Source organism: Calliopsis andreniformis, chromosome 12, assembly GCF_051401765.1.
Source record: "Calliopsis andreniformis isolate RMS-2024a chromosome 12, iyCalAndr_principal, whole genome shotgun sequence".
Taxonomy (NCBI): domain Eukaryota; kingdom Metazoa; phylum Arthropoda; class Insecta; order Hymenoptera; family Andrenidae; genus Calliopsis; species Calliopsis andreniformis.
The window spans coordinates 7255113-7377008 of NC_135073.1; the positions used below are offsets into that span (position 1 = coordinate 7255113).

The 121896-nt window shown below is 38.0% G+C and overlaps 1 protein-coding gene and 1 non-coding gene across 4 annotated transcripts; both read left to right on the forward strand.

Moving 5' to 3' along the window:
* The first annotated feature begins 2237 nt into the window (after positions 1-2237).
* Kn (EBF transcription factor knot) lies at positions 2238-113673 on the forward strand. 3 transcript variants are annotated; one of them, XM_076388511.1, is made up of 13 exons: positions 2238-2313; positions 12702-12855; positions 19588-19651; positions 25974-26029; positions 35176-35249; positions 35983-36051; positions 98331-98412; positions 101496-101628; positions 105964-106118; positions 106242-106368; positions 106970-107272; positions 108395-108637; positions 113460-113673. In XM_076388511.1, the coding sequence occupies exons 1-13, from the start codon at positions 2243-2245 to the stop codon at positions 113570-113572; spliced, it is 1644 nt and encodes a 547-aa protein (XP_076244626.1). In that variant the 5' UTR covers positions 2238-2242; the 3' UTR covers positions 113573-113673. The 3 variants fall into 3 exon arrangements, with proteins under 3 accessions (XP_076244626.1, XP_076244627.1, XP_076244628.1); XM_076388512.1 differs by having other exon boundaries at positions 113446-113592; XM_076388513.1 differs by lacking the exon at positions 113460-113673 and having other exon boundaries at positions 108381-108514.
* Positions 113674-120326: 6653 nt separating this feature from the next.
* On the forward strand, positions 120327-120410 carry Trnal-uaa (transfer RNA leucine (anticodon UAA)). Its single transcript has one exon. It is a non-coding gene; the product is annotated as a tRNA-Leu (tRNA).
* Positions 120411-121896: the final 1486 nt, after the last annotated feature.

Sequence of the window (121896 nt, forward strand, 5' to 3'; positions counted from 1 at the left end):
TTTTCTAAACTTTGTATCATACGGTTCTAAAAAATCATTTTGAGTAAGACTATTGATTGTCGTAAACTTGACAAAGCATTTTGAGTGGTAGCCATAAATTATAATGATGATTTATCCGAATCAAGATATGCAAAACATAGTTTTAGTGTATAGACCAGTCGAATCAGTATAATCCAACAGAAATAAGATATCTGTATGATATCTGTTAAATGAAACAAATGCTCCAAAAAATATGTTATAGAATAGTCAAGTGCAAAATAATACATTTGAAAAGGTACATCTTGGGCACAGATGAAACTCCCAATAATGACACTTAGCAATTCTTTATATGTACTAAAATATGTTTTCATAGACAAACACAGATAATAATTATTTCTAGTAGGTACACCAGTTTTACTTCAATATAAAAACAGTATAAAATTGGAGACATGTTTATTTAAACTTATTGTTGCCGCCTACTGGGTCCAAGTTCGAATGGCTCACAAAACTTACAGCCTTTGAAGAAAAAACTGTAAATCTGAAAAGAAGTGATCTACTGAGATACAGACATTCACAAAAAATAAAATAAGAATCGAAATGTCATTTATCTATTAATCTGCTCCATTCGATGGTCTCTTGGTACCTCCACCTAATCCCCAATTTTGGAGCATAATCTCAACTTTTCTAAATCCCATAGTAATCTAGCCTACTGATAATAAAGCAAAACAGAATCTCAATCAAATGCACCCATAACAACAAGAAGAGCCGATAAAAAATTTCTTCCAACCGACTTCGCGCGCAAGAGACAAGAGAACATTCCCAAGTTCCGCGTCCCACTCTAAAAAGCGGCCTTCGGTAGCAGGCTACACCTCTTCCCCCATCATCAGGCTACCAACATTTCAAGCAAAGAGACCATTCCCCGATTATATAATCGAAGATGATCACGATTCGAAGGTCAAAACGGAGCAGAGACGCAACATCAACCCTGAAGCTCCTGCGGCGCGCGCCGGAATGACAGCCTCGTGACGTCGCCGTCGCGGCGCCACCGTCCTTGGCACCCAGGATGGGCGTCGGTGGCACAGGAGGACGCCGATGGTGATTGGTCAACAGGAACACACTGGATTGGATGAAAATCGAGGATGGGCAAGGCAAAGTTGGCAGGCTGGTCGCTGCGCGGCGTCCGTGGTCGCCACACCCACCGAGAACCTCGAGACCCGTCCCCGTTGGGACTCGCTGGCACGCCACTCGTACCGGCCCTGACACATTCGACAAGCGGCGCCGTAACGGAAAGCAACGCGCGGCTGGGGACCTTGAAGGACCTCTCCTCTGGTCACGAGACACCCTACCGGCACTTTCGTGCCGACGATATACGCACCACGGCACCGTTGCTGCTCAGATTACCGCTACCCTACGCGTATTCACCCAGATAATACTCCATCCCAGGTGGATTGTTGGAGGATCTCGGAGGACACGTCGCGTGGACGCGCTCTGGAACCGCGATCGGGAAGCTGGCAACAGAACCAAGCATATTCCGCGACTCTGGGAGCCTAGATCAAGGACTGCCGCTAGCCAGCCTCGCGCTAAACGCGGAGTGACGTCGAAAGTGACCCGGTTCAGTGACAAATGAAAGCAGGAAGACTGTTGTAAACAAAATCGAGTGAGAGTACAGTGGTTTGTGGAACGGGGTGGGGGGGGGGACATAGGCTGTCGTGGTGAAGGTCGATCGTGGACTGGTGACTGAGGGTTGTTCGCGGACGCGCGTGTGCGCCGACACGCTGTCGGCTGCCGATCTGATGGTGTGACGGGGCAGTAGGTTGTCAACGTTGATGCGCAGCCACGAGGCGTCCCTGTCTGAGGGCCTGATTGATGCTTCGTGAAGAATCGTGGCGGTGGACAGGAGCGTTCTGACCGAGAGGCCGACTCTCTCGATCAGCGAGGGGCTCGCGAAGGAGCCGCGGAAGGTTCTTACGAAGGGTGGCACCGAGAAGTAGAAAGTCTGTTGCCCCAGGAGAGTCCATACGGCCTCACGACGCGGTCCGACGAGTGGAGCGGTCTCCTGCCCAGCTCCACGATCGTGGGTGCTGGGGGGTCGCCATGGCTCGGACTCGGCGCAGGGGGTGGCACGGGGGCCACCACCGGGGGCGGAAGCCCCGTCGAACTCGAGGGTCACTGGGGACGTAAGCTGTACGGGGCGAGCGTAGCTCCGCCACCGCCGCCACCTCATCACCACCCGCGGGCGCCTCTCGTTTTCGCGCCTCAGGACATGAGGCAGATACTCAAGGAGGAACCCGTGCCACGTGCTTGGCCACAGCCCGCGCTCGCCGATAACGGAACGTGAGTACTTCCTTTTTCAAACTTAAGTATTTTATAGGTTAGAGTTCAGAATTCGTATTGTTAGGAGTGTGACAGGTTAAGATCGTCTTAGACGAGTTCGTGAACTGTTTTTGTCTTTGAGATGGTGGTTGCCTATGTAGAGTAGATATTAGGGATTTGTTTGCTTAGGTCGAGGTAACTCTGAAGTTTTGACAGTATTCTATATGACAGACAGTGTAGATAGGGTGTTTTTGTTTTGAGTTACTGTGGCAAGACTGCAGAGGGTTTCTGTTTGTAGGTTTTAAAGTATTACTTACAAGTAGTTTTAGGTAAAATGCCTTGCAATGGGGAACGTTTGCTATGAAGGTTATTATCTTCTATAGCAATTACAAAAAGTAGCGTACTCAAGCTTTGTTCAATTAGTGTCTTTACTTCTTTACAGTAATTGTATTTCCTGAGTTAGATTAGATTTTACGTAGAGGACAAGAAAAGAAGAAAAGTTTGCTCCATTTGTTACTGTAAAAGTTGACAAATTTTATTTTCATTCATGTAAATTGAAGTGATAATTAATATACTTTAACTTTGCATAGAATTCAGTGTCTTAATACATCTTGATAGAATTAGATCTCATCTGTTCAACAATCTGTATAAAAATCAATGCTGAAAGCGTTAAATGTTTGTTAAATCTTCTGTTTTTCTATCTTCTTTTAATTTAACCTAAGTCACACCTAACAAAAAGAGTGATTTTTTTGTTTTATGCCATTAACCTGTGCACGTTTTTCAAAAACAAAGAAAAAGCTAGCGCCCAAGTTATCACCGTACTTTCCACGAAGCGACGGCACAAGGTCGATATCGATACGTAATAATCAGTTTTATCCTTCATTTATTCAACCGTTACTATCCAATATTAATTTAATGCTGGTAACAAAGTAAGCACCCACTTCTTAAGAAAGTCAACATAGAAATTTAACATAAAATTAAGTTATCGCGTGCCTTTATTTCTATATCTTATCATTTCCCATTAATTTCCGCGATCATAGCAACAAAAACATAACAAAAAGCAACATTGTCAAATCTCCAGTTAACTTAAAGCCAATAATAAACAATATAACAGAAAATTGAAAAGAAAGAATGACCCCGCCACAAGCCGTCGGATAGCGTCAATGCACCATTACCTTGCAACCTGTCTAAACACCTGTAACAGAAGATTAGTTACTTAAAAACTCGTCAAAAAGAAGAGAACAGACATTGTACTAACTTAACATTTTTATTAGTCCTTAGTCTAGATTTATCCATCACTGAAATTAGCTAACAATACTGTATCTCGATAGGTACTTCCAAAAAACTATTCCCATGATTCACTTAATCTTAAACTTTTCTCGAAACTTCTACCCTGAACGTTACGTCGTTCGAAAGACTACCAAACCGATCTATCCTGAAAAATCGATTTACGTTTTTCATACCGGCGGTCGGACCCGCGAACAGGATCGAATTATGCCGCATTATCAGGCAGCGACAATGTATCTCCGTGGTTCGTGGCAGGAGAACAAATGCCCAGTTTATCTTTGGAAGCCCGACCGTTTCAAAACGGTGCACACGTAGCTGCATTTGGCGAACGGTAAACCGTGTTTTATTGCAGCCTCGCTTAAGGGATTTGTACGACGTGCAAACGACGAAGGTACAGATACGCGGGCCCGAGGAGGTAAACCGACCGGGGCTGGGGATGCGCTAATCCAATAGCAGTTCTCTTAACTAACCCCTTCCAAGTAGCGTGACACGGGAGCCAGCGACCGGAATCGAGTTAATGTAATTGAGAATTTTAGCGCCTTTTACTCTCCTCTCTTTTTTCCAACCTCCTCTTTCTCCGATTGTTTTCCCTTCGGGATATTAGGAATGCTTTGCATTTGAAAGGAACACGAGAAAAATGTCTCTTGCTAACAGTATAAGGATTACTGGTTTAGAAGATCGTTACTAGTGGTATTGGTATGATTAACAAATTAAGGTCCTCTGTATTGGGGCTGCAAATTTTGGGAAATGTAGATTGTAGAAAAGTTAACTAGAACTTTGTGGGAGATTGAATGTTCCTTCTTACTTTCATGCTTTTAGTCTTCTTGGGTCTGTCTACCGGATTAAAGAGATACGTTATTATTGCAAAAGAATTGATTTATGCAATAAACAGACAGGAGACAATTTAAGACACGAATGCATGTAATGAACGCTACAGTAGAATACGACTTTATTAGGTAGACTTATCGTTGCTTGTGTAATTACAAGAGCATTCAAGATAAACTTTATCAAATAATTACTTTTGATCCTATATTAATTGTAGATTTGATTAGATTCAGAGAGGTTTCTTATCCAACGCTTAATTGAAACAATGCCGAGGTAGTTGAGACAAGTGGCTTAGACAAAATGTTAAACGTCGAGATCGTTTCTGCTCGAATTTACGACAGAAAGTTTCGTTTCCTTGGTGAAGAGTGGTTGTAACACACGGACGTGCTGCAGCGCGAGTCGAAAAGAGGGTGCCAGACCGGCTGGTGAAACTGTTTTAAAACTCCCGGCAAACAGACATAAACTCTCACGCTTTTTAAAAACCCCTAAAAAAGTTACCCACCTAATGAAGCAACAAACCATCGCGACCGACGAAGGGGCGAGAGATGTGTCGCCCGTGAAAAAACGATGACTTTCTCTGCGACTCGGGGGATGAAAGTAAAAGGAATGTTCCGGGGGCGAAAGTTAGGAGTGATTGTTGCTTTTGCGTATCAGGAAATACGTTTTACAGGATATAATTAAGAGACTGACTTGATATTATGAGAAATTTAGTATCATTAGAGCAGTGTGTGTTTTTATATTAATAAAAGGGTGAGATAGAAACACGAGTCGAATTATAAAAACAAGTTTTGCCCCAACAAGATTTTATATTTGAAAAAGTTTTGCGAATGCTTGATTACCTTCAATTAATGGGGTGCGTATATAAAATTGTAAATTTGACTTCTATCTTTATTTATTAACATTATGTTGCGAATTGTGGTACGTTAATTGGTAATTTGAATTATTCGTAAACTAGATGCTTTGAATTGCAGAAAATTGAAGCGCACTATTGCTATTTTAAAAATAAAACTATTAAAATAGAAACTGTCTGATGAAAGGTTTACAAAATAAAAAGAGAAATCTGCAAATTCGATTTTCTAAGACATGAAGATTTCCATACATTTTGAGTTTGTCTTTCCATCACCTCAATCTCGATTACATTCTTGATTTAATAACGAATATCTATGAAAAGATTGGTCTTAATATTTAACAACAGGGTTCACTCTGAATTTTTAGAGTAGGTACCACTGTTATATTAAACCCTTATTTACTTTCTTATTATATTTAGATATACTTTTATATTTACTTTATGCCTACTTAATTTCCAAATTTACACAAACCTCGAAATCTTCATATAACTGATCCGAAGGTTTGTTCAATTCCACAGAAATGAAAACAGCCGTTCGCTTTTTCTGTTCATTTTGATTTAACGATGTCGAGCAAACTCCCATAACAGTGAACGAATTAATAAATCGTTGTCAAAGAAGAGGAGCGAAACGCAGCGTTAAATTGAACAGCATCCGCGGGAACGCGGTCTGGCTGCGAATTACATTCGGATATATTACAAATTGCTCATTATCTCCGCGCGCATTATGAATCACGTTGGATGCGAGCGTAAATAGAGTGCGCTTCGGCCAACTCGTAATAACTAACACCCGCCGGTATACATTAACTGCGGATTTATTGTAATTCTCTGCGATTGCTTTATCCACGAATTCGTAACTATATCCGTGGGTTCGTGTTATCCGCATATTTCGCCCGTAATGCATTGTGCGCAAATAGCATAGGTTGCCGGGTGTTCCCCTGTAAAGTATAGACTAGTTTGCACGGTTATTTCACGATCTCTGCTCTTAAATTGCCCACGAGTCAATATTTAGCCCGCAACCGACAAAACAACACTGCTAAACATTCGTTTGGCAAATTTAATCATAGGATTTAATTACAGGCAGACAATAAAGTTTGCTTTTTTAGCACGCGTGACGTATGACACTTTTAATTTTCGTATATTCTAATCGTGTCTTCCAGATGTGTCTGATATTCCACTTTGCGCAGATATTCTAAATTTATCTAATAAAAGGTAGTATTTAAATTTTAAATAACGATTGTAATGGAATATAATCAGAAATATGGATAATATGTATTAGAAACTAAAAATTTCAGGATATTTGTATTTCTTATTCTTCTGTATTGGTTATGTTAACAGATTTATACAATAGTTGAAAAACATTCTGTCAAAAAATTGGTGCAATACCTACATTATACAGGGTATTCACGCTAATTGTTGAAAAATCACCTACCATTTACGCGAAATGTGTCTGACTTACGACTTATTCCACTGACTTCATCTGACTGTGTCTGATCTAACTAGTGCACGTCGGCAGTAGAATAAGTTCCAAGTAAGGCGCATTTCACGCGAATTTTGGACGTTTTCTGAATAATAACTCTAAAACCAAGCTTTAAACACATTTTCGTCATTCTCGATTTTCGTTCAATTTTTATCTTACCCCCTCAGATCTGGTACACATTACATTGTACAATGCTTCACTACTTCAATACCTGACTTAAACTATCAAAACTATGATTACAAACACGTATACACCTTTCTCTATTTTATTTATAAAAAATCAGGTCTAAAGGAGTTAAAATTCGCGCCTTAAAATTTCTGATACTTTTTATCGATCAGCTTGTGTATTAAGCGAGTACGCAAAAGAAATTTGTATCTACTTTCTTCTCGCTACATATTTAATCAACACAAAGAAATTGCAGCATGGAAAGTAAAACAGAATCAAACAGTCTTAACCGAATCGTTCAATCTCAGGATCTACAAATTCCAATTTCCATCGAACGAAATCGTTTCTCGCCGCGACTCCATTCCCTATGTCCACATTTTCCCGAGCCCAAGGCTCCTTATAATTTCCCTGCGCAGTGGCGGGCGCAACGAAGCAACGAAAAACTGGTATCGCGCGAAAAGGCGCCTATCGCGTCCTACATCTTCATTTGCGTATTTGGCGTGCGACGTGTATCGGGTTATCTTTGTCGGCCGATCGAATCGCGGCGTTGCTTCAATCGTCGCGAAAGAAAAATCACGCGGCCGGGATCACAGAGCCCTGGGGCTGAAGGTAACGCAGCGACACGTTGCGCAACGCCGATGAGCGTTATCTGCTATCCGAAAACGGGCGCGTGGCGAATTGTATCCGTGGATGCTCTGTGTGCGCGCGCGGATCCGACCCGTAATTATCACCTCGGTATTGCTCGGCATGGGATGCACCACTACTTCGTAAAGGCTGGTTTCCACGAAGCAAATGGCGCTAAATGCTTGTCAAAAGTTTTCGTTCATGATTTTGGAACACAATTTAAAACATATTAACTTGCCTTGTGTTGAAACAGGTATCTACAGTGTTCAATAATAGGTGTCAGAATTTTTAGAGGGTGACTTTTGAATGTAGATTTCAAAGTAAGACGAAAATGCATTGAATGTCTCCTTTCTGAGTTATTAATTGTGAAAAATGCGCCTACATGCGCAAGTATAAAATTGTCTGACGTGTAGGCTTATTCTACTGCAGGTGTGTATTCAGCAGGTTAGACGCAGCGACGTTAGTAGAATCAGACAGTAAAATAAGTCTACTCAGACACATTTCACGTAGTTTAAGTGTTTGGTTTCTTCATCAAGTAATTAAAACGGTCTTATATGTACTAAATAGTTTTATGACATCAAGAAACTGAAGTGGTTAGTAATATTTGTTAGGAATTATTGAGGTAGAATCCACAGACAAGGTTTAATGCATCAAACGCGACGGACAAGGTGTTTATATAGTAGAGAGTTTGCAAAGATACAGGGTGGACTAATAAGAATTAGCGTTTTGAATATCTCTGGAATTATGAGAGTAAGAGAAAAAATTTGCGAGAAGAGTTGAGTGAATCGAAAGAGATAATTGTATGATCTTGCCAATCTTTTTGAAGTCAGTTTTAACTGGCATTCAGTTAAGGTGTAAAGATATTTAAGGCCTGAAGGTGTGGAAATATTCCAAGTGAAAATTTTTAGTAGTCCATCTTTTATGGCACTCAAAAAATTCATTTTATTTATGTACATATAATTTCTACTTGTTCTTAAAGATTATTTGCCTTCTTTAAAACACATTTAAACAAAAAAAAGACTTAAAATGTGAAATAATACATATGTATATTTTTATGTCTACACTGTTTAAAACGAGCTGTTTAACTATATGAAGAGATAAACGGATTGAATAAACTCTAAATGTTGGACACAGGTAACAAGCAGTGAGGGTATGAAATGACGCAAAAAATAGCCGCTTAATAAAGGAATATTGGCATGAAGCGCTCTTTCGCCACGAGATTATAATTATACCAGGCAGTTAAATTGCCTCTACCCCTGATCCGCTCTCTGCATCCACGTGGTGTATACGTTTCCTGGTTTCCCTGTTTTAAAACCTCTCGTTTACTGAAACATCGCGAACACTTTGGCAGCATTTTTAGTCAAAAAGTTTTTAACACCAAATGCTTAAAAGCCTTTGCATTAGTAATACATGGATTTTTCTATGAAAAATTTATTTACCAATTTATATAGATCCTTTTGAAAGTTTAAATGGAATTGCAATATACATGTCATAAAACATTGATTATCTATTGATAATATATACTGAGAGACTGACACTATCAATAGCAGCTCTCTTAAATATTTCTAGAATTTTCTGCATATTTGAATGATTTAAAGACCAATCGAGCAATAGGTATTTTATGGTAACGCTATTATCAGTATTTACTTCCCCAATTAGATCCCAATGATCAATCGCCTGTTTATCCAAAGTAATCTTCATTAACACAATCCTTCACGCAATACCTACACAACTGGCGAATCAAGAACTCAAAGAAATTACCCTGAAACGGTAATCAATCGCACCAATACGATCCAATAACCGTCACACCTATCTCGAACGCTAGGCATAATAAACTATGCGCCCACGTACTCACATATTGTCATTTTAACGAGCAGAGTCTTGAAACCGCGCGATCGCGGTGCTCCGCATCCCGCAACGGTCCCCAAAAAGGTGCGCAACAATATTGCACCGCAGGTGATAATGCAACGGCGCAGCAGGACGTGCCTAGACGTTATATAGGAATTGGTGCATGGCAAACAGGGCAAAATAATCGGACGTCGAGAGTTATGGGGCGCGAACCGGCGGCCGGTTAATCAGCCACCGATAATTATCGACACGGGCAGTACATCACTCCCCTCGTGGCCTCCCTGCCACCCCAGTGCCCTCCATCCCTCCGCTTGTCCCTTCCCCTTGGCTCTACACTGGATTCACCGACCCCCCCTCGACCTCGGAATACCCGACTGGTAAACCCCTTGCAACCTCCTCCGCCTCCTCTGCCTGCCAGCAGACCGACATCCCACCGCCTGCCGTGACAAACGCACCGCCGATACCATCATTTATTTCGCAAATGTGCTGCAAAACTGCCGCTATTCATTTTCGGTCCAGTCGATTCAGTTTTCCGCTCCGAGAGTCCATCCTGATGGCATTCCGCGCACCCGCGCGATCGTTTTATCGCTTCACGCCGCCACCGCCGCAGCCGCGATCGCGGTGCCGCGAGCCCGCACCGCGCCACCCGATAATGCGATTTCTCCGCGGCGGTTTTTAACCGACGCGCCGTGTGCCCGACCATGCGTCAAGCCACGCAGAGCCTTACGCGTCTATCGTTTAACAGGCACCGATAGATTGTGCGTTTTGTTGGTGATTGCTTTTTGTTTTCTATTGGAGGACTCCCCTGAACGTTGAAAACGCGAGAGGGAATTGTTTAATTTGATTTTATTTTGGATAGTGGTAGGCGTAGTGTTTGACTCAAGGGTGGTTTTTTACACTTTTTTTCGTTGCTTTTTGCGAGTATGATGGGCGGTTATTAATGATGCGCATGTTCGTAACTTGTATGGGCTTGGCTGATTAATAGATTTATGTGCTGTGACAGTTACGGGCGCAACGATGTGATGTAGAGGTCCTTCGAACACATGTGTAGAATAGAAAATAAAGAAGACGTGGTATGATGTTTTCAGAGTATTTTATGTTTGATATTTAGGAGAAGGGAATTATTTTTGAAAATTTTACTCAACTGGTTTGTTCATAGGTGAACAATGAGAGTAAAATGAGCGTTTTCTGACATTGCCTGTTGTAGATATTTTTATGAAAATTTATTTTGGTTTCAATCGATGGATGTACCTGCAATTGGTATAAAATGGAATTAATCTGAAGCTTCAAACTCCCTAAAATAAAAAATTACTTATATTTTCAAGAGAATATAGAATACTGATCACTTACTTCAATACTACAGTGAAAAATTGTACGTACTCACAATACCTGGAAAGAATATGTTTATTCTAGAAAACACAGACAAGCTTTATAGATACTATGTACCTACAGGGTTGGGAAATGTAGTTTAGTGAGAATCGTTTAAATTATTGAAGGGGAAACGTGAACAGGGTATAATTATAGAACGGAGGGCGAGAAGCTCAAACAAAGATGAAGTTTAAAAGAAAATTGTAAAACCTACAGTTACCGATTCCAGGATTGTGAAGTATTCACGCAGCTGCATTAAGGGTAACTGTTCCAGGAAAGAAAGTATGTACATTCTTCGACGAACTATACCATTTTATAAATATTTTCTTCAATGTATTTTCTGGAACGTTTATTTCAACAATGTGTTGTTGAACAGACTTATTTTCCTATTAGCAAGAGTTGTAAGGATGTTAGTTAATTCATAATGAATATTAGATTGCTAATACTAATTGTTTGTAATTTGGAAGCAATATTTATAGTATAATATTAATAATATTCAAGACTATTACAAGTTTTTAAAATCATTTTTATGCTTTTTGTGTTTAAGGTCAAAATTAGTATTTTAAAGATTTTAATATTTCATTATTCAGATTCAATAATTTGTTACGAGCATCCAACCACTATATATAAACAGTACTCAGAATCGAGAAAAGAAATTTTACTTTAACAACTACGGTTTAACTGAATTACTCCAAAATAAAGCTATGTTATACACGCGTATATTTTAAACCAAATTGGTTTTAGTCGCTGTATTTAACAATGGAAGACATGGTACTATGAACAGTAGCATGCAGCTCGGTGAAAAATCATCGATTACGGAATCAATCCGAGTGTACTCGCGTAGACAGACTATGTGAAGCAGCGGACTCGAAAAGGGGACTTTCCGTGCCATTACTCAAAGATGGCATTGGAGTCCGGTGGCCTAATCTCGGCACATGAGACCTTAATGGGATTTTAAGGCGTCGAGGCCACCTGCGCGCTCCCCCACGGACAACCTCGTTTGTCTTTCCTCTTACCGGTTTGGGCATTCTTATTGCATTCAAGGCCGAATAGGACGTACCTATTTGACCCTACGACAGAGAATCTCATTCTTGACATCCGAATTTGGTATCGAGCCATCGTTTTGCGGCACCGAATGCACGCGCGTTCTTCGCACTCGTCGGTCGTAACGAAATACTTGTAATTCCTAGAGGCGGTTACAAGTGAAAGCAAATGTATTCGGGAAGAGCTGCGACGGGATGAAGAAAGATCGATTAGAGTTTTGTTTGGTTTGGGGCATGCATGAGGCATGCAATTGAATCTATGTATTTCAATTCTTAATATTGGTATTGAGGTTGCAGAAAATGATAACTCTTAATTAGAAGATGTTGGGAAAAGATAATGAAATTTTTATATTTGTATAATATTGTTACTTGGAAAGATATCGAACTTGCTTGACATTTCTCTACCACGAAAATATCAACTCTATTAACACAAAATAACATTTGGATATTCTTTAATAGATAATAAGTATCCATTAAAACGATTTAACACAATGTAAAATTCTAATCTTAGAAGATTTCTTCTTTTCCACGGTTATAACATAAAGTATCCTTTGTATACAATAATGTTTGAATTTCGCGCGGTTTGCGCTGCGCCATGACTAACTTATGAATTAGTTTAGCTTAGTTTACCAGTATGATTCGCAGAGTGCATTCTTTTAAACTTGGTCTATAACATTTCAAGAAATACCTTAGTTAATTGCAAAAATACATTATAATATACGTGTACGTATAAAATTGAGGCTATTTTATTAAGTGTTTAATGATATACGTCGTATCATTAAATCCTGTATTTATCAAATACGTGGTTAGAAATTGATACAGACTTACACGTACTTCTTTCTTATAGAATTACGAAACAAATCAGCCTTTTGATCAATGTTAATATAGAACAGAATAATCAATTGCTGCTGTTTATGAATTACAGAGTCGGCGTGGGCAGAGCACACTTCGAGAAACAACCGCCAAGTAATTTGAGGAAAAGTAACTTTTTCCACTTCGTGATCGCCCTTTACGATCGTCATGGTCAACCAATCGAAATCGAGAGGACATCTTTCATGGGTTTCGTCGAAAAAGACCAGGTAAGCTTCTTTACCTTACAATAATATGTTATTAAAATACAACTTTTTACAAGTATCTCTATACAAGTACAAAAACTATTTCCTTTACATTATATATAAGAAAATTTAATCTTCAAAATGTGGAAGGTAAATTAGACTAATTTTTCATGCAAATATTCCTCAACATTAGATCATTCACTATAACCAAAGTGAAGTAGTTTATCATTGACCAATTTTAAACATATACATAGGCAATTTCAACTACCTTAGAAGGCCTTTCAACTCATAAAATAACTCTCTCATACAAATCGAGAGTCACTCGAGCCCAATCTTTTCAAAGAATACATCTCCGATCTACAATGCCTCTAACGATAATAAAGAAAAATGGTCTTTCAATTCACGAAATAGTCTTAAGCATGCTCGAATCGCGTTAGAATTTCCTCGGTAGCAAAAATCGAGCGAGGATCATGTTCGTCGCTATCGGGTTAAAAAGTAAGTGATGGCGTCGAGTGACAACGTTGGAATTTCAATGCTCGCAGTGCTCCCGGTTTTCCCGGGAGAATAAGTGGAAAAAGGAGAGGTGGACCTTTATGACATCAGGGAATATCGTGCGCGCGTACGCTTATCTCGATAATTGCCGTTTCCATCGGGGACGGAGGGGGGCGACGTCAAATATTAAACGGCTCCGCCTATGCGTATACATATCGATAGTCGGCAGGATACACCTCCAGCTTTTCCAGCAATTAGCCGGACAGGCGAAAATCCATTGGCCGCGTGAGAAATGGACGGATGCGATCGTAAGAGCATCGATGCGGTCACGCGAACCGACCGACTACGAACAATAACTGCTCTTTCCATTTCCCTTCGTCCACTGTGCCTCTATTTCTATCGGCGATCACATCCTATCGTTTCTTATCAGTACAGCTTTTTTCTGATTAAATCGCCGAATAATTGAAATTTTGTACAGGTAGCGTGTTGTTGAAGGTGTTATTTAGAAAAATTTGGTAGGTATGCTACTGTTTATACGTGGAGAGTGTTTTCATTGAGATATCATATTAGACAAGGATTTTTAGAAAATTTGTGATATTATTTTTTTTAAATTGTCTTACAAATGGGAGTTTAAGCAGTCTACAGGGTAGTGATGCTAGCTAATTTAAATGAGAGATATAGTTATTAGCAAATATTTGTCCCTTTCGATTATTGTGATTTAGATTAAAGATGTTATATTGTGCTCTAAAGTTATCTTTGAGATACTTCTTTGAAAACTGCTACATACCTACTAGTTTCTTCATCTCTGCAAGACTTCAAAGTATTACTTCGATTCGTTAGAGACATTTCACAAAAGTTCCTTATCGGTAAAATGAAATTCGTATTAAAGCATTTTCTAACCAAACAGTTACGTTCACATAAAAGTATAATGTGTAAAAGTAAAACATCGACGGAGGTCTAATTATATTTGACATATCTGTCGTATTGAATTGTAATTTCTGCACACATTTACGACCTAATGTATTTTCATCACATTTCAAAGTAGACCGAAGAATTTCCTCAAATGAAGTCATTATACGTTCCGTTCTCTCGATCTCCGGATTTTTCTGAGTATGCATTAATTCAGAGCAATCAATTGCGAACGTACGTTCCTTCGAGTGGTGGACAGTTTTCCCACTTGAAAATCAATTCATAATTGTTCCAGTACTCTTAAACGTCGGTTGTCGCTTCTTCAGCAAAGTGTTTACTTAAAATGCTCACTTAAACCTTCGTTTTTCAACTCTTTTAATAGAAATTTAAGAAATATTTCATGTCAGTAGAATTACTCACTGCATACGATATTCCTATAAATGAAGAACTCGTTTATTTTTCAAATATTTCATTTGATAGTAGTAAACGAAAATTGATATCTGAGTGGAAAATTTCATAATTTCCTTCAGTTTTCATTTTCCAATTTTTCTCAAATATATTAACACAGGGATTCTTTATTAATTTCTCTGATAATCAATCTTTTCGCAATCGATATCATTACGATAAAAATCTTGCCCTACCATCAACAGCTTCAACGCTTATCTCCTATTGACACGAAAAATCTCGATATTCTTGTTCATACTTTCCACTTTATAAATTGCTGTCGCTCACAAAACAAGTAGACCACAGTTCCCGTAATCCTCCATCGAATTAGCCTCTGCTGCTAGTTATTAATACACGGTTATCCAGTTCCCTGTCACAGCGAAACCCAGTTATTCGGTTTGATCGTTCAATTAATGTGAAGACCTATCAAATTAGCAGTCCATCGCCATTAATAACTTATTTGAGCGTTGAATGAGATCGCGTTCCTTCAGAGACGTTTATGGCGACGCTCGAGGTTGTCTGTCTGTCGCGGAGCGGATTTTAAATCATCGCTGGAAATGATATCTGGTTCCGTGACTCCCGTGATCGGTGATGTATCGCGCGACCCCATGCGAACGTTCTGGAACGGGACGCGATTGTCAGCGAGCAGTCATCGTTAGAGCTCCGCTTTCTATTGGTCAATTAGTACGGCTGTTTAAGGAAAAGTTGACTACCATCGCGATTCGAGCGTTCATTCTTGCGCAAGAGAAATCGTTGCGCTGGGAGAGACTCGGGACGAACGGGTGCGTCGATTTGTATACTTGCTTCAAGAGATATAACATGATCGAGGAATCTATTAGGCGATGTTTTCAATATGGGAACAAAAGGTTGTGAGGCAGAACCACACGAGTTGCAAATGCAAACATTAATTCTATATTTTAGATTGTGTCTTTTTATATTTCTATTTTGAGAAAGACAAGTGTTGAATTTCTCTCTTTCTGGGAGGAATACAAATTCAATTTTTTGTATTGCAGAAAAGGCATATAATACAATTTTTGTTAAAATTAAGTATCGTAAGATGGTATCTATATCATTTAGAATTGATCATGCAACCATAATCGTGTAGGTATATGGTTTTAGGCCTTCTGGCGTTAATCAGTTCCACTATTATCAATGATTTAAGTACGGTTTACCGATGAGTCTTCAATAATTTGATAAGTTTTTCAAAAATTCAGACTCTGTAGAATTTCGGTTCACCTCAATTATAATTGAGTTATAAATTTGTATAAATCTTGAAGAGTATGGAATATCCACTTAGAAGTTTTATTGATAAATAGATACCTATAACAATTTTAGAGATTTTGGAGATCTGAAAATATTAATGATGTCTCAGAATGAAGGAAGTACAACACTACTTGAGAGTTTAAAGACTATCTTATTGTTATTAAATCCTCTAGATCTTTTTACATCAAATTGTATTTGCAATCAGAACCACGTCGTGCTGTCTCACTAAAGGATTTATTTACCCCTTAATGAATAAATAATAATAACATCGTATAATATGTTTAGGAATTTTCCCGTATTCCTCTTGTCCCGTTCTGCTCGAACATAAAAGAAGTAGTACGCGGTGACTAGTGTTTACACATCGCGAATCGATTGCGTGTATGTAACATCGGACACCCGATACTCCAGATACGCGACAGAAATCCAGATGTATGGCGTACGGACGGACCAAGGTCTACGCGCGTATAAATTATCGAGGCGTAATCCCCTGTTGTAATCTCTGGAATTCTGGACAGGCCTTGCAGGTATATCGGCGATCCTCTGTCGGAAGTCCCTGCCTCATCGCCCTTCTCCTTTCTCTCTTCCTTCTTCGTCGCCTCTTTCTCGATGCTTTATACGATGTTGAACGCTTCCCTTTCTCTCCCTCGCACTTCTTCCCCACCTGTGTGTTCCTCCTTTCACGCCTCGGGGTAATGACATACGTCCCCTAATAAATCCATCCGCCATAAATCGTCGGCTAATTTGCGCAGACCACGTAGTCTGCTTTCATTCGAGGTGGAATACAGAATTTCGAAGTGTAACGCGAAGTGAGTGGTAGATGGTAGCTTCTGTTAATGAAACCTTCTTTTTCCTTGGTTGGGAGAAGTATTTTGATAACAGTTCATAAGTAACCATAAGTTGGAAAATTATTTACAATTTCGCTATTTGTGAAAAGATTTCGTGTTCTTAAATTATTGAATGAATTCAATTATTGAAAATTCAAAATGTACGAATAATTACTATGTTTAACTAATCGGAGAAACCAGGTACCTACTCTGAAAGCTAAAATGTAGTATCACTCCCAAAGTGTTTCCTTTTTCTTAGAAGAAAAACAATACAGCAGCGAATTAGCACAATCTTAGATACAAATATTGTGCCTATTTCCCATCGCTAATAATGTCATTAGAATCCATTTAAAAATAACAGCAGTCACGCAAAAGTACTAAAGCCTTCCGCGAAATTCCAAACTCACGCAAACTTCCACTAATTACCGAGCGGATCTCTCCACAATATAAACAGATCGACCAACGGACGAGCCATTAAAACGGCTCATTAGCAAGTCAACCAACAAGTGCACTTCCTATTCCTTCGCTTCGATTTGCATCGCTTATCCAGATATCTCAATTCCTGCCTGTTCTAAGAGCATGTCTATGTATAATTCACATGACTGGGACAGTTGCATTGCATGGGCTCCCTATTAATTAGGGTCATGCACCGGGGACATAGATCAGTCCCGGTGTCGAGTAGCCGCTTGCGGCTGAGCGCGCGCCTACGCCTGTTCTCACCCTCGCTTATCCGTGGCCTGACTCCAGATACCAGACGCATTTACATATTTTTACGGGCTCTCAATTATTCGAATAAAGTAGAATCAGCCGACGATCGATTAGACGGCTGTCGTTGGCTACGAGCCGCTGGCATAAAAGCTCGTAAATGGAGCGTGTCAGCGCGATGGCAAGCGTGCAGTGTTCCCGGAAACTGGTGCCCTACGTAAATACAGGGTCTCTGCGCTCGTTCCCTGTTCTCTATCCGCTTTTTATCCTTATTTAATTAAAAAGTAGTCGTCGGTCGGGCCGATCCGCGCGCATATACCCGATTAACGTCCATCGTGCGCGGCTGCGAATTTAGAGATTAATGGCCGCGACGAACGTCAGCGACAGGAAAGAGGTAAACGACGGGATTTCGAGAAAAAAGGGAAGAGTGATGTCGATCTGCCGGTGTAATGACGATTATACGAGCCGTGATCGGAGTTCTGTAGAGAAGCGAGCTTTGCCTTCACGTGGCTTTGGAAAAACGCAGCGATAAGGATTCGACTCGGTTCGCCGGGTTTTTAAACTTCCTACTGCGACTGGAGAATCTGGTGACCGGTTGCTCTGGATATTCTTGAGGTTAACTTGGATCTGCTGTGACTTGTGGAGAATCAGTTCATCGGTAGGTCATATGATTGTGATAACTGCTTGTATGCAGTAGAGTTTTGATACAGTGGCCTTAAAAAGAAATTTAAATTTGAAACACTCCTTTGATGGTTACTTTTCCTTATCTTTTAATGTTATTCAAGACTTAGTAGATATTTTAGTAGACTTTTCTGTTTTTCTTTCTTGTTTGTACTGTACCAGATAATTAAAAGTTTGAATATCAGAATATTATGAATAATTGAGATTCGTCTCAGTTTTAGATGTATTTAAGTTTAAACTGTATCAGGTTTTCCATTAATTCTACCGCTTGAAATACTACTTTTGTACTTCCAAGAAAGTTGAAGAGTGAATTTTTTTCAAATGTGAAGAATTTTAATAAAATGGCGATGCTCAATAAAATAAGGCTAATTATGATTAATGAATATCACTTATAAATGAAGTTCACTTCCGAAAACTTAGGAAGCTAATTTGACAACGAAATAGAGATCAATTAAGAAAGAAAAAGTTATAGTATATTTTCAGTCTTCCTAAAACAAACTAGTTTTACGTACTTCCTTCAAGATTGATTTTAAATGGTTCCAAAATAACTAAGCAATTCTGTTTCTATTTGAACGTCTTATGTATCTTCACTCAAATGGTTAAACCTCTTTTATAACACCATTCTGATTCCAAGTGGTCTGAATAATGAAACACACGGCGCTCGTTCATCGACGTACGCGCAAGCAACGAATAGATACTTGCAATTATATTAATTTTACGTAAAATCGATTCTGCTGAAAGATCGTGTGCACGACTAGAGGTTGTGGGCACGATGCGAGGGTGGTCGAGCCGTAGGTGTTTCAGAGGCAGATAGATGGTTGAAAATGCATTACCGCGGCCGCGGCATATGGCGGGATGCACGCATGACTCGTCAACAGGACTGAATGATAATTATGCATCGCACGCCATACGTAATGACACGGCTCTTACCAGCACATCAAGAAATTAATAATTAGCGTGAGGTGGAGCAGACCAGGCGCGAGAGTTACGTCACGGTGCACTTAATTAAAATAGAACGTGGGGCGTGAAGAACGGTGGGGGATGGGAAGTACCATGTCTTCCGGTACTACTTACTCAGAGCGATTTAAACGTACTCGAAATTCAGTGAGATTAATGAGATTTCATGTCGAACTTCGTGTATGTTGGCGTAACTAAGTATGTAACACGTCGACTTAAATTTGGTTATTAAAGTAGCGAAATTACTATTGTTAGCACCTGCTACAGAGAGCGATTAGGATATCAGATATTGTATTTCCGTAAATAGTTGTTTATGGATAGTAGGATTTATTCTAAATAATAAAATAATTATTTTAATTCTTCTTTTCAAGTAACTATTGTAAAATTCCAATATTACTATCTGATATTTTTGATAAAATATAATTTATTTCACAAATACTTTTAAAAAGCAAATATAGATATACGTTTCGTTTGTTTCCAGGAATCCGAAGGCCAAAAAACAAATAATGGGATCCAGTATAGTCTGCACTTGCTCTACTCCAATGGTGAGTAGCAAAGTAGTATGTAATATTAATTAGAACTCATTCTTTATATCAGCTTGCAAACATTGATAATGGGCCATGCAGAGCTCGTGTTCAAAATAAGAAAATTATGCAGTATCATAAAATCAGGTTACTGTCAAAACATTGAAATACTACAGATGCAATAAAAAAATCTGTAGTTTTATTATATAACAAAACAGTGGTAACTCTTCAGAATACAATATTAAGTCATCAAAAAATAAACTAATTTTACATAATATTTTCACTATTATAATAGTTGCCAATATCTACTACATAGCATTGGTTTATCGACTTTCACGTTGAACGAATATCCTACATCTATTTTTATCGTCAACCAGTCACTTTTCTTTATATCCGAACGATCATTGCTTTTCCATAATACATCAATTTTTAATTCACGTTATCGCGTGGAAGTGGCGCGTTTAAAAGCCAATTCGAGTCAATCGGTAAACGCGAAGTATTCGAGGCGAGTCGGTCGCGTAATAGCCCCATCCGAAGCGACGATGACGGCCCATCAACATTCCGCACAGACACCCAGTCTCGCAGGGCCGCTAAAAAGCTCAGGAACTTTCGGGGGCCGAGCACAACAGAGACATATTTTATGTCACTGGACTGGGCCCGACAAAAAGGGCTTAGCTTCCGTCCTGAAGAACCGTCCGAGCGTCTGTGCGTGAACGAAAGAGGAAAAGGCGAAACACGGTGGGAAGGGAGAGAGAGAGAGGATCGAAAAAGTCGATGATCTAGAGGTGGTCCAAGCAACAGACCCAGCCAAAAACGTAGTCGCATTATGAACATATTAAAAAGCCGGCAAGGCGCTATCTGTCGGGTTCCATTCCTTTGGTTTTTCACTCTGTGTACTTCGGGGACAACATGAACCACCGTAGTGTTTTCTTTATCGTCATTTCTTACTGGTTCACGTGCCTTTTTCTCTCACGACCATCTCTTTCCCTCATATTTCTTTTCTGTTCCCTTTCCCTCCCCTTTCCCAACCGCCCCCCCTTTCTCTTTTCTGCGGTTCATACCAGAGACCTTCTTGCCGCTGCTGTTGCGAGTCGATCAATCAATGCGGGATTTTTGTGTTGGCACAACTGACTGAGGGGCCGCGCTGCCATCTATGGACACTAAAACGTGTTGCCAACATCGCAAAACAAGAAATAACTAACTGTTGCGAACTATGGAATACCTATGAGCACCTCCGTGATCGTAGGTCCCCCCATCCTCCACTTCCCTGCTCTAGCTCCTACTTTCGTTGCGAACTCCGTAACTTCGCAATTCTCCTCTATGTCCAGCGACGCGACTTTGCCTCTGGTTGCTGTCATGTAATTTCCCTTGTATTTCCTTCGACTTGTCAGGAAATCTTTGCTGATCAGATTTTGTGTATTGGAGGTTTACTTGGGGCGAAAGGTTCGCTTGTAGGACAGAATTCTGCGGAACAGTGCATCTGTAATCTGGTATTGAAGATTTTAGAGACATTTTGTTTTGATGACAGTTTGCAGGATTTCATGTTATAGTATTGTTTTGTTAAGAACTTCTTTTTAGAGTTATTTCATTTCTTTTCACTGTTATTTCTGATGAAACAGAAATGCATAGATTGACCTCAGAATATTGCCTTATCTCTGTAATTTTGTTACTCATATCGAGTCTCAGGCTTATATGTACGTATGTATAGTAAGTACTGTATTTCATGTGGGTTGTGTAACACTAACAGGTAGTGATCTATCACCTTAAGTAGAGTGTCCCTAGATTTTTGACGAGTTCGTTCTTGAAGTGTTTCAAAGAAAGACTGGTCCATCTAATTATAGTGATCCCTTGATATAGGCTATTTGCTAACTGATGAGTTTATAACATAGAACACATTTCTAAGACAAACTCAGCAACCAATTCTATTAGGAATAATTATTTATATAGTTACATAAGTATGTTTAATCCATAAATGGAAATATAATATAACTATAATATGTGTAAAGTAGGCATTGTTATTTCTTCAAGACGAATATTAAATCCTCTCTCATAGCTCTGGAGTACAATTTTCTACTAAAGGAGCTGTTGATGCTCTTCAGTATAGGACACAACTTTATTAGTGCATTCCAAGCTCAGTTTTCTGAACTCTGAAGATCCACTCCATGAAACTTTCATGTCCAAACCTCTTTAACATTCAATCCCTACATACCAAGGACAAATTGACGCGAATTCTCTCTCACCTGTAACCATTAAACTTGGACGTTATCCACATCAGCAGCCACTCCTCCAAGCAACATATCTATAATTAGATAATAAGTGAGTAACGCAGGCCAGCGTCCAAGTGTTGGTAGAGTTCCTCCATATAAGGCTCTACTCCTTTTTGTCACCGCTACCTCCTGCGGTTTCTCTTCCTTTTCGCTCAGCCTTTCTCAACCTTCTTCTCTGTCCCGTCTTACTTGACGCTTCGATGTCCTTTCGCCTCTAACGTCGGAGTAAGGTATAAACTCACGATCCGCGAAGTGAAACGAAGACAAATGTGCTAAAGCAAAGTGGAAACATATTCAGAAGAAGAAAAACGTAGGAATAGAATGTAGCGGGAAGGTGGACCGCGGAATATAACTGTTTGTAATAAGAGCGGCGCTGATTAAGGATGCCGATTGGCAGAATTAAATGGTTGGTTGTCCGCTTCTTCGATGACTTCTTGCACATATTGAAGTTGGTCGCCTAGTTATGCTAATACTAACAGACCTATCTGCTTCCTCTCAGCAGGACTTGGCACGCGATCCAGCTTCTTACGCAGCTTCTTCTCGATCTTTTACCTTTATTGTATCGTAGTTGGAGGCATAATCTCAAGTCGCCGCAATGGCCGTGATAAATGTACGTGCGCTCCGCGTGGTACATCACAGCCCCGTGCTGGTAATCGTGCTCCCTTAAGATGCATCGATGCACTTGCATAAATGAATCCACTTGCTCCGACTACTGATTTTATTCTGTCTTGTTTACATACCGAGCATCGGGGACGGAGACGATTCCTCGTTGTTCGATGAACCTGATACGTCTTGTAATTCCACGTTACATGCCTATGCATTTGGTATTATGCGTTACGAAGTGCATGTAAAAATTATTCGCAATGTTAATTGATGTAAACTATTCTACTTAATTTCGTGTTTTTTTTTTTTAATGTATGTATAGATTAATGTGCCTAATTTCAGAGTGTAAGAGATTTGAGAAATTTGCATATATTAATATTCGAAATTAATACTTTGTCGTTAGGCTGTGTGGTGTTTCATACGTCTAAAATTTCATAGGAAATAGATTTCTTAAAACAATTTTCCTATCATCTTATATTTAATATTACTATAGCAGAAGATTATGCAAATTTAGCTACATTTTTTAATACACTCACGTAGAGGATATAACAGATGCTGGTGAGCGTAGTTTCCTAAGACCACCAGACTGTCATTTAAAAAATAAGAGGAAAAACATTTTTAACCTTCAAAATTAAATTTTTTTATTTCAATATTATATTCTGGTATACAGAATTGATATAAAAAAATAAAGAAAATAAGCAATTCGAATCTCAATTTACAGAGACAAAATTATTTCCCAATTTTTCTAGTAAATGTTTTCCAATCATTATCTACAGAGTGATCCCCAAAAATTAAATACGTTCCCTTTTTGCACTCTTCAGAGATTTCTCTACTGTCTGTAGAACTGATAACACTTCATTCTGTTTACACAATGGCTTTCAATCGAACCACACAATTAGCAACCCTTCCCAACGAATCCCAGCATCTCTACTCTTTAGTCGGATAGAAAGCAGCAAATCGGTGGGGTGCGCAAGTATCTTCCGGTAAAGCCACGACGGTTTCTCGAGGTAATTTGTGAGCTAGTTTCGGCCGAAGTATCGTAATCCACGGCAACGTTATGCGGCCTGAGTCTGGGCCTGCAGTAGCCGCAGTGCCTGGTAGTCTTATGTTGGGATTACTGGCCTTACCGGATACGCGAGACCGGAAGCCACGGGGGTGTCTGTCCAAAATACTCCCTGGGATTACCTGCCGCTCCCTCTGGAAGGCAGCAACGGTTTCGAAAACTTGCTACACGTCCGTGTTCACACATGGAAGGTAGTTTCGTTATTGATAACGGATAACAACGCGGTAATGCGCGCGAAGGTTGATCGCGCGACAAAATTGCTCATTCTGGTAATAAATTGGTAATAAATTGGAAGCACCAGTGAACCGGTAATAACAAATTAATCTATCGTTAATGGCAGTAATGTTGCGCAATTATGGCGTCGTTGGTATAAATTTCAATGAAAGTCTACGTATCCCATTAGCTCTGGAATAAGTTCCTTTGCTAATTCTAATTAAGTTGAGTAAAGAGCTAGCTCATGTTTTAATAGAGTAATATTTAGAGGAATGTTGTTTCAAAATATTTGTTTATATGAATTGAAATTTATGGATTTAAAATTTTGTGATTAATTAGAAAATATTTCACCTGTGACATTAATTAGTTTCTCGTCTAATTTTTATAAAGTGAGTTCATCTTTAACTGTATAGCATGGTTCGAATCTCACAATATAGGTATGTTTATTAATTTAACATTTAACTGGAAAATTGATCATTATTTTTTTATGATTCCAACATAATATAGCATTCCAATAATACCACCATGTCAGTTCAGGGTCAAAACGACTTCACCAAAATTACACAGTCTGCCAGTTTATTAATTCATATAACATACCTACTTATGTACATTACTTTTCGTGCTACCACTAGTTTAGCTCCTTTATAGCTGTGTAGAATATGAATAATAAATTTTATGATAGGTAAATGAGTAATTTCGATCATAATGTCCCGCTTATATCAGATATGAGTTAATCGATTCTTGAAACGATTCCTAATCTGTGATGTATAATCTTTGATATATGACAAACACCTATAATCAATTATATACCATACATAAAGCAAACTTCTTTATACCATCAAATTTAACAAAGATATCCTTAAAGAGTCCTTTGACTTTGATACGTATTGATTTATCCATTTATTTTGTACTAACTATTCAGTTACAATTAGTTCTCTAATCAATTACTTTCTCTTCTTCCCTTGTTTTTCTCCGTATGTTAGCTCCTACAGGTATAGCCTGAGGAAAATTGTAAAGCAAGGAGTTAATTGAAGCTCAACACGTTTGGCTCGTGCTGATCGGGTTCTCCGAACCAGCGCAAACAGCTCGTCTCAAATGCTAACACTGCGAAAAATAATTAACTCACTACACGTACAAGAATTTGTCTTGCTACCTTGACTCGTTGCATAGCGATCCTCTCGGTGAAGTCGGTGCTCGACCCGTACAAAGTACGGGCTGGGCCCATGCAAAAACCATGGAGATTGTGCATACGTCCCCCTGGGACGCGATCGGTCCTGTTGCCTCGTCGTCCACCTTAAATGCTCCTTAATATGTAAGTTTTTCTGGGACAGTCCCTTTCTGCGGCGCCGAACTTGTCAGAATTTGGACTCGTTTCCGTATTCGTCGTATTCCATGCACATCCGTCGCAAATGCCTGCGCGCGCAACGCTCTTAACTTAATGGGCCTTCTTACCGGATAACTGAAAAACTCACGGGCTAAATTGAATAAGGAGCAGTGTTGTCTTTATATCGCCGAAAAAAGTCACGCCAAAGCGGTTTTCGGTTCCAAACTCGGAATGACTATTTTTGTTCAGCATTTCCTATGCCCCTCTGCGCTAATTGCAATATGCTTTCGAACCACAAAGCTGTGCAATTTATGGTCTTGCATTCGGCTCTGAGGAAGGATCTTTTTGATGGCTTTTATGATAATGGTACTTTTGAGTGCAAGTTGCGTTATCTTTTACAAATTGTATATGCAGAGTGATTCGTAGTGTGTGGGCTTAATTATATGATTGTAGTTAGTAGACGAAAACACTGAAAAAAGGTCAGACTGATGTGGTCATGATTATTCTGTGTTAGAATTGCACTAGGAATTTTCAGCTGCATGTTAACGCAAAGAAAATGCTAAGCAGAAATTTCTGGAAGCGATCATGAACAAGATAGTAGAAAGTGTTGAGTCAATTACTTTAGCTTAGTTTGCAGTAAAAATTACTGAAACACAGCCATGTCTGTAAATTCAGAATAAAAGGGGATTTTTTTATTATTCTTGTGTACAAATTCAACTTTTAAGGTATATTCACATGTTACGAAACACACTGCATAATTTCGTTTCATACATGTTGTGTTGTTCGCTCGTGGTATGAATGCTAACTCGCATCAATTTTACACGATATGTAATTCACTTATTTCACACATCTTTTTTGTTATTTTGTTCACAGGAGTCAGACAGGTGCAGGATATTTACGTGAGGCTTATTGATTCCGCTACAAAACAAGTGAGTAATACATTTTTTATTCTTTTATATTGTATCTATACTAGGTAGGAAATTGTTTGCAGCGTATTAAAGTGTAAATGTGCTGTCTCAATACATAATAGTTTTGCAATTCAAGGCAATAACATTCAATTCAAAATATACATAACACTCTATAGGTCAGGTTTAATCTGAGTATTTTGCGTGTGCATTATGAAAATAATGGATAAAGAATTTATTCATTCTTTAGATATATAATAATATATAAAATTTGCAGAGAAACTATTTTCAAAGTATACATATATTAGTATGGGTCCAAAAAGACCCGCCATCCGAAGATTAATAACCACAGTATTCCAAATCATTATTCTTGCTTTAACAACTCTAGTAGCTATTATAAAATACATTAAATAAATCTCTAATTAAAGATTGACTCAGTCAACAGCTGAATACTAAAAAGAAGATTAAAATACGAGTAGATCTCATTAACACTGAAAGATCCAAATATCAGTGAAATCATACGATAACCAGAATCGTTTTCAACGACGCTTTCACTAGGTAGAACTTTCAGACAGAATCAATCCGTCTGTTCCCGCGTTCCTTTTCTCTCGGTTGAGCCGTTTCCGCGCGACGGAGCTCGTCCAAAGTAGAGGCAGTGACGCGTTCCTACCGCTGTTATCATCTGAGCTACAAGCACTTAATTTTCCGGGGGGTTGATTCCTGCCCCTCCGGGAAAGCAGCCACCGCCGCAAGCCTGCCCCATCCTGTTATCTGCGCCACGTGGCGAACACTGCGCACGGTCGGCGAACCACGTGTTGTGACCCTGTACACAGGGCCGTAGATTCTGGCGCAGTGATAGGGCGTAAAGAAGGATCATAACCTTCGAGCAAACGCAAATACGCGGCCCGATCACGAGCCACGATAAGTCCTTTATGCGTTCGAGGGTGCTCTTTCGGCCGCTATGCCTTCCTATGTAGCCGCTTTTCGCGCCTATGGTGTGTGCATCATCTAACGATGTCGTGAACGTTTGATAGAATGCGGAGATAAGAGGTAATAAAAAAACGTCTGCTGATAAACGGGTCTTAGAGGTTTTTATGAAGTAGTAGACTTCTCTGGGATGAGAAAATGTCAGGTTTTTGGAAAATGTGTGTTCATGTGTGTGTTTGAGTTGGGATGGGATAAGAGTGGTTTCTGAGAGTATTGGGAAGAAGTGGTTCTGTAAATTGAAGTAGAAAATAGTATGTATGTTATGGAGGCAGGAAATGTAATTAGTTGTGTTATATCTACTCCATTTATCAATTTGCAATTTATGTATTCTCTTATAATCAGCTCTAATGGTTTCCTGCGTATATTACATTCATATTATACCTTCTACCATAATTTTTAGTAGACACATAAACTGTTTTAAAGCTGTCAATTGAATAACAAAACTTGTTACAAAATATTAAGAAATATTACAGAAAAGAATGTTTGTTTGTAAAGTTAAATTAGTAAAGTATAGTTGCTGTTGACAGTAGTTTAATTTTTATTTGAATTCCATAGTTACTTATTTTAAATGTCCTGAAGTACTGTGACCAAGATTTGACATTGCCAAAAATATAAATTTTCTTAAATATATAAAAAGTATAAATTTCCTTAATTTCTCTACGTTTTAAACACTTCCTATTTCGCGCCGTAATTAAGAGTGATATGATTGTGAATTTTTGTCTTTCGAATATCCTTTCTATGCATGTTCATATAACTTGCAAAGCATAGTTCAGAAGAATCAGAACAGAGTAGAGAATTTCAGAGTCCCGAATATTTCTTTATTCCAAGTAATTTTATGCATAGAGTATGCTAAAATAGAGTTGACAGTACAAGAGGGTATGTGCCTATCGCGCAAGAGATATACGTACTTTCTTGAATTATTTTGTTTCGTGTCGCGACTCCCGGACCTAAGTGCCTATAGGTACCTGCACCATTTTAGGAGATTAAATCATCTTGGGGTTGGTCGGTTACGGAGGTAAGAAGAGCAGTAGGGAGAAGAAAGAGGCGGCTGAGGGCGAAGAGGGTTGGGGAAACAGAGCTGATGTTAGTTTTAGCTGATTAAATTACTAAGCCGCAGTGGCCTTGCGTCGGCAGAGACCGTTCCTCAATTCGCGATCCATTCCTTTTATTAATCGGTTCTAAGCTGTCGTGAGGCTGAATATCTTTAAGCGACGAATGGCCGATCTGTACTTTAGATTACACTTTAAAAAATCTGCAGTTATCAGGTTTCGAAATTATCAGGGTGGGTAGCAGATCTGCGTCACAAATCGAAACAAGTTTATAATAGATATTTGAGAAAGAGAAATTCGTTAACAAATGTCTAGAAAAAAAGTTTTCGTGATTTAAGTGTCTACAGATATAAAATATTCTTTATTATATTGTAATAAAGTGGAGATATAATTCTATCTGTTATTCACTACTAAATTTGAAATTTTTCACAAGTAGAATCCCTAAAATTAGGCTCACAAATAATTCCTAATGTTTTAACTGACTTTTATCACAGTGGACTTATTACAATGAAATACGAATTTCGCTTCAATATTTATTAACAATTCTAAACGAAAAGTAATTCTCAATAGAGGACCATATTATCTTTTAAAACACCCAGGAAGGAGAACGTCTATGTCATGGCTCTTTATAAACAATTCATCCCTCTCGCCTGGACTTTTAGTAGAGAGCGTGAAAAATATAACTGTCCCTAGGACTGGTAGAAACACTGGTAAAAGAATGAAACGAAATCTTGAACGGAGTAAACGCCTCGATAGTTCTCGAGAACGATTGTCCACGAGGAAAAGAAAAGCGGAAGTGATAGATGCCAGAATACCCTTTTCGTCTCTATGGAGGAATCGTGCCAGTAAAGGGAGTAGAAAGTCGGATGGGGTGGTGGGATCGAAAACGAGAAAGCTGCAATTTATACATCAAAGCCTCGATTGAACGCGTCTCCTCCATTCTGCTAAAGTGAGAGGAAGACATACAGACGCGAGAATCAATATATATTTACTCGGTCTCGCGTATGGAGTTTCGCGCAACAACTCGTACGAAGTGTTTAGCAAATCTGGCTTCACGTGTTCTCGCTCTGTATCGTGTCCTGCAAAATTAACGAACGACAAGAGTTCATCTGGATTGGAGCTTTAGAAACTGAAGACTATCATATATCATGTAAATGCGAATAAAAGAGAGCTATTTCAATGATTATGAAGATAGGAGGTTCTAGCTCGCTATGGGTTCTTCAAACTTGCAATCTTGCACACAATTCGAGGACTTGGAGAAGTATGCAGACAATGGAATCATTGTTAAAACCTTAATTTAAAATGATTAAAATGACTGAGGGCTTGAAATGCTTTTTTATTCAAGACAAGTGAAACTATAGTATTGATTATTTATGTACCTACGTGTAAAGCTTTGATGTTTGAAAAATATATTTAGTTGAAAGATACAACTTTTAATTTTCATCTCTTGAAAATAAGTATACGGAAGAGAGATGAATTCGATGGTGTAGAAGCAAACCAAAAAAAGACTACAGGGTACACATACACAAATGTTGAAAATGTATTGTGTAACCTTTGGGCTATGATATTATAGAACCACTTCGATTCCATTATAGAAAATTATTAATAACAATATAGCTGTAAAGAATTCATGCTTCTTTAGTTTATTGGTGTTTGTAAATTATCTATAAATATTTTTCATACATGAAAGAATCAAGTTGAGTTAGTGCTACGAACCACCTCAGTTAAGGGTTAACTATGCATTTCAAATTTTCATTATACTATTTTTCATTCATAAAACTTTATTATAGTATTAGCTTCAAGAACCACTAATGTTATATAATTGAAAAATCTTTTAGACATACTTTCATTTTTCCAATTACTATTCATTAAAATATTGTAACCAAAGAGCGAACTGGATCCCACAAATTCCAATTCGAAACAATGTCCGAGTGCCTCGAAACCGAATTAAGTAGTCGGCCATAAATCCGCAATAATTTGCTACACCGAGCTGACTAATAAGCCCGCGGGACGTAGCCCTCCCACTCTTAAGCTGTTCTTCAATTTCTTCGCTTCTGGCCGAGGCGGGTATCTATATCTAGCTCCGTCCGACGGGAAAGTCCGAGGAGAGCACCCTTGACGGGGGAGCAGGGGAAAAAAATACAGAATGTCGGGAGAACTGCCGTGCGTTTCTCGCTGAAATTTCCAGAAAAATACGAGCAGCTTCTAGAGAAAGAAAAGAGTATCGCGCGGCCGCGGCTGAATGGCGCTAACAATGCGCGTTGTAAGCGCTCGAGAGCGAACTTCCGGCCGGGGGGATGAAACGAGAAGGATGGGCGGTCCAGAATGCGCTTTTTCGCAGGATTAAAAATGCTAAATGGTAATTAGTTCCGGGGATAAAAAAGCACTTACAAGGGGTGGGCATGGGGAAGGCAGCGAACCGCGTACCGCTGTTATTCTAAATGAATGAACAACAGGAAATTGTACCTAACCCTTTTAAGCTGCAACTTCTCTATCCGCTGCTGGAGATGATCAGTCGGAACTTTTCCTATTTTTTTTCTTTCTTTTTTTGCAAAACACTACCCATGGGAATTCAAGGGGCAGACTCGTAGGATTCTGTGGGTCGTCATACCGATAATACCACCCGTATGTTCTCCCCCCCCTCTTAAATCGATCATCGATATCGAGCTAATGTTCTCCTATCTTCATCGTCGTGTAGGAACGTCTGCCCGAAAGAAAGAGGTATTCAAGATCAAGGGATGACGTAGCTTTGGTAATCCTTAAACATTACCAAATCGAATTGGTATCAACCCCCTCGAGCGGGTCGTACGTAATACTGAAATATGAGTATTTAACTATAGATTAAGGAAATAATAAGTTCGAGATAAGTTAATCCTCGGCAGATAAGGAGAGAGTGTGCGCCGCCCATCCCTACGGCGGTGGACATTCTTTTCAGGGGTGAGAGTAACATTGTATGCATGTTACTCGATGGCGTGTACGTCAGACGACAGGGGTTGCACAGCGAGTATAGAGGGAGGATTCCCAGGGGACTTTCTGAATCGATTCGGAATGGAAATCATTACGGCAGATTTGAATGACTATCTTCGAATTTATCTGCACTCGCCTGCGCCTTTTTCCTGTCTTCTTCTACAGTCAGTTTTGGATCCTTGTCTCAAATCGTGCTATGGTTTTATTAGCATACATGGAATCCTTTTTTGGATACCATTGTGTCCATGGTATTGTGTTTTTTGAAGTATGAATAAATAACGTCATGAGTTTAATAAATTACTGCCATTAAAAGTCATAAGAAATTTAAAAAAATAAATCTTTAACTAATGTGATGGATCATAGTTTTTATGCTATTTCAATTTCTTGAGCCTAATGTAAAAAATATTCATGGATAACTTATAGAAATTAATAATCTACAAAATTGTAAATTTTTTGTATACCGCTTTCAATTGTTATCTTTATATAGTAATACCATGCAGTGTCTATATTATGTAAAAATACTGATACTGTATTAGCTGTGGATCAAATTTACAAAATGTGGACATATTTCTGTTCAAAAAGGAAGGAGACAATTTTTTTAAAGTAATCACTTATATAATATATTATTTTCATTAGAGTCAACAAATTTTATTAGAGTCATTAGAGTTTATTAGAGTCAACAGATTTTAAGGGAGGAAGTGTTAGACATTAGACAATTTTTGTAAAAAAACTTCTAATTTTAACTACAGTGGCAATTTTAATAATTATCCACACTCATACATAATACAACTAAAACTATCATAGACATTTCATCCTTTAAAGTACTCCATAATTTTCTACTTCAAAAGTTCAGAAAGGTACCTAAAGGACCATTGACCAACTGATAGTCACTTTGCCAACACAGAGGGTGGACATTTATTACCAGAAAATTTAGAATCACCAGTACGGAGGTATTATCGCTATTAGTCCTTCGTGAGTAATTCCCGTGGGAATTGGAGGGCAGCGGGGAGGCCCAAAACTTCCTACTGGGACTAAAGGGTAGCGGAAGAAAGGCCCCCGGGGGGCTGATGCTGACTGGTCGCATCCCCAGAACGAATCGTCTGACGTTGCTACCAACCTCCCTCTGCTTACTTGAGCCAACTACCCCTTGAGACATCCAGCGGCATAACCACGTGATATTCAACGAATAAGTATGCTGGTGAAAGAGACATAGTGCCAATAGCACCCCTTCTGGGACCATATGATTACGAAGCTGGCTCGTAGATAACGACTCCACTAATAACACTCAGATCTCTTTTGGGAACGGTGAACCCAACGCTCTTGCAACCTTGGACTACTTTTAGAGGCAATCGGCGACGTAGAACAATAACGAATCCGATCAATAAACAAATTAAACATCGATGACGCGTTTGTCCAAGGAATGAAATGGGGTACGGAAAATATTTGCATAGAGAAATGGGACACCAGCTTTGTGTACGCAGAAGGTAGATTATTGAAAGTTTGATGATTAAACAAACCAGACTTTTCTGTTTAACACTTTGACTGCTACATACTATTGAGTACAATATTGAGATCCAAGATACGTATACCTGACATTAAAGAGAAATGACTAGTTATCGATTCCCATTCGTGTACTCGGCTGCGTTATCGATAAGATGTGCATCTCACCCTAATGGGAATGGAGACAAACAATGAAACTTAACGTTTCGCGAGAATGAACGATGTGGTAAAAAGTAATTGCTTGTAATTGTTCGCAAGCGCGACAGGTACGTAAAATCAACACGTGTCGTAGCAGTGGTAACGGCCAGTAAGCAAATAATATCGTAGGCCGTATCACAAGCTCTACGTGACCTACCCGACGGTCGTTACGTATGTAAACAGTAATTATTATATATTAGTGACATGTACATACCGCTCAAGATTATCCAAGCAATGCCATCAACATTAAACAACTCTATTGGTTTCTACAGAAGCAGCAGTGCGTGTGCTTTAACTAACTGCCACTTTAAATGTACACCGTGCTGAATAAGAATGCCATATACTATTCCTTTTTACAGAGCCCAGCCTTTTATGATAAAAATAATTTCAAGTTGTAGATAAATGTGTTAACTGTCAGCTAATGTAATATACAAAGGTCACTATAGATTTGTTGTAAAAGATTTGAAGATTTGGAAATTTTCAAACACTCAAATCTTTGATCTTAAAATTTTTAAAGAAAGACTTGAATGCTCTCAAAAGTGGATGTTGACGTATTTCACTTGACAAGTTTGTAGAACTTGACAAATTCTCATTAAAAAAGCGCATTACACTACAAAGATTCATCTTATAAGAATTAAATGTTAAATAAAACCATTACAAATTAGCATAACTTCATTTACTTAAAAAAATGAGTACATATTTTTGGTACTTACAACAAGTGTTTCACGTAATTCAAACTTTTATAATTTTAACAATAACCATGTAACAACAAAGTAGATACAGAACTTGAAGTGGTTTTTATTGCGAGGAAAATAATTTCAGCACAAAGGCTTCCTAGCATTATGGTGACGGAAATTTTAGGAAAAGAGTATGTTTGTTCAGGAAGTATAATCCCAATCCTGAAGCCGCCAGGGTTAATGCGTACAAGCTGGACACTCATGTTAATTATTCTCGATACAAATAAGATCGCATGATGCTCAACTGTTAGAGGTGGATAATGGCCAGAAGGCACGTAACGTTTTACGTCTCCTTTCGCTTTCCTTTTTCCAGGAACCATGCACACTTCCTCTTCTTACTTCTCCGGATCCACTTCCCTCATTCTTCGTGTTTATTCTTGCCCCTCTATATTCCCTGGCTGACGTTTTCACTTCGACGGGGGGTGGATCCTCCACTGATTTACCTAACGCCACGAACGCCAACCGTCGCGGTTCGTTTACGTTGTAACTTGGTTATTTTGTTCGTATAAATATTTGATGCCGTTCTGGAAGTCGCACCTAACTGCCGAGGCGAAGTGTATTTCATATCGTTACCGACTCTCTCCGCCATTCTGCTGCTCCTGCACACCGACTACCAACGTCAACTCGACCAATTCCCTTGGATACCGTGTTTCAAAGTATTTACATTTTATCGCTTATTCGCCAACTCCGGCAATTTAGGCCGTCACACGCGATTGCAAAGCTTGTACATAAATTGCGAACGCGGGTACGATTAACGTGTTTGACGCGAGCAACTACGAACGATTTTCTTTTAGATTCGTATGATGAATAGTTGTTTGAACAATTCGATGAATTATGTGGTTTTACGTGTATATTCTATGTATTTGTGTTGATATTTTGTGGATGGAATACATATTTCTTTTTATTCATCTAATATGTCGGCTTGTACGATTATAATCTGTTTCTAGGTTTAATTGATATTTGGTGATAATAATAGATCAACATATTTTTTAGTGAATTATAAATTTTTATATACATCACAATTCTATAATAATTTTTTTTTGTAATTAATTATTGCAGAATTAAGCTTCTTGTGTTTTTGTAAACTAGTGGCAAGATATTTTAATAGAAAATATGTGTAAGTGAAGATAATTGTTTAATTTACAGAAATCTGTATCGACAATACAATTGCACAAATTTAATTCGTTATAAACCAACAGAATTCTTGACTTGGTATTAAATGGTGGGTGTTGAAGTTTGCTAAAAGACGTTTTTCACTGCTCAAAAGATCTCACACACCAAGATCAAAGGAAGATTGCCTTTCAGTGCTTTATTATTCCGCGGCTAATCCGTATCTTGTTCCCCAACTGTGAGTGCATGAATGCAGGGTAACAACATGTTGTCATTAAATAAAAATCAATCAGGAGGTCGTGAAGGAGGCTTAACGGATTTACTTAGGCCGCCCACGGCTTTGTAGTCTTGCAGGGGAAATGGTCCCTCACGACCTGCATCCGTACAGATAGTTCTTTAATGCGCTACGTGTTTTCTACTGGCTCCTGAATTGTCTAATGCAACGAGAGATAAAAGTTCTTGAAGGTCCTTCTGGTAAAAAGCAAATTACCCTTCATGATAATGTACTCAATACAATTTAATATATACGTATACGGGTGTATAAATGATTACGTTATAATTTACAGATTAAAAGGAATTTATTTCTATGTGATTGTAACCATATTTGATGCGTCTGTTTTAGGCTATCATGTACGAAGGACAAGATAAGAATCCTGAAATGTGCAGAGTACTGCTGACCCATGAAGTAATGTGCAGGTGAGTTAGCTTTTTCAATACTTGTTTTCAGCCTAAGAAAAAGTGAATTCCTTAGTTTATCATAGGTGTACTATAAATGTCTCTGTAGGGGTAATAGTTTTATTTTCATAATCGAAAGTAAAATTAATTGATATAGTTATAACTGATATTAACAAAAATTCTCAAAGTTTGTAGAAATAATAATCTACCTAATACAATATCTATATATTAACTTCACCCAATATTAGAATCATTACGTAATTTCTAGTAGAGAATTGTGATAAACACAGTATGACAAAAGTGAGATTCTGGTGAAGCTATTATCAAACCCATCCTAAGACAAGGATTCTTCCAGTCTCAAGCCCATGATTTCGTAAAGATTTATAACAACAAATGTACCTTGACATCCTAACTCTATCACGCGTTAATACGTATGCATGTAAAGTAGATCCGCTCTCTGTGTAAGCAGCTACCCTTGCGGTGGCAAACTGCACACGTAACGAAACACACGGGGGTGCAGTCGTTCTCCTAGGGTGGCTGACTCATTGACCCATGGGACTTCGGCTTGATGATTCTCCACCCCCCTAACTTGTGAAGTCTCAAGGGTTCCGGTAGTTTTTAGGTGGTCTCGAAAGTTCTGACCCTCGTGGATCCACCGATGGAATTAGGTCCAAGAACCAGTACACCCTCGCGAAAGAACTGTTTGAAAATTATGTATATTGATCTCTGACTCGCCTGTCTTGTTTCGTTCCAGCCGGTGTTGTGATAAGAAGAGCTGCGGCAACAGAAACGAAACACCCAGTGACCCTGTGATCATCGACCGGTGAGTAATTGTTCTCAGATTTTTCAAACGATATTAGACCTTACTCACTCTTTCGGGGTTATTATAATTTCACCTGAACATCATAAAATTTATTTACAAAACCATTTTAAAAATTCGCTGAATTATTTTATGTACTGATTCTACTCGTCTCTATTGTCCAATTTTAAAATGGAAGTTCTACTTATTAGGAGTCTTTTGCTTTAAGTCACTTCTACGATTCTAAAGTGACATAGACTTGACATACGACGTAAGTAATCCTAGCTATCCCAAGTTATCGAATAATTTTAAACTGGCCTCATATATTTTCTTCGTTGCTTAATTATTAAGCACACACGCTTATTTCATGAAAAAAGATAGAAGTTATTTGATAGAATAAATACCACCCTAATTTTACAATGATTCTACCTTAAAAACAAATTATTTTTTATTTATCCTGTCGTTATAATTTGTATTAGTATCATTCATAATCGTGTGTTATTCACAATTAAGTCAGCGTTCTAAATGTTTGTGGACATGTTTGATACTTCTTGGCTTACCTAGGGTTAACTCTGACACTAAACTAGTTCTTTTGCTTTTGTTCGTTAAACTGTTTCCTCACGCACTTGTCCCTTAAAATTTAAAATACGAATCAGATCGTCCTCGATGCGACGCAAGATTATTTCTCGACAAACGCAGACGCAAAGGTATATCAGATCTTTTATTCGACTCCAGCGAACGAACAGATGTACACCCCGGTTTCGTGGAAACGTCAACGATTATGATATCAGTTTACTGCCCCTACTATCGTGCTCCGCAACGATCTGCGAAATAAGGGTCCGAGATAACTCCTTCTTGAAGGTACTCGTCCTCGAGATAGCGTCGTATGCCGTCGCGACGAGGAACCCGGGATATTTAGGCTTGCAAAATACGTTTCCTACGAGGTGTGGCGAGGCTACAAGCTAGAGGAGCACTCGAATGCTCAGGCGTACTTATACCTCCTCCACCTTGTACGTGATACTGCTTGTCCTTGAAAATACAGATACATACATACTCTTTCCATCCCTGTCTCTTTCGCGCCTCTCGCCTCTGTCCCTCTCAGCCTCGCCCTCGCAACCTGACTAACATTGGGAGTAGTGGGGTGAGCCTGGTATCTGAATAGTCTATAGAGTGTTCTGAGATAGGAACGGTAGGAAGGAAGAGGTTTCCCGCGGGACCCAGGCCGAGATAGTCTTCAGGAGGACATCTTGTGCTCAGGGGTGCTCAACCCCCGGTTTTCAATACACCACTGTCTCAGAGCTTTCATCCTCATCCAGAGGATATGTGTTACACGTAGGTGACAAGCAAAGCCTACCAGGCTTGCACGTAACTATTTTCCTCTGTGCTGCATTCTTCTCGTATCCACACCTATAGGGTACAAGTGCAATGTCCTGCCATAGGCGTTATTTATAGACTTCGAGGAAATGGGCTGTTTAGTCGGAGATAGGTTGTTCGTGTAAACTGTGAAGTTGATATAAATATGTTTCACTTGGTAGTGGAGATTATCGTTTGGTTACTGATACCTTGGCTGAAAATAATCAGAAATATATTAGTGATACAGATGATATTTTGAATATTCAAATAAATTTTTAGTTCAATTAATTAATTGAGGAGTGAAGAAATTCTTCATTCATTCGCTCAGTAGTGAGCAACTACTGAATTAAGTATTAAACAATATTACAGTACAGCACCACTACAGTAGTAACAAAAGTATTCTAATACATAGTTAGAATAGGTACCTTCAGCTAATATATTTAAAAAAAAACATACTTCTCAGAAATCTATTTTTTTACTACCATTTAGCATAAAATAAAATTATTACCAGGTGACGTGTACCATAATCATAGAACAGTACTGTAACACCTATTTTATATTCTTCCATACAAATTCCTAAAAACAGACGTTTCATATGTATACATGTAACACTACTTTTATTCGATAAATATACATATTGTGTAGTTTAAAATAAATAATTTAAATATTTTGTTCCATGAAGAATAATTTCATCAAATTTTTATTTAGGTTTAATTTAAGGTAGAATGCTTACGTTATTGTGTTATTCGTACGATAATAAATTTACTTCGGAGCAAGACTTGCCCAAGCAAGCATTAGAAAAATTAATCTCGAAAATGCTGGTTCGGCACACGGCACGCACGCACCTAAGTAACATCGTAAAACCACGATATAATGTAAATGCAGCCACGTTGTGGTCGCGTGTCACATCGAGCGCCACCCTAGGCGATGTCTCTGAGCTTGGTTTGTGGTAGATCCTACTGGACGTAGAGTAAATGAACGATCCATAGGATTAGGAGATTAAGTTAGCATTCTATTTATCATGCATTTGCACAAATAATGATTAAGACAGCGGCGTGTAAAGATTTAAAGGTATTAGAATTTACAGTAAATCATAGATATACATAGGTATCTACCTATTTTTGCATAATAATAGTAGCTATGTCAAATGCCTGAGGAAAGTAAAAATTAGATAATGTTTCAGGTAAATATTTTGTTGAGAGTCTAATTAGTTATGTTTCGTTTTATATTTCTCTATATCTTCGCTCAACCTTTTTTCAAGCTTCAAATAGGTTTATTTTGCCTTCAATACTTTTGAATTGAAAATGGTCCTTGACATCAAATTTATTATCTCTACGTTTTATTAAATCTAGTTCATAATTTTCTACAAGAAACTAAATTATAATATTATGAAAATTTTTAATACTAGCGATATCCATAAAAATATAAATTACTTAGCTTACACAGAGTGGACAGTAATTGCAAATTATAAATCCGTAATAAACTATATTTACGTAAGAACAGGTTGCAGGATATTACTAGCTCCGTTTGTAATGCCAGGTAGCATTATTCCGCATAAAATTGGTCACTCGGGGGATGAAAGTTTTGCAATGGCTTTTTGCTTTTGTAGCCATTAAAATTAACCTTGGTCCCATATGGGGGTGATATGTGTGTGTTCGCTTGTTGGAATATACGCATATATACATCGGTAGGTTAATAGATTTTCGGTCTCGAACAAAACCGCAATGGAGAGCGTGAGGGCCTGATCGAGAGAATGAGCGAAGGGTATCAATGCCACTTTGATTGAGGCGGCCCTGGTCGATTGTGACATGCTCACTCAACTGTGCAGAAAGTACAACGCAGCCCCCATCAATCCTGTATATCTGCCTGAAAAAAAGAACAAAAAACAACAACAGATTCTATAGCCAAGCGTGGCCATTTTTTCACCCTATCGCTTTCCTTCACTGGACCGTTGAAGGGAACAGTCTCAGAGGAATAGAAAAGGATGCGACTGCGACGAGAATTTCTATTTCGACTAGAGAAGTTGAGAGACTTTTCGCGCAAAGTAGGTTTGTCAATATCTTTATATCAGAGAATAGGAAGTTATCATTAATCATTTTTTCTGGTGTATGGTTATATGATCAATGCATACTTCTTATAACATAATGGAGAATAAATAATATAAATAATAAAATAGGTACTCTATAAATAGGTACATTTCTAGATATTTATAAGCAATAGGTACAAATTGTATAAACTAATCATAAACACAGAAGACATTTACTAGATATTTCAGTTTGAGGGTTAATTATAGAATATTATACAAAATTTATAATAGATCTTCTAAACAACGATTGTTTGTTTAGTGTTCAACGTTATCATGCGAATATTTACTTCTTCATCAATCTTTAATACATATATATCTATTATTTGACCTTACCCATTGATAAATTTCAAGATATCGTTGCATTCACTACATATTCATACAAACTAAAACCGATTATTTCTCAAAACAGTTGATTTCCTGATATCTGCTTATACCCTTCCACACAATTTTACAAAATTGATCGATCCATGAAATTTGTCCCCCAATTTACAAACACCGCGCTCACCCAACGTCCACCGAAACAATTGAAGCGATTGATCGACAGGTCGCATCGATCGGCAATGTGACGAAGAGACCTACTGCGAGAATAGTCCTAGAGAAGCTGGTATTACGCCAGACTCGGAAACCAATTAACATGCATAATTAAAATGGCATTGTCGTGGCCGTACAGCGCCAGGGGCTCTTCCGTCGACTGACGAATCCCCCGGGACAAACGCCGTTCCATAATTACGAAAATCCTCTCCCCGTCGGTGGCCAGTTCCACGACTCGCCCCGTCCCTCCTCCCCGTATCACTTTTTCTCCAATTTTAATCGCTCCCCCCTCGCCCTCTCACCGCCCCCTCGAGAGCAGGGGGGGCGCAGCTCGAAAAAAAATCGGGCATCGGGTCATCGCGACATAGGCCAGAATTAGCGAAGCCAATAAAGCCTGAACCAGCCATTCGTTGGCCCGATTGGTTAACTTTATTTCGCTCGGCGGACAAGCCCTTGCTCCGAGGACATCGATCATAGCCCTCGCATGCTCTCCGCTGGTGCAACCGCCTCTCCGACTCGTTCGGCCCGCGACCCTCAGCGGCGTGACGCGCCTCTCCGTTGCTACCCTCTGTCAATTTGACGGATCCCATTTCGGGTGGCGCGCGACGACGATCGTTTCGTTCTCGTGGACGTATGGCCTCTTCGAGGGGACCATGCGGGAGAATTTTTCACGGGGAAAATGGCAGCGGAGCCGATTAATGCCACGATGAACGTTGACCAGCCTCGCGAAAGGGAGAATATATATTTCGCAATTGTTCGGTAGGTGGCGGGAAAATTTGTTGCTGAAGAAGGGCACATTAGACTTGCGGGGGCGTTGCGATGCTGTGGAGTGTTTTGGGGAGGTGACAGTTGGATTTGGTGTTATTACTAAGGGCTCGGGATGATTATTGGTGGTTCTCGAATGAACTTGTTGAGAAGTTTCTGTAGAAAGTGATGTAGCGTGCTGAGGATATTATTTGTCTGGTTTGGTATTAATTGGCAATGTTTATTCAAACAGTAATGTATGATGAAGTACCCAGCTCATAATTTTAACGATAATTATAGTACTATTTATTTCATTATTCTTTCTTTCTTTATTTGTTGTGTTAATTCATTAGTCAGCTTTTAACTGTCTCAGAAAATGTCTGTGTTACTGTTCTGATAAAATTTTGCAAAGAAAATATAGGCTCTTGCTTCATAACATTATTTATAAAATAGTAATATGTCAGTGAAAATATTTTACATCTGTCGCAAACTACAATCAAAATTACTTCCTAGTATTTTTAACTGAAATAATGGTAGCGTCAGTGAAACTTAGCTAAAGTTTACCATCTCCTCATTTATTTTGAAACAACATTTACTACACATAAGAATACAAATACCTACACCAGTATGTTACAATTTAATTCCTAAAATGACTTGATGAATGCTAACCTAAATCTACCAAGCACGTTAAGAACAGCAATTTGTTTCATCTGTTTGCTCAAGAGAGCATTAAAAAAGTAAAAAACACAGCGATTAAATATGCGGAAATCTTTGAAGCGGATGCCGTCGTCGATGGCGATATTGTGGTTTTCAATGGCACGTCTATCATCCGCATAAATACCAGCTCACGGTATTCCCTTCGTCGAGTCCGAACGCGTAACAATCAATCGTTACCTTAATTGATTGCGATTGGTGAAGGATGCTCGGGTGATTTGGCCGACGTCACAATGACACACGGATTGTCAATCAGTCGCGCTTGTGGCGTTAATGCATGCAAATTTGGCCGAATCGTGCCACGTTGTCTCGTACCCCTGCTGCGAATCTCCATCAGTATGGATTCGATATCAAGGCTGGTCAGAGCGTTTCCGGTGCAAGCATTATTGCAGAATGCTGAAAATTCTTTTGACGTTCGATGTGTCGCGCGAATTCACCGCGGAAACGTTTGCGCTTTTATGTCGTTCGAATGCAAGTGTTTGCCTTTGTTATTCGCTTTCGGGAGAATATTTTTTGATTGCTCGAACTTGAATACTTTAGCTCTATCCCCTTTTTGCTGAAGATTCTCTAATATATTTATATACTATGCATTTTATTCACAGGATGAGAGTATTATTTCCTGATAATAAGTAAATGACAGCAGAAACTTTAGTTCTCGATATAAGCACCTAATGGCAAAGCGCATCTGTTTGGAGAAGAAAGTTTCCCAAAACTTATTTATCAGTTATTGTGCAGATATATTTCACAATACACATATTTTAGAGTAATCTTTATTCACTTCATGTTTTAAGTTGCATCTACACTACATGTTATATAAATTTTAAAACAAAACTCAAAAGATATCATACATATGTCTCTTTTCTGTTCTCTAAAAACTTATATAAGATATAATGTAATTTCAGTTTTATTTCTAAACGACAAATATGAATATTAAAAGTGAAAGGGATATTATCTTAGAAATATATGAATTTGAAGTACAAAGATATAACTCCTAGTTAACCCTCAGACTACCCACGCGACGGCTCGGCAGAGGCCTGTAACGGGTCAATATTGACCTGGCACGGGAGTCCGAGGATTAAGTATCAAAATGTATATAGACACATGATAGAAATTGTATAGAAGTCGATTTACACTTTCTTTGTATCTTTTAACCTTCTGAGTTCTCCCTATTTTATCCTATCCAGTTGCTCATTCTTTCAAATACTTCCTATCAAAATTTCAAAGATAAAAAACAGTCCAAATAGTCATCATCCCATATCCTGCCTAGAAAGAGCACAAAGTACACACAAAAATCAAAATCTCGCAACAGATAGCACTGAATGATAAAACAATCGCATTAAGGGCCACGATTTCTGCGTATCAGACATCGTACAAACCGCAAGCGATTTGATGTCCTGTTAGAAGCTAATCAAGAGAAAGTGCGTGCAATCAGCGACACATGTTAGACCATGCTGCATTAATGTTGTTCCACAGAACAAGTATCGTGTGCGTTGTGGGCCAGCGCTTTGGATGAAAATGATGAAAACTATTAGTCGAGATAGGGTAGGATAATGACAGGTCTCGGCTGACTGCTCATAGATGACACACATCGATAAGGGAAGCTTATTAAGTGAACGACGTATGCGATGCATACGGAAACGGACTTGCCATTCATTGGTCGAATCAAACGATCCAGTGGGAAATCTCTCTCACCCACTATATATACTTAGCTAGCTACGCCTCTTGCCTTTTTTCTGCATCCGCATATATGTCATTGGTTGCGCTAATTAAGATGTAGATACGCGATTGTATAAGTAGATTCATTCCAAGAGTTCGGACACTAACGAGGGGAGTACATGGCTGGTTTAACAGTAGTGGGATTGGAGTAGTCTCACTCTGAGAATCTTGAGGTAGAATAGAAGTATAGAGGAAGGTTTAGAAATCATACATAAGTAGTTTTGAAAAGCTTCAAAAATGTGGTTAAAAAGTCTGAGTATTTTGATTTTCTTCAAGGTTTCGATAAGGATGTGTAAAGATACAAAAGTATTGTAGATTTGTAATATCGTTTTTAATTTCTGTTTCTTTTTCTGTTAATAATTTTCTATTAATAAAATTAATTTTGATTTTAGAAATATCTTTTTGAGTGTGAATATCAGATCATCTCATAAACAAGACTGTTTTAAAAGTATGACAAAGTTATAAAATTGAATTATTTCTAAATAATAGATCCACATCTATTATTATTACTTACCTATATCTGAAATAATTATTGAACAGGTTTATAAAATCCCTGTTTTTTCGAATCAGAACTACCCCCAAGTACAATTAATTAAGAACACAATCAAATTCAGGATTTCCCAGTGAAACATTGTAACCTGATCTATTGACTTCTTCCTAACCACACAGTTATCGAGAGTAAAGAAACGAGGCGAGTTACATTAGTCAGGGTTTTTCAGCTTCAATGGTCGTGGAAGCACTATTTTCTAACGTGACTATTAGGGAAATCAAAACATGCTCAGCGGTAGTACACGTTCTCGTACGCTAAACATATGGGACCCCATTGCTGGGGTATCACACCCTCCATTCAGGGTATGCCCCTAAAATAAATGGACGAGAGTACGCGTGCACGCTCCTCTACAGAAAAAAGAACGGCCGATCGTTCGAGCGGGAAATCGCTGGATAAATAACGTTGTATTTGAGCGGCTAATTATTTTTTGCTTTCTTCGAATAGAAAATTGAGATCAATAAGTATGGACCAACTTTGGTGAGGGAGTTGAAAGGTTGGTGTCCCTTGATACTTAAGTATACTTGGGAACTATAGATTTAGGATATCTATAGTATTGTTAAAACAGAGTTTATGTAAATATGTGTCTTTCGTAGTATCGGATTTTAATTTTAGCCTGTTTCATTAATAAATTGCTTTATCTTGAAAAGAGACATATATTCAGAATAACTGCAACAATTTGACTAGTTCTATTTTGTCATATTGTCTGACGTTGACAGTAACTTACTCTGGTCATCTTTTCATTTAAATTTGTTATAACAAATAATCTCTAAATCTTACTCTAAAGTAATCTATTTTTGCAGGAAAGAGTAAAGAGTACTCAATCATTAGTTCATTCTGCTAATTACGATTCATGTTTGACTACGTTCATATATTAGTAATGCTTTAATTTTGCAAATATATAGATAAACAACAAATTCAACTCACAATTAACTATACTATCATCGTTATTCAAACAGTTATAAGAAAATGAAAAATTATTATAAGTCGAAAGTAAAAATATATTAAACATCTTCTTCATTTTCATATCGAAAACCACTATACTATTAAATATAATTAGAATCAAAACTGATTGAATTGATATTCAAGAGCAAGAAGTATTGGAAACGTGCAGTTTGTTAGAATCGACTACAGGGGATTCATAGCAATCTGTCAGCGAAAGTTTTTTCTCTGCCAAATTCGTTAAAGCTAAATTAAGGATTTGCGCAATAGTTTCCATGTTTAGTCGATATTCGATGCGTCGCCCCGTTCTTCGATGCGAAATTCAGAAATTCTGAAGATCCTGGTAAGATCGTTAAGACACATAAGGTATTTCGAGACCAAAAATGGCTTGGTTCCCTCGTAAATTTGCCCAATTAGCCGAATCACCAAAAAATTCACGGAATATACTTCCTCGCTGTGGACAAATACGCGGGAGTTCGTTTGCTGAATCGAAAGAAGAGGCAGGCGCCTAAAACACGCGCTTCGCTCGCGAAATACGACTGGAATCTATATTCGATATTATCGATATCCCGATCTATTCAGCCTGCTAATGGAAAACTTATGCTAAGGCAACCCCCGTTGATCCATTATGTATCAGCGGAATCGGTTCTGGAATTGCTTGAGCGAACCATTTGGTGCGTTTTTTGGCACGGCTCTGACAGAAACAAACATTTGCACCCTGTACTTTTCAGAGGTGGCGATAACTTTCTTTGTCGTTTACTGTGATACGGTGGCACAGTGACACCGTTAATTATCAGATAAGTTCGTTGGTTCTGTAAACGGAGAACCTTTTCTGTCACTTCTGATTGAGTAAAATGCAGTGTTTTCTGCATTCACCAAAATTAATTTGTTCGCCATAAAATATAGCATTGCGTATTATATAGTATTTAATCTAAATAAAATGTTTTAATTCGCATTTAATCGGTTTGAAATATTGTAATTATACACACCAAACATTTATAATGAAACATGCGCTAATTAAAATGGTAAACATTTAAGTATATTTATATCTCTGTAAAATGTTAAATTTTATTGATATGTTGGCATTATTATTTTATAGCAAGAATATAGCAACAATTAGTACCTATAGAATGTTTGGAGCACAAAATAAATTGAAAAAATAAATTTAAAAAATGTATTTTATCATTTAACAGCTTGACTGATTATTTTTATTATCCTGTGTGAAGAATGTGAAGATTTTAGTACATTGTTACACTGTTATCAGTTTAAAGGGAAAATAATGTCAGTTTGGCTGACATAGAGTTTTCAATGGATTCTCGGCATTATTTAAAAAACGAGTGTTTTATTCCTCTGGGTTTTTACATGCATAAAATGTTAAATTCTCGTCTGAGAAAGTCAGTACAAAGTGAGCACTTGTAACAGTCAGACACAAAAATCGACAGAGCTTGTTTTCGGTGAATTATATTGTGTGATTTTGAGAAAAATGTATATGTGGAATTTCGTTCTATAAATACTTGTGTGAATAATTATTACAGTTAGAATTTGGTGAACCTTTGAGGTAAAGAAATAAACGTAAGTAAGAAATGTTCATAACGTCACGGCTATCATCTCGATAAACGACAAAAAAGCAAGCTAGATCGTATAAAAGTTCTAGTTAAATAATTTTCGTAAGCTTAACTCTCTCAGTTGATGTAATGTGGGGTCAACGTTGAAATATAATAAAAATAATATGGTAGAGTTACTACAATCCCATTGTAAACCATAATTTATTTATAGAAATCTATCGATTTTTGTAGAGTACTTTTGCCTTGTAGATACGTAAAGTACGGACTGGTTCCTTAATAAATGAATGAAATCATAGTTTCATCATGCCAGCTAAGAGTAGCACCCGCGCAGCCACAATGAAGTTACCATTTACCTATTTACCCCACAACTTAATAACATTTCGAGCTTCAAAAAATTGGCTCATATAGGTGCAATGACTGATAGGCCTACTTCTCTTCGCAATCTTAAGATCTCTAATTCTAGAAATGTAAGTCCACTGCTAGATTCATTACGTGATAATATATCTAAGAGTCACAGAGACTGGTACTGACATACTGATCTTAGAAACGAGAGAACCGCGCTGTTCCAACGCTAAAACGCACAACTTTCCGAAAGTCCCGACGCAAGTGGACGCTAATTGACCCACCGTCTGCGCAGAAAGCGTCGGGCATATCCTCCGCCGTGACTGCGGAAGAACCCAGACAGATACCAAAACGCACCCAAGAGTGTCGTAGAGCCGCGAAATCTTGGCCGTAGCCGAGACTTCGACTCGATTCCCTTACGGTTATTCTGCCTGCCGAGAATTACCTCGATACGGTATCCTTATTTTCGAAGAATATCTTAACAGCTTCCCGCGCACCGCTTGTTTCTTATTCCCTTCCTGCATGGTCGAGGCAGAGGGCGGAGAGAGGGAACTCTTCTTCCTTCAATGCGCCACCCCTTTCCAAGCTTCTCGTCCACGTTTTCGGTCTCTATCCCTTTCTCTCTCTTCCTTGCTCTGAAAGAGAAGAGAAACCAATAGGGAGAACCGATCAGCTTAATGCATATTGATGCGCACCGAGCTAAGTGAGTGAAAAATCGCCATCGATCTACCTTCCAGGAAGGCGGAGGTATTCTCTTTTTCTTGCCGGTGCTCACCAGTTTTCTTCCCCTGTCGTTGCCCAAGCTCAAAGCATTTCGAGATTTCCTCTTTGAACCTTATCGTGCTAACGAAAGGCTAGGCTTTCATCGATTGGCTTTTGAATTCTTGGTTATCATTACATTTTGCGTACACGCCTATTTGTAGTATTCTGTTATGAGAGCTGCTTGTTGAAGAAATCGTTCAAAAATAAAAATGAAGAAAGGTAAAGGAGGTAAAAAATTGAATATTTAAGAGCTTTGTTAAGAAATATCTATATAAGAAGTAAAAAACGTTCTATACAAAATTTTTTACAATAAGAAGAAAGTATACTTAATAATTTTATATGTTAAAATAGATTTATTCGCTTTCTTTTAAAGTTCCCTTGAACATTGAAGACACATTACCATCTTTGATCAGTTGTACTATATATTCGACAGTATTTCATATAATTTATTCTCAACTATATGTATAAATATATGTTGAGTACTAAAAAATTAAAAATACAGAGAACTTAATTTGGATTTAATTGAAGCTTTGAAATTAATATTGTATAAAACTTAGTTACAGAATATATAGACATTAGAAAAATTTCTTATAAAAGAAATGTATATTGATGATATCAAACATACATGAAATATTCAGCACGTAATTAAAAAATCCGCTCAAACATGTACTTGTGCAGAAGCTTTAGCACAATTTCGTAAGAGTACTATTCCAAGCAATCACAGTTAATAGAAGCTTTCACAACAAATCACTTATGAAACGATTTGAGGGTCTGAAGTCCATGTATATGTGAAATCAGTCGGAAAAACGTCGAGCGGTGTCGTTGCTCGCAGGATCATTCAATGTTCGAGCGTATATAGACGTCGGTGACGGGGCCCTTGGCATTTTGTAGCGTTATATGCTGCCGTTGGCGTTGCTTCTGCCAACCTCGTTGGGGTCTCGGCCCGCAGAACAGATGCCAGGCGTCACGGCTCGCCGATGGCTGGAAGGGTGCCTCTAGATCGAGACACGGTGGATGACTCTAAATGGCATTCGGTCCTCTACGCTGCCTCCCTTTCCTTCCTCTTCTGGCGCTACCAAATCGATCTCTTACTCTAGACTACCCTGTCCTATCTTCTATTATTTCTGCCAAGATTTCATGATACTAGAATGCCTACTTCGAAATTGAGTGGAATTCCTATACGACAAGCATCGGATACTGGACGTCAGCCTTTTGCCTTCAGAATACATCGAACGGAGCAATTTGATAAAAGCAATACTTGAAAGAGATATTTTTTATTTACATTGTTTGATTGCAATGGAAAAATTAAATGGAGGAAGGTTTACAATTATAGATTAATCGAAGAGAAATATATTTGTTTTCAAGTAACAAAGTTGAAACGTCGTGAATTATCTAGAACGATGTTATATTATATTTACAAAAGTAGTGTGCTTTGTTGTTGAGTTATTACTATAGTCCTTGTATCAAATGGTAGAATTTAATATTTAGAATTTTTATTGGAATCTTATGAAAATTCAAATAATGAGGGTTGATCTCTATGCAGAACCGTCTATCTAGAATCTAGAAGGTTGATGTATTGTAAATTTTACTATATTAGTTGACGCTTGAACTTCTTATTTTAAAGCTTTATGTTTAGACATTTACACAAATTCATGTGTTTATAGACAAATTTAAAAACATGGGACCTAGATCAAAATTTGTTTCATCCTGCTTATTTAAGTATCCCATGAATTCATAAACATTCACAGTTTACTAACTTAAACTACTTATATTTTTATTAACAAGAACATTTAGATTAATCTGTACTCCTCTTCATTTCATAAGTTACACAGATACCGCATTAAAATGCTTCTTCAACGAAAAATTTAATTTATCTAACGGACAATAGACCAGACACATGGCACCAAGTACAGGGCTGAAGTACCTCAAACCAGAAGCTTTTAATTTCCAAAATCAAAGACGCACCCCCGTGCGCAAATAAAGAATTCTGACACGCGCGTTAATAGGATAGGTTTCGAAAGTAGAGGCACACGAGCGCACTGAAAGACCCGTTTATCTCGATAAAGAAAACGAGCAAACAGATCGCTAGGGAGCATCCGTGCACACGGGGTAGTCGAATGACAACGACGACGTGCAAGGGAGTGGTGGTGCATTATTCGAGAGGGAGGTGGGTTTCAAAAACGGTGGCGCTCATCGGCCGTATGTCAAACCCTTCGCACAATAGGCAACATGAATTTCGAGTGGCTAACCGATGTGTGCGTGCGTGCACGAGTATTTTCTCTATTGCACGGGTGCGTAGACGAGCGACTGAGAGAAGGAAAGAGAAACGCGTGGAGGGTGGAAGAGCGAGAGGGAGGAGGCAAAGAAAGAGAGAGGGTTCCGCTCAAAACAGGTGGTTACCAATGAGAAGAGCCTGCAGAGAACCCGCTGCGCGGCGTTGGTAGGGAGCCACTTGAAGAGTCGCGTGGCCAACTCAATTACTTTCTAGGGCCTCTAAACACCGGGCACGCACTGATGCCTCTAGTGCTTTGAACTCGTGCGTAATGCGATGGGACGATCGTGTCATCTTATTGTCCAAATCCGTTCTCGACAATCAACGACCTGACCGAAGCGTTCCCAAGATTATCTGACAATAATCCTACACTCGCGCAATGTACGCGTTGTTGATCATCAAAAGGATTCTCTCTCGAGTACTCTATGGTTCACTTAGGATTAGAGTTTTATAGGTGTTTGCTTATTGAATCATATGGTTAGATTACTTTTGAATCACGAGAGTGTGATTAATAGTAGTGTTTAGTGATTTTGGCAGTGATTATCCTTGGTTTTGCGCGTTAGCACTTAGAGTAGGTCATTTAAACTAATGAAGAGTGTACTATTGATTATTTTAGGAGCTTCAACGAACATTTAAATCTGCTGCATACGTTATTTTTAATTTTTATGTGATCGCTAGTTGTTGAAAATTGTTGAAAATTTATTACCAGAATTTTGAGAAAAATTCAGTGTAGTGTATTTCAAATCTAATTCACTACAAAAACGATGTTAGCAATCAAATTTTGCATAGTTTGAAAATATGTAGTTGCTTATAAATAATTAGGTATTCAGAGTTTGAAAATTGGGAGGCTACTAAATTCCCAAATCAATTGAACCTGAAGCACCATTGCAACCCAAAAAAGGCGTGTGGCTTAGCTCGCAGTGACCTCACCATCGATCAGCAGCTGATCAGTGACAGTGACCTTTGTGTGGCGACTGAAAGTGGTCAAGGGTAGCCGATTACAAAGTACTTTGGTTTTGAGTGCACCTTACTAGCAACCAATACACGCCAATACCCTTCAATTCTAGACATTTAGAGTCTATTTAAACCAATATAAATCCTCAAGTAACATTCTCAAAAAATCACCATTATCAAACCATAAATCTCATATATCTCCCAATCTAGTTATAAACACGCTAAAAGGTTCACGTAATCATTCAAAAGTACGAAAGCAACTTGGACATCTAGGAGTTCGTCTCAGTTTATTGACAGCAGACTTTACACGCACACGTGTGCCTCGACACAGACACAGGCTCGTTAAACTGCCTTGGAGGCAGCATAAAATAAGAGGCGAATAGCTCGCATAGCTTGGCGCCTCTTGGCTGTCCGTCAGCTCCGGGGAACTGCTCAGGCACCCTCTTCTTTCTTTGGCACCCCATGGATCCCCCTCTCCTCGAAATCCTCCCCTCCCGCTAGTTCGTTCGTCTTTCATCATCGGGCGACGTATATCGTTCTTCGGCTCCGCAGAAGGGTTTCGCCGTACCGAGAACTAAAAGGCAGGTTTAGGAAAAACGGGAAGTCTTTGCGCGCCTGTCAATCAGCCGTCCACGGTTTTGCGGCTATCCGGTTAATGATGATCCACTGCTCTATCTCAACAGGATCGTGCGCCTGCAGCCCCGCGCAGCCTGCGAGCCCGAACGCGTCACGATGAAAATAGTAAGCGTGCGCGAGCGACCGAGCGATCGAGCGAACGCTTGTGCGATTGCGAGCTGTCCCGTGAGTTCGTGTCTCTGGAATCTTCTGAACGACCTCGAAACCTTTTTTCCGATCGGTATCGTTGCCCTCCGATCCGTCACGTACCAAAGCTCGCCAGCGTATTTTTATTCGGTTCGGGATGTCGACAAATTTATCTCTCGAATTCTTGGAACTCGCACATGTCTCTGTTACGACTGTGTATGATGTCGATAAACGTTCGCGCTATGGGAGTGTGGAATATGGGAGTCTGCGATGATTTGGGATGTAAATGGGTAATCGTTTAACGCGGGTAGAATTACTTTTATTATACATATTGGAAGTGATAAGTTAGTAATGTATTTTATGGAAATAAATTTTGATTTCTATATTATGTTTGTAATAGGCTTAATGAGTTGAAAAAAGATTGCTGAAATTTACTGAATTTACAATTCAGCAGAATTTCGTTACAAAATTCCCTCGTTATAAGATCGTTTTTATATTCACTATACCTTGAAAAAAATTAGTTTTGCTTGTTACTCACTATTACTCACACTTTCGGTAAGGCCAAATAAATCTACCAGGGCAGGAGCTATCAACTACTTAATGAATTATGAACATATCATAAAGGAATACTGTATAATCATTGAAATCTTAAATGCAGTAAAGATACCTTTCAAGCTCACCTGATTTTCATGTGTATCTTCCACTAAATCAACTTATCTACATTATTTTAGATTGAAAGTTTCCTGAAAATCTAAAAATATGACTTTGTAACGAGAGTAGAAATTCATACGCAAAGTGACAATATGCCGACGCTACAATTTTTCACCAACAAAGTAGCAGAGACAAATTTTTCGTAGGCGACCACGTTACCGAAAAGGACGATCGATGCGTCAAGATTTATGCGATTGATTCGAACAGAGCGGAGTGACAGTACAAGGAAGCGCTCTTAGTCCTGGTGCCTTCGGTCCCCCGAGGATATACCTCCCCTCGAAACGCCGGTGTCCGAAGGATCTCTATAAATTTGCATGTAGAATACTCGCGGAGATTCTCACGAAGCTAGAGAGGATAGCCCATCGCATCTGTTGACGCACGTTTCACACTCCTCGAGATGTCAATGTTGCCTAATTTCATTTTGACAATAACCAGAAACAGACTGTTTCCGTGCATGAAATTGGAGATGGACCATGTTCTGTCATCATTTTCTCCTTTCGTCGGGGTCATTGGTTCAATACATTGAATGCAATGCATGGAATGATGAGAAACATACGTCATTTGACTATTTGTGGAAATAGATACTATTTACCTTATGATGATACGACGGAAGAAATGAAAAGTAGAAGGACAATTTTTTGAATTGAAGACTTTAAAGTCAAGATTCTATATTAAAAAAAATAATTAAAATGGGGAACACAGAATTTTATACATTAATTAGTTTCTATACATCAAAACAGCTTCTTGAATATTCAAGATAATTTTCCTGCATTATAAGAAGAATAAAATAAAACAAATAAGAAGAACAAGTGCATAAAAGCATAACACAGAAACTGTAACTGCCAATGTAAAGATAGTCTAAGAAAAGAAATCAAAAGAGACGAAAGATTTTCCAATGGTACGAAAGACGAGAAAGCTACGTGGACAGTTTCGTAAACAACGGTTCATGAATACATTTGCCTCTATTGGATTTCGTTCAATCGAGCAGGCCGCGCAGACGAGTGGACGATAAAACGTGGCGAGATCGGAATACATAGATGTAGTATGTATACATTTTCGTTCATTCAATTGAGACCGCAAACACAAGGATTCTTGGCAAGGAAAGTACTGCGAGATTTGCTGTCCACCCTTCGCGAAGCGCGGACTCCCTCGAACCATCGGCCATCAGCACTGCACCCCCGGGTCCATTCGTCCATTCGTTGGGCCGGCCAGCTTTCGAGACTTTGGGCGTCGGAGGTGGACAAACCAGGCTGACCGGTTGCCATGACGACCATATGGATTGATCCGAGCAAATATCATCTCCGAAGACGCCTGAAAGAATCGCCGGATTTCAGAGTACAGCTCTCGTTGGATTTCTCCTCTTTCCTTGTCCCTCCGTCATCCCCCTATTTCTTTCCAACCATCGTTCTATCGTTTGGTCGTTGGTGCTCGAACAAAGCTGAAACGAGAAGAGAAACTTAGGGTCTGATTCGTAATGAGCGTCTGTCGATGGCTCCATCCCTAACTAACAGTCGTCTTACATAGTCGAATCATCTTCAAAGCATCTTCAATCATCTTCAATGCTACTCAAGTTCACTCTAATAAAAGACCTGAAGGTACTCAGTATTGACCACTTATAGTAAAATATTGTTATGAATCGATTATTAGGTTCTAATGGTACTGTGTTCTTGAATAATTTTCTCACTATGATATACCTCTTGAATCGAATACATCAGTGTTTTCTTTTGTTTTTATAGCCGTGTGCGTATGTGTACGAGATTATTGATTCGTCATTAATTCATAAGCAGATCAGTAGACCAACATACAGCGAAGTATCCATCTTGCTCCTATGTCGTGTCTTTGGATACTTCATCTTTGCAGTGTACTTATTAATTCTACCTCCTTACCTAATTGTCTGAAGTGTCACAAGACGATTCCAACACTCGGATATATAATATACTTAGCTGCAAAAAGAGGAAGTTTCTTCGTGAACCTTATCTGGAGCTGTTACCTTCATTGAATTAATTCAGGATAGGAAGGGTTGAAGCAAACTATTATTGATGCGTCAGTGTAGAATGAAATGAATGCCCAAAAGCACCGAGTAGAACAATATCCTTGTGGATTCAGAATAATCCGGAGACGTAGACGGCGCGTAAAAAATGTGACAGCAGCGATTAACGACGTTGAGATTCCGATCGTAAAAATCTGTCGGAATCAAAGCCGACACGGCGGATGGGTCTGCCAGGATGCCCCGTAATAACTTTACGTGGACAAGTAGCGGTGTAGTAAATAATGTAGCCTTGTAGAATGTTAGAAGGTACCAGTGCTCGCGAGTTAATAGCTCGCCTCTGATAGAGGCTCTCGGTACGGCGAACGACAACGACGACAACCTAAGCACGATGAGTGATTCAGTGCGCGTCATGGCTCGATCTCACTCTCCGCTACCTTCTAGGTTAGCGATCGGTGGTTCTCAACGCGCTGATCGTCCCGATGAATCCGGGATGACGCCTGGTAAGTCGTCCCGCGGAGGACCACCCACGGGGACGACGCTCCATATAAAGGTCCATGATCGTCGCACCGCATTGTCGAACAGTTTCCATCGGTGCAACAGCGGCGGCGTCGGCATTCCTTCCGTTTCATCTTCTTTCCACCAGTTTCTTCTCCTTGGGCGCACGATCCCCCGTATATCCCTCTTCCTCTTTCTTCCCCTGCCATCGTTTTTCTCAGTGACTCCGCTCCTCCGTGCTTCGCGCTTCTTTCGATCCCTCCGCGGCCCCCTCGCGCTGCCTCTTCTTGCGATACGCCGTTCAACTTTATCCAGAGGGATTCCGTTCCGTTCTTTTTCCTCTCTTTCTCTTTCGCCTGGTTTGCGCGCTTGACCGCCCGGGTCCCTTCGTCTGTCCCTCTTCCCTTTCACCGGATTTCTTCTTCTTGCGGCGAGAATTATAAATTAAGCTATTAAATGTGTGTTGGACGTTTCTTGCCGGACCCCGTCGGACTTCCTACGGAGACTTTGGGGAACGGTCGCTGAATCCAGATAAGGACCGTTTAAGGTCGTTTCCCGGACCAATGGTCACACTGGCCCTGTCTCGTGGGTCAGAACGGTCCAACAGTCGAGACCCGCGCGATTCGACACCTGGATTTCCATCCGGCTGGTTTTTGCTCGGCATCGAACGAACGCGGGTCGACGTCGTGCGCGGCTTCTTCGCGCCTGCCGACAGCCGCCTGCCAGATCGTAATGCTCGGATGAAGCTTTGATCGTCCTCGTCGTTGGTGGGCGCTCGTTCGTCGTTGTAAATTCAAGTGACGCTTTAATTAATTGCCGGCCGACCGACGACATGCCTTTCTTACGCCTGCTCATCCGACCACGCTTCGATGCTGTAATTAATCAGCGCACTGACATGCTTTTTCACGCAATCGGCCAAATACGATTTTCGTTTCGGCGGCCTTGGTAAATGCGCTAGACGGGGCGGCGCGGATCGACGGCATCGCGATACCGTGTTGGGCATGAATAAGACCGTAAGAAATGTTATTAAGGGATCATCGCGACCAAACCGAGAGGCTTATCTTCATGAAATGATCATTAGTCACTTTTACGAGAGCTTCCTTAAGCGAGTAGTACGCGATTTTGGATCTTTTAATTGCTTCTATGAAACGATGGAAACGCATTCCTTCGCGTGCTATGGATGGTTGTGAGGATTGAATTAAGATTTGGGGAAAAAATCGTGCCAGTAAGGCGTGATTATACTTGTAAAGTGACGAGGGGTTTAAGTGCTTTGGATACTTCTTGTACACCTTTGGCTGAATCACTTGAATGAGAATTGTTTCAGGAGTAGAATTACTGTCTCTGTTTTTAGTTTTAACGAGGTTAGTCAAATTACATTAACGTAAAAAGAAATATAAATGTTTTCTATTTGTTGATAAATTTTTTGTGCAGTTTGAATGTGTTCATAAAAGACTATTAAATTCATATGTTCGAACTTTAAAGAGATTTTACTTTTTAGCTGACAAAAGAAAGATACGGCACAAGAGTTTTCACTTTTGATTGTATAATCCATAATGAAAACAATACGCTTTCTCCTAACAATAAGCTTTCTCCCCAATAAGAAAAATTAATAATTATATAAAAAGAAATAACCTCAGTTTTTACACAAGTGTGCATGAAATTCACCTGTCCGAGAATAGATATCTATCGTGCTCTAAACACCATTAATGATACTGATAGTTTTTATAAAGTGTTCGAGCAAGTTCCAGAGACGTTTCCCGGGCAACTCGTAATGCGCTGAGAGACTTAAACCCCTCGGCTTTACTTCGTTCGGTGCGACGGTTGGTCGAAAGGCAGTAACTTCCGGTTAAGTCAAACACAGCGTAAAGTCGCAGGAACTTCGGACTTGGCAAGTCCCAATGAGGCGTGTAATGCCATTAAAGGGAATCTTATTACGCTACGGCACCCTAACACGCCTCGTACGCTAGACGCCTCTCCGCTTTGCTGCAACAAGTACCCGCCTAACCTGGTAATTAAGTCCCGATTAATTCTCCGCTTACTTTGCCTGCCAAATGGCGTGGGACAAGACGGATACGAAGAAAATTAAGCCCCCAAGGTGGAAAGAATATCAATGCCAGGCGTCTCCTCGCCCATCCAACTGAGAACTTGCCAACGCGTTAATCATAGTCCAACAACGTTGCCTCTGTTATAGAGCAATCTATTCGCTGAGTTTCGGCGATAATCGCATTCTACATCATGGCTCTCTGTCTGAGCCAAACACCTTAATCGAGTTCATATTGATTCGAGGCGATCTTAACTATGTTAAATCGCTGGATATCGGAAACAGATAAACAGTCATTAGGACGTAAATTGTATTAGCACATTGGCGATTGCTACATGTTGCCATTAACGATTGATTTCCTTCTGCTACGGAATGGAGTTATGATGTCTGACTCTAGGGAAGTGAATTTGATTTTACATGTTGATGTTATTTTCATTAGGCAGTGAGATTGTTTATTTTTTTTTAAATTTAAGTTAGCAGCTAACTTAACTTAAGGGACTAGCTGGTCCCTTATTCCAGAAACATGTGTATCTTTCAAGCGAGTAGTAGTAATCTGAAATTTATTATACAAAGAGTTTTTCTAAAAATTTTACAAGAATTATAACACAAATGTGTAGAACAGGTTTATGTGAATTTGTATCACATATAATATCACAAATCTTTAACTACCGCCAAAAGCTAACAATCACAACTCAAAGAGTATTCTGGGATCTCTAAATCTCAATTCACATAGTTTTTCAAAATTCGTATACTTTTCTAAAGTATGTACACCTACACAAAAATTCCTGTATGGTGAACGATACGTCACAGCTTCTCCGAAAAAAATTGCACCGTAATTTTCTTTTCGGATAGTGACAACCCTTTCAACCCCGATACACCTGTTTACCCACCTGTAACGACGATAAAGTGCTCGCGATGCTCCGAAATCCCAGCCGTAAATCAATACAAACTACAAAATAACTTCGCAATAATTCACAGAAGCAGGGGGAATCCCCACGAAAGGCCGTTGCGTTGCTGGCTGAGAAATTAAAATAAATCAAACTTATCTGTTGCTCCGACCACTTGCCGGTAGTGATCTGGTACGTGTACAGGTTTTCGTACATATATGTGTGGTCGTGTTCCACTTGCATCGAAGCGTGTTGTATGTGAGAAAGACTAAGGCAGTACGTGATAGAACACGCTGAAGTATAGAAATATTTCCCTAGTATCTGTCATAGCCATCCTTTCGTTATTAAATAACGACTGATGTCTCGATCGGCTGGCTTCCATTTATTTGCTCGCCGATTAAAAATGAGAAGTTACGGGCTTCTTCGAAATCTTCTGCGTTACATGTTACTTTTCGGATGGGACAAATTATGTACCTACATGTACATATTTTATTCCGTAACTTGATGGTTTGGAACTTTAAAGAGATTAAGATAAAGAGATAGAAATGTTTATTAATTGATAGCTTTCGTATAAATACCATCTCATGAGTTCTATATCATTGTAGGGTTTTGAACACGAAAAAGTTGTTTTGTTAATGTGTAATTACAAAGCAATGCATTCATTAAATTTATAATAAATATTTTATGAAGATCACAAGATAAGTACAAAAGGGGTCAAAATTTACATTTTTCTATTTAAGTTTCAGACACAATTAAAAATTTCTTATATTATTACTTGGTATCTCGAGTACCAAAATTAAACTGATTTTCAATATTAATTAGTGAAGTTTAATGTTTACTACTATTTATGAAATCAATCAGAATACTCAGAGTTACCATGTACATCACCATTCTAGAGGACAACAGTTCATCTTAATAAGCAAACACTAAACGCTGTGAAGTATTCAACTCCTGCAATACGCTTGCCCGCCGATCTTATTGACGCTGCAAGCGAAAGATGTACGAAAACACTTGTCTCGGTTGCGCGTTGTCTAAAGAGGTTTAACGCGATTACCGATCAGGGTTTGGGACAGACTTCTAAAAGGCTTCGTGGCATTAAGATGCTTCTTGTGCTCGAGGCAAGACTTATCTTCGGCGGTTCGGTAAATTCAGTCACCCCCTGTGAATAAATACGGTTAGTGGCCAGCCAAGGCCCTTTAGATCCCTTTGACCGAAGGGGGCAGTGCACGGGGTGGTGGTAACTGGTAAGTGCCTAGGGCGACCATCTGTGCCCTTCTGCGCCTATGCTGCCACGTGGATCGCGTTATCGTTTATGCGGCATTTGTTGCAGCTATGCGCATGTATTATCGTTAATGCGCCGGGCAAGCTAAGTAAGGCAACGCCCGCGGCGGTAAGACGTACACCAGCGAACCGGGGAAACTCGTACGTGTCAATCCCAGCGACAATCAGACGTTTACGGTCGCCTCCAGTTATAGGGGACATTTGCAGCTTGTTATAATTGTAATTTGTTACGTGTTGTAATGGTTGCGTTAAACTGAGACGGGACGTATCTTGAATCAACTCAGGGCACTTAACTAGTTTTGATGGAATTGATCTACATTTAGTGGTATTAAATGTTAAGAGAGCATTGAAATAGTTATTTCTTAACAAGGCATAGGAGATGTGAACGTCCGATGACAAGGAGATAGAATACGTATAATGTACTTCTAGTAATGTGAATCAGTATCTATAACAAGAGGATCCAGAATCATATGTGACAAACAAGTTATTCTCAAATGACATATTTTATTAGTTTCATGAAATTTAATAACAAATATGTAAACTTCATTTGCAATAATTTAACTATCAAGTGAATCGTTACCAAAATTATATTTGCCATGATAAATATCATAAAACAAATACTAAATAAAATAAAAATTTCAGCATGTCCTTAAAGATTATACAAAATCAGAATTAAATTTGACACTAAAGAAACTACCTAATAGCTTAAACGTCGTATTATTAATTGCAATATGAATTTTTGAGCAATATGACATATTCCAACCCCCATATGTTAAAAATTGAAACCAAACACGAGCAAGTTATTTTCGACTAATACTATCAGCATAAAAAATCGACCAGTTTCCACGAAACATAATTCCTTGAAGTTCCCCACGCCACATCTTACGTCACTTAAAATTTTCAAATATACCCCCTTGAGCATCCCTTTTATGACATCAGGATTAACCCTTAACAAAAAGTCGTCGTTTACTACGCCATTCGCTATCTTTATCTTCACGCCATCGCGTCGTAAATTACGCGGGCACCGATCGTGACTAATTAACCATCCTTTCGAGCGATACCGATCGACGTGTGCTCCGGTAACGAGGGTAAAACAATAGCGCGTACGAAGAATCGCGACCGATCGCGCTGCCCGATAATCGGTGGGCCAGGCCGTTACGATAATTCCGCGACGCTCGTTACTACGATAATCGGTTACGCTCCTCTCTTATTTTATTATCGGGAATTGCCTCTCTCCATGACTAATTCGTGCCGCGCGCAGATACACGCGGAGAGAGAGAGGACGGAGGACAGGCTACACCATGACTCGTCTGGTGCCGATAGCGGTGCATGCCTCGCTGAACGACGTGTGCGAGGGGGGCGTATACTCCGTGTATCAGGTTACACCACTACAATTTGGTAACGCCACGATCGTCTGTGTCACCCCCTGCCGGTGCTCCCCTTCTGCCACCGGGTTTTTGGATATAGCTATTAGAGCAACGCTGCTCGAAGAGATCGCGACTAATTGGAAATATTTCGACGCGATGGAATTGGTAAAAAGGCTAATGATCTTCGGTAGGGTTTATCTGAAGAATGAGGCGTTTGATCAATTGCCTTAATATATCACGAGTAAGGGTGTTATTTGAGGACTTGTTACTATGTAGATACTATGTACTGTAGACTGGGAAGGTTTGTACAGAGATATAGATACAGAGTGATGATTTTTGCTTACAATTAGTATAATAAGTGAGTAAGTGAAATATTTGCTTTTCAACGATCACTTTTTAATTTATACTTTCAAATATCTCACTATGTACGCATTCAAATTTTTAAATAGGTTAGTATGCAGAATTTTCAAACAGCTCAATGTTTCGTTTGAAACATTTTTTTTTATTTTTTAAATCTTTATTCATTTCAACTTTCGAACTACTATTCATGAAACAATTTCAACTTCAAAATATTTCATGGAATACTTTCATAGGTAAATCCAAAAACAAGGGAATATTCAAAATGTGCGAAATTCATCGTATAATATAATATTAATAGCTTTCCTATGAAACAATTTCGGGAGAAGAATTCATAAAAATTGAATTTAATACCACGATATTAAATTTATTTAAAAAGATTAATTAAAAACACTCTATATATCCTACATTAATTTATTTTGCTAATATTTTTCCTTTGTAAGAAAAATAATTGACAATTTGTCATTCCATTTTCATGATACCGTAGTACTAACAAATTTAGTTAAAGTAATTTAATCCCGCCGTCGAACGTAATTTCCAACAGCAATTTGTTTAATATTAGAAAATAATTGAACGATCAGACAGAGCGCCGGGCATACGCACGAAATGTCTATTTCGAACAATAGCGGCATCGAATGGACACTCGGCTCACCCTACTTCCGCGGCACTACCCCAAATTGCCAATTTTATCGATAATACGAATCTAGTAATTCGATAGAGATATAATGCAAATTCAGTTAATTGTTCCTTCGAAAGGAGGAGACGAATACGCCGAAAGGGAGCAGGAACGAGCGGGTGTTTTGCCCTTTTGTTACCCACAGGGTGGTTGAGGGTAGCGTGAACGGTGTTAGATATCTTCCTGGTAAGATTGGATTTCCTTCTGCATGTGCTACCGATGAACGATGGACATAGCTGACAACGGGACATAGGTACAGTTGGAACAGATGGCACAGATCTGGTTCTTTTTTCGTGGAATATCGCACATTATAAATGAAATCTTCACTCGTCACGTATACCTACATCTTACGTACTATTATTCATTTACTATAATGAAAATAATATTTGTAACTACTTATCTTTCCTTAAAATTAAATTACATAATATCAATCTAGATACAATTTTGAAAACGTAATTTATATAAAACTTGGGCGTTTAGTAATAATTTTGTCAAATTCCTTTCTGGTTCTTACCTGTTTAGTAATATATTTCGTAGCGTTGTTCAGACTTTGATAATCGAATTAATCTCGATTTTAATTAACACTAATGCAACAGTTGTGTCATGCGAATTTATTTCTCTTATTTTACATCAGTTATGTTCCACGATTTCATACCTAAAAATTTGGAGCACATTGACTCTCTGCAGGGGACACAGAGTTAGAGTAGCCTTATAAGATCACTTCCATAAATCATTACAAGCATGATGCGACGCGTTCGAAATGACGAGCGCTAACGGGAAACAGCGAATGACTGAATTTATTTTACATAACCCCCTCGTTGCTGTAATACTCTGTTTACCCTGACCCACATATTCTACACTCGATCAATTATCGATGTCCCATTTAGCATCCAATTCTCTTCATGTGTCCATACACGGACCAAATTGAAGATTGCCCACACAAGCTCACGGTTTTTCCGCGCAGCGAGTCTCGTTAATCTCATTGAAAAAATATCGACGGGCGAAGCTCATTTAGCCGAGGAGAAAAAGTCCCGTCGCAGTTGAAATCTCTGCGATAAAATTCGATCGGCAACGGTGCGTGAAACCGCGCTAGTTCGTCTTCTCTGAACCAGAGCCAAAACCGTGTCCCCTAATTTTTGAAATGGTCGTTTAAAGGGTTGCCGTGCCAATTAGCATGCTAATCGGAAAACTGGCTGAAGTTTCGGGCACAGAGATCCCTAGACCGGAAAGTCGCTGTTAAAAAACATCGAGGATCGCTTCCTCGGTGGCTCGTCGACGTTCGTTGCCTTATGGCGCATCGTGAGTACCCCTCGTGATTGTTTCGAACAGATAAGAAGGTAATTGCGCGCTACCACTCATTCTCGCCACACCCGAGCAAACGAACGCACGGCTCGCGTGACGCGTGCGCTTCCACGCGCCTCTCAGACCTGCAGTTCATATCAGTCCGACAGATATGTCCATAGAGGTACGTACGGGCATAAAATTGGGATCGCCGACGAAGTGCCAGAAGCCTGGAGCAAGCGTGCTGGAGATCTATGTAGACGCATTACCATGCGTAATTGCACAGAATCGTCGATGAAGGGATTGAAGGGAATTGCGGGAGATGAATGGAATATGGGGTTGCATTAGGATTAGGCGAGTTTGGACAACGGAGCAATATTCCGTTGGATAGATTTGATTGTACGACGTCTAAGGTATTGGGAGGCTTAAGTGTAACTCTAATTTTGGGAGGAAAAATAAACGCAATGTGTCTCGTATTATTAATGCAGTTTGTATTTTCGAAATTTATAAAAGTTTCAAGACTGTTCGAACTTTATAAAAGTGATTTGAATTATTTGGATTATTGAATATTCTTTACCTCTCATGTATGAGCTTCTTAGGGTTAAGGAATGATAATATTCATTGCTTGATCTGTTCCTTAATTTTGATAAGAATAATCAAAATGTAGGGTACTGATTTAGAAATATATTCTAAGGTAGAGTTGAGAAATGTTTAAAAATTCTTTTATTTTGTGGTAGCTTCGTACTCATTTACCTAGTTGAGATAATATAGTTGGTATAAAAGATATAATTATCTATTGAATATATCTCAACTACACTACATATTTCTAATATTCATATTATTACGACTCAATAAACATACTTTCTTCCTAGATTGCTGAAAACTACAGAACTTGTTACTGAATTCTAGACCTGTAACACACAGGGATTGTATGTATAGATTCTAATTGTCGCACTTAAGGATAATATTATGCACATCTTCCTTTCATTTATTATATGAGGGATGTTTTGGAGTAAGATTGTGTTAACACCACCGCGAAGAATGTCGTACTCTTGAGACACTTGAGGCACTTGAAAGGGGTCGCTTCTAATGGGACAACACGCCCGACACGTGAACAGAAGTTTGTGGGCCAGACGAAAAGTTCCATTGGGTATAAGCTGAAGCTTGCTTCCCATGTCTTGTCAGAAGCAGTTAAATTAATATTTTTCATTGGTTACATTAATTTTGCAAAATACGTCGAAAACTGCACTTTCAAAGTAACATAACTGCCCTTTCAATTTTATATGTAATACATATCTATGTGTGTATTATATTACTATTACCTAACAACATAATTGAAATTAACGTAATTAAGTTAAAGTGCTAAAGAAAGTTTCATAATTTTCATCTTCTCAGTATCAAAGCATATATTATATTTATTACGTAACTATATCACAGTCAACATTAATGCAAAAGTAACCGATGATAACAAGTTGTGCACGCAAGCAATTCATTAACTTATCGTATTACTTAACGAGACCAGATACACGAATTCCAGCATATGAACGCATGGGTCTCGTGTTAAAAAGATATTAAATAAGCATCCGTGCAGATTTTAATACTTCCTTTAAATTATAATCAAATAATGAAACACCACTGTCGTTAGAAATTCTTTCCCCAACGCTCGCGATGGAAACGTTAGTACATGATTTGCATTTCTTCATTAGCCGAATCAATTCCACCGAAACGCGTTGACAGTGAATTAAATTTCCCCGTCATTCTGCCATGTATAAAATTGAAGCGTTGAAATCGTAACTTCGTTCGGCGATACCACGACCAGTACCGGTACCTACCGAAAATCGCTTCAACAGAACTCGGATCATTCGATTCCGTATCACGTTAGCTATGGCGCAAATCTAATAGAATGCCTGCAGCATCAAATGTCACTGCTAGTCACGGAGGGGTTGCAGTATTGTAGTTTTTGATTGGCTAATCCACCCTAATCTAATCGAACGTTCCCCGATATTGTAGCCGTTGCAACTCTCCTGCAGTGTCGTCCTAACCAATCACCATTCAATTAGAACGTGCAATCTTACGATAACCTTATTCGTCAATCGTCGTAATGTATTATATCTCAATAGTTTTCCTGTTTCGGGGAAATCTGATGGTACCAATCATACGTTTAGAGATTTATTAATGAAGTACTAGAAAGTATTTATAGCCAACAAACTTTAGAACGCATTTCAAATGTGTTATTACATTACAGTTATTTTTGGGAAATATTTGCTAAATTAATTTAAATTAAAATGAAAGATATCCTTATGTCGCAGATCATATGTATTTTCATTTGCTCAGTATTTGAATTATTTATCTATGTTGAACACTAAATGGAGCAAGCATCATCCACATCATCTCTTTGACGACATTTAAATTCACGAAGCTCTACTGTTATGTGCACCGATTAATCAGTCAATCGTGGTGGATGGATTCATTGATGATGCGCGGATCGAAAAAATATTGTATTGCGTGAAACCGGTTTCCTCTATTGAGCAGGCAGCTGCGATCACTCGTACGCGATTCAGGATTATCCCAAGTTCGATGGTATCTGCACCTCCACGTATTTCGCATTAAATTATTCCATAGATTCCGTTCGTTTGACAAGCCGCTACAGGATGCGCGATCCTCGTTTCTGCAATGCTCAGCAGTCGGAAGTATTCTTCGTTGTATAGAACGATGTATTTGCTGCCTCATAGTCTCCGTCAATGAACCTACCAGAAACGCGTGGAGATATGCGGGACACGTTGCTCCGCATAAGAGCTGTATCATTAAATCACGTACAGTCGGGCAATTCACCCCTTATTGTGTTTGTGAAACGTGTTTCACTACAGTTTCTAGGATTGTCTTGATTTCAGACCCTTGTCCTGTCTAATGATCGTTGAAGTACATTTCATATTTCTAAAGGCACTCGATCGACTTGCTGCAATGATGTAATAGGAAGTAGTTGTCGTTGGCTGTAATGGGACTTTCTATCGATGAACTTAACTGGGTTTATTGTTTCGATAGACTAATTGTCATCAAAATTACGGGCCATTGTCTGCTGACGATCGTGATAATTTGTGTATATGTTGTTTCGACGTTTTTCTGGAAATTAAATTGATTTAAGACTATTACGTACCTAGGAAGTTTCTATTGGTGAAAATATGGGTATGGGTGTTGAGGTACAGTGTAAGAAGATATGTGATAATGAGCGCTCTTCAGAAGTGTTTAGAGGGATTTATTAATCTTTATACGTTGAATGTATGTATCTACTGTTTTTATACTCAACGATTTTAAATACTATGTATATGTTCTTATAATACTTATACTATCTTTGTTTCATTGTAGAATAATTAACTAAAAGTGATTTAGAATTTATATAGAATAGAAAGTAGACATATTACCTCTAGCTGAATTTATACGTTGATCACTCACTCTGCCTTATCACAACTTACCACGAATGAAAATAAATGAGAATTAAAGATTCTACATAATTCTAAAAATTAAAGGGAATATCATGAAATTTATAAAAATAAAATACTGTATTGTGTATTGAAGAAGATTATACTTGTGCATTTAAGGATAGACACAAAAGGCATAAAATTCTTCTCAATTATGCTATCAATTTCTCGTTAAAATTTCCGCAGAAATATCTCCAGCGAGTCGACTGTTGATACTGTCCCGAGCGTTTATAGTATCGCGACCGATGATAATTCCATACTGGCCATTTGCTTATATAGACAGAGAATAGGAGTAAGTTTATCGAACCGAGATGCTGTGCGGGTGCGAATATAGACATCCGACACACCCTAAGATCGAGATATCTGAGCACGACGGTGCATGCGAGGGTGCATACATTGTGCCAGGCCACCCTTCTCTTCAACGCCCCAGTAACACCCCTACTCCGACAGCCAATAATACCGCGTACTAGCGGGCTACTACGATGGCTTATTATTTTCCTACGGCTCATCGAACCCAGTGTGCTTGCTATCAATTACAGGACATTCCAGGCGAAACCCCTCCACGGATTTAGCGGGATCAGCCTAACCGGAATCCCATGTGGTAAACTTTTATGTTATGCCCATTTAGACACCACTGGACACTCGATGACTGAGACGTGTTTCGAGCTATCAGAATTGCGATGCGCATAATTGATTACTGAACATCATCAGTTTACTATGGCTTGCTTCTGTGGATATAGGCACTTTGGGCTGGGCTGACGAAACAGTTAAGAGTGAGAGGAAATGTTCATCTGAATAGAATGGTTGACTGTGAAACAGGTTTAAATTAGTGAGTTTGAGATATCAGAATTATGCCATTGGGTATTGGGTTATAGGACAATTGGTCATAAAATCAGTGTTATATAGAAGTACTTATTATATGTGCATATGTATATCAGTCAAGTAGAATATACTTTGAGACCTGTTTCAATTATAGCATTTCTAGCAAATGTTATATTAAGACTATGGAATGCTAATTTTGAGTGAATAAAATTTTAAGGTAATTAGTTATCAAAAATCCTTATTTTACATTTTATTCGAGTAAACTCTTTCTAATTTACACTATTAAGGGGGGTGTGACAAAAGATGGTAAACGTTTCGAAGCAAATATTCGCGCAAACGATTCCATTCTGAATAGGGGAAGGAAACGCGACAGGATTGGCTTATTGAATAAACATGAATCGCGAAGCAAAATCGGCAGAGTTGAGTCAAAACGTCGAATAGTATACCCCAGTATCGACCACCGTGGCTATCAAAGTCGAGAAAGGAACAGTCGGAACATCTATGTAAATCGAAATATCATTATCCATTGCTCTTGCGGCGATAGGCCAGAAAGGTAGACAAGCAGAGGGGCCAGAGATAGGAGAAAGGCAAGAGGGAGAAAAAAAACGGAGAGGGAAGCAGAATTCGAAATTCGAGGGGAAGGGGTGCAAAATGCATTTCCCTCGCTACCCTTGTCGCCTAGAGCGACTGCATGTCGTAATGTAAACGTGAACTTCTCCGCGCTTGACATATGGTCATGTTAGCTACTCTTAGCTCTATTTTTCTATGACCATATGATAGAGAGTTGTGTAAATTGAATGGTGTCATGTTAACTAAATGACGATGGACTTTAATTTTGGTTAGCACTGTGAATTATTTTTTTAGAGGCAAATATACTAACAGCTAACTTATTAACAATAATAAATGTTAAGACTCGTTGCCTATAGGCAGTGAAATGCTAATAAAAAATTTTTTATTTTTAAATTGAAGAAAATCTTGTTTCCATTAAAAGCTTTGAACATTGTCATTTATTGTAAAAAATAGGCAAAGTATTGAGCTTCAGAATGCTTATTTATGTCATGAATACTATTTAATATTATTCATTATTCAACCAAAGAGAACTACATCATACGCTCCGTGTATTACGTAATATTTTAAAACAAATTTAGACACTAAATATTATGTAATTGCAATTTACTCATTACGAAATAGTCCAACTTTCTGTTCTCAAAACGTTAAAACATTTCATTTTTTATTTCACTTTCCGAAAAAATAATTCTTTAAGCTGTAAAAACTGTCTTGACGCAGACAAATTTGAATTGGCACCACATCTTCCAGTGAGGAATACAACAAAATAAAAATAGAAGCTGAAGCATAATACGAATGGAGATTCGAAGCGAAGCAAGGCATACAGTGAATTTGTATGTCTATTACGTTAAAAGCCTGTAAAGTATCTTGCTCGACCAGATCTATCACATTTGACAAGATCTATCAAACCCGTTGCAGCTCAACGATATCATTAAGCGTTGCACTGGATCTCTTTCGACGAAAGAGTTCCTCCACCGGGCGGTTTCTTTCGCGGAAGGAATTCTATCGCAGGAAAAGACGTGTCATATCGCGGGGACTATCTGTGTGTGGTCAAGCTACTGGATGGCGAGGTGAGCTCCGGCTCGCTAAGTTGTCACTCGCAGCCAGCGACTCGTTTTTGCCAGACAGAAGGAAAGGAGCGAGGAGGAAAGCAGAGAGATGGAGGATCCTGGGTACCCCGGGGTTCCCTCCCTTGGTCCCCCCAGGGATCTCCCGGCCCGTCAAGAACCGCGGATTTCCAGTTTTTCTTCAAGCTGCACGCAACCAGCTCTCGATCTAATAGCTTGCTTCGTCCTCCTCCTCCTGATCCTCCACTTCCACGTCTCTTTCTTCCCTCGCCACCCTCTCGCCCCCCTCTCTCTTCTTCCCTCTCGCTCCCATTCGTTCTACTCCACTCCTTTTCACTCTTCTTTCGTCTTCCCTTCGTTGGACCCTCTCTGTCCCCCTTGCCCCGCGACAAGACCTTCGTACGAGGCTGCCTCTGGTAGAGGCAAACTCAGAGAACCCAGACCGAGGATCGACCTAATGAGGATAATTCCTGCATTGATTGCCAAGCCACAACGAATGATACAAGCAGTGCCTGTCCGACTAGCAGCCTGGCTGGTTGGCTTGCTGGTCGGCTGGCTGCCTGACTGACTGACTGTCGTCGGTAAATCATTCTTAATTAAACGATAGATATTTAATTAGGAGCACCCAGATTGAGTTAGTTATGAGGTATTTAACCACCGCCAGTTATCACGGTGGGCGATTCGGATGGCATCTGGTGAAGTGATCTGGCTGCTTGCGTCTGGCCAGGCCTTTATTATCAAACGAGAAAGAAGGCGGAGGAAAGAAGGGGAGTTAGGGGCAAAAAAGTCTATCCTGTAAAAGCAGTGACGATGAAACAGAGATTACTCAACTTGCTCTCTTTGGATCATTTATTGATAGTACTGAAAATTTAATAATTGCTTTAAAGGAATTGATAATATCAGGCTACCAAAGTGATTTATCAAGTATTAGTTAAGTATTAAGAACATTATACAGGAATTACAAATTTGATTACTATTTTTTGTTATATTTAATTATTATTATCTGGTCATATCGATTATACATATTCATATCTCCCACTCTACGTCCACGTCTCAAATACCTTCCAGATATTTAACTTTAAAAAGTGATGAAGCACTCGCGAGCCACAAATCACAGCAGCAGCCACATGACACCGGCGTCAGTGTCTGTCCCGCGTCGGATACATAAAACACTTAACGGCTAATTTCTCAGCGGGTCGCAAGGTTGGGCGTAGAAGGCAGTCAGGCGGGCAGATTGCGGAAAACACGGCCAGGCTGACGAAGGTTCATGGTAGTGTCGAGAGGTTTTGACGGCTCGTGACAAATGCCCGTCGGTGGTGCGTGCATGCACAAAGCTCGCGGCTGAGGCAGGTCAACGGGTCAGGCAAACGCCAGGCGCCCCGCTCGTCCTCGTGATCTGGTTCTCGTTCCCGGCTCAAAAGACATTTCCTTTCGGGGGACGAGCACGACGCTTGTTTCCTTTAGCGACCAGTAACTCTCCTCTCTGTCTCGATATCCTCGTCGCTGCTTCTCTCTTTCTGCCTCCCTCCTCGCCTGTCCCAGTCCGTCAACCACCCCGCTCTCCCACTCTCCTATTTCACTTTCTTCCTTTCCGTCTCTCGAATTACAAATTATACCGGCAATTAACGACGAGCCAGAGGCTTGTACGATCCTTCCTCGGCGAGCGGCGCGACGTCGTATCCGCAGTTAATACCAGCGTTCTTCGTCCCTATGCGTATCTACAAGGAAACTTAGTCGCGTCCTCTGGAGCAATCGACCGCTCACGTTTTGAGGGAACACGATTTTTCCCGTTGCATCGTTACGTCTATGGAAGTGCGTGTCCTTAAGCGTGCGCCTCGGATGTAATGGCGTAACTCGCCGACGCAAGGTCCCCGCGACGGAGTATGTCACTACCGACGGGCCTCATGGAAAATGGAAATCCACGATTATATCTTGGAAATTACGAATCGTCTGGATCCGTTAACATGAGGCACCGAAGATAAAATTGTACGGACTGTTGCCTGCGAAAGCTCAAATCGTATGTCGGCAACGTGAGCGGATTCTAGAGCGTGGCGAGCAGTACAAGGTGATCCAAGACGAGGGGTCGATGCTTTGGGAGGTGAGAATATCAGTCACTGTTGGGATTGGGGAAGAGTTTCTGGGAACGTGGGATCAGTTTCGAATGACGATGAGAACGAGAACGTGTCTAAATCTTTGAAAGAGTATTGTTAGTGTGATGAAAAAAACTCAGATTGTTGGTTAAACTTGATATAAGATGTAAGTATTATTTAAGTTTGTATGAACCTTTATGTGCATACGCAAAGGTAAAAAGAAGACAGTGTCATGTTACAATATCATTTTAAAATTCAGACATTTTTGTAGACTAATTCAGAAAGTTTTGGTTTTTAAATTGTTTTTGATGGGAAACAATTGAAGTTATAAAATATAGATTACGTGTCCACGCTGTGTACTCACTTAGCGTAGGTACACAGTGTTCTATGATTCACTACTGCAAATAGGAGCACAATAAAATAAAAGTATAACTTTTCGATAGTATTAGATACAATACTTCGCTTTCTTTATTGCATTTTTATATTACTTTTGTAAATTATCATAAGTTACGTAATCTTGTTCCCCCTACTATTTGAAATCGATCAACTACAATCTGCCTTCTCACAATTAATCTTTTCTTCTGAATCGTCCTATAGAGTTACGAGTTGAGATCGTGAATGTGGTAAACGATTAACTAGCAAATTGGTATGTCGCACAGTTTTACTCCCTGTCAACAAATATTCCATTTAGTGTAAGAAACTACCTAAGCATTCCTGATGATTCGAATAATTCTTACGAAAAGTGAAATGACGAAGTGAAAATTCGAGGATATCAAACCGAGTGTCCTAGTTGGATCTTTTTTCCTTTCCCTCGGTCACGGTATCGGACTTGTTCCAACATTCAATTAACTTGGCAAGTTTTATGGTGGCTATAAATACGTCGATGTTTCGCCTCGTTCGCCTTCAAAGATCACCGCTCGAACCCTTGGATCTTCAGCTTAAAGTGCCGAAGAAATTGCTAGAAGCATGTAATCGTGATGCTTCTGTCATTAGTGAAATGGAGATGGCAATTAGGAGCAACATCATGATTGCCTGTAAACGATCATACAAGGTGTTCTACTTAATTTGATCGTTTAAAATACCTATTATTATTTTGTAGTATTTAAAAGAAGCTCGGGAATTTATTATCTATTTATTATTTATTTTGTGCTCCAAATTACATACGGTTTATATTTATACGTATAGTAACCATTTATCCAATATCGGGTACTATCTAACTAACAATGCACATAAAATTGACAGTGTGTCTTTTGTACTTTATAATGAACAAAAACTTCAGTGTAGTAAACATTTTCTGTAGAACGTTTAATACTTATAGATAATTTTATACGTAATAGTTTTTGTAAGTAGTTCAATGATCTGTCCAAATTGATGTGTTGATCATTTTTTTTCGACACATCGTATCTCAACCCCTTCCAATCGTAACTCAGAATACTAAACTTTTCATACATTCAAAACGCATTGATCTAAGCGAGAGGTTCTGCAAGTCAAACTAAGTGGCATTTTACTGGGCGTATTACATTTATTTAATATTATTTACGGTAGGTTTTATGACGCCAATGATACATATACGGAGTCTATCCAATATCAAATATAACGTCGTAACCTGCCGAGCAGGCGGAGGGTGGCGGAGGCAATAAATGTACGGCAAACGGCGCTCCCGATAGGCATCCTTACATACAGGTTCACCCCTTCGAATATAGGTAGCAATCGAAGACCCGCTAGACCTCTATGTCGCCTCTGTAAAAGGAGCAACTGAACTTTCCACTTTTCCTTTCTTTCCTCGTCATCCCATCGCTCGCATTTCCATGTCCTTCGTGGTAAAAATGAAAACTACTATTTTTTTTGTTAATATTTTCACGGCCATCGAAGTAGGATATAATCGTCAGGGAGGTTCTTTACATTCATTATTCGTATTTTAACGTTCGCATGGAGACAGTTAGTTTAATAGTCTTAGGTAACTAATTCAAATAAAATATAGTCAGTTGCAAAAATATGCAGTTTTGTGAAACATTATTCTAATTCTAATTTTAATTTTTTAGTTACTAACAGTTTAGTACGTGAATCATTTTCGACACTTTTGTATAATCAAATTCGCTATGAATATCTATACTTTAATATTTTTGTTTTAATACCATTTTTCTAAACGATGACAATATTCTTGCAACTATAATATTTAATTATAAATGAGGTTTTTCGAAAATATGTTTAACTTCATTTCATAAATAATAAAATTGAATACGTTTAACATTTAGAAAAATCTAAGTTTCATAAAATATCGTGTATTGTAGAATGTGTATAAATTTTGATACTGCTTGTATTTGTACACTTTTATTAGAAAAACAATTTCTAAAATCTCTAGGCTTCCTATGAACATTCTATTATTTTCCTCTTCATAAAGTCAGCTCTTTAATCGATATTAAATCATAATCGCGAGACAAAATCAATAAGCATTAATTTAAATTTTCTACTCAATACAAAAGCATCATTTTAGTTGACCAAATTTTTAACCGAACCGTTTGTTGAAATTTTATATCGATAACGTTAGACGTTTTTCCCCGTCGCGTATATCCGATATTTATTCAATTCGAGATAGGACGCAGCGCGATTTAAATGCAATAAAATTTGTAGTCATACGGTAGCGAACGATATCAATCGGTATGCTGATAACAAGAAGTTCGCAGTCTTATAGGAAGCGAGTCCAGTGGTCGAGGATTGCGCGCGTTCAGTATCCATGTAAATCCAACTACCCGCGTCGCAAGGAATTCAATTCGAGTCGCTCGTCTACGGGGACGATAGTGGCAGTGCGAAAAGAAAAGACTATAAAGGGGGACAGAGAAAGGTTGATCTCAAATGGCTAAATAGAAAACGCAAACGACACCCCAGTTTACGGCCACTCACACCGTTCCTCGTTGCCGTTGCTCTCGTAATTCGTTGGTTGACTTTTGTACGTACTTTGGCACTCTTCACGAATCCAATAAATTCGAGTCTTTAAAGTTCAGGGAAGGAAGAAACTGTTATAGGAATTCGTAGATTGTCTGAAAAGAAAGTCCCTATTAGTTCACGCGTTAATTTTAATACCAAATATAGAGTGAGTTTGTGAATTTTGTAATGCACCTTTTATTCTAATATTCTATTTTAATTAATAATTCTCGTTAATGTAATTTTTCATAATTCTATTATTAACTGTCTGATAGGTGACCTGCCATATAATATAAAATACTAACCTATTTTAAGTAACCAAAATAGTAACTCCACAGAAAAAAAACACTTATATTTGATAAAGAATGCAACTTGTTGCCTCGCTAATACCTAATTTATAAAATAAAGATTTTTGCTAAATCCGTAAAACAAATACTAAAATTATTAAACCAAATGTACGAGTAATTACGTAAAAACACGTATCGATGATATTGTTATTTAAAATCCTAATAGGCAAAGATACAGAATTCTAAGGCTATTGAAATATCAGATGCAGGGTCCAAAAGATGCCTCTGCTGGGTGAAATTGTCTATATCGATGGAACGAGTAACTACAAGGGAAGGAAAATCGAAGGGGAACAAAACTTAGCCACTCGACACTTTTTTGGAACGGATAACGGCCTCCGGTAGACGAAACGTATCCGCGCGCGTAGCCATCTTACTGGTCCCTCACCTTGCCTTTGAATATTTTATGCAGACAATTCGCCAGTGCAGTTATTTCATGTTGGCCCCACGAAAAGGATTCCGTACTCGTAGCACGTACCACGGAAAGGTTCCGTACAACAGCGTACTATACATCTATTGTTGGTCACAATCACTGTACGTACCGTTGTCAAAACAGGTCTACGTAGAAACGGATTTACGGATCTTGAACGACTATGATCCACTTCGTGTCTAAAATTAAAAATAGTCGTTCGCGAAACGTAGAGCAAATATTTAAAAAATTCTTCTTTTAATTCATACAGTATACATAAAAATGAATGTGTAGGTTAACGTGGTATAATTAAAGCATGGGACAGCTCTAATGCTATTTGATAATTTTTTTTACATACTCGAATTTTATTCTTAGAAAAGATTTGAATTTTACAATACATTTTAAAATTCAAAATATTAGGCTCTCGATATCTCTTTAACTACTATTTATATTGTGCACTTAAAATAATTTCATTTATTTTACTCTGTTACTTTATAGAATTGTTCGCTTTAATATCTTTAATAATACAGGTACATGTTACACTTTCAAGATAATTTTTTGAAAAATGTAGAAATTTTGTTCTTCAGATACTAATCACTCTGTAATTGATATATTTTCTATTCTCTTTTCGAACCTTTTACGGAACGTAAGAAGAAGCCTTAGTCTTCATTTTTTCTTTTTTGAAGAAATTCAAAATTCATACTTCTTCATACTTCTTGTGTCCAAAAATACAAAAACTGCAATAATCCACTAAGCTTAAAGACAAAAATAGTCAAAGCTCTTAATTTTCATCTACATCTCTCAATACATGCATTCATTGCAGCGCATTCAAGTGTTTCAATAAAACGTAAAGCTGTTTACCAAAATCGTCATAGCGAATTTGTTCGAGTCGCGTCGTGTTTAAGTACACTGGCGCGTAGCTCCCGTGTATAACGTCACGGCATATACGTGGCGTTATCGCTGCACCAGCGGCTATACCTACACAGGTATAGAGTAGTACAGAGGGGACGTACGTATCGCAGCCAGCGTGGAGCCAAGTAGCATTTGCATGAATTTGTTGGCCCGATATCCGAGCAAGGATCGTGGTTTAAACCGAAGGAGCCCGAACTTGCTGGCGAGAGCGTCGCGATCTTCGGCGACTGCCGAGACGGACTCCTTTAAGAGCCGCCCGAGGGGAGATGACTTTTTTCAATTTGTTAATTCAGGGTAATCCTGGGGGCAGCTAATTTCGAGCCAACCCTCTCGCTGTTCCCCAACCGGCGATACTCTCTCTCCTCGACCTTTCTCGCCCTCCTGTACCACGTAAACTCTTCGCCAGTGACTTTTAGTCCCTGCCATATTTCTTTGCTCGCCTTTCTTTCCTGCTTCCACTCTGTTTCGTTCTTGCGCATAGTCGCGGCACGTAACGCCCCCGCTCCGAGATCGTCGAAGACGTCTGGCCAGCTAACTGCTCCTGAAATTTTCTTTGAAATCCGATTGGCCGCGATGAATTCCGAGATTACCTAAAACGCTCTCGGGGGTAATAAGCTGGATTCTTTCAACGTGCTTTTTTCACGAGGCTTTCTCCGCGATTGTACTTATTCGTGACCCGGGAACATAATCTCGCCGCTCGGAGTCGACGAGAAAAATGCGCCCCGATTTCACCGATGGCGAGCACATTGCTGGCCGATTCGTGCACAGTGAATCATGGTCGGCGGGATTAGCGAGGCGAACGTGAATAAATCGAAGGTCGGAGCGTATCCACCGAAACGATGTCACAGCCTTTGAACGTTCTTGAGGCACGAGGGTGGTCGAACATGGGCTAGTGTACACATAGGGTCGCTAGTGGGATGACGGGAGTCGGCCATGTTGTCTTGACATTCTCCCTCGAGGGTTGTCGGGGGTGGATATATTTAGCTTGCCGCCTTCAGGGACCCTCACCACCCGAACCGCCACCCAACCCCCAAACCACTCCCGACTTATGATGCCGTTGTCCGACCAACCCCAAACTTTGTGCCACTCCTTACGCGAGGTTTATACACAAAGCTTTAGTGAATAAAGAAAACACAGGCCCGTGCCTAAAGCAATTGAAACACCTGAATAGACGGCTTATTAATTCCTCTGACAATGAGTTTGTTTGCTTTGTTTCAGGAACTTTATTGGAAAAGTAGTTTATTCTTTAGGAAAATGTCGTTATCGCTATTGGGGTGTCTTGGGAAGTAGTTAGGGTTGTTGTACGGGATTTTATACGGTGTAATATTTATTTTCGATTGGAAAGGAATATTCAGAATAAATTAAAACATGTCTTTAAATTGGGAATTATAATATATTGAAGTGTGATGGTAATATTGTATATTTAACATTTCATAGTTCAGAGTGCTTGGCTGAAAATTAGTAAGTACTTAGGAATGTGTAATTAGGAATTTTAAGAATTAGTATTAATATAGAAGACCAAGAATAAACATAAATCCTCCATTTACTCCAATAACATAAATGATCCTTTCGATCTTAAATACTCAATAATCGCTTCATTGCATAATATCCTATAACATCCACGAAACAGAATCACTCAACACCCCCCGTATCCACCCAATAAACAATCGCTACATCAATTATCCAGTTACGATCATAGACAAGCTCAATCGCAATCTTTATCACACGCTAGGGGCGACAAGCAATATCAATTAACCTATGACAAATGTCCTAACTCCTCCACCTTAGAATCAGAGATTCCAGATAATGACAACGCATCTGAACAATAACCAGCCGTTGATCATATCCTACAAAGCAGGGTCGGGACAACGGTTGTACAAGGAGTTGCGCAGCGTACTTGCTCGAGTACCTTTTCCCTGTACTATAGCATCCCTGCTTCCTCCCTTCTTTCTCTGTCTGCGGCTCTCCTTCCCAAACAGAGAAAGAAGTCATCAATATCGCGTGGCTTTTCGCTTCTGCCCAACAAGCAAGGGACAAAACTTTCGCCGCGGATGGGCGGAGTCACGCCTAATCCCCAGAGTCAAAATGGAAGTCTCTGGAGACCCCTTCCTGCAGACCCACTGGCGAAAGTTCTGTCCTTCCTGGACGAGGTTAGGCCGGACTCGGGGATGGTTGTGGACGATACATCCGCTGCCGCGTAACGTATTACCAAACGGGGAGGACATTTTGCGAATTTCCGTACTACAGCACGGACACGGCTAGGGTGGCCGAAGGACGATGAGGGCTACCTTATGCACCCTCCGAATTTTCCTTGGGAAAGAGGGTGCCTCTTATTTTCTCTCTCGCGCGTCTCCCTACGTGCCAATACCTCTGCGACCTTGTGCGCGCACGTGGAGGCTATTTCGTGATGGTTTTCGATTTTCTGACTGCTCGCGCATGAACCCGACAAAGGGAGTTTGAAGGAAGAATAGCTTAACCTCTTGTAAAACTGGGGTTTGCGCTGATAGCTCTCGTGGACGCGATCGATGGTTGTAGAAAATTAAGTAGGGGGAACATTTCAGAGGAAGCTTTATTTTCTTGTAGACTAAAGTGTACTTGAGATTTTTAGTGTGATCTAATGACTTTTTTTTATATTCTGATTTGTTGTTATCACAATTCAGAGTTCTATTATGTTTCACTCTTTCCATAGGAAGATTTATTGACGGTACTTTTCACTATACTACACTGATACTACATCAAGAATTCCATAAATTATACAATATTACTATTGCCTCATATTGCTTATAGGGTAAAAATTGTATAATACCAATTATATTATTATTTTACGTAGAATATAAACTTAGAACAGAGTTATCACGAATACCAAAAATTAAAATACCTCCTCAGTCCATAAAGAACACCATGTAGTGTCCTTTACTGCTGCCTATAAAACCACTCCCTTCAATTATACTAAATTAGCTTTCAGAAAAAAAGTACTAACACTCAAAAAATACCTTAAAAATCTTAAAAATTTTTTATTTCTTGATAGGCAAGCTAAGGATGGTGATTTAAATCCCTACTGTCTCTACAATCTATATTTTGTTCTCTCAACTATAAGTGTAATTGTGTGGAACGTATTTGTCTACTGCCTTCATAGCAGAAACTAAAAGTTTATCGTTAAGTCCATATCGCGGCAAGGTGGCGTACGCAAGGTACATAATATTTTAAGATTCACTTTCATTTTCCACCTTAGTATGCGAGCGTGGAACCCTTCGTTCCGGGCGAGGAACAAGGAATCTGCAGAAGGCGGAAAAAATAGGGGTTGTAAGTTGCGCGAATAATTTTCGGAGTCGGAGGCGGAGCAGGCAACCTTTTGTACGAGGGTGGTAGGCTGAAAGAGGGTTGGCGATCGTAGGCACGAAGGAGTAGGCGTCTGCAATAGAAGGTATAGAATTTTATACAATCTTGGAGAAACCCTGCTATCCTGGGGTATCTTATTTTACTCGTACTCATGTTTATGCGACACGTTGTCTTTTCGCTATTTATTCGTTAATCCCCTTCATGACTAGCTTAACAATAATCGTTTGCGAAATAGAAAACAGTTATTTAAAATCTGAATTTATCTTTCTGAAATTATTGAATTTTTAGTGTGATACTGATTTATTACCTACGTTTTTGTTTATACTGTATAATGTTATCAAATAGTTAAACTAATAGGGATATAGTAAATACTCTGCTAGAATTGATAATCTAAAGTATGAGTTTTAGGTATGTTAACCCTCAACTACGAACACTCAGTTTAAGCGAAGTATGACATATATTTCCAACTTCCATTATAAAGCTTTTGATATTTACATGAGAGCAATAATAAAAATACATCATGTGGAATCTACCAGACTCCGTGCCAATAGTTAAGTGTTACATTATTTTTAACCATAGGTTAAATATCAGGTGAATTATTAAACTATAAAAATTATTCATATAGCCAATCACTGAATATTCATTGACTCGTACTACTAGATATGGTATCGAAAATAATTGAGTTCGTATTGAGTTATAATCCAATTGAAACTAAAACAACAAAGATTCTTTCAAAGCCCTCTTTATCGATTTACAAATTTCAGTCATTGTAATATTTATCCATTACAAGGAATTTTCAAAATTAAATCTCTCCTCCTTTCCTTCTTCCTTTTTCTTCTTTTCGTGCGACCTGACTTCGTGTCCCGTGAGAGCTACCGTGAGAGAAACGAAGAGGGCTCAGAGGGAAAGAGGGATGGAAGAACAGAGACGGATAGAAAAAGAGACGATATTAGAGCCGGTAGGACCGAGAAAGACATCGCGAATCTCACGGGACTATCGACTGCCGAGTCCCGTGGGGCAAGTCGATACTCCAGGGACACCCCGTCCTTCTCCTTCGGAGGTCTACTGGCATTCGAGTTCTAAACAGTCGGCGCAAGCGCGAGGCGCGACTTCATCCCGAACATTGCTTCCGTTTCCTTTGTTTTTTCCTGTTTTATATTTTGTCCTAAAATGAGCTACGTCTCTGCAGTTGGTCTTGAAGGAAATTGGATGTCTTTGTCAGGGATTGTTTATCCTCAATCGCGTACGAGTGAATTAAGTAAATGATTAAAGTTACTTTAAGAGTTCGTTCTCTTGTCAATGTTTGTATGTTAAATTCGTGAAGCAGGAGGTTTATTAAAAGAGTTATCTTTGATAATAATGATAAGTGCAGGGATGATAAGAATACATTTGTCTTTAGTACACGTAGTACATAATAGTACAATATTTTTCTCAGTTTTGCAATACGCAGATAACAATATAAGGAAGCAAGGAAAGTAAGATATTATGTATAATAAATTACGTAAAATAAACACAAACTGAGGATTTAATACGGTAAAGAAATTGAAGAAAAATACTACATTGCTACTAAGGATGATCTCAATTTATATATACATTTTTTAAATAGAATTTTCTACAAAAAACAACTAATTACTATATAAGGCAAAGTAGTTGTTAAATTATTTATTTACAGAAACGATCATTACTAGTTGAGTATTTATATTAGTGAAGTAAAGATATTTTAAAAATTAGAGCAATGTAGTATTACTATACAAAAACAGATAGAAAGAGAAAAAAATTGACTGAAACTAAACATAAAACTATTCAAAGAAAAATGTGTAAATAATGTGAGACTAAAAAATAGCGGGAATTAAAAGACAACATTTTATACTGTGTGAGATTTCTTTATTGGAATTATAAGAACACATGAATAATACCATATTTACTTTTTAGTCAAAGCAGATATTTAAAAAAAAAATGTGCAATTATCTAATTTGGAGAAATTCAGTCAATATAGAAGCTTTCTGATGACCGTAAGGAGTCTTCCTGTGAAGGCACAGAGACTTACGGTTAAATGTATGCGGTACGATGAGCGGTAACAGTGAGCGGTTGGGTTGTCAGCACCGGTAAGTTATTTAGCGGTTGAGGCCGTAGCAGTTGGCAGCGCTGTCTAATTGTAACGACACCTTTGGGACTGGTATCACTCCCCGTATCCACCAAACCACCCACTTGCCACCCCCGTAATCGTTGAAGCGCTCAGGTACTCTCACACACCGTCAGCCATTTCCTTCTTCCTCTCGGCTCCGCGTCTCGCCACAACTTTTAGACGCTGTAAACCAAAAATACGACGACACTTTGTCGAAGCATCCGCATCCGGTACGTTCTAACGTTCGAACAGGCTGCAGAGACGACGCAAAAAGTTAGTAGGCCTTCGGTTCGAATGCTGCATACGTGTTTGTTATTTAACAATACTTTAATCAGTGTTTCAGGGCACTGTTAAGGCTACTTTATTGTGATGGTATTAATTTAGAAATTAATCACTTTAGTGTAGTTTACTTAGAGACTACTGAATGAAAGATTGAAGTCGTGTTGTAAACTAAGGGAATGGCAAAGGATTGTTTAATATATGACAAGAATGTTAGTGTTCCTAGGTATATATTAATTTCAAAGGAAAACGAGGATTAGGAAAGTGACTATAAACTTTTAGGAAAGGAACTACTTCATAAAAGAACTTTATAGTACACATAAAGAAGTAAAAGTCTAGTTTATAAGTACTTTAGTTGAGTTTAGCTAATTTATATGATTACAAAGAATTTAGTCGTTGTTTTCCACTATTTATTATAACAATAATAATACACTCAGACTACAAAAACTATACACCAATAAGTTGCCACTCGAACCGTGTCACAAGCAGTGGGTTAATAGAATATTTAGTACTTCTTTGCCATAAACTCATGCTTTGAGATCAGCGGCGTACATAGCGTGTATGGAGCATATATTTTTGAGCTGCCAGTTCGTTTTCTCTTATCCACGGCATCGGTGGAAGGATGAAATAGTGAAATTCTCTAACTCGAAATAATGCCAGAAAATGATAGAAAACGTATGACGAAGAAATACTCCATATCGAATATCCCCAAACTTGATAACGGGACACATAATCTCCCATGAGAGACTAACATCAAAAATACTGTATCGTCAGCTGGACTCAATACTTGCCGCGAACACTAGTGATTCCTCGAAAAGCGGGAACACCGTCGGAAATTCGGTCTCGGAGACAAAGACAAAGTATCGGGCAGGTTGTCGCCTCGTAATCGCGCATCTTGAAAACCAGGTCTCTCGTAAACTTCCGTGCGAGCATGGACGTTTGCTTTATTGCCAAGGCTTCTGATATCGCGGCAGTTGGTAGCAACATCGGTAGAAAGGCAGCTAGGCAGGCAGGCGGCATTATCTTCTCCCGGTGAGGGTGAGAGAGGGCGAATGCCCTCCCCATAAGATCACCATGGCAACCCCTGTACGGCCCGCCACGGCGTCATGTCCTGCGTGCTTCTATGTCCTGCTAGCATGGCGACTACTAACTTCCCAAACTCCTCTGTCGGCGATAACCTAGAAGTCTTCGTTTCTGTCATTCACTTTCCTCCTCTCGTCTCTTCCTCTGGAATTCCCTTGCACCGTTTGCGCGCAATCTCGACAGGAAAATACGCTTAGGCGGTCATTGGGACAGTGGCTTTGGAAGCGTTATTCATGGAATAGAGGAGATCTTATCTTGTAATCAAAATGCATGGATAGGGCTTATAGAGTTCATCATGATATTACAGATTCCTATGATTATTCGGTATTCGAAATAAGGGATGCTCAGTTGATGGTGATACGGTTTTGAAGGGGGTGATTTGCTGCAACAGAGAAAGTGGAAAGAGGAAAGTAATATTTTTAGAAATATGAGGAATATTTTTGGAATGGGGAATCACCACAAATAGCCAGTTAGTGATGACAGTTTTAAAGGAGGTGATTTTTGTGATAAATAATGTGGAAAGTGCAGAATAATATTTTTAGAAATGGACATTCAGTTTTAGAAAGAAATATTGTGAATAATTGCTAAATACACGTGCATTTAATATTTTTAACTTATATTTGTGTATGCTTTTTAGTTGTGTGCTTTTCGTATCATTCTATACTGATCTCGCTTGGTCGTTATTTATGAGGTTTGATTAAATCAACTCAGGAGATCCCCAGAGTATTGAAAAATCATACGCGTAAGTCGTTTCGACTTTCAAACAATTAAAGACGCAAATTTTTAAATTGACGACTAGAGTTTTTGTGTCCAGCAATTTAGAGTATTTATATAATGTTCTTTCTTAACATATATTTTACATCCGCGATAGAATCTTCACAATTTAAATTAATAAATCTTACACATCAGGAACTAATGTTTAAAAATCAGTTTAAAATATCTTGCTAAGAAAATATGAAAGCCTTGATAGTATTTTAATTAAATAACGTCCTGTGAATTTCATACTTTCCACTGATTATCTGTGAATCACCATCAACGTGGTTTTGGCTGATAATACTGTCGACAGAATCGTTGACCTCTTCTACTGTATCTATTCACCCTCTTATAAATAGAGTTTATCCTTGCCATTTTAGTCTTCGTTGAAATGTCCTCTATAATATCAGTTAATGAAAATCGTCAAAAATATTGTTACTATTACCGATTCAATTATTATATTATAAACATTAAGTAAATAATACACCTACACATTTCCCATTTTATTTAAACGCTACAATTCATCTCTTAATATTCATATGTCATCTAGAAAAAACGTATCGAATTATTTTTTTTCTTAATCACGAAAATTAATATCCGTAAACTACCTAAATATTTCTACCTAACTACTAAAACATTTCGCAGTAAATAGGTACGCTTCAGTAAAACAAATCAAAGACTGACGTGTCTGAATAAAGAACATGAAATCGTCAGTCAGGACACTTGTCAGCTTTGAAGTAGATTTCCTTTTAATGAGCTTCCAAAAATTTCCCTCTAACCTCGTACATGTATAGAAAGAGGGGATGGAAGCGTAACAAGTCCCTGATGCATAGGGTGCAATAAAAACGAAACGGACGAATGTCAAGGCAGAGGGGAAGGGGAAGGGTAAAGGGAAGTTTCCAAGCGAGGCGGAATTGCAGATTTTACCGAGTTTTAAACTAGGTGTGCTCCTCAAAGCGGGATGCCGTTCTCACGGGAGGGTGTAGGCAGAGTTCAGGGTACCCTTCGTAAGCCTGTTAAGGAAGAGTCGTGAGTTTCCTCAAAGGAGCCGCGAATATTAAAATCACATTTTAGCCCCCTTCTGTTTCGACGACAAACTCCCATGACCGTGCAACGAAGTTAGTTAGGATTAAGCGGGTTTCTGGCAAACTTGCAGCGCTCCGTTACTCTATGCGGACACGCATCGCTGAATCATTTGCCAGTAATGAATTTTAAAGCGTCACACAAGTCAATTTGGTGGTTTTCTTCCCACGTTTGTAATTATAATTCGCGTTCTTGATATATTACTTTCCAATTATTGCACAATCTTTGGTACTTACGAAACGAAGGGACTGTGTTTAGATGTTTTAATTTATTTACGTGTACTTACTGATGATAATGAAATTTGGTGGATATGTGGTGAATGTGAATATACTTCTTGAGCAAATTCATTACATTGCATACAGTAGGAAGTGTAGAATCAAGAAGAACAGAATTACTTACTATGAGTATTACTTGTTATTTTTGTATTAAAATTAAAATATATTTTAGTATTTTTAAAATTATTAACTTCATACATAACATAAAACTTACACTAAAAATGAATTTCTAAACGTTTACTAAATTTGATACTTTAATATTTAGATAGAGATACGATACCATTCTCACTTTTTATAAACGTTTTATGGTTTACATTTTATAAATAGTAAAAAATACACCATTAATATTCATTCATTTTTATTATAAGGCTTCATATTAATAAACCAAACTTGTGAAGAAAACCCTTAAAACAATATTAACCTTAAAAGTAATATTTTTTGATAAACCAAAATAAAATCTTATGCAAGAATAACAGCAACACACACATATATAAAACAATTATGAACTCAAACGTGAGTTTAACCCAATAAAATTTGATATTACGTCCGCTGATCTGAAATAGTGAGTACCTATACAAAAACGACAAGCAAAAAGTTCAATGTAAGTACATCCAGCTTGGTCCGAGTCATACGAGCGTGCGTCAAAATTTTTCTCGGAAGCGATGCGGCAGCAGGATGTTTTGATACGCATATAACATTCCTGTCTGTAGTAAGGAAACACATGTGTGCTGGAGCATGCGCGACATACGGCCGTTTTTGTCGATATTTGACAGCGGCAACTTGAGAGGGTCCTAACCGTCCTCAGCGAGCCCTCAGGGGGCTCCGTATCTAAATGCAGACATTAATAAATCGCGGACACGCTCGTACATCCGCGCACGAATCTACAGCGTTAAGTTAGTTTACGCCGGTGGAGGTTCTGATGCGTTTATGGAAATGACTCGTACCTTGTTCGGCCAGCGTGCGCCTAAGGCACCGCGACATAATTCAACATTTTCGCGCAGCCCTCTATCTGCCTGGAATATTCGGACATTTATACTTAAAACGATAAAAGCTGTGGGGAACAACGCTTGTTTCAGTTGGCTGAAATTATTACGCTATTGCGAGAAAAGTGTATGGTTTTATTGCTAGGAAAAAGAGAAATAATATTGTTTATTTTTATATATTTGTTTGTGAGAGAAGTGCCTCTCAGTAGTGATATGATTTGAATGAGATAGTAGAAAACAAGGAAGCGAGAATGATAAATGAAGTAAATGATGATGGCAGAAAAAGTTGAAAAGGGAAGGTGTAACAATGATTGGTGTTCTAATTTAATAATGTTAACACGGCTTTTTTAAGTGCTAATGTTGTTAACATTATCATTTTTTATTAACTTGGAAGTTTCAAAGATATAATTTAAACGGAGTTTTCTTTTCTCATAATTCAACTTATACTTACGTATATTTTCTATTTACAGCATAGTGTATCTAATTTCAATATTTATTACATTATAAATAACAAGAAGTCAATAAATAAAACTACATATGATCGACTCGTACTACGGGAAACGAAAATGTGTGCAAAAGTGAAAACGGATCGTTCGCTGCCAGACCAAGTTACTTTGGAAATATAACTCAACTGTATATTTGCCTGTAACTATTCGTATACACATCACTGTGGAAATTATTTGAGGATAAGTAAGAATATTGGAGGCACGTATAAAAGTTTCTACTTTCTGTTCAAAGTTTTCCAGTCTTTTCATATAGACACATAACATCTAAAAGTTTTTGTATTTGATATGTATTGTACGAAAAGAGTCTTGCTTACTCAAAGAATTCTTTATCAGAGATCTCATAATTGTGCATAATAAATTTAGAATTAATATGTAATGCGTACATCAAGCATTTTAGCAAATTTATTTGATTGGAAAGAAAACATTGAATTTCTATATATTATGCACTGTTAAACAAGTCATTAAAAATTTATTATCACAAAATTGAACCTTTTGCCTTTTACCCAAAGAAAAATCTATTCCTTAATTAAATCACACGTAATTCTTACTCAAGACCATGGTTCCTACAACATCAATTCTATGAAATTAGTCTAATTAATGTTATTATTCCCGTAGAAATGACATAACGCTGAAACTCTGAAGGTATATTCCGTAGAACATAAGACACCGTCAAATCACGATACGCAACAGATCTTGATCTTTATTAATTCCCATGACGAATACCTGAACAGTTCTCGTATTAACGCAACTATGCGTTGCATCAGCACTCGCACTAGCTAGCAGCAATGCAATACGTGGTAAATCGTTCGTTGATGTGTCATAGGTGCAAAGCAAATCTAGTTAGGAGGAACCGACCTCTCAAGCCGTCTTGTAGCTAATATGATAGACTGCCATTAGGGATATCTCGCTGTCCTGACGAGGGGACTGTGAAACGTGCAAGGAGAGGCGGAGGGGCAAGGCTACACAACCTAGAGCCACGACAGGGTACGCTGGTTCGGGATATAGTAGTAAGACGTATTACTTACGTATGAATTATGCAGCATCTTGGTATGGGTGGCTGCCGAATAGCCTCAGCTCCTACCATCTTAGGACTTAGATAAACGGAGCTTCCCTCTGCTAACAGGAATTCCGTTAAGTTATCCACCTTAAACATCGCCGACCGGCTGATTTCCTTTTGTAAACACGAAACATCCATGTCGATGCAGGCTGCGCCAAGAGCCCCAGCGGACATGATTAACTCGCTATTTGATTTTGCATCAACGCGCTTCGTCCTGAAGTGGTTCGCTTCGCGGCGGGCATTACACGCCCGTGTCCCTTGGCTCGCGATTAAAGTTTCAGTTGTTCGTAAATGTACAGCGCCTGAAAAGGTTATAAAAAAGAAGCATTTTCATCGACTTCCCCGGCACACTTTTGAATGTTTAACCCAGCCGAGACGCGCCTAAAGACCGTAAGAACATTCATAACTTTCTCTCCCTTCGCGTTTGCTCCACTTGCCCTCTCGGCCTTGCTCCTATTTATGCCGTCGTTTTGGTAAGAGTAAATTAAACAACGGCTTGATAAGGGCCGGCCAGTGCCACCGCTGGTACATCACGTTATTTTCTCAACTCACCTGGAATGTTGACCTTCCTGCGAATTAAGCTGCTGTTCGTTTTAGAATACCGTATTTTCGCGAAATTGAGTGTGGTTGTGAAATGTTCAGCGTGTGGATATATCTACTGATATAATTTTTTAGGAGTTATAAATTATGACTGAATGTGTGCTATATTATCATTGAGTGTGTTTTTAAATTATTGTAATATAAATAAAGTAATGGAACTTTACTTGACAGAAGCAATGCGCTTTAATACTGTCAAGATACTAATTCTATTTCTTAAGCAGGGATTGTGAAGATGAATATGAAATTGGTACAAAGAGCAATTTAATATAGAATAGAAGTATAAATCTAGAATTACTGAAACTATACGTGCATATATGAAAGGTTCAGGCCCCTAGTCAAAATATCATATTTTGTATACATTATTTCTTTTCAAATTTTTGCAGGGACCTGTAAGTTGTTTCGAAGTGAAACTCTTTTAATGAAGTGTACGTGTATAAATAATATACATATATTTACTTATAGTGACTCACAAATTCGTTTACACAAATTCAGAACATTAAATCATTCTGAAAACTACTATTACATATTTTGGTCTATTATTGACTAAATTTCTTTTTAAAGTTTTCAAGATCTATACGCGGAAATTTAATTCTTCCTAAATTATAAATCACTGCATTTAAAGCAACCAATCTATAAAACCCATAAACCCATTAATCTGAAAAAGATGCATTCCAATAACATCCAATCCTGAACCCAACCTCCCGTCATACGATCATAGTCATGCAACGATGTCGTGAAGACTATTTCAAGGAATAAGAAAGGAATTCAAAAAGTTTCTTTTTCCAGTGAAATGCTGTATTTTCGTGTAATGATTTCCCGAATTAGTCGCTGGCTTTCACGCAATCCTTCTTAGCCGTTTCCTATCTATAATATTTCCTGTGGAGGAGATCCGAAGGAACGAGTCGGTGGATGCTGGATGACGGCAGTGCAAAAGGGCAGGGGGTTCCGAGAAGACCGGTGCAGGAGGCGTAATGGAGGCTAGTTAAACATTAAGCATCCCCTGATACCTTGCTAACCCCTTACTAACCCCAGTTAAGGTGTATGCAAGGTATACAGCTCTAGGTGGTTTCCTATGCCTTACGGACCTCCGTATACATTCTTACTAATTGACGTTCTGCGCGTCTGCATTATGCACTTGCGATTACTCCCGGGCGCTTTCTTACTAAAATAATATATCCGATCGAACGGTATACCTCTCGTATCTTCTCGGGAAGAAAGAGCCAACCTGGCCCTGCACGGTGTACATTGCGCTTCGTACTTTTCTACTTCAGCGAACGTGAGTGCTTTCCTTCCTATGCCTTCTATCTACTTAAGTAATTTAATTAAATATTTAGTACAAGAAGCACCGGACAGTTGTTTTTGTATTAAGTAGTCTTTGATTTTTTAATGAGGCTTTACAGTTGCTTCCGTATGTGGATGTTATATTATCTTTATTTCTAGTTATTATGGCATTATTGTGTAGCTGAATAATTACATATTGTTTATTGAGATTAAATTGTGAAAGTTTCGTTGCACATAGAAGTATTTAGTACATATAATTTCAAATTTTCATGTGCCTTATAAGAGTCAACAGGTGAAGAAAATGTACTGTAGTGATTCATTTTTTAAATATGACCTTTTATTGTTTTATGTAAACTTTTACCTACTTTTTGGCTGGAAAGATATGCAGAATACTGTTTAATAAAGTTTTATCAATTTAATGTAGATTTTTGTAAAATTTCTTATTAAGAATTTAGAATTTGGTGAATTGAGTAGCACAATACTCGTAGTTATAATTAAATTGGAAGTTTTATATTGAAACAGTGGAATTTAGTGGATCTAGTAACGTAATATCTGCAACCATAATTAGACTGAATTCTCTTAGATCTCAACAACAATGGACATAATGAAGGTATCCCCACGGGGTACCTACCACAGAGATACATTGTTAATACGACTGCTGAGTAGGGGTTTGTCCTTTAGGTAGGTGATTAGTACATTATCGGACACGCCTTCGATTCTACTGAACAGACAGAATTTCTTACTTACCGATACTCCGCTGAGAGTTAAGTGTTCCCGCAAGAAAAGCTCCCCGATTGTCCCTCAGGGAAGGTTCGGTTCTACTTGAACACTGATTTAAGCATGTTATACTAGGTCAATATAATTTGTTAACGATAATAATATATTTTAAAATATTAGTTCCTTCGCAAAATGCCATATTTTATATATTAAAAATATTGTATTCACGTACCGCATTTACTTTGTATAGAGCAATTATTCCACAAAAAATACTTCAAATATTTATCAGTTAATACTGTTAGAGACTGCTTTATTCACTGTAGTGTTCAAAATATTATGAATACAGATTCACTGTAATTATTTAATGTTATGAATTTATTATAAAATAGAAGGACAAGAAAGATGTCTGAATATTATTGTAAGTCGCAAGAAGTGTAAAGTTGTTAAGAGAGCAAACGAAACGTGACAGTTCGAAATTTGGTGCTAAATTCAGGCCGCATTGTACGTCCTCCTTTAGAGTGGCAAAAAAAGGGGGATGTACTTTGGGAGCCGAAAACATGATTAAAGATTTTCCGACGTAGGAGAAAATGGATTTCTGATACGTGTAATGCTACCCTATTTGGAACTATTACGCGTAAGTCTCCGAGTAAGCTCCCTATATCCATTCACCCCTGCTCGAAATATATTTACTAGATCAGAAGGTATTTACTTGCGACTTGGCACCCTCGTGGCAGACATTGATAACGTATAAACAGTTCGATAAAAAATTATTTTTTATTATTATTTTTTATTATTATAAAAATAATTATAACAAACTTGTATTAGTCAGCTATAGAATAAGTAAAAAACAGTGATTAAAATGTAATAAAGGTTACATACTCTGGACCTGATTATTTTGAAATCTTTCTTTTTTTAGATAGATGTTAATACTGTTTATTTGTTTACTGAAGGATATAATGAGTTGTCCTTAATTGTTTGTACATGTATTTTTAAAAACTTACATGTAATATACACAGAATTTATTTCAATGTTCGTGACTCTTCTAAGAGAGAATAAGTGAAGAATTTGAAAATATTCGATGTCACTTCGAATGAAAGGAAATTAATATTGCACTCAAAATTACTGTACAAAACGCCTTAAAAAAAAGATTGCATATAATAAATAATATTGTTTAAAATTAATGCGGATTAAAAGATAAACATAAATAGAAATAAAATTCCATTGCACTGAGTTCACTCTAAATACTTCAAGTCTGACAATAACAGATCAATTCTACTTAATATTCTTTCATTAAAAGAGGCCCTTACTAAACACTCTATTTAAAGAAATTCCCTTTAATATAGACTGAAATTACGAAAATATCAATTACAAAACTAATACAAAAAATGTACTATAATTAAATAAAAATATAATTTATACCTAATATATTTTTATACCCATTTATACCTAATATAACTTTTGACTACATCAAGTGAATACTAGCTAACTGAGCACTAAAGCATTGCCGCCCTTTTTCAAATACTCTATAAAACCTTTACCAACGCTCTAAAACAAAGCATCCCATAAAACTCGTATTTCCGATCAGTCTTCTGATCCGCGCGAATTGCTTTCAGGAAGGAGAGAGCATTCGGTATCGATACGGTGAGAAAAATCGCTAATTGGTAGAGAGGAAATATTAACAAACGGCTGGGCAAGTGCCGATGATTTACTGCAAGGTTTGATTGAATTCATTCGCCTCTGTTTACCCGTCTCTCTCTCTCTCTCACACTCTCATCCCCTCCCCTGCCCCCTCTTGTTCACCATCCCCAACGAACCTCCAATATTTAGCTTTTTTTCCATCGACGTCGTTTATTTTTTCTGGTTGGCTCGCTCATCCATCCCGACGTTGCGAAGTTGTACACTGTAGAACTGGAAACAGCGAACGGTGCACGTTTCCCGCTATACGCCACTGTTACCCCTTTCCTCCCCAACCCCTTCCCCCGCCACCTTTTTCCCATGACATACAACCCTCCGCTTTCCGCTGCACGCCGGCACGTTTTATTTTCATTTTATCCGAGGGAACGGAAAGGTATGTTACCATCGGGAAAGGCAGCCTGCGAATGATTCCGCAATCGGTATCCTCTGTATATTTTATTCCGTGTCAATTCGTTAGAAGCCGAACAACGGCCAATCTGGACGGAATCAATCGATCCCGTCGAACGTATTCGTCTGTAAAACACTTTAATTACGGCACGCCGATGTTTGCACTAATATAACAGCGATGCTTGACGTTCGAACGTATCGAAAATAAATAGGACGCGTTGCGTAGACGAGATGCCCGTTGTCTGGAACCTTGGAATTAATGCTGCTTGCGTTTCTGAGGGCTGTCGTTTAATTACTTTATTATGGAGTCGGTGGATTTGTTTTCGAGAACTTGAGAACGTGAGTAATGTGAGCGTGAGGAAATTGGCACTTTGTTTATTGTGTAAGATGAGGTATCGTTATATGGAATTTGATGTAGAGAATTATCGTAGCTCAATCACTGGATGAGACTTGGATCATTTCGATATAAATGATCTAATTCAATATAATATAAATACTGATATAATTAAAATTGTATGATTTATATGTTGAGATTTAATATTATTGGATTGTGTGTATACAGAACACAATTATAATATTAGACTTTAGCAAAGTAATAATGATAGTCTAATATATTTTAATAAATACTAAATTGCAGTAGTTGAAAATACTTTTTTCCTTTTCTTTTTATTACTTGTTCGTGATAGAATTATACGTGTCTTCCCTATAAGCCCGAATTATGGTAAACTTTATTTCACATCTAACATTTTATAACATAATTTTTTTTAATAAATGTTATAGTATGCAGGTAATATTAAGACTACATAAAAATTTGTCCACGTTTCTATATTGACTTCGACAAAAAGAATTCTCCATTGTCCATTATCCAAATGTATTTCAGCAATAAAATTGAAAAATAATTTATTGTGTCTACTGTCAAAAACTAGAAAGAAGTAATTACAAATATCGATAAAAAATCATATCTTATTCTATTGTCGAGGTGAGCGATGTTCAACTCAATCCAGCGTCTCGTTGTCGCAAAATGCAGCTACCGGCTGTTTTAAGCGACGATCCAGAATAGATTTTATCGTGAAAAACTGGCGCAAGCTCGCAGAAAGCATCGGCGAAGGAGAAAAATCTAATAGATGATCGAAATCGAGTTTGAGCCCCCCTGTAAGAAACTAGCCGTTCCGCCCTTCTTGCTCGTGCTCACGTTACTACATCGTCGACACTGTCGCCCCATCAAGCTCGGAATGAAATTCAGTTCGCATTTGAATCAGTCGGTAACGCAATCCATTAGCCCCTAACAGCCAATACTCTGAGGATAGAGCGGAAGAAAACGACTCTGAAAACGAAGAAAGGAACGAGAAGTAGTGAAACGTGGATACAAGCTACAGGGTGTCACGAGTGATTAGTCTTGTTTATGAGCGGATCGTGTGTAGGGGGGAGAACGACTCTTTCCCCTTTCTCTGAACTTTTTTATTGATCAAAGTTTGAATCAGGATCATCGTACTAATTTAACTGTTACAGTTATTATTGTGGTAAATACTTTTCTGAAAATGAATACTTATTCTTAAATTCAAATTAGATTGGGAGCACAGACATTGCAGATCTATTTTATTATATCAGAATTTAAATCAAGAGATCTATTTTATTGGAAATAAGTATCTAATTATTTTTAATATTTACGTTCAGTTTTTAGGATTATGAATAATGGGATTAAATTGATCAACTAATGAAATTCGAGTTGTGTAAGTTTAAAATTGTTTATTGGAAAGCACTTTAAATTGTCGATAGCTTTACTATAATAGTAATAAAAATCGAAATATCTAGTTGCTTATATTCGAACATTCTTTGAAGGAACAAGGGGAGGTCGTGATACTTTTCAGTAGAAATTTTTAAGGACATATGTAAACACATAAAGTTAAAAGCGTAAGCTATGGATTCTTGATACAAGATATATATATACAGGGTGTAACAAAAATGTCGCAGTTCCTTAAAAGGGGTGATTTAGGGGGTGATTTGAAACAACTTTTTCCTTAGCGAAAATGTAAGATGAGGCTTCGTTAACGAGTTATTAACGAAAAACACCGGCCAATGAGAGCGCGAGTTTGCCGCCCGAGCGACCGCGGTAGCGTTGGGTACGCGCGCTAGATGCTACAGTTGTACTCCGAACAAGAAAGTCGTCATACATCGAAGAAAATAGCATTAGTATGAAAACTGAAAGCGACATAATAAATAACACCGAGTCCCTTTTTTGTTTATCACTTGAAGTGAATAATTACTTAAAATCGAGGAAAACTACGTGCAACGTAAAAATACGAATATGTAAATCTCTTCTTCGCATAACGTATAAACGAAAAAGCAATACAACGAAAAATAAAGGAAGAAGAGCACAAACTTCACCTGTAGTTTGTAAACCTGTGTCACTGGGTCACTGTACCGATCATGGTCATCGACCGTCGAAATGGTTTATGCTAGGGCACGCGTTTAGGTAATTTATGGCTTTATTGCTTTGGTTTCGAAGGAGACATGATCTCGGAGTGTCCGAACAAAGAAGGTCTGAGGTGCTTAAACTACGTGGGGGGTACAAGGAGCTTCTTTGGAAAAATTCTACCCTGCCATAAACCACTCCAGAGGTCGATGACCAGTATCGGTACAGTGACCCAGTGACACAGATTTACAAACTACAGATGAATTGCATTTAATTCATTAGTGATTATTATTTTTTAAATCTAACGCAGACTACTTTCAACGTATCTATCTTCAACGTTAATTCTCCAATTCTCTGTTCATTTTTTTTGTTGCATTGCTTTTTCGTTTATACGTTCTGCAAATATTTTCAAACTAATGCTATTTCCTTCGACGCATGCCAACTTTCTTGTTCGGAGTACAACCGTAACGCTTAGTGCGTACCCAACGCTACCGCGGTCGCTCGAGCGGCAAACTCGTGCTCTCATTGGCCGGTGTTTTTCGTTAACAACTCGTTAACGAAGCCTCATCTTACATTTTCGCTAAGGAAAAAGTTGTTTCAAATCACCCCCTGAATCACCCCTTTCAAGGAACTGCAACATTTTTGTTACACCCTGTATATATATTTCACATTTCAAAAAACTCTAAGCTTGTTCAAAGCTTTAAATACAACTAATAATTTATTACCTTCCTTGTGCTCATAATTACATGTAATTAAATGCCTACAATATTCCCTTCGCTATACATATGTCACTCTATATTAATATAAAAATAATAAAAAGGAGATAAAATGTGATCTTAAAAATTAGATATCTACAGATTTCATTATTACCTCCTATATATAAAATAAAATTGAACTGATTGCATTAAGCATTGTGACAAATATCATCCCTACAAACAGTCGATAAAAGCTAATTCTCAAAAATTAACACTAACATGAAAATCAATTTTACCTGTATTCCAAAATATAGAAACCCTCATTCAGCAACCAAAACCTTCTCTTATTAAAATCTACTGCAAGTTCATAGACACTCTCCTAGGCTCTACAACGAATCGAGAAACATTCACAGTCGAACCCACTACCTGGTCGTCTTCGTCGTCCTCGTCGTCAGCGTCGTTAACGGACATTTCCGCGGCGTTCCCATCCTGACATCGGTACAAGGATGGTCGATAGGATTCGTATCTACGAAAGGCTAGATGCCGTCGTCATTCTGCGCGCCCGAGGCACGACAGAGACAACGTGTTTAGAGCGAGATCCACGGCCCTGATAAGCCGAAGTACAATGCTTTGAATACCCATCCAGCATCCAGATACGATCTTAACGCCCTTCGCGAGTAGACGAAATTAAATTCGCCCGACGTTCTAAGAGCGGCCGACTGCAGACGTTAACGCGAATCCAGAGCATGGTCCACGGATACGGATAGATACCTACGAAGAGCATGTAGCGGGAGATCGATACGTTTCTTTCCCTTTCTCTTTCTGTTCCCCTCCCCCACACCCCTTTGCTCCCACCGTCTCCACCTGCTCATCCGACTTCGTTTCCTCCTCGTGCAGCGGCTGAACGTTCTTCTGCTATGGACAAGGGGAATTCGAATCGCTTTTCATCTTTCCCTTTCACTTTTTGAACTATATGGATTTCGTGCCAAACGTCCGGCTCGGTTGACAGCTTGCGCCAGGATCGCGCCGCTGACGATAAAAGTGTCGTTTAGATAGCTACGCCGTGTGTAATGTACGATAATACACATGTTCCGATGCTATCTGCGTAGGTGTGCGATATGGCCAGGAGGAAGCGGAATGACGACTCTGTTGGTGTGTTGAGGTTCCGTTGTCAGGAGTAGTAGTGTCGTTGCATCTGGTGTTGGTACAATAGTGGAACTAGCAAAGCTGTCAAGATGACTGGTGCGATTATTTTATTTATTCTCTTTTGGAAGTAGAGTTGAATGGAACTAACTTTTTGAGAGTTTATTATATTGACAGATTTGGTCGAAATAAGTGTATTGATAAATATTTATTGTTGGAAGGTAGTTAAGTCTTTTGTTGACTATTTGAAGTATTTTTTAGTATGTTTTTTCTTTGCAACATGCCAAAAATTAGAAATCTACGAATACACTGCGAAGTTAGAATAAATATATTTATTTAGTGTTTTGGATAAGTATTTCAAGTTTGTCGTACATAACTATAAGGAAATTATGTATTAGATATGTATGAGGATAACCTGCAAGGGATGAAATACAGGCATCAAGTTAAATAAATGTAAAAGTAAAACATGTAAGTGACGTTAGTAATTTTTAGTTACTGGTGACATTTTTAATTCTGCTTTAGTTTTCAGTTATAAAACTTGAACATCAATATCAATCACCTGAAGAAAACTTTAAAGATTCTTAAACTATGATATATCTCATATTTAAATTGTGAAAGCATTAATAGTAGATAAAATCGAGCCACAGTATTCACTATATGCGAAAAAGATGTTATCCAAAAATGAAGCAAAAACACCCAAACGTTTATCACTCAAAGATGACTTCTTCATCCTTCCTTATCACCCTTCCATCGATTATCTTACGACTTCAAACTCAATGTATTTAAGCATTGATCCCTATATAATATAAAGAAGAATAATAAGTACAAAATACTACTTCACTCACTACAAAAATAAAAAGCTCGCATCTTGCTTCTCCCATCGCAGTAAAAATATCAAACTATAACCATCAAATCATTTTACTGCAAAATTCCGTCAGCCTACAACGCTAACGATAACATTGATAAGGGTTACGTAATAAGAAACTCGCAAGTAGGCACAGTTACGATCTCTTTCAATGCGTGTTTCAGCGGGCCTTAATAACTTCATTAAATCCCGCGTTACGCATTATTTATATTACCAGTGGCCCGCAGCGTCGGTACTTTATGGCAAATAAAAAAAGGCAGTGATGCGAAGGTCGATGAGACGTGGCGCGAGATAAATCAGCGAGACGATAAGGCGAATGGATCGCGTACGTATGACGCGGTACCCAAGCGATTTTACTTCTGACGACGACCGTAAAATTAAACGAACCTACATTTACTTCGTTCTATGCACGATTCGCCTCTGTTTACCTCTTAACGCGGAGGAACGCGGGAAATGAGGGGAAGAGCGAAGGGAAGCAGGCGGTGGACACAACGTCGATAGAAACGGGAGAGGAAGAGGAATCAGACGAATTCCTTCGACAGTTTCGCATGGGCGATTCGCGCGAGCGAAAAAGAGGAGAGCTGGCGTCGCTGCTAGAAGGTATGCGTTTGATTTTTCGATGGAGTCCCGGGATCGTATGGACGCACTCCGCTGGGGGATGACAATGGCGTCCCATGGGAGGCGAGAGGCCTACCAGCCACCCAGAAAACTACCTCCCTCGGTCCCTCGAACCTCCTCATCGCCTCGATCCTCCTGATTGTTTCCTACGCGTTTCCTCCACTCTCTGGATCTATCTCAGTCTATCTATAGAGATTATTCGCGTTTCACCATCCCCATATCTCTTCGACGAACCCTTCCTTCGCCTTTCACTCCCGTCAGCGTGAACACGGATACTACGCGCCTACAAAAATTTCCTTCAATTCAATATTCCCCGATATTTTACATAATTCATGAAAATTCTGCCGTCGGCTTTTTGACAGAAACCTACCCCTCGGCCCTCTGGCTTTTTCTTTTTGGAACCCCTTCTTTTTCTGGATCGTTCGGTAGTTTTCTCTTTTTGGACGTGAGAGCTTTTGTTTGAGAATGATATTTGTTGAGAATCAGCCGATACTGAATTTTATTACAGAAACAGTAGAATTTGATGGTAGTAGTTGTATTGATAAACCTTTTTAGGAAAATTACTAGAATTTCACATAGTTGATTCTGTAAAGTATAGAATATTAAGTTACTGTTTTAATTAAGTTAATTCGTAGATTTTCTCGTTCTTTTTTATAACAAGGTATTAAATGATCGTTTATATTTTTATCTGTGGAAAAGTATATTTCATCTTCTCGAACACTTATCTCTCCATTTAGCATTTGAAGAGTTTATCTTGATGTCGAAATCCATTAACTTATTACTACCGAAATTTTTATACAATTGTACCCCTTAACAACTGTTACTGATTTGCAATATTCTATTCAGTATTGTAACAAGTTTAAATGAGTTTGAAAATAATATTAAATTTTTCTTTCAAAAGGTATTGATCATATCTTACTAGTAAAATGAAGAAAAATAAACTACAGACTTCATAATTACAGAAACCATTTATATAAACTAATTAAGAATAGAGAAGAGGTGAACAAATGTATCAGCCATATTAATAATAAATTGACTTATTATTAAAAAAGTTTGACTGTACTTTCAAATGAATCAAGTGCAGTATATGCAAGTGTATCATGCAACGATGAACTTCCATTAGCTCAAACATATTTTTAGAAGAATGTATCTTCTGACATTTCGGTAAACTAACATAGCAGCCACGAAGTTGGCGGAGTGTACAATGCCGTACGGTCCTAAAGGTCGAAGAACACGTGGTCGTGAGGGGTTTAATCTAGAGAAATGCTGAATAATAGAGGCGAGTAGTACGGTGCTTGCGATTGGCTTATACAATATTCAGGCTTACTTTCCGGCCAAGTTCGCGTTCTAATTAAGTTCGCGGCGTTGAAAAGCGTTAAGCACCTTGTCAACCGTTTAACTCCGGCCCCCTCTGCTTTCAGATTCTTCCTCAAGTTCTTCCTCAAGTGCAATCAAAACTGCCTTAAGAATGCCGGCAATCCGCGCGATATGAGACGCTTCCAGGTGAGTTAATGCGTAAATGTTTTATCTGAACAGCTTTAGCGACACCCCTTTATTGGTTTACGAAGACTAATAGTTTGTTCCAAGGATTCAAATATTGTTAACGTAGTGTGTGATAAAGCGTTGGGGAATAGTAAAATTGAATTATGTATCCTTGGTAATATTGGTTCAACCAATTCCCAAATTTTAGTTCTAAGCAGAATATTTATTTTATACCTTATCGTTGTTTTAAGCAGTAAAACAATTTTTTTATTTTTGGTTCAGAAAATTTATGTTACGTAACTATAGGAAACTAGGAAGAAATTTGAGTTTTTAATTTGTCCGTCTTGTTATATGTTTGTGATTGGTAGGCAGTTATGTTAAATAAACTGCACAAGATGGAATTTGTAATTTTTCCCTTGAAAAAAAGAACATATTTACAATTGGTAAAGCTCAAGCTCACAATACAGAATTCAGATTCTATAAAACTTTGTAACTTATGTTATTTCTCCTTGCGCGTATAATTGTGTTCTATTTAGCATGTAGTATTTTATTTTTTTATAATAACATATTTAAATCTACTTGAATTGCACTTAGAGTATTTATTTTGAATTCTACTAATTATGATACAAAATAGAAGAACGCCAAAAATACGAGTGAAATGTGTCTGACTTGACTTATTCTACTGACATCACTGCGTCTGACCTGGCGATACACGCAGGTAGTAGAATAAATCCCAAGTCAGACACGTTGCTGGTGTACTCTAGCCGTATTTCAAAAATTAATAAATTATTCAGTTTTTATTTTTATCTTACTTTTGCAAGTAGATTCGCCTATTTAAATTTTCGACACTTGTCGAAGAATCTGCATATTAACAATTCAAGAAAATTATTTGTTTCAAAACCTAATACCAACATAATGAAATTTTGTTCAACATTTTCACTTTCATTTAATGGAAAGAACAGAACCTTCACGTTTTCTCTGCTTTCAGTTACAATATAGAATTATATGACAAAGCTACCCTTAAACGTTCTGTTTTTCGTTTACTTAAAAAAATACTGTAGACAATTATTCTTCGTAAAAAAGAATCACATTAATTCATAAAACACCACGCGAACAGAATTCCCGGAGCGATATCAAATTTAAATCTTCCTAACCGCTCGATTCAAAAACACGCAGAAGCCTTATCAAGCGAGCGGGGTGCTATACGAAATTCAGCCATTATTCGAGTCACGACTCATGAAATTATAGGAGCGAGATGGATAGAGACGAAAGTAGCAAAAGTCCCCCGCAATTGCGTGCCAACCCTATCAACGTCTAGCGCGTCTGGGAATGCGTAGCCCCGCTCGGAGGCATTCTTTTTTAATTTCCAAAAGGAAAAAGAAGAAGTTGGCGGAGAAGACGAGCAATTTCTCGATGGTCCGCCATCGTCGAAAGTTGAGATCCTCATCCAAGAGACGTAATCCAAGGGGTTGGCAATTAGCTCAGCGCGGCATCAACCGACCCACCCCTATATCCGTTCACCCTTCCACCCCATCGCCATACTACACTCTCTCCTGCTCACCGACAGCCGTATCTCGCCACCCCGCCCGTGTCCATTCCAGGGGACAAAAGGTGGAATTAAAAAATAAATTACCAAAAACTTCATGCCCTACCTTTTTGCCTTCTTCCATTCGATCTCTCCTCCTTATCGCTCAATTGCTGCGTTTTCTTCTCTTTCAACTGTCACGGTAGAAAAGAAGGCGCGAGGAAAGACGTCCAGTGAATTGGTCATTTGTTTCCTTTATACAGGATTTTATTTAACTGAGTGTTAATATTTTGACAGTGGAATGTATGTATAATAAGAAAACTAATTTTCATTTTAAACTATTATTCGATATCTATTCCTTTAAAATGACCAATGACAGGTCTTTTAAAGTATATGGAATTCAGATATATAATATTTGTACTTTATTTTACTTTCATTCAATATCGATTCAAAATGAACACGATAGCCTCGAAAAGTAATAAATAATAGTATCAGTTTACTGAATTAACTATATTCGTATTTCTACTTTTAGATATTAAGTAGAAGTAAATGGTTTCTATATTTACTTATAGCTAATGCCTTTAGTTATTTATAGTATATCAGTAATTAATTAAGTATGTGAATGTTTCTAATATTATCAAACATTCTAAAATATACACATGTCTGAAATAAGCTTTGATCACGTTTGAGTTTTATCATACATATGTAGATACTCTTATATCGACGCGCTTCCACACCGACATGGAAGTGAAAGCAAACCAAAGTTAAATAGAAATTGCTTATTACTCGAAAATGCGAATTCAAATTGAAGTGGCACGGCTTTCCCTGCCTCGAAAATTTCTCTGGCGAAGGACCGTCGGTTTATCCTCACGCCTATGCCGAGCAAGTTCGCGCCACGTTACGCGGCAAGTAATACAGCCAACCAGTCGAGAAAGTTGCGAAGTTGCAAAAGGACAAAACTTCGGGCGTTTACCGACCGCCCGGCCGATTTTATAAACGTTCTTTCCGCTCTCTCCCGAAAATCATCGTCCTCTTGTTTGCATCCAGAAAACTCAAGGCTCGCCATGCGACTTGTTTCAATTTAACGAAAGTTTTACTTACTGAAGTAGCTTCTCTGTACTGTAACGAAGATCTGCCTAAAAGAGAATTGAACCGAACATTGTTTCCTGACATTTCACTTTGTGTTCGTTTATGCAAGTATTTGTTGAGATATGGTGGATTCAATTATGACTGAAATATTGATAGTATAATAGAATATTGTTCCAATACTGTTAAAATAATTTATAATGTATAAATTTTTTGTAGGAAATTAAAATACATAGTTAAATTTGATAATGGGATTTATAATATTCGATTTGACAGAAAATTTGTCGCTTCTTTTAGAATTCTTTCGATTTTTTTTCTTGAAATTGTTCCAATTATATTCAGAGGTATTGAAGAATATATTTTAAAAATTAAAGGTCTTTGTGTAATACAAATTTGTCAAGCATATTTTTTCAACAGCATCTGTTTCTTTATATAGTTTCCCTATATTTTCAAGTGAAATCTCAGATCGACGAATTTCAATCTTCTGTAACAGGTGGTCATTTCCACGCAAGTAGGAGTAGAGGGGCCACTACTGGCAGTCTCGGACAACATGTTCGTCCACAACAACAGCAAACACGGGCGCAGAGCGAAACGATTGGATCCCAGTGATCCTGGCGAATACAACAGTGAGTACCGCAAACCATACGCATAAAGTGAATGTCCCGCGAAACTGCAACTGAAGAGTAAGAATTTCAATTTAACACGTCCCGTGAGTTCATAGAATCTCTCGCTAATATAAAAAAGTTATGTCACTATATTCGCAGAAATAGGGAAGATAAAATGAATTTATATGCATGAATCTAACTTTTGAAAAATATTTCGTGAAATATGCTAATGGTAATTTATAAATAATACAGAGTAATTAAATAAAAATCAAGATCAGTTTTATTAGCCATATGATTCGATACGCATAGCATTTTATTTTTGAATTTAAGTAGATGAATTGGCATTCTAATATTACTTTGAAAATGTTTGTAATACTTTATGTATAGCAGTTCCAAAAATTTTTAATTCTACAATTTACATTTGCAGTGTGAATATTTTACACATAAATGTTAGAGTTCTTGATATTCCACAAGCTCGCTGTGTTTTCTGAAACCACCAAAAAATTCGCTGCACAATTCTTGTAAATACAACCTAGTTTAATCAGAAATATAGCTACTATGTTCAAGGACCCCTATTCTGCTGCCAATTCACAAAAACCATTTTTGAAAAAAGACATATTCCTAAAATACGATCATCATAAACCACCACAAACTTGCCAGATAATCTAAGCAATCCAAGTCAAGTAACAACAGAATCCACGTCTTCCATCTACATATAAAAAAAAAATTGTAAAGCAATCTAGTTAAGCTTCCTTAACAATATCGACAATTTCTCGGATTCCCCACCACTTAACGCAAAAGATTAATAGTCAGAAGTGTTGTCCCATCATAATGGAATCGTCGGAACGTTCGAAAGGGAGGGGTTCGCGGGGGGTTGGCTTCTTCGAGATCGGTATAACTATTGTAGGGCCGTGGCGGAGGGTGGAATCGCAAGGGGGCGAGAGACGGCGTGCTCAGAGGATAGGATATAAGGAGTCATAGGGCAATTCGGCAAACTTTGGCGTCGACCGCGCATACAAACGGCTGATATCGTGAGGCCACCCCTCGACTACGGAGCTCTTCTCTTCTCCTAGCCTTCTTCTTCCATCCTTTCTTCCTCGCCGCGCCGAGGCAAGATGTAAATCAATGGGATGCGGGAAAACGAGGGATCCACCACGTTCTCCTTGCCTTCCTCCTTGCTCTTATTTCCATCGTCCCTTTTCTAGCTTCTCTACGCGGTCTCTACGGCTCCTTTCTTCCCACCTTGCCGCGTTTTTTTACCCTACTCTTATCTCATTGGCTGTGACCAAGCACAAAGACGCGAGTAGAAGAGGCTAGACAAGAAGGGAGGAAGCGAAAAAGGGCAGATGGAATTGACCTTCCTTCACGGCCTTTCCTCTTTTTTTTCCCCGCTGCCGTTCTACCTTCCCCTGGCAGTGGTTGCTGCGGCACGCGGGTTTGTGAATGCTAAGTTTAAGCTATCACGAGGTAGCTCTGTTTTCGCAACTACTACGACGCCATGCCTGTACCGCGCTGTCCAAATCCGCGAGCTACTCCTGAAATGTTGTAACAAACATACAAATGAGGGAATGCGGAGAAATGGGAGGGAAATGTGAGGGTGGAGAGCGCGAAGCCAGGGGAGGGTAGGAGTGAAGAGAATCGTGTTTCGTGGCTTTCGTTTGCGCTGCAAGCGAATTTTCTTGATTATTTTGCAACATGGAATTCGAATATCAATACAGGAATGATAAATCTAGGTAGTGGTTATTTTAGTGTTTTGTTTCACTCTGTGAATATTTCTTTCACATATATTTTTTAGTTAAAATAATTTTATTCTTTAATCTAACTATCTTTATATTGAATTATTTAGATTTTTCCAAGGATTACATATGTAATCTAATTACATTTCTATACACTTTAGGATTTTTATCAGGTATAATACAAAGGATCTTAATTTAATTGCAAAAATGGCAGTACCATCTTAGTTATCTGATAGTTCGCAATAAACAAATTAAACAACAATACTACCAAAAAGAAATTAACATTTTTCTATTAGTAACCACCATTATGTCATTTCCTCTAATTACAATCACAAAGAAAAATTAAAAATATATGATTTAATTTTTTCCATTACATTACACATTAACATTAATCACCATTACAAATCGACAAAAGAGACGACCATGAAAATGAAAGAAAGTTCATACACGTAAACTCGTGTTTATCTGTCCTTAAATCAGTTTATCAGCCTCCACAATACTTTTTATGCTTGCCAATTACAACAGAATATTCATATAGCAGATTGAGAATATCCAAGTAGATAAAAAGCAACGCGGTCATAAAGCATCAGCTTAACGATACTCTTCGCAGTGAAAGTGAAAGCATCCTTTTTTCTCCTCCTTCCCGAGGAACTTCTTTCCCGAGTATTTACCGGGGTGAACGAAGTTATCACGCGATCTCGCAGTCTCACAGTGATCAGAGAGAATCGGACCGAACATGTTCGAGTACAACGGCTTCTCGACTTCGACGACGGTTTGGTGGTAAAAGAGAAGCTCGGGGGTAGAGAGTAGTACCCCTTACCACTCGGTAATGGCACGGGGGATTTTATTTATTCCGGGTTGGTACGCTTGTTCCGGCCTCCTCCACTGAATCCCTCTTTTCAACCCTCCTCCCCCTTTCCGTTCCCCACCCCCTACCGCTCCACCTCTTCCTACTTTTCTGCCCCACACCATCTCGCCCGACAATTCTCTACCAGAGTGGTTGCCAACGTGGCCGACTCTGTTTAGCGACTTTCTTGTACATTGAACGCAATAAATACCTGTGTCCCATTCAAGAATCTCCATTTACGCTGGAACTGCGACTCTTTAACGCTCTGCCTCCCGATTTAAATCCCTACTTACTTTGTACAATAGAGGAGAGTGGAAAATGTAGCAATACTGAAATGTAGATCGATATCTTTATTTGCATAGCTACAAATATATCCTTATTCAGTCGCGTTAAGATATAAAAGGTTTGAATTCTTCAATGGGGACAGCGATTTCAATGCTGTTAGGGTTATTTGCTGTTGTCCCTTTTGAACGAGGATAATATCCAAGTGTCAGCGTTGCATTCTCGCTGTCCAGGTTCAGAAAAAAACACTTTGCACCGGTTGCTTCGAATACAGCGTCCACAGTCGAGATCTCTTAAGCCTCCGGAGATTTAATAGCGGAATCACACGTAAGCACCCAAGGCGGAAACTGTTTGAGTATCACTGGGAGCAATATACCATGATGTCAGCCACTCTGCCGTGGCTCCGCTCTGGCAGGGTCGGAACCGGGGGTGGCTTGGCTTCGCCGGGGTACAAAATGATATCATTGGGTTATAAATTCCAAGCAGAGACACCGCCGGCCCGATCGCCCCCCTTCCTTCTTGTTACAACTCTTCTCCGGCCACTCCAACCCCTCGACCTCTTCCTCTCGCCCTCTTTCTCTATCTCTTTCCACGCGATGCTGTCGTTCTCCTTCATAAATTCTCCGTCGTTCTACCTCTCTTTCTCTCTTGCCTTCACCTGGTTCGCTCGCCACGGGAAATATATCTACCACTTGGCCTCGACCGAATAAACAGAATATTCAGATAATTTTCCGTGTACCACCTCCTAACTAACTGTCTCAGCTCACCTCACACGATCGAGCGAATTTCATGTTATTCCTCGATTCGCTCTTTTACAGGATTTTACTCTTGTATAGAGGGTTTGCTGTTGCCTTTCCGATTTGGGTGCTTGAGGATGGACGTGAATCTTTTGTTGAAGAGGGATTACTGGGGGCAGAGTTTATTACACTTTGTAGAGGAGGACTTAATGATTTGGATGTATCTAAGACTTAATTTACTGTAGATTAGTGAAGTTGACTTTGAGTGAGAATCAGAGATTATCAGGGATTATGTTTCATGGATTGTATAAAAAAAGAATATTAATTCGAAGCATTACGAAATCGTTTATGAATGATAATAGATAAGTGGCTTTGGTAACAAAGCTGCATTTATGGAATATACATACAGAAATATAGGAAGACAAAGCACGTGCATACTTCACGAAGTTTATTTTAAAGTAAATTAAGGCATGAATAGGTAGGATGTATTTAATTAGAATAATCTGGTATTTAATTTAGAATATTTTGGCAAGTTGCTGATAACGTATAACGTTGAAATGCAATATTAATTAATGTAGCGGAAAAGCAGAATTTAAAATGATATTTCACTTTTGTAGTCCAGTATATGTGATGGTCCTATGCATCTATAGTACTATCATAACATTTTCTCTTGGAAATTAAACTAAGCGTAAATTGGATTAATAATTCCAGAATTTATTGAATATCTGCTAACGTAATATGCTTGCAAAATTAGGTCTGTATACACCTGTACCTCTTCAAACACCATGCATAAAAGCGATATCGCCAAATGAAGGATGGACGTCCGGTGGATCAACAGTGATAATCATCGGTGAAAACTTCTTCGATGGACTTCAAGTAGTGTTCGGATCTATGTTGGTTTGGAGCGAGGTATATAATAATTCTTATAAAAGAATTCATCAAAATTAAAAAAGAAATTTGTTCTTCTAGTGAGAAAATTTGTTGATAAGAAAGTCGAGTCTTTACAAGGTTTTTCAATCTGTTTGTTCTCAGTTAATCACACCAAACGCAATTAGAGTGCAAACTCCACCAAGACAAATACCCGGTGTTGTAGAAGTCACGCTATCCTATAAGACTAAACAGTTCTGCAAGGGGGCGCCTGGCAGATTTGTTTATGTTTGTAAGTACAATTTTAATCATTTATTTTGTACTACATAATTACAGTACTACGTAAACTCGTTAATTAATGTTATTTGAAAAAATATTCTGGGATTAGTATACATTTTTAAACGTGTTAGAATATCAAAATAATAATTCTAGAACGCTGTCTTAATCAGTACCAGAACATTATTATACTTATTAATACTGCAAATTTAAGCTTCATTTATTATTATATCAGATATTTATTGAAACTTGGTTTCAGTAGAATTTTATTAAGCTTTCTACAGACATTCTGAAAAATTACTGCATAACAAATAACACAAGGAAAAGGCTCAAAAGTTGTAGTAATATAATTTACTATCTATCTTATTTGCATAAATTATCTGCTACCATCGCTCGCAATCACAGAAATTCTAATTTTAAAATATTATTGACCACTCCTATAGAACATACTATCCAGCAAATATTAGAATGAACAAATGAGTTAATATAGTATTTAAGTTAGTTAGTACGTATAGCATAGAATTCATAGCATCCCCTATAAATTATTTAAAAAATCTCTTTATCTACACGTTCCATACATTATAACTAAACCAGCACCTTTCTTACAAATTTTTCAGCGTTAAATGAACCCACGATCGACTACGGCTTCCAAAGGTTACAGAAACTTATACCGCGACATCCTGGCGACCCCGAAAAATTGCCAAAGGAAATTATACTGAAAAGGGCGGCAGATCTAGCGGAAGCGTTATACAGTATGCCCAGAAGCGGAAACGCGGGAATCACTGGTGCACCAAGAAGTCCTGGGTCAGGACACCCACCTGCGCCTCCTACCTCCAGTTCCGCGACAGCGTTCAACTCGTACACAGGACAGCTAGCGGTGTCAGTACAGGAAAACGGTAGTGCCGCGAAATGGACGGACGGTAAATATTCAAACTTATTCTCTAATCCACACGCTACTGCGATCATTACCGTCTTACGTAATCAATTAGAGAATCGAGACTAACGTAATGGGCACGTCCAGTCACGCAAATTGCAAGCTCACTATATGAGGACGATCGATATCTCTTATAGTCAGTGTAACTACAGTAGTCTCTGGAACATACAGATTTTTAAACAAATAATTTGGTTAGATGAATTGTCAGGTGATTCTTTTAGGTTGTGATTTATCTTGAAATGTTTAATTTATTTTGAAATGTATACTTGTTAGGGAAATAGGTCGAATATGAGTCTTCAATTTTTAGATAAACTTGGTACTGGGAATAGTTATTTGCTATGCCTTTATATTCACACAGAACACTTTGACTGTCAGACTATATTGTCTAGCTGAGTGTTCCTAAGTTTGAATTAAAATATATTTCATTAATTTCTACATTCAAGTAACGTCCATCTGGAAGTTGCCTTAATAATAGAAATAATGCATTCACACTACATATACGCTATTAACCAATATTTGAAATTATTTGTTATGTCATTAAAATCGTACAATCCATAAAACAAAATTGTTCTTACTTCAAGGTTCAGACTACAATGTTCTTTACCTACTTCAATTTGTGTAGCTGTTATTATAACTGTTAATAGCAATTATTTGCAGCTACATGAATTCATTGCTTTCACAAAAGGATGTTCAATTCCCCAATTTTATAGAATAATTCCAAACCTTTAACAAACAGGTACCACATAAATGAATGACAGTCAAAGCATGAAACTCATCGTCAGACTATTATAATAAAAGAAAAAGACATTCCAAGAAATACTTTCCTCCGAAGTCAGATAAATAATTTACCATCACAATATAGGAACATTTTCCAAGCTCTCCAAGATTCCTCGAATCGCGTCCCCTATTTCAGCGCAAGGTATTCGAACGTCGCTCGCCGCCTCGTATCTCTTTCAAAGTAACGAAATGCGAGTCACGTGTAAACGCGCGAAACACAGTTACCCATGCTTCCAAATCGGCCAACCGTCCCGGCGCGCTAGGCAACACGCTACGAACAGAATGATGAAATACTGACGATTTCGTCTGACGGGCAGGTTTCTATTTCTAGACGGTAGTTCCGTGACGACAGGAGCCGGTGCTGGAGGCGGAGCCGGCGGCGGCGGCAGCGTCGGTGGCAGCGTCGGCGGTAACGTGGACGCCTATAGGCAAAGCAGCAGCGCGAGCCCACGTGGGGTTGTAACTGGCGGTGGTTATTGCGGAAGTTCGGCCAGCACACCACACAGTCACAGCACCAATGGAAGTTACTCGGTCGCCAACCCGTACACCGGCAGTCCAACTCTTTACACGTCGCGTAAGTCCATGTTACATTTTATCTGATTAACATTCACACTCGTTTTTTAATTTAATCCTCGGATGACCGAGTTTTGGCAACGATGTAGAGAAGACACTAGGTCTTTTTGGATCGGTATTAATATACAGGGTGATCAGTTTGTCTGGAAACCCTTCGAGTGTTGGCAGCATTTATTCTAAGTAGCATTGTCAGTGCTGCTGATACCTATTAGAGTAGTGTTGTCTAAGGCTCGCGAGCACTGTGGGATCTCCCATTCTCGCTTTCGTTGTCAAGGATACCTTGCGACGTTATGAGGGCTGATATGATATGTTAGTGTTCCTTTTTATGAGAAAGCTCGGACACTATGAGCGACGTATGTGAGCAACAGAATGATAGGAAGGGGAAGCAGGCGAATGAGGGGCACCTACGCTGGACAGCGCTATATTAGAGAGTTTCCAGTTAAACCGATCACCCTGTATACCTATTTAAAAAATAGTTCCTTTGCTAAAATTATATGTTATAATCTAAGGGATGGTTAGACAATAATACGAATGCAAAATACAGATAAAGTCAAAGTCGGCCGTTCGAGGGTTAATAACAGTCGTTTTGAGGGGTTACATATATTTTAAAGGTGATACTAGAATAAAGGTATTTTTTCTTTGATTAATAATTCATTTTTGTCTTAAGTTTGGTGGCCTTTCTTTTTATTGAATTTTGATCGAACCTGTAATGTATGCTTATACCTATGTAATGCAGACACTTTTGACCTGAAAAAAGGGATAGTGAATTCGAAATAAATTGAAATCTCTGAAAAATTTCAAAATAAATTTGGAATTTTTTACAGTACCTAAATTTCGCTGTACAACTATTTGTCTATATAATTAATATTTTAAAACATTAACTAAACACTACATTTTTATTTAGAAAAAATTCCGTACACCTAGTTCTATGTAACTCTTTAACATTTTTTTATCAATTCGAAATGTGTCGGCAATAAAACTTTACAAGTAATAGTACACAAATTATTATTGTTTATAATTGCTTGTCTTGATAAAAATTTTCTTATTAATAGGAATTATAAATATAGGTGTCAGATACTGGATATAATAATAGATCTCTAAAAAGTTATTAGAAATTTTTCGAAATAGAAGAACAAATTAATTTACATTTCCTTATCATATTTTGCATCAATATACTTACTAGAATTATATTATTTTTTTAAAATTGCTACAAAAAAGTAAAATATATATTATAATATAAATTTATAACAATATTATAAGTCTAAAAAAACTAGAAAATGTCTATTTAAAAAAACCTTTCTTCTCGATACACTTCGTTTGCATATACCAATTGTTAAAAGAATATGGGATATCTTTTAAAGATAAAGTTCTATTAGAACAATGTTTAAATTCGTATACACAAGTTCCACATTTCATTTTTTAATTATTTACTAATTTTTGTATTCATCCAAACATTTAGGCAAAGCACTCAATTCATATTAAACATGTTGAAGACATGTTATACAATGTATTCACAATTAACAACACTCTGACAGTATTAAAAATTCAAAAAATCCAATTTCAATTACTTAAAATTTTAAGCCCTACAGGTCGAAAGGTGCAAACAGTTATGATCTTGTAAACATTTACGGCTCTACAAAATTATTTTCAATTTAAATTCAACCCTTATCGATAATATATGCATACTTGATGGAATAGATACGTATACCAGTAAATTTACCATTTGTCAGATTTATGTTATTTATGTGGTACCAATTATAACAAACTTTTTTCCATTATCTGGATGAACTCTTCAGGATCGAACCAATCTGAAACAAGATATCCCACATTCCCTTTCAACAGCCCCAATATCGTTGCGAATGCATGTGTGAATGTGCGTCCGTGTACACGAAATCGTATCATGCACGCGCTTTTTATGTCCATTATATTCGCTCGAGGTGCACGCACTTTATGATTTTCCCTTATGTGAAATTTTCGTTTTAGCGCACGAACAGTATGGCATTTTCTATACGTCCGGGGACGGGAGTGCATTCGCTCCCGTAGTACGACCACCGACCACCTCAGTCCCACCGCATTGGTCCACACAGCACCACCTCGCCACAGCCGCCCAGTAACCGCTAACCGTCCACCATCACAACCACCATCATCACCACCACAACCACCCTATGCACTGCGATTAAAGAATTATGAGAAACATGCACGAGTGACCAGATTCGAGAATGTATGTACACACATTCATTTACCAAATCGTTGATAAAACCTTCCTCCCCACCTTGATTGTTTTCCATTATCGCTTCGATTGTTTCAAGGGGGTATTTTACTTAGACGGTTAAAAGGAATTTTTTTAAATTTGGAATGAGAAGATTATTGAACGAATTTCTTTTTAATTTTTGCAGTAATATTTATCCACTGTGAGAATTAGAAAATATTCTAATTTCAGTGTGGACTTGTATTGAAATGTTTTCAAAGTCATAAAATTTAAAGAAGCGCTAAAGGAAGAAACTTCTTTATTTTTTCTGTTGAGAGTAGAGTACCCCCTTAATTATTTGGCTGATAGTGAAATGCTGTTTCTACTTTGGCGGAGTCTGTCTGGAGTTATTCTACTTATGGATACGAAAGCGTTGAGATGAACTCCTTACACAGTAATCAATGCATATAATATCATATACATTGTTGTCAGTATTTCAATGATCATTGTGATCTTGTTTTTGATCATTTCATTTTTAGTAAATTATTGCTAATTTACAATAATACTTTAGAGCCTCCTTTACACATGGTTAATTTAATTCAAATTCCACTTTCCACACTTTTAGTCACTACACACCGGAAGGTTTTAATGCTTTGTCGATCTTTTCTATAACTATTGCAAATTTTAAATAAAAAACGATATCGTGAAAAATATACGTCAATAGAGTATCATTGTCAGCCAATGAATTAATTTATCATTTTTATATAAAATACCATACTCCTTAAGCTGCGCTTTTTATCTTTGAATCCTGTATGTTCTTTACAGCTTTAATACTGTGGTAATTCTTTCTTATCGATATAATTTCACTGGTATTGAAAAATTGAATATAAAATATTAGAATAGCTATCTAATTTAGCTTGATTGAATTATTTTATGAAGCTATTAAATTTTTATTCAACTTACCTTGCTTACAAAATTTTATTTGCGATGCAATGTCTTTTTTTACGATCTAAAACCGATTTATTCATCTTATGTTCCACAATTAATTGTATTTAAATTAAAATCAAACCACTACTACTACAATACCACATATTAATAGTACTTACTTCAAGCGAGAAATAAGAAAAATTTTATATAAAAATAGAATTCAAATAATACTTACACTTTACAATATTTTTATTATCTTTTACGACATTAAATTAAGCACCTATAACATATAGCAGTCATTGAATTAAAAATAATCAGATTAATAGAGATATCGTTAAAATACAATTACATCGTAGAATGGACGCATTTACTGTAACAGCAACAAACCATCGCGTAACTTTATTATTATCGCGATACGAAAGTGCCCTTTTATGAAACGAACGTCGCAGTATCGTTTATTGCCACCGAGTATTAAAGAGTGCCACTTGGCCGACAAGATCGTTAGTGTCGTTAGAGTGGCTGTTTTGTTGGCACGTGTCTGAACGACGTCTCGACTGCAGCTCGTTCCTCATCTTGTAATGTGCACCAGCCTTCGATCGGAAACTGCGCGCTGTTCGTTGAAATCTCCACAGTATATACATGGTGTCATAAAATATAAGATACTTAACCCATTTATTATAAGGTTACTTACGACGTAATTTTTTGTGATGAGTCAAACTCGTATAATACAGTAGTCTTGCATTTTTATGTCTAGAAAATGTGTCAAAGCTAGTTATTTTTTCAAATATTCGCTGTCAACACACTATATTTAATACACTTGATAAAAATACATAAATATTTAAATTAATGGTTATTGTTAGAAATTTACAAGAGGAAAAGTAAAAATAATGGAGTATCTAAGCATTGTTTTAAATGTTAATTTTCATTATGTTTCTATGGATTTGAGAAAGAAATATTTCAAGAATTAATATATTTGCTAATATGTATTTTAAAACAGTTTTGGGTATGCGCAGAAAATATCACAGGTTTTTAAAAACGTAAAAAAGAATAGGTTTGAAGATATATCATTGCAAACCTGCATGGCTATTATTAATAAACTTTTACCATTGGGGAGTCATTAATTCAAATTTTTGTACTCGACATATTTCAGACGTTAAAACAAACTTATATAGTACAATGCTTGAGAAACAAGTCCAAGTACTATATAAAATGCTCCTGTCTTTAATTTTATAAATCATTAAACAAGTAAAGATTAATTATCAAAATGTAAAAACAGTTTGAAAAAAGTACACCTACTACTTATTCCCTTTAAAAAACTGTTAATAATTGTTAGAGTTCTGCAAATGTTCACCCCTTTTTCAATGTCACCAAATTCTCGCTCAGACTGTATTATATAAAATATAAAATAATAGTAAAACGAAAAATAGTTTACTAAAATTGATAAACAAATTGCATAGTTTCTATTCTATGCATTCAATTTTGTACGCTGCTTCCATCACATAATTAACGCACTATCACTTACAAGTTACCACTCTATTTCCAAATCCACCAACTACTATCAAACCTCCTGCCACAATCACAAACACAACCAAACCTGCGTAAATATGATTCTTCTCAAATATTGTCGAGTGCAAAAGATTAACTACTCCCCAACAACTAAATCACAGCGAATTACACTAACGTATAACCGACAGTGGGTATGTTACAGGACTAGGAGAGGTTGTCGGTTCACCGTTCAACATGAATCCATTTATGTTGCCCACCTGCAGCCAAGGGTATTCAAACGCCGCCAGCCCGCTGCTCTCGTCGAACAGCAAATAGTGTTACGAGATGTAAGCTCCGAGGAAAATATCGAGGGTCCGTGTCTTCAAGGAAGCATTGTTCTTCAGACGTCTCAGAGGATCATAACGTCGTCTCAATCGTCGCGTTTGTAGCCGACAATCGTTCCCCTGAATCAAGATCGGTCCTCTCGATCCACCTTTCCCTTTCCTCCCCCTTCGCCGTGGAACGGAAACGGAAACGGGAGAAGGATCCACGCGCCATTTTCATCGGAGCTGAAAAACGAGTCAGGCTCGGGAGTATATCGAAACTAGTGCAAAAGCTAGGTAACGTTTTACGATTAACGATCGAATAAGTTAAGGAATGATACATATCGAGGAACACGGTGTTCTCTGCGTCTACTGACATAGTCGTTCGGTTGGTGCACAATGAATGATTGTTATTCACATGGAAGTATACATTTTTCTAAAGAGATCGGTTGTATATTACATAGAGTGTTCAACGTTGATTCGTTGGCAAAGAAATTTAAGAGATTTCGATGCTCGGGTAGGAAAGTCAGCGCAGAGCGTTCATCGACGATGAACCGCCTGCGTGAAGGTCGTTGGAATTGCGAATGATGGAATACTGGCAATAACGTCTCCCTGTACAAACTAACGAGTCATTGATGTCGCTAGAGAGCACTCGAACGACTATGATCCCTTCGTGTCACTGACGTCGCTATTTTTAACGTAGCTGTTCGAACACGAGTCGACATCAGTTTTATCGATGGTTTTGAGTACCTCATTTGCCCCTGCGTCTCCTCTCGAACGTGGAACCGTCGAGTTCGATCGCGAGGCTCACGGTCAAATATTTTCCAAGCGTTTTCCTTCGATTTGTCGAGACGCTCGGAAGATTCGCCTAGTTCATTTGAGCGTCGGGAGTGACAGTATACGAGAGGGTTGGACGTTCACAGGGTGTCGAGCAATTTTATATCAGAATCGAGCGGAGAAGTGACGAGGGTCGAGGGAAAAGAAAGACACCACTAGACAGACATATCGCTTATCAGTGAGTAACAGACACGATAGTTTTAGAGAGCATTTTCGACTTTGAAATTTTAACTTCTTACCCCCCCGTATGTTGTAAGAGACTAACCAATATCAGCTAGATAGTGTAACGTCTAACTTGTAATTTGTAAATTTTCTTGTAAATATCGTTGCGATGTACAAAATGACAGAACTATTTCTAGGAATCTAATGGAACGGTATTCACGTGATCGTAAGGCGACGAAAATTATTATACATAGGTGTAAATAACTGTAGAGCGCCTGTAGCTTAATTCATATGATTGTACGATCGTACGGCGGTGATCCAATCTTTTAACGTGCGAACATTTGCGCGTGTGCTTGTGGACGATAAGAAAAGTATAAGGAAAATGGAAATTGAACAATATTGAGAAAGAAATAAGTATTTAGACAACGATACCTTTTCTTTCATTCTGTAACACGTTTACTGCGCGCTGTGTTATATTGGACAAACCAAAGTGTATACAACGTGACGAATATATTAAGACGAAGCACCACGTTTCGAATACTCAGTGAACGTGTTATTAACATTTCTTCTAAAATAGCAATACTGTGTTAAATACCTAAATTAAAATTTTTATAATTATTTTTCATTAACTTATACTGCTATTCCCTCAATATTCAATATTCAATATATAGGTATCCTTCTAAAATTAATTCATACATAAATAATTCATTTCTGTCTTATGAAGGTAAAAATAATAGAAAACAAGGAAATAATCGATAGAAATTAAGAAAATGGCAGGAATTATTATGAATCTTTATAAAAATATTGTATGTTTCTATGCCTATTTTTCACAACCAGGACTTTCTTCTATTACACTTGTATTGTGATTGAAGTATCACGGTTAAGAAGTGGCAGCAAGGGTATCTGAAGAGAAGATTACGTGTAATGTTACAAACCAGAAGGGCACGTTAAAAGTTGGACCGTCCCCAGAACCTGTATAAAACGTATAGTTGATTTGAATCGTTCGATAAGCCGGCCCAAAACGAAATCTCCCAACAAACGAATCTCACGAAAGTATACGAGGCATGTAGCAGAATTGAAATCTCCAATTAGTCCAGATTTTGCAGCAGTTTACGAGCGTAGATCGTATCGTTTGTCGGAACGAGTGTCGTTAAAAATGTTATTATTGTAAAGAGTTCCTTTTTTGCATATCGACTCGGTGAGCATTCTTTCGCGATGGAAAGTGCACCCTTCGTCCCAGGGCCGCGAAACGGCCTTGGCGATCTTGTGATCTTGATTGTAATACCGATTTATCATTTTCGTTCGATCACGCGACGTCATCTTTTACATGACGCGTCGTTCTTGTACGCGTGCTACACATGCGTGAGCCACGCATACACGCGCGTACGAACACTCGTCGGTGTATATTTAAATAAATTAAACTTACATTTTTGAGAATTATAAAATGATCGTTCGTCGTTCCTTTCTTGGTTCCTATCTTCACGATTTAGCTCGCTTTCTGCTCTGAAGGAAAACTTTGGTATTCTGAAACTGGTGAGTATGAAGTATTAAAATTCATTTAAGGTAACAAGTGCTCTATATCGAATTCTACACAGATTTAAATAATTTTAAATTGGTAACAGAAGGTAAAATTTATTACCTAGTTTATACAAAGTATTCGATAACAGATGTAAAAAATTTAAAAGGATGATTCTATATACATTGAAATAGAACGAGAATGAAGAATGTTAAAATTACGTTTAAGACTTCATTTGAGAGTTATTAGTTGCTGAAGGAACGTCTAAAGTTCGCATAAAATTTGTCTAACTTGGGACTTATTCCACTGACTTCGCTGTGTCTGATCTGGCCAGTGCATATCGTCAGTAGAATATGTCCTAAATAAGTTATACACATACTCTCATTTAAAATGCTGAATATTCCAATACAATATTTCTTAAGAAACTATATTTTATCTTGCTTCCAAAATTATATCTAAATGCTTCTATTTCCTTCACATCATTCGTATAAATTAATCAATCTTTAAAATCATTTTTTAAAATCTACATTTACTTCTCCACTATCCCCCACATTGCAATTACTCAAACAATAAGAAACCCAGCTTCGATAAACAGTTTCACAACAATAGTCACTAATTACACAGGGAATGAACAAAACACTGTGCGTATGGTTCGAAAGGCACGATCCACGATCGCATTAATAATTAGTCGCCATGTGGGCTGATACATTGTATAATAACAGCGAAATGACAAATCATCGATGAAAGAGCCTGTTTTCGCTGGAACAGCCACGGGAATCAATCTATCGCAAAGAAAACGATTTCGTATTGTGCCCGCGTTGTAACGTTTGCAACAGGACACGTGGCTGGCAGTCCGTGCGCGCCACGTGCCGGCCAATCTAAATCTAATAACGCAAACAGCCTTACAATAACGTGCATCGTGCGCACCACCGTTTGGTGGCTAGAGGTAATAGGACACCATGTGAACTAATCGCTACGAAGTGGTCCTCGAGATCCTGTTTCGCTATTTGTTGATCCTGACGTGGTTCCTCCTGGGAGAGAGCACTCGAACAGAAGGTGCTCGCTGCGACCAAACTCGATCGACTTGAATTTCTGGCTTATGCGAATTGTACGATATAACAGAGCTATTCATGTAAACGTTTGACTAGGCTTCATTAAAACTGTTAAAGGATGTAAATAATATATACTAATTCAAGTAGCAGTAAATAGTTGTATTAGCTTTGTTATATTACTCTGCAATATGAATATTACAATAATTGTTGAAAGCATCAACTTTAACTAAAAGTAAAAATTGCTTTGTTATATGATATAATTTTAGTGGGAATTAGCAAGTGGTTCCATTTTTAGTAACATATTTATTGTTAGAAGGGATGTCGAAAATTTTCAATGGTATTTATACAATTTTATAGGATTTCATTTAAGAAAATTTTTTCGAGATATATTTTCATAAGGTTCTTTGCTGAATCTTTTCTTACATACTACACAAGAACAAATTTTAATATATCTTTCTCTTTTGTAATATTTTATACTTACGTATGTTAGATATTAAATTCAACTTAATAGTAGTATAACAGGTAAGGTCCAACAAAAAGTTTTACAGCTCCTAAATGATATTCTGGAAAGAATTATTTCAGATTAAATTATTTCAAATGTAGACTTTCCAAATATCAACCCCAAATCATTTTTTGAAGATTACAAATGAATAAATGAAAAAAAACTGTATACAATAGTAATAAACTATAATAATTTGTAATATTAATATATGTACATATAGTGGATAGAGGTATTTACAAATTAATGTTTGCACAATTCTTACTTTAATAGTACATTTAGTTCTCTGTATGTTCTTATACGTTAACATTTTGTTGGATTCAGATATGTTGCCCACATACTTTATTTCTTTTATTCTTTTTTTCAAATATTCAAATGTTGGTGGATCACTATGCGTTGTGCATTTCGTAGTTCGGTACACTAATAGGCTTTTTCGATCAGTTGTTTCAACCCCCATGGTACAAACAATGCGATTCCCACTGGCCTCCAATCCACCGCGAGCCGACAGCTTAGTTTTTTGGCACGTGCGACCCTATAAAACTCTGCGCGAAGCGTGCCACCCTCAATCTAATTGGAATCTGTAAAACAAGCCAAAACGCAGAGTTTTACGTATGCTGCTCACAAATGCAGGTGATTTTTGTAACAGTTTTTTATTGGAATCTTTCATTTTATTTTCTTATGAATTCCTAAGCTGAAAGACAATGTGTAGCATTTTTTATTTTAATAAAAACTTATGTGAATATAGGGTATTCTCTATAATTCTACATTTGATTTAATTTCGTAATAACATGAGATAAAATTTTAAACGTAAAAATTGTTCAGTCTTGTAAGATCTATTAAATAATCAAATAATTCTTAAAATTATGTAAGTTAGAAAATAGGTTGAGTCTCAACATTAAATCATGAGAATAATTGTTTTTAATGTAATTACATAAACTGTGAAAGTAACAATTTCTGTATCACTGTCTTGGTCGTCAGATTACCTTATCAACTCCATAACTTATTTACAGAGTTCAACCTCCTATAATTCATAACATTCAATGCAATCATAACGATCCATTTATTCCAAAAATATTAACTAAAATTGAATCATTGTTTTCCTTCCTCAAATACTTTTTTCTTTTAACTGCTTTAATTAAAGAAATTTAATAAATTTTTCTAAGCTAGTAAAACTACATTAAAAGAGAAATTATAATAATTCAAACGAAACTAAGATTCTATATATTCTACCAAAAAATTATCTACTACTCGAAAGAAAACGCAGCTGTCATGTCAAAGCTAGCTACAAATGCATAAATTTTTCCTTGAAAATCTCGAAAACCCTTCAAAACTACTTGCATTTTATTTTGTTTTCACCATTACCAGAAATTACTTGCGCTACGAAAGTATATTGACGCGACACTGTGTATGCTCTTTGCATCAGTGCGATATCAGGGTAGAATTTGAGTCGGGCGTCAAAGGGGATGAACCAACGGGGGTCAGCAGGGATAGGAGCAATCCGGTGATGCACCCTTGACAGTTCACCGCGATAAGATCTGCTCTTTCGACGAGTCGGCTCCATTTGAATTCTGTTTGTGAGCAGCCGAGCCACACCACCCTTCGAAGGCATTGTGCTTCTATCGATGTAAAAGAATATTACCATCTGCTGATTAACGGTAATCCACGTTCAACCGTATTGAGTTTCCTTCATCGTGTAACACCTACGACGCCAAATACGCTATCTGATCAACAAACATATTTTGCTCGCCGAAAAGTAAGTGTGTCCTTTTGAAGTATTTTATTGCACAGTTTAAATACTTTAATGTTAAAAATATTCTTTGAGTTTATGGTAATGGCCAAAAAAAGTTTTAAGGATAGGTAAGTGTAATTATAGAAATAGAGCAAATTTTAGGAGCAGGAACTGTACCTGTTGTTCATTGTTATGTGAACTGCAATAGAACATTTATTAAAATAATTATTGTTAAGATGTTGTATCAATTACTATAGAGTGCCTCAAACCTTTGTTTAGGTGTACTCAAAAAATTACTTAACACTAATTAAATCTAGTTATATTTTACATATCACGGCTTTTAATTTTAAAACGAAATAATAATGAATAATATTTTTAAGTGTGAAAGAAGCATAAATAAAACAGAATATGTACTTATGTGTGTTGCTGACAAACAAAAACAGAAATCATCTTAAACGTAATTTTTGAAAATTCTTGTTGCTTGTCTTTTATTTAATATTCACTTAGGCTTTTTTCTTTTAATTTGTATATGTATTCTTAATTCAGTATTATTATGTTTAACTATTAAATCTAATGATATAGAGATACGTAATAAAGATTTATATCTTTGATGGCTGAATTACATTTAACACGTACGGCAGTTGCATACATACCAGAAATTTTCATACAATAGATAAATAAAAATACTATGTAACAAGAGAAAGAACTATTAAAAATAAAAAACATTTTATAATTATAATTTACTGTGTTTTTAAATAAATATAGACATAATAGGTATGCCCAAAATATTATTTATAATAGAGAAGTAGTTTCATTTTTATAATTTTGATAATTTCTTAATATTATACATAAACTATGTTAAGTACATTAGTTTTACGTACGAATTGCAGGAAATCACACAATTATGTAATCAATGTAACAAGTACTTGAAATTCAGTATATGTAATTATAGAAATGAGTTGTAAACAAGAAGCCAGGTTGGCCGAGCGGTCTAAGGCGCCAGACTTAAGTTCTGGTTCCCAATTGGGAGCGTGGGTTCGAACCCCACACCTGGCAAAAACACTTTTTTTCCTCTAAAGACAATTATATATTATCAAATAATGACATCTTTAAAAGACATGAACGTAAACAATCGTAATCTGTTGCAAAATACTATTTTTTAATTAATAATATAGAATCTTTTCATATTTTCAGAATTGTTTTAGACACTGGAGACATAATTATGTAATGCCATGAAACAATATAAATTGTTTATTTATTATATAAAAAGCATTTAAACAATTTGGTCAAAACATGGATTGTAAAACAGTATAACCACCAAGCGGCAAGATTAATGAACTAACTCCTCAGTTTAGAATCATGTGAAGAAAAACGAGTACTAAATAATAAATAATAAACAAACATTATGTTTATTGCGTTTCTACTATCAGTCTGCATCAAATTGTGAATAAACTGATAATTTTTCGATTTCTGTATATTTTTATTCATACATCTTGCCATCAGATGGTCTAGCAGTTTACAACTTAGTGTATTGTTGTTAATATAGAGATCTCTAATAACAATGACCAGCGACGAGATATTTCATCGTTACACAGACTATATAGGATGGACTGGACCACAGATGGATGAGTATACAAGATAAAATGGACAGCTTATGAAATTTCGTGCCCTATGTCTGAGTGAGATACCAACTTCTTAAAAAATCACTAGTTTTCGAGCACCCTCTGCGTTTTCCGAGCGGTGGATGTAAGAAACACATTGTGTTTGTATCTGACGCTGGTAACATCAGTGGATAATTTATGTCCCTAGACAATAGTTAGGTTTATTCTCCTCCCTTACTTACCACCGAATGTGTGTCACAAAAACATATTTTATATTTTCAAAATATAATTTGAAAACTATTTTACTCTTCGTCGTTATTGTAGATTACTTATATGACCAGCTGCTAGCAATACAGTTTTCTTTTTACCTTGGAAGATAATGACTCTATCGACAATAGATAAAATACTTTTCTGTTCTAACATGAAATGATAATGTCTATAATTGAACTTCTTGCAGAAGTTAGTTTAGAAAAAAAAGGAATAAAGTATCGAAAATCTGTCAAAATATGATTTTAATAAAAACATACTTCTTTATATTATTTTTTACAATTAAGTGTATCGTATTATTTTTAAGCGTTTTTAACGTACTTTATTATTTATAAACTTTCAAATTACTTTTTACTTAATATTAATGTATTTGTTCATTTAATTCAAATTACTGTGAAAACCATATGAAATAATGAAACATTTAAAATACTGAACATAAAGCATAATGTCTGGTGTGTATCAAAAATACATATAGCAAATTTAAATGTATTATATAATTTTGCATAATTACTATACAGAGAAACCAGATTATCAATCATACAATATATTAAACCTCGTTCTCATAACACAATAACGTAAATATGTAACAATATAATTAATAACTTCAGAAGCTACAAGCTTTGCCATGTCTCCTAACTTCATCAGTTCTTCAGAAACTCAAAACATCGAAAATA

Bases quoted from the DNA above. Each gene is read 5' to 3' on its own strand.
- Kn (XM_076388511.1), top strand. From the start codon at position 2,243: ATGAGGCAGATACTCAAGGAGGAACCCGTGCCACGTGCTTGGCCACAG. The intron at 12,856-19,587 runs GTAAGCTTCTTT...GTTTGTTTCCAG, and splicing joins GTTTCGTCGAAAAAGACCAG to GAATCCGAAGGCCAAAAAAC. The intron at 106,119-106,241 runs GTATATAATAAT...GTTTGTTCTCAG, and splicing joins CTATGTTGGTTTGGAGCGAG to TTAATCACACCAAACGCAAT.